This window comes from Macaca fascicularis, chromosome 1 (genome assembly GCF_037993035.2).
Source record: "Macaca fascicularis isolate 582-1 chromosome 1, T2T-MFA8v1.1".
Taxonomy (NCBI): Eukaryota; Metazoa; Chordata; class Mammalia; order Primates; family Cercopithecidae; genus Macaca; species Macaca fascicularis.
The window spans coordinates 39,987,260-40,131,438 of record NC_088375.1 but is presented as its reverse complement, the minus strand read 5'-3'; the positions used below and the strand labels follow the sequence as shown (position 1 = coordinate 40,131,438).

The 144,179-nt window shown below is 40.3% G+C and overlaps 2 protein-coding genes across 6 annotated transcripts; one reads left to right on the top strand and one right to left on the bottom strand.

Annotated features, from left to right (window-relative positions):
* The first annotated feature begins 5,469 nt into the window (after nt 1–5,469).
* On the top strand, nt 5,470–21,314 carry RNASEL (ribonuclease L). 3 transcript variants are annotated; one of them, XM_015446612.3, is made up of 7 exons: nt 5,470–5,560; nt 7,744–9,386; nt 10,891–10,976; nt 12,788–12,993; nt 13,677–13,782; nt 18,551–18,684; nt 19,362–21,314. In XM_015446612.3, exons 2-7 carry the CDS (start codon nt 7,907–7,909, stop codon nt 19,546–19,548), a joined length of 2,199 nt encoding a protein of 732 aa, XP_015302098.3. In that variant the 5' UTR covers nt 5,470–5,560; nt 7,744–7,906; the 3' UTR covers nt 19,549–21,314. The 3 variants fall into 3 exon arrangements, with proteins under 3 accessions (XP_015302098.3, XP_005540230.3, XP_065390651.1); XM_005540173.4 differs by having other exon boundaries at nt 13,677–13,809; XM_065534579.1 differs by lacking the exons at nt 12,788–12,993; nt 13,677–13,782.
* Nucleotides 21,315–38,455: 17,141 nt separating this feature from the next.
* RGSL1 (regulator of G protein signaling like 1) lies at nt 38,456–140,999 on the bottom strand. Of its 3 annotated transcripts, XM_005540166.4 has the most exons (22): nt 140,987–140,999; nt 137,150–137,232; nt 132,291–132,365; nt 127,069–127,198; nt 118,746–118,850; nt 117,574–117,735; nt 115,579–116,546; nt 106,428–106,490; nt 105,787–106,009; nt 101,899–102,006; nt 76,400–76,505; nt 72,681–72,874; nt 70,121–70,238; nt 69,552–69,672; nt 67,637–67,766; nt 58,435–58,609; nt 50,344–50,482; nt 49,975–50,099; nt 47,592–47,701; nt 45,552–45,638; nt 44,399–44,465; nt 43,029–43,065 (listed from the first exon to the last, which is right to left on the bottom strand). In XM_005540166.4, exons 1-22 carry the CDS (start codon nt 140,997–140,999, stop codon nt 43,029–43,031), a joined length of 3,339 nt encoding a protein of 1,112 aa, XP_005540223.3. The 3 variants fall into 3 exon arrangements, 2 of the variants coding, with proteins under 2 accessions (XP_005540223.3, XP_065391732.1); XM_065535660.1 differs by lacking the exon at nt 118,746–118,850; XR_012429840.1 differs by lacking the exons at nt 105,787–106,009; nt 117,574–117,735; nt 118,746–118,850; ... (2 more) ...; nt 137,150–137,232; nt 140,987–140,999 and adding an exon at nt 38,456–38,777 and having other exon boundaries at nt 42,864–43,065; nt 115,579–115,590.
* Nucleotides 141,000–144,179: the final 3,180 nt, after the last annotated feature.

Here is a 144,179-nt window from a genome sequence, read left to right as displayed (position 1 = left end):
GTAAACTGCAGCACATTACTCAATTTCTCAGAGCCTCACTTTTTCCCGTAAAATGTGAATAACAATAATATTGTCTTCATAGGACTTTTGTGATGACAATGAGAACATTTAGGAAAAATATTTATCATAGCACTTAGAAGTAAGTGTTCAAAAAATGGTAGCTGCTTGTATGTGGCAGGCACTGTTCTAAGACCTTCACATATGTTAATTTCTGTAATCCTCATGATACTCCTATAAGTTAGCTACTATTATTATCATCCTTATTTTATAGACACAGAAATCAAAGCCTAGAAAGTTTAAGTAAATTGCCCAAATTCAAAGAGCTAAAAAGTAGCTGTATCAGTTAGCCATTGCTACATAACATCAAACGATTCCAAACCATTCTCATATTACTGATGTCAGAACATCAGTGTAATCTTTCTTTCTTTCTTTCTCTCTCTCTTTCTTTCTTTCTTTCTTTCTTTCTTTCTTTCTTTCTTTCTTTCTTTCTTTCTTTCTTTCTCTCTCTTTCTTTCTTCTCTCTCTCTCTCTCTTCCTTCCTTCTTTCTTTTCTTTTTTTTTTCTTTCTTTTCTTTTCTCTCTTTCTTTCTTCTTTTCGAGACAGGATCTCATTCTGTCACCCAGGTTGGAGCGCAGTGATCAATTCGACCCTATTGTCTTCTCACTAAGATCCAAGAAGGGCTTTTGGTAAGTAAAATGCAATTTTTTCCTAAGCTTAGAGAAAATCTCTGCAGTCTCAGGGATCTTTCTTGTCAAAGGAAGAAAAGGTTAAGAACATTGCTTAATTCTAACATCTTGAGTGTGGGAAGAAGGGAGCTGGAAGGAAGGGGGAAGCTATCCTTACATTTCACCTTGGCCTTGGTTTCTCTCTGCAGGTTCCCAGACTGGAATTCACATCCGCTGCTGGGAGGAGTCTCTTTGTTCTTGGTGATTCTGTCTTCAGAGTCTGGGCCTCTGAACCCAGCAGCAACTGGGGTCTCCTTGTGGACAGACTGATCTCTCCTGCCAGGACAGTTGTCAGACTCCATCTGTCTCTTGGGGCACCCCCCTCCTCGATACTCCTGGCTCCCATGGAACAAAACAATTTTGCAGAATGCCAACAATAAGTAGATGATGTTGTCCCATGACTACAGCAGAACAAGACAAAAATAAGGCCACTTCTTGATGAGGACTGAACACTAAGCGAAGAAAAGATGCCATACCACCATAAAAGTAACCAACACCCCCTCTCCTGGGTAACATGAGCCACTGTTGTTTCTTCAGCAGTGACAGTGCTAGCTACACTTTGTTCCTTCTGATTCCTAGATGATCATAATGAAGGCACCGAAGTGTTTCTGCTTCCTGACACCACCCAGTTGAGAACAAATCTCTATTTCCTTAAACCCTTCCCCAAATCACCTGACCAAAAGCTCAAACCCTATAATAAGTATCCTAATTCCCTTTTAGAAGATATCCTGGAGCTGGGTGCAATGGCTCACATCTATAATCTCAGTGCTTTGGGAGCACAAAGCTGGAGGATTGCTTGAAGCCAGGAGTTCAAAATCAGCCTGGGCAACACAGTGAGAGCCCATCTCTAGAAAAAAATTTAAAAATTAGCCGGGCGTGGTGGTGCATGCCTTACTCGGGAGGCTGAGGCAGGAGGTTCACTTGAGCCCAGGAAGTTGAGGTTGCAGTGAGCTATATGAATGTACCAGCTATATGAATGATCTGCACAGCAAGATCATGTCACTTTAAAAAAAAAAAAAGTAGAAGAAGCTGGGCGCAGTGGTTCACGCCTGTAATCCCAGCACTTTGGGAGGCTGAAGTGGGCGAATCACGAGGTCAGGAGTTTGAGACCAGCCTGGCCAACATGATGAAACCCTGTCTCTACTAAAAATACAAAAAAATTATCTGGGCGTGGTGGCAGACACCTGTAATCCCAGCTACTCGGGAGGCTGAGGCAGGAGAATCACTTGAACCCAGGAGGCGGCAGCTGCAGTGAGCCAAGATTATGCCACTGCACTCCAGTCTGGGTGACAGTGCAAGACTCCATCTCAAAAAAAAAAAAAAAAAAAAAAAAAAAGGTACTCTGCAGTTCCTGGGATGAGTTCTCCCTCGCTGTAGTTGGTAATACATTTGCCTTGGTTTCACTGCAGGTATCGTTCTGCTCACTAGACTTTAACATATGTCATTATGACCAGAAGGGTCAGCATTCTCCAGGAGTTTTTACCAAATCATCTGTTCAGGACAAACTAACATCCACTGTTACCTCTATGCTACCACCCTGGTCTGGGCCACCATTGACTCTCAGTTGGATTACTGCAATTTCCTTCTAACGGATTTTCTGACTTCTCCCTTTGCTTTCAATCCCCAGGTTCTTCTCAGCACAGGACTGATAATGATCCTCTAAAAAAAAAAAGCAATGGAGATCATGTTACTCTTCTACTCCAATACTCCAATGGCTTCCATGTTGTTTAGCGTAGAAGCCAAAAGCCTCACAATGGGCCCTAAGGTCGCGCATGACCTGAACCTCTGCTTGTCATCTCCCTTCCCTCACTCTGCTCCAGCCTCACTGGCCTCCTTGCTGCTGCTTGTTCCCACCAGGCATGCTCCCTCCTCAGGACCCGTGTGCTTACTGTTGCCTCTGACTGCTGTGTTCTTGATGCAGACATCTTCATAAGCTGTTGCTGCATCCTTCTCAAGTCTTTGCTCAAATGTTACCTTCTGAACAAGATCTTTCCCGACTGCTTTATTTAAAATCACAATCCCCATCCTGGCACTTTTAATCCTCCTTATTCTACCTTGTTATTTTCTGTAGATTTGTTACCTACGATACGCTACATGATTTACTTATTTTGTTCATTATCTGGCTTCAGTAAGAATGGGGGCAGGGGCTGGGCACGGTGGGTCACACCTGTAATCCCAGAACCTTGGGAGGCCGAGGCGGGTGGATCACTTGAGGTCAGGAGTTCGAGACCAGGGTGGCCAATATGGTGAAACTCTGTTTCTACTAAAAATACAAAAATTAGCCAGGTATGGTTGCTCATGCCTATAATCCCAGCTACTTGGGAGGCTGGGGCACGAGAATCACTTGAACCTGGGAGGCAGAGGTTGTGGTGAGCCAAGATCACACCATTGCACTCCACCCTGGGTGACAGAGCAAAATTTCGTCTCAAAAAACTCACGCCTGTAATCCTAGCACTTTGGGAGGCTGAGGCAGGCGGATCATGAGGTCGGGAGTTCGAGACCAGCCTGACCAACACGGTGAAACCCCATCTCTACTGAAAATACAAAAATTAGCTGGGCGTGGTGGTGGGCGCCCGTAATCCCAGCTACTCAGGAGGCTGAGGCAGGAGAATTGCTTGAACCCGGGAGGCAGAGCTTGCAGTGAGCCAAGATTGTGCCACTGCACTCCAGCCTGGGTGACAGAGTAAGACTCCGTCTCAAAAAAAAAAAAAAAAAAAAAAAAAAGAATGGGGACAAGCTGTTTCTCTGTGATGTTCAGTGATACAGATCAAATCCTTAGAGCAAGGTGCTTAACCACTTTATGCTTCAGTTTTCTCATCTGCAAAATGGGGACAAAAATAGTACCGACGTCATAAGGATAAGATTAAACAATTTAATACATATATGAAGTATTCAGAACAGTCCCTGGACCATATTAAAGAGCTATGTAAATGTTTGTCACTATTAACAGAACCATCCACATCTTCATCACTCTTACTACCATCATTAGCTCTGGTAGCAAAGCAGCGTAGGCCAAGATGTAGAGGTAGAAGCATGTGACATAATGTGATGGGGAACTGGAGGGTAGCACTGATGATACCCATGAGGAGTAGGGACAGGCAGGGATTGTATTACAACCTGAAATCATGTATGTTGGGTTTTTCAACTGTTTATTATCTATTTCTCCCTATTAAAATGCAAACTCCAAGAAGAACTCCATGAGGAACTGGTGCAGTAAATCACTCTATGCCAGACATACAGAATAGTCACTGATAACATAGTCAGTGCTCAGTAAGTTTCTTTTTTTTTTTGAGATGGAGTCTTGCTCTGTCGTCCAGGCTGGAGTGTAGTAGTGCTATCTTGGCTCACTTCAACTTCCACCTCCCGGGTTCAAGCAGTTCTCCTGCCTCAGTCTCCCCAGTAGCTGGGATTACAGGTGCCTGACACCACGCCTGGCTACTTTTTGTATTTTTAGTAGGACGCAGTCTTGAACTCCCGAACTCAGGTGATCTGCCTGCCTCAGCCTCCCAAAGTGCTGGGATTACAGGCGTGAGCCACCGCGCCTGTCCAAGAAGTATTAATTAAATGAATAATGGGTTAAGGATTTTGAACTTTGTCCTGAAAATGATGGTGAGTCAATGATGCAGGGTGGAATAATGGATGAGGAGCTAGGAAGCAAGTCATCAGTTTCTTGCTATAAATGATGACAAGGACTCGACTGGTCATCCCTTTGCAGATGAAAGCAAGAGACTTGGTGTTGGGATGAGGATGAGGGATGGCCTCCAGGTGGGGGTGCCATTTGTAGAGATGGGATAAATGGGAGGAGGGGCAGATTTAGGAAAAGATGAGTGTTTCCATTTGACACATATTCGAGATTTGTAGGTCTAAAGCTCAGCAGAGAGGCTGGGGTTAGAGAGCGAGGCCTGGGAGTCCCTAGTGTATAAGGGTTGGTAGAGGCCCCAGGCCTGGATGGCGACCCAGCCGGTCGTCAAGTGACCACCCACTACTCGCTGTTCACAAGTCTCAGAGCTTTGTCTCCCCAGCAAGGCTGGGTATTCTTTGGGGATGGAAATACTTTCCACTGCAGCAGTAAGTACACAGTACACAGCTCAGTGCTAGGAAGATAGTCAAGAACAGAACTTGTAGAGCAGAAAGGAACCTTCAACACCAAGTTACAGGAGAGAACTGAGGCCTGACATGGTTAAATCACATGCCTGAGGTCACTCAGCTAAGCAGCCACAGAGCTGGCTGTAGGATCGGGTCTCCAGACTGCCAGTCCAGTGCCCTTCTGAGGAGGCCGCACTACCTCAGAGTTGTGAATTGAGTGAGCTGAGGCAGGTGACAGGGCTGGGGCTTTCGGCTTACTTGGCTTCTGTGAGCCTGAGTTTCATAATCAACAAGATTGTCAGGGGTTAACTGGGATCATGCTGCAGGTAAAGCATTGTGTCTGGCACACAACAGGTGCTCAATATTGTTTACTTTCCATTCCTTTGTTCCAAGAAGGCCAGAATTTGCAATGACAAAGAAAGGATGAAAGAATGATGGACGGAGTTGGCTGCTGCCACCTGAAAGACTGCAAGACTGAGAGGTGAGTGACATGACCCGGGGCATCACATCCCTCATCAGCAGACAGAAAGTGGCCATTGCTTTGCTCCAGAAGGTATACAAGCAGAAGCTTGGCTCCTGCTGCCAGAGTGAGCCTGTGCCTCCTTTCCCTCCACTACCACATTCCTCACTCCTTTCTTGGCTCCGCCCTGCTTGCTCAGTGACGCAGAAGGAGGAAACTGCTCCGGCTGCAAACAGTCTTCCAGGCTTAGTGGCTGCCAAAGGAATAACAGACGTCTGAGTTGAGCAGGTAAGGCGGGCAGAAGGAGGAAAGCTAGAAAAGCTCGAGAAGTCGATCTTGAAGAATTCTTGGGCTTCGGAGACTGGAGAGGCCAGGTGCTGGAGAACTTGGGAAGTGGGAGGGGAGGTCCCAGCCCTTGGCTGCCCGGAGGGATCTTCCTCCAGTGCCCTTCCAGGGTTCTGTCACAGTCCACACATCATTTATCCATGTCCTTAGTTTCTCAGGCATCTCTGGTCGCACAGAGAAAGTGAAACTGAAAGCAGGATTGTCTGTTGCAGTGCTTCCGCCGGGTGGTCTCTTCTCAACTCCGATGTGCCACTCAGGGCTTCCTGATATTTCCTCTCCTTCTCAGCTCCTTTGTTTATACCAGCCCACCTCACATCTGATTGTAATGGGGACTGTCTACACAAACACTTTGGTTCAAAGATTTCATTGCCTGGTGATTGTGTTTGTGTTGCAAAATTAATTAAACCTCTAAGAGACTAATCGATTAACCTTTGAGGCTTTGAAACCGTCAGAGTGGTGAGATTGCTGAAAAAGGGTTGCTTCCTGAAATCTATAGCAGATACAGTTATTTAAACATTCAGGTAACAGTTTCGGGCTGATGATTGAACTGGATCTGTAATTCTCAGATCTGGTTGACAGTTGGATGAAATTGATAGCTGCCAGTTGCCTATTCATGTAGTAGCTCTATGCACATGTGTAGGGAGAATAGAATTCATTAAGCAATTTTTTTTCTTCATAAAGAGATATAATTAGCTCTAACATTCATTGAGAGGCTAATATTTTATACATTACACACATGACTGTACTTTACACACATGACTATTTGTTTTTGTCTCCATTTCAGGAAGCAGAAAATTGAGATTCAACAATCCAAGGTTACAGGAAGTAATAGTAAAAAATTACACAGCCACAATCTCAAACTTACATCTCCCTAAGGTCAGAGTACAAACTCTTTTCACTGCTGCAGATACTCCTTGACTTATGATGGGGTTACATACAGATAAACCCATCCTAAATTGAGAATATTTTAAGTCAAAAGTGCATTTAATACACCTAATCTACTGAACGTCATAGCTTATCCTAGCTTACCTTAAATGTGCTCAGAACACTTACATTAGGCTACAGTTGGGCAAAATCATCTAGCTTAAAGCTTATTTTATAATAAAGTGTTAAATGTCTCATGTATTTATCGAATGCTATGCTGAAAGTAAAAAACAGAATGGTTGTATGTGTACTTGAAGTGTGGTTTCTATTGAATGTTTATGGTTTTTCCACCATTGCAAAGTCAAAAAAATCACAAGTTGAACTATCATAAGTCAGATATTGTCTGTACTTTAAATAGGGGCACACGGTTGTACAAAGAGGACATGCATAGGACATGCATAGGACAGCAAACACAGTGATCAACCTTCATGGTGACGTGAGAAATGCGAAGGGAAAAAAAGCCAAGAAATATATTTTTCCTATTGAATGAGGGTTCTTCTTTTTTTATTGATAAATGATTGATGTGCATATTTTCAGGGCCTTCTATTTTTTTGTTTAAGAAGCCACCCATCTCTGGTAAGAATATATTTATATGACATTGAAAGCAATTTGTTAATACAGGTTAAAAATCCTAAATGCAATCATATCTTTTGAATAGTCATTCAATTCTTTGAAGTCTATCATATGAAATCTATCATAAGATCTATCATAAGAAAATAAACTAAAATAAGCTGAATTTGCTGCAACATCATTTAGAATTTTTAAATTTAAAATTTTAAAAAACCCTTTAAAACTTATTTTTGAAAACCACTCAGTAACAGAGAAATGAAACAACTGTATGATTTCATATTACACAGCCATGAAAAATGTTTTACAAGACTTTGCAGTAACACAGGAAATGACTTATAATATGGCATCAAATGAAAGGAAGTAGGATACAAAGTTACAGGGTATAATTCCAAATGTCTTAATAAATATATAGAAATATGCTAAAATATTATCATTGGCTGTTTCTGGGCATTGGGACTAGAGAAATAATTTTCTTATTTTGAATTTACATATATTTATAATATTCTGTAATTTAAAAGTTTTATAAGAAATAAATATATATATATTTAGAAAAATGCTAATATAATTAATTTCTCTAATCCAAGTGTTTTCTCCCTATTGTAAAATTACAAAGCACCTCTCTTTGTCGCCAGGTGGAATGTCAGAAGACTGAGAACATTGTTCCTTCCTCACACTGCTGCTCTGTTGCCAGAGAATCCCAATTTACACTCAAAGCTTCTTTGATTAAGTGCAAGGAGGTAAGTTTGCATTTTCTCAAGGAAAAGGCAAAAGTGGTAGCAGGTGGCATTTACCGTCATGGAGACCAGGGATCATAATGACCCCCAGGAGGGACCCATGTCCTCCAGCGGTAGAAGGGCTACAGTGGAAGACAATCACCTGCTGATTAAAGCTGTTCAAACCGAAGATGTTGACCGGGTCCAGCAATTGCTGGAAGGTGGGGCCAACGTTAATTTTCAGGAAGAGGAAGGGGGTTGGACACCTCTGCATAACGCAGTACAAATGAGCAGGGAGGACATTGTGGAACTTCTGCTTCGTTATGATGCCGACCCTGTTCTGAGGAAGAAGAATGGGGCCACGCCTTTTATCGTCGCAGCGATTGCGGGGAACGTGAAGCTGCTGGAACTTTTCCTTTCTAAAGGAGCAGATGTCAATGAGTGTGATTTTTATGGCTTCACAGCCTTCATGGAAGCCGCTGTGTATGGTAATGTCGAAGCCCTAAAATTCCTTTATGAGAGAGGAGCAAATGTGAATTTGAGGCGAAAGACAAAGGAGGATCAAGAGCGGCTGAGGAAAGGAGGAGCCACAGCTCTCATGGACGCTGCCAAAGAAGGACACGTAGAGGTCTTGAAGATTCTCCTTGACGAGATGGGGGCAGATGTCAATGCCTGTGACAATATGGGCAGAAATGCCTTGATCCATGCTCTCCTGAGCTCTCACAATTGGGATGTGGAGGCTATTACGCATCTGCTGCTGGACCATGGGGCTGATGTCAATGTGAGGGGAGAAAGAGGGAAGACGCCCTTGATCCTGGCAGTGGAGAAGAAGCACTTTGGTTTGGTGAAGAGGCTTCTGGAGCAAGAGCACATAGAGATTAATGACACAGACAGTGACGGCAAAACAGCACTGCTGCTTGCTGTTGAACTCAAACTGAAGGACATCGCCGACTTGCTGTGCGAGCGTGGAGCCAGTACAGATTGTGGGGATCTTGTTATGATAGCCAGGCGGAATTATGACCGTTCCCTTGTGAAGCTTCTCCTCTCTTATGGAGCCAAAGAACATTTTCACCCTCCTGCCGAAGACTGGAAGCCTCAGAGCTCACACTGGGGGGCAGCCCTGAAGGATCTCCACAGAATGTACCGCCCTATGATTGGCAAACTCAAGTTCTTTATTGACGAAAAATACAAAATTGCTGATACTTCAGAAGGAGGCATCTACCTGGGGCTCTATGAGAAGCAAGAAGTAGCCGTGAAGACGTTCTGTGAGGGCAGCCCACGTGCACGGCAGGAAGTCTCTTGTCTGCAAAGCAGCCGAGAGAACAGTCACTTGGTGACATTCTATGGGAGTGAGAGCCACAGGGGCCATTTGTTTGTGTGTGTCACTCTCTGTGAGCAGACTCTGGAAGCGTATTTGGAGGTGCACAGAGGGGAAGATGTGGAAAATGAGGAAGATGAGTTTGCCCGAAATGTCCTGTCATCTCTATTTAAGGCTGTTCAAGAATTACACTTGTCCTGTGCATACACCCACCAGGATCTGCAACCACAAAACATCTTAATAGGTGAGTCCCCAGTTCCCAATTCTCTCTTAGAAATTGTGGGATCTTTGTTTACGAAAGGAAAAGTTTTTCATTGCAGGGAGGAAAGGCCTAGAGTAAATGTGGATGATTCAATTTGAGGATCATTACAATAAATTCATAATTACAGAATTACAGTGCAGTGTCTCCTGCTACCAGTTATAACTGGGTTCTGTTAGTCTACATGGAGGTTGTTTGATGCCAACAGAATACCAGGCTAGCCTTATATTGCCATTGGCAAAATAAACAGATGATGGCCTGTCATGGATCAAAGTAGCTCTAGAAATTTGAGAATCCTAGAGGTGAGTTCCTTCAGACAAGTTGGCAGTAACCATGAAATTTACTGGCAAAATTGAGGTCAAAGTTGAGGATGTCAGGACAAGATGTGATGTAGTGAAGACACAGACTCCAAGGCAGAACAAGTCAGAATCCACTGGTCCAAGCCAAACAAAGGAAAGAAAAATAGCATTTTCTTTTAAATGTTAAAAGAAAAGCAGAGCTGACCGGAAAGTCCCAGGAAGCAATATGGTACAGGGTAGCAAGCCAGGGCTTCAGCGATGATTAGGGTGACTTGAAGCCTCGTCTCACCAGTTTGTAGCTTTATAACCTCAGACAAGTCCCTTGATACTGTGAGCCTCAGTTTCTTCACTTGAGACTGATAATGCCTCCTTCATCAGTTTGTTATGAGGTCTAAGTGCGATGCTGAAGTAGTAAGTCATTTGGTACATCACAGGTGCTCAGGAAAGGCTGTTCTTGCCTAAAAGTCTAAGCAGAGTACATACCTTATCCATAGACATGCACTGAGATTTAAGCTCAGTGTAAAGGAACAGCTCCTTTACAGATCTGTGCTTTTGGCCCCTGGAACTGCATGAACGAGGAGCTGGTTAAATTTATCCTCATCCCATTCATGTCCTTTGTAGGGACGTGGATGCAGCTGGAAACCATCATTCTCAGCAAACTATCACAAGAACAGAAAACCAAATACTGCATGTTCTCATTCATAGGTGGGAATTGAACAATGAGAACACTTGGACACAGGAAGGGGAATATCACACACCGGGGCCTGTAGTGGGGTGGGGGAGGGGGGAGGGACAGCATTAGGAGATATACCTAATGTGAATGACGAGTTAATGGGTGCAGCACACCAACATGGCACATGTATACATATGTAACAAACCTGCATGTTGTGCACCTGTACCCTAGAACATAAAGTATAATAAAAAAAAAATTTTGTCCTCGTCCCTTCCTACCCCCTGGCCTGGAAAAAATAAAATGTAAGTGCTGCTCTTGGCAGGTACCTAATAGATCAAATGAAACAGTGCACATGGCAGTGTTTTGAGGGGTGAATGGCAATACAGATATAAGGTTTATTATTGCCTTCTACGGAGATGATGATTTTTACAGCATGTTACATATTTATGTAAATCAATTGACTCTCACTTTATGGAGAATGAGTATTTTCAATGTGCCTCTGCACACTTTTCCTTAGATTCTAAGAATGCTGTTCACCTGGCAGATTTTGATAAGAGCATCAAGTGGACTGGAGATCCACAGGAAGTCAAGAGAGATCTAGAGGTAAATTCTATAATCCAGTTTACCTTTCTTCTTTCTGTCTCCTTATTCTTTCATGTAGTAGTCAGGGTTCTCCAGAGGGACAGAACTAGTAGGACATGTGTATATATGAAAGGGAGTTTATTAAGGAGAATTGACTCACACGGTCACAACATAAAGTCCATCTGCAAGTTGAGGAACAAGGAAGCCAGTGGTGGATCAGTCTGAGTACCAAAACCTCAAAAGTAGGGAAGCTGACAGTGCAGCCTTCAGTCTGTGGCCAAAGGCCTGAGAGCCCCTGGCAAACCACTGGTGTAAGTCCAAAAGTCCATAAGCTGAAGAACTTGGATACTGATGTTTGAGGGCAGGAAGCATCCAGCACAGGAGAAAGAGGAAGGCCAGAAGTCTTAGCAAGTCATCTGCTCTTTCATTTTCTGCCTGCTTTATTTTAGCCATGCTGGCAGCTGATTAGATGGTGCCCACCCAGACTGAAGGTGGGTCTGCCTCTCCCAGTCCACTGACTCAAATGTTACTCTCTTTTGGCAACACCCTCACAGACACACCCAGGGATAATACTTTGCATCCTTCAACTCAATCAAGTTGACACTCAATATTAACCATCACCGTTCACTACCTTATTTCTTATGGGCAATTGGAGGGCTTTCTATTTTAACCAGGAAAAAAAGAATGTTCAAGGCTTTCCCCATCTTGCTCACTGTCCTGACTCCCCTGCAGGCCACGGCATTTCCTTGGGCTTCTCCTTCAGCAGAGCTTTCAGGATGACAAGGGGAACGTGCAACAGCTTGGGTCGGTGCAGAGTTGGCTGTCGCTGTGTCCCCTTACTGTATCTCTTTGAATCTCTCTTCCTCCATTAGCTTAATAAGTAAATAAACTGAGCATGCCACATCTTCTCTCCAGGAGAGAATTTCAAATATCTTCAATATTCATTGAGGAGTTATTTTTCTACCTAAGAACAAAGTAAGTGAGGTTTCTTTCACCACAAATTCAAACTCGTGGGCTACGCTCTGAAGAAGGCCGGATACTAAGGTTCTCTGAAAACTCCTGGGAGGAGTGAGGTCAATTCCCAGCTTGAAAGAACCTAAGCTTGGCCAAAAAGATGACGACTCTGAAATAGCTGTTGCTCCTGAGAGGGCATGGAGATTGGCCACTATAGGCCAAAGCCCCCAGGCTGATTCTGACCCTGTCAGGGTAGGTCTTTCCTGGAGAGTTTTGCAGCGTGCTGCACTTTCAACCCAATGGACAAGACTCTCCATCCATATGTCTGGCCTCCTGGTTTGGTGGCACCAGATTTCGGCTCCTTCCTTGACTGGTGGCTAGTGCAAAGAGTTCCTTCGGCGACCTTCTTCTTGGCCTTTCCTCCTGGCCATGGCCTAATGCCCAGAGTCATCACTGCACCTCTCCTGGCCTGGACTGACTTTTTTATTTGCTGCGTGATATAGCCTCAGACCCAAAGTCCCAGTTCCCAGCCAGGCTCCCAGTTCTCCCTTTGTTTAAAGCATTCTCCCTTTCCTTAATTTATCTATATTCTATCCATACATTTGAGGCCCAGCTCAAATCTCTCTTCCTCCAAGCAGTCTGCCCTAACAACTGTGACTCATATGTATCTTTTACTCTTCATAAAACTAAGTGGTGTGGGCCATATACTGCCTTGAAGAGGTCTCTATGCACAAATCTGTGTCTTCCCTCCCTAACAAGCCTACAAATTTCTTGAGATTCCTCCTATCATCTTGTTTGCTAATAGCCTGCACCACTCCTTCCAGGGTTACCCTAATAATTAGTAAGCACCTTTGGCTTGATTTACGGCTTTTGTGCAGGACCTTGGACGGCTGGTCCTCTATGTGGTAAAGAAGGGAAGCATCTCATTTGAGGAGCTGAAGGCTCAAAGTAATGAAGAGGTAGTTCGACTTTCTCCAGATGAGGAAACTAAGGACCTCATTCATCGTCTCTTCCACCCTGGGGAACATGTGAGGGACTGTCTGGGTGACTTGTTAGGTCATCCCTTCTTTTGGACTTGGGAGAGGTAAGTAAAACTTTGAGCAGATGCTACAGGCTTCCAGGATGGAGAGGGTGAGGTGGTGCAGACAGAAGTCTGGGCTGCACATCAGGAGACCCAGGCTTTTTTCTCAGCTTGGGATTTACTGGCTGTGTGTCCTTGGAGAGATGACTTAACCTCTCTGGAATCTGCTTTTCATTTCTGAAGAATAAGGAGGGAAAAAAAGAGATGCTTGCCTCTCCCATCATGCAGAATTTTTGAAGACATGGTTGTATTACTTTTATTAAAAATCAAAATGTGGCCAGGCGCGGTGGCTCATGCCTGTAATCCCAGCACTTTGGGAGGCCGAGGTGGGCAGATCACAAGATCAGGAGTTCCAGACCAGCCTGGTCAGCATGGTGAAACCCCATCTCTACTAAAAATACAAAAATTAGCTGAGCGTGGTGGCAGGCGCCTGTAATGCCAGCTACTTGGGAGGCTGAGGCAGGAGAATCGCTTGAACCCGGGAGGTGGAGGTTGCTGTGAGCCAAGATTGTGCCACTACATTCCAGCCTGGGGGACAGAGCAAGACTCCATCTCAAAAAAAAAAAAAAAAAAAAAAAAAAAAAAGAAAACACAAAAACGCCAAAATCTAACAGTTTCCTTTTTCTAGAAAAGGAAAGGGAGGGATGGGGTGATCATGATCATTTAGATGATTTAGTCATCTTCAGCCGCTATAGGACGCTTCGGAATGTGGGAAATGAATCCGACATCAAAACACGAAAACATAAAAGTGAGATCCTCAAACTACTGCAACCTGGGCCTTCTGAACATTCTGTAAGTTTTGACAAGTGGACGACTAAGGTATGAATAATTCCTACAGTGCAGGGGTTATTCCAGCAATAAGAATTTGTGTAATGTTTTATGTTAGTTTTTCTATCTTATTTTATACCAGTGGCCGACCAGAGCCTGAAAGAGGTGATTTCCTCTCCTGTCCTCCCCATTCCTATTCCCTTAGGCTCCCCACTGGGGTGTCTACTTCCAGAGAGAGAAGCTGGCCCTCTCTCTCTCTCGCATTCAGACCCATGCCCCTCTGATAGACTGTTATTCAGGCTCCCCCTGGATAGCCTTATCCCAGCCCACGAGCCTTTCCCTCACACTTGGCTGATAATCCTATTACCATTATGGCAAGAGCAGCTGACTAAATAGAACTTAATCCAAGGGAAGTGCTTCACCATGAGGCGTTTCAGTCCGGGTACAGCCTGGTTGCCTCCACTGCCTGTGAACAGCCCAGCTCTCAGGATCCACACACAGACCTACGTTCTGCCTGAGGAAATAGACTATGAAGAAAAGATGATCTTTCAAATTGCTCTCTTTAAGAAAAGTTCCATGTAACTTGCATTAAGTATAGTGGAACTCTACAAAATTATTCACCATCTCAATCTAGTCAGTACTGTCAGAACTTTCATTATTAATTAACAAACATCTATACAATACCAATTATGTGCTAGACCCATGCAAGGCCCTGAGCATACAAAGCAGAATACAGTGTGTCCCTGTGGGGCTGAGAAGCCCGTGGAAATGATGCTGTGGGATGTGTGCTGGGCATCCCAGGGACATGTGCAAAGCACTATGGGAGAACCCATAATCTTCAGGTCTTGGAAACCAACAGCTTCCTATCCTAGGCCTGACCTGGGATACTGCTTCTCCTGATTCTTGTTTTGCTTTCCTTCGCTCACTGGTCTCTAGACTGCACATCACACTCATAATTACTGGCTTATGGTCCATTTTCCTTGCTAGCCTATAAGGTCCATGAAGGCAGAGACTACCCATTGTCTTGTGAGTTATTGTATCCCTGGCATGGAGTAGATGTGCCATAACTCTACTAAACGAATGTCTATCAAACTTTGGCTAAAACTTTAACTTGTAGAAACAAAGGAATTTGAAAGCAGCTGTAATAATGATAGCTAATGATTACACAGTGCTTGATTATGTAGCAGCCATAGTTCTTGGGACTTTACATGAGTTACCACATTTAATCCTTATCACAACTGCTGAGACAATCATCTATATTTTGCAGATGAGCAAGTTGAGGCACAGACAAATAATTTTTCCAACTACACAGAACCAGTAAGGGGTGCACCAGGATTTGAAGCTGGGAAGGATGGCTGCAGAGGCCATGTGCTTAAGCCACACTACTACACAAAGCTATGATGGTGTCAAGTCTACCAACTCATTTATTCACTGAGGAAACTGAGGCTCAGAGACCACACTCAAATTACTCATGCCTGGACAGTCAGAGATTGGCAGAGCTGGAAAGAGGAACTTGTTCTTTTATTCCCAATGTATTGGTTCTTTTCCCGAAATTCCATGAGCTTATATTGAATTTTGATAGACTTCAAGTTTTAACTTCAAGTTTGACCTTTTAATCCCCATTTTACACTTTGTTTTCCTGCTGACTTGCCCCTTTTCATGGTCACACAATTAATTTTGTTAGCATAGGTCTGGAGCCCAAGTTTTCCAGCTTGTATGACTGTATTGGTTCTTGACTTGCCCCATCCTGCCACACATACATGCTTGACATTTCTCATGGGTGTTCTGCACAGAGTGCACCTGGCCAGTCTCAGCAGCATCCTCACTAGCATTGCTCTTTCATCAGTTACTCTTCCTAAGTGACCCACTGGATTCTTGACTGTTGCATTTTGATCTTGTAGCCCAAACTCTTTCTAAATATGAGAGCCATCTATGGCTCTGTATCTATGAGGGTGACAAGCACAGAGAAAGAGGATGACATTACTATGATATGAAAGGAGTTGCCCTGGGATACCTGCAGGCAAGAAGAAACAAGTAACCTTGTTTAAAATATAAATTTTAGAGGGTACTAGTACAGTTTTGTTACATGGATATATTGTGTAGTGGTACAATTGGGCTTTTAGTTTAACCATTACCTGAATAATGTACATTGTACCCATTAAGTAATTTCTCATCCCTCTCCCTCCTCCAACCCTCCCACTTTTCCAAGTCTCCAATTCTATTATTCCACTCTGTACATCCATGTGTACACATTATTGAGCTCCCACTTATAAGTGAGAACATGTGATACTTGACTTTCTGTTTGTGAGTCATTTCACTTACGATAATGGCCTCTAGTTCCATCCATGTGGCTACGAAAGACATGATTTCATTCTTCTTTTTTATGACTGAAATATATATATGTATATATTTATATGTATGTAAACATTTTCTTTAATCATCTGTTATGGACACTGAGGTGGATTCCATATCTTTGCTATTATGAATAGTGCTGTAATAAACATATGAGTGCAGGTATCTTTTTGATACAAGGTTTCTTGGGCTGAGTACAATGGCTCACGCCTGTAATCCCAGCACTTTGGGAGGCCGAGGTGGGTGGATCACTTGAGGTCAGGAGTTTGAGACCAGCCTGGCCAAAATGCTGAAACCCTGTCTCTACTAAAAATGCAAAACTTAGCCAAGCTTTGTGGCACACGTCTGTAATCCCAGCTACTTGGGAGGCTGAGGCATGAGAATTGCTTCAGCCTATGAAGCAGAGGTTGCAGTGAGCTGAGATGGTGCCACTGCACACCAGAGCATTTTTTCATATGCTTTTTGGCCATTTGTATGTCTTCTTTTGAGAAACGTCTATTCATGTCATTTGCCCACCTTTTAATGAGGTTATTATCTTTTATTGTTAAGTTGTTTGAATTCCTTGTAAATTCTGGATATCAGTCCTCTGTTGGATGCATAGTTTGCAAATTTTTTTTTTCCCATGCTGCAGGTTGTTTGTTTGCTGTTTATTTCTTTTGCTGTGCAGAAGTTTTTAGTTTAATTAAACCCCATCTCTCTTTATTTTCGTTGTTTGTGCTTTTGAGGTCTTAGTCATGAATTCTTTGCCTAGACCAATGTCCAGAAGAGTTTTTCCTAGGTTTTCTTTTAGTATTTTTATAGTTTCAGATCCTACATTTAAGTCTTTAATCCATCTTGAGTTGATTTTTGTATACAGTGTGAGAGAGAGGTCTAGTTTTAATCTTCTACATACGGCAATCTAATTGTCCCAGCACCACTTACTGAATAGTGTATCCTTTTCCCAGTGTGTGTTTTTGCTGACTTTGTCAAAGATCAGTTGGTTGTGGATACGTGGCTTTATTTGTGGGTTCTCTGTTCTGTTCCATTGATCTATGTGTCTATTTTTATACCAGTACTGTGCTGTTTTGGTTATCTTAGCCTTGCGGAATAATTGGAAGTGTATCATAATGTGATGCCTCCAACTTGGTTCTTTTTCCTTAAGATGCCTGTGGCTGTTGGGGCTCTTTTTTGGTTTCATGTGAATTTTAGGATTGTTTTTTCTAATTCTGTGAAAAATGATGTTGGTATTTTGATAGCGATTGCGTTGAATGTGTAGATTGCTTTGGGCAGGGTGATCACTTTAACAATATTAATTATTCCTTTTGGAAATATACCTAGAAAAACAAAAACAAACAAACAAAAAAAACCATTCACTTTGGCCATGGTTGCAGGCCTGGTTTCAGTCTGAACAGCCCTTTTAAAGAAAGAAATGTAATCAAGTACGAATTTGAAAGGGTGGCCACAGGACAAAAATATTGTATAGTATAATAGCAAATTTCCTAGTATAGTAGTCAAAGATTTTTAACCGTATTTTAATATATTTAATTTCTTATGAAAACAATTTACTTGGAAAATACAGACACACATTTGAACATACTTATAATCTCACGTGCAGACACAATTATATATATAGTTTTAATTTTTAAAAATTTTTAATTTTTTTGCTAAGCGCAGTGTCTCATGCCTGTAATGACCAGCATTTTGGGAGGCCAAGGTGGGCGAATCACGAGGTCAGGAGTTTGAGACCAGCCTGGCCAACATGGTGAAACCCTGTCTCTACTAAAAATACAAAAAAAAAAAAATTAGCTGGGCATAGTGGCAGGTGCCTGTAATCCCAGCTACTCAGGAGGCTGAGGCAGGAGAATTGCTTGAACCTGAGAGGCGGAGGTTGCAGTGAGCTGAGATCGCGCCACTGCACTCCAGCCCTGGCGACAGAGTGAGACTCCATCTCACAAAAAAAAAAAAAAAAAAAAAGTATTATTTTGAGATGGAGTCTCGCTCTGTTGCCAAGGCTGGAGTGCAGTGGCGCGATCTCAGCTCACAGCAAACTCCACCTCCCAGGTTTAAGAGACTCTCCTACCTTCATCTCCCAAGTAGCTGGGATTACAGGCGGTGCCACCACGCCCGGCTAATTTTTGTGTTTTTAGTAGAAACAAGGTTTCACTATGTTGGCCAGGCTGGTCTCAAACTCCTGACCTCAGGTGATCTGCCCATTAAGACCTCTCAGAGTGCTGGGACTACAGATGTGAGCCACTGCGCCCGGCCCAGACACAATTATAGTTAGCATTTTGGTATACAGCATTTACTTCCCTTTTTAAATTATTTTGCTTTATTAATTAGTTGGTAATTATAGAATATATGAATATATTCAAATTTATATTTTGCCTTTTGGTATGAATATTCCATCATGATTTATTTTGTGTTGCTACCACATTTTTGTGTTATTTTTTGTTTTTTTTAGATTAATGCAGATGTTATGAAAAAAATGAATGAGTTTTATAAAAAAAGTGGCAATTTCTACCAGAACACTGTGGGTGATCTGCTAAAGTTCATCCGGAATTTGGGAGAACACATTGATGAAGAAAAGCATAAAAAGTAAGTATTGCTTTCATTCCTACAAATTATATGTGAAATGAGAACAATTTAAAAAATCCAATTCTAAGTTTATACCTATGATGAAAAAAAGAAAATTTATTTTGATGAAAGAAAAGTAATTCCTTCCCTCTGTGTGTAAAAGGGCTATCACTGTGGCCTTACAATTAATGAGGGACATGTCCAGCAGGCTTTCATCTTCTTTGTTATTTTTTTGTTGGATAAATGGTAAAACAAATTGAACAGGAGCTAGTGACTCCCTTCTGTGAAGTAACACAGGAGACTGGACGGCTAGATAAAGTGAATGTAGAGTTACATACGTCTAAAAATAGCCCACATTAGTTCGATCAACTTTTGCTGACAAAAATATTAGCTACAAACTCACAAAAAAGTCTTACAGTTCAGGGCTCTTCTAGAGTTTGGAATTATAGGTAGAGGATTGTGGCATTGCACTATTTCCATTTTATGAATGAACAATCTAAAGTGCAGAAAGATTGTGGCCAAAGGTTGCACAATTAGTTGAAGAGTCAGGGGAGGAGTCTTGCTCTGTCAGATTCCAAAGTCCTTATTCATTCTGCAATAGAAATCAAGCGAGCAAAGAGATCTTCAGGGCCATATGCTGTGAAGTGGGGAAGAATAATTTGGGGCAAGCATGCTGAACCATTTGTGTTTTATTTCAGGATGAAATTAAAAATTGGAGACCCTTCCCGGTATTTTCAGAAGACATTTCCAGATCTGGTGATCTATGTCTATACAAAACTACAGAACACAGAATATAGAAAGCATTTCCCCCAAACCCACAGTTCAAACAAGCCTCAGTGTGATGGAGCTGGTGGGACCAGTAGGTTGGCCAGCCCTGGGTGCTGATGGACTGATTTGTTGGAGTTCAGGGAACTACTTATTAGCTGTAGAGTCCTTGGCAAGTCACAACGTTCTGGGCCTTTTAACTCACCAGGTTGCTTATGAGGGATGAGTTGTATAGCTGATATGTCAGTTCCTGGCATTGTGTATTTCATATGTCTATAACAAAAGCAGTATATGCCCAGACTACACTAGTCCATAAGCCTTACCCACTAACTGGAACGACACTCTGCTAAGATTCCTTTTGTCAATTGCACCAAAAGAATGAGTGCCTTGACCCCTAATGCTGCATATGTTACAATTCTCTCATTTAATTTTCCCAATGATCTTGCAACACAGGGATTATCATCCATCCCCATTTAAGAACTGAGGAACCTGAGACTCAGAGAGTGTGAGCTACTGGCCCAAGCTTATTCAATTTATACCTAGCACTTTATAAATGGACGTGGTGTTATTGGTACCTCTCATTTGGGCACCTTAAAACTTAACTATCCTTCCAAGGCTCTTCCAGATGAGTCCCAAAACATATATAGGGGCTCCAGGAAGCTCATTCACTCATTCATTCATTCATTCAGTATTTATTGAGCATCTAGTATAAGTCTGGGCACTGGGTGCATGAATTCCACTCCTTCCAGAACCAACTGCATTGGTTTTCCATGACCTTAGGCAGTAGTTCTCAACTAGGGGGCAATTTTGCACTGCAGAGAGCATTTAGCAGTGTCTGAAGAAGTTTTTGGTGTCACAGCTTTGTGGGGCGCATGCTATGGCATTTAGTGAGTCAAGACCAGCTGCCAAACCTACCTTGCACAGGACAGCCCCTGCAACAAAGAATTATCCAGACCAAATATCAATGGTGCTGAGGTTGAGAAAGCCTGCCTTAAGGGGTTGGGATGCTTTTGAACTATCTTAGGGCCCAGGACTGTGGAGTGTGTGGACCACCCCGCAGAGGAGGGACTCAGATTTGTTTACTCTTGCTGAATGTGTAGCGATGGAGTTCCTTCTGGTGTCAACCCCTCAGGAGGCTCCCAGGCCTCCCTCACTTCCCTTACCCAGTCTAGGAGCTCTTTCTGGCTCCCAAGCACCCAGAGCTTTCCTCCACCTTTTAGTTTTGGTTCCTCCACTGGAATGTAGGCTCCTTACGGGTGATGACTATCTTTTCTTGACTTTGTATCTTCATTGCCAAGCAAAAAGTCTGCCAAGTGGGAATGTTCAATAAATATGCATTGAATAATGAATGAACCATCTTCGTACGTGAATAATACTACTGCCTTACATTTTTTGGTGCTTTATAATGTATACATTACATCTGCATATTTTATTTTATTTAATTTTCAAAACAATCCTTTAAGGTCAACATTGTTATCCTTATTTTGCTAATGAGGAAACTAAGGTTAGAAACATTTTGATTTCCTCTAGGACATATAGCTAGGAAGTGTTACTGTCTTGATTTGAACAAATTTTCTGGTGCTAAGTCTGATGTTCTTTCCATGAATCACTGTGGTGGTTTAGATGGAGCTTTGTAATGGGAATAAAACAGTACCTTAGGTTCTTTCTGAAAAGGAGGTATCTAGCCATGGATAAATAGATATCACCAAATGAAATTAAATGTTGGTTAGGAACAGATTTAAGGCTTAAAAAATATTTTATGAGCAGCAAGATTGCTTTAACTTTTAAAATGAAGCTTTGGTTGTCTGATTTGTAATGAGCACCTGGATATGTCAATCAACATGCCCATTTGTGAAGCTTACTCAATAAAACTTTAAATCATCTTATTTAGTCTGATTTTCTTTAAGTGACATTTCCACTTTAGGGAGTGGGTGATATCTACAATAGGAAGTATTCGCTAAGTAATTCCTGGGTAAGTTTTAAGAAAGGACATCCTGCTGTCTGAAAATGGAAAAAGGAGCTATTTTTGACTCTCTAGTAATTCTGGAACAATGTGGGCCTAGCACGTAGCGAGAGAAAGGAGGAAATGATCATTTTTCCCTCTGCTTGAGTTCTCTGAGAGTTTCTGTTGACACTCTGCAAAGAGTTCTCATTCAGTTGTCATCACCACAAACGTTTCATTGAGCATGTAGTTCATATCAGGTCCTGTGTTAGGCAGGCTGATTCTGCACTCTTGCTTGGGGGTAAAAGCTCTATCCCCATATGTTTTACTCAGCAGTTGGTGGCATTTACGTGTCTCTCCAATAGGCCTGAGAGGGCAGAGGTCATATCCCAGTTCCTCACATGGTGCCTGGTATAAGTATGTAGTGTGTTTAAGTTATAAGATACTCCTTGAATTCACAGGTTGAGAAGAACGTTTAACATTTGATTTTTGGTGGGTCTTTACTGGAGCTGCAGCCTGGGAGAGAGGTAAGTCTTGGAGCTGAGCCCTGGGTCAGCTCTTCCATTCTGTACTCCATCAGCTTTAGGACTCAGTGGGCTTTTAAGATGATTTGGGTAAAGAACAGCACAACCTTCCTCTGGAGGAGACCCTGGGAAATTCAGCTTTCCTTTTTCCTTTCTGTGGAGATTTTCTCTCAGGCTTGCCTAAGTGCCTAGTACAGTGCCTGGCATACACTACGCACCCAGTTTTACTTGTTGTTGTTCTTAATTACTGCTATAGACTGAATTGTGTCCCTCCCAAGTTCATACATTGAAGCCCTAACCCCCCCAGTGTGTTAGTATTTTAAGATGGGGTCTTTGGAAGGTAATTAGTGTTAGATGAGGTCATGAGGATAGGGCCCTCATGTTGGGATTAATGACCTCATAAGAAGAGAGAAAGAGCTCTCCTTTCTCACTGCCTTATGAGCACACACAGAGAAACTGTCCATCTGCAAGCCACAATGAGAGTCTTCACCAGGACCCCGATGGACAAAAGTGACTAAGACAATCACCTGGCACATAATAGGCTTGCAGCAAATGTTTATGCTCTGCCAGTCTCCTCCTATCACATGAACAGAAATATATATATATATATATATATATATATATAAGGTATGTTTTTTCATCACCTCCACGGTGTTTTTCATTGTGTAATATTTTCATTGCTTTATGGCCTATTTGCTTAGACTAAGACCAAAAGATGGGGCCAGGTGTGGTGGCTTACATCTGTAATCCCTGCATTTTGGAGGCTGAAGCAGGCAGGTTACTTGAGATCAGGAGTTCAAGACCAGCCTGGACAACAAGGTGAAACCCTGTCTCTACTAAAAATGCAGAAAAAAAAAATTAGCCAGACTTGGTGGCATGTGCCTGTGGTCCCAGCTACTCGGGAGGCTGAGATGGGAGGATAGCTTGAGCCTGGGAGGCAGAGGTTGCAGTGCACAGAGAACAGGCCACTACACTCCAGCCTGGGCAACAGAGCCAGACTCTGTCTCAAAAACAAACAAACAAAAGACGCTGCTGAGACCAGCTCGGTCAGGGAAACCCTAAACCAGCGTTGCTAGAGGAATTAAAGACACACACACAGAAATAAAGAGGTGTGGAGTGGGAAATCAGGGGTCTCACAGCCTGCAGAGCTGAGAGCCCCAGAGATTTACCCATGTATTTATTAACAGCAAGTCAGTGATAAGCATTGTTTCTATAGATTATAGATTAACTAAAAGTATTACTTATGGGAAATAAAGGGATGGGCCAAAATAAAGGGAAGGGTTGGGCTAGTTATCTGCAGCAGGAGCATGTCCTTAAGGCACAGATCGCTCATGCTATTGTTTGTGATTTAAGAATGCCTTTAAGCGGTTTTCCACCCTGGGTGGGCCAGGTGTTCCTTGCCATCATTCCGGTAAACCCACAACCTTCCACCATGTGTGTCATGGCCATCACAAACATGTCACAGTGCTGCAGAGATTTTGTTTATGGCCAGTTTTGGGGCCAGTTTATGGCCAGATTTTGGGGGGCCTGTTCCCAACAAGACCCAAAGATGGTACTAACAACAGGAGAGAAGTGGGTGGGGAAAAAGCAAAGGAATTGGATTTTTGGAGGCTCTAGAACACCATCAACAGGATTCTATGTTGATAATATTTATATTTAATATTATTTATTAATAATATTATTAAAAATAATAACATTACTATATTAGCCATTAATATTGGCCTATACAAATTTAACACAGGAATTGTCAGGCCTCTGAGCCCAAGCTAAGCCATCATATCTCCTGTGACCTGCACGTATACATCCAGATGGCCTGAAGCAACTGAAGATCCACAAAAGTGAAAATAGCCTTAGCTGATGACATTCCACCATTGTGATTTGTTTCTCCCCCACCCTTAAGAACGTTCTTTGTAATCTCCCCCACCCTTAAAAAGATTCTTTGTAATTCTCCCCACCCTTGAGAATGTACTTTGTGAGATCCACCCCCTGCCCGCAAAACATTGCTGCTAACTCCACCACCTATCCCCAAACCTATAAGAACTAATGATAATCCCACCACCCTTGTTGACTCTCTTTTCAGACTCAGCCTGCCTGCACCCAGGTGAAATAAACAGCCTTGTTGCTCACACAAAGCCTGTTTGGTGGTCTCTTCACATGGACGCGTGAGACAGGAATCTTGAAATGATTTGATGTCCACAGCAGAAGTGAACCCAAAGCAATGAGAAACATAAACACAGAGAATTTCATTCTTTCTGCTCACTGAAAATTCTCTCTTCTTGAGAATCAAGTCTTTTAAAAAGTACATTTTGTGAAACTGAAATATTCAGCGAGGATTTTGTTTAACTCTTTTAACAGGGACCAAATGACTGTGACTCAGACAAAGTAGAAGATCATGTGTTTTTCATGTTAAAGCCTCAGTTGTTCAGCAGACCAGGAAGTAGGAAGTTATGCTCCATTAGTCAGTGAACAAATAAGACCATAATCCCTGTCCTCATGAGGTGGGAGCAGGGTGGGGTGGGGAAGAAAACCAACATCCATAAAGACAGAGAATACTAGAGGGTAATAGTAAGCAGGAAGAAAGTTAAGCAAGGTAAGAGTTGGTAGTTAGGAAGACTAGACGAAATTTAAAGACGGGGGTCAGGTGGGCCGCATCAAGAGGGAGCCTACGAAGTGAAACTACGAGGAAGCAAAAGAGCAACTGGTGGAGGTATTTGAGGGAAAGCAAACAGAGGGGATGGATAGTCAGTTCAGAGGCCCTGGGGCCTGTTCTTACCTGAGTTGTTTGAGGAGCACAAAAGCGTGGTTGCCATACAGAGTAGGCAAAGACTAGCAAGAAGGGAAGACAGAGGGGTCAGGGAACCAGAGAGGGAGGGCCCCAAAGCACATGGAAGGGTTTGGGTTTTTACTGAGAGGGGAAGCCCTCGGTGGACTGTGGGCAGAGGAGTGGCATGATGTAACTTAACACTTAATCACTCTGGGTCCTCTGTGAACAGAAAGCAGAGGGCAAGAGTAAAAACAGGGAGATCAGTTAGGAGACTATTAAATAGTTCGTGCAAAGACTTTAGTAGCCAACACTGAGTGACGGTGGACTTCAAGTGGGCAGGCAGACTGGAGATGCATTTTGAAGGTAGAGCCAACAGGATTTGCTGACAGAGTGAGATATGGTGTGAGAGAGATGAGTCCAGGACAGTTGTCAGCCTTTTGGCCTGAGTGACTGGAAGAGTAGGGCTGCTATTAAAGGAGGTGGAAAGGCTTCCAGAGGAGCAGGATTAGAGGGAAGACCAAGAGTTTCATTTGGGACATGCCAAAAGTGATATTCCTAATAGACATTTAAGTGTCATACAGGGTTAGATGTGTGGATCAGGAGTTCAGGGAGATTGGCTGGGGAGAAATTTGTGAGTCATCTAATGATAGTATTAAAGGCCTTGCAATGAGAAATGATTATTGAGAGAATGAGTGTGGGAAGAAAATAGCAGGGAGAAAGAGGAAGAGAGGTCAAATAGTTACTTCCATCACTTCTGCCTACATTCCTTTGGGCGGAACTCAGCTACATGTCTTTACCCAGCTGCAAGGGAGGTTGGGGAATGAAGTTTCTACTTGGGTAACCAGGGGTGCAGCTAAAATGTAGCAGGTTCTATTACTAAAAATAAGAAGAGGAGAAGGGAAATAAGAAGAGGAGAAGGGAAATAAGAAGAGGAACAGTTAGCAATGGCTTCCAACTTGGTGTTTTTATGATGCATCCAATGAAAAAAGGGAACAGAAGGCAGAGACAAAAGTGACAAGAATAGGAAGAACAAGAAGATGGGACTGGGCAGAGAAAGTGGAGGAAAAGGAGGGAGGCGGGAAATATGAAGGCAGGAATGCAGAGGAGTCTGAGTATATGAGGAAAAGAGAAGAGGTGAAGTAGGATAGAAAGAGGAGAAAAAAGGTTAGGGAGAGGTAGAGGAGGGAGAAAAAGGGGTTGGAGAAGTGTGACGAAAAAATAAGACAAGAGATTAAAGTGGAAGCAAAGACAAGGGGTAGCAAATACATCTAAAAAGGGGGCAACATAGTGAAACCCCACCTAAAAAAAATAGCTGTGGTGCTGCGAGCCTGAGGCTACAGTGAGCCATGATCATGCCACTGAACTCTGGCCTGGGCAGCAAAATGAGACCAGGTCTCAACAAACAAACAAACAAACAAATAAAAATTGAAAGGAGAGATTTGCCTTACAGGCGTCTGCCAGTTACCCACGTCTGAGTGGAAATTGAGGCTTATGTTTTACCAATTTTTTTTTTCTTTTTTTGAGATGGAGTCGTGCTCTGTTGCTCAGGCTGGAGTGCAGTGGCGCAATCTTGGCTCACTGCAAGCTCCACCTCCCGGGTTCACACCATTCTGCTTCAGCCTCCCGAGTAGCTGGCACTATAGGCGCCGCCACCACAACCGGCTAATTTTTTGTAATTTTAGTAGAGACAGGCGTGTTAGCCAGGATGGTCTTGATCTCCTGACCTCGTGATCTGCCCGCCTCGGCCTCCCAAAGTCTTGGGATTTCAGGCATGAGCCACCACGCTCAGCCATGTTTTACTAATTTTTATACTTGAATTAGTCTCACTGATATGCAGTAAGTACTACTGGCTGTGTGCTGGGCCCTGAATACATAGAGATGAGGGAGCTTTTTTTCACTTCCCATAAAGAACAGAACAGCAAAATAGCACTTGTAGGATGTCACTTTTAAAAAAATTTTTGGATAAATGATGTGGGTTGAAAAAGACCAGAAGCAAAATAGAATTGAACTTTAAGACATAAGCCAATTTAAAAATGAGTAATCAAATGTATTATAAGTTTAATAGTAGTGTCCTGTGAGAAACCCAATTATGTTATAATTCATATTATTGATAAATAATGCAATGAAAGCATCATAAATAAAAGGACTCACACTCTTTTTACTATAACAAGCTATTTTTTTGTATTTTATCTTGAACTCATTTACATGCATATGAGAGTTTTGCATAATTGACACCCTAGTGTATTAGTTCATTCTGATGCTGCATTTTTACTTAGATAAAATTACTTATTTTACAAATATAGCATCATATTGATTTATAGTAATTATTTAAACTAGTATCTAATACTCTATCAGGTTAAAGTATCCAAGATTGTTTCCACGTTTTCCTTTGGCTTATTTCTAGTTTGCTTCCACTTTTAATATGACTAATACTCCAAAGATCTATGTCACACATACAATTTCTTCCTTTATATATAGAGAGAGTTATTTTCTTCCTTCTAAATATTACTGTAAAAATGTATACATAATTATTACTTGAAATATGTGAAATACCTGGGTGTGTATGTATGTGTATACTTAATTTTAGTTAATTGTGGGAAAATTAATTTTAGAAAAGAAGAAAGAATAAAATAAATAGCACTTTGTAATCCTGACACAGAGTAATCAATGTTAAACTTCTGGAATTTTTTTTTGGACGGAGTTTCGCTCTGTCGCCCAGGCTGGAGTGCAGTGGTGCAATCTCAGCTCACTGCAACTTCCATCTCCCAGGTTCAAGCAATTCTCCTTCCTCAGCCTCCCAACTTCTGGTATTTTTAATATGCATATACATTATATTATTATGTTCATAACAATATAGATTCATGTATATGCATACTATTAGTCATAACTTGAGTCATAGCATAATGAAGCTTTTGTATCTGTGTTGACTTCCATTCTGGATATTTTCTCATATTATTAAATATTTGTCTGCAACATGCACCATGATTTATCTAACTGCACCCCTCTTACTGGACAGTTAGCATTTTTATTCACTGCAATTAACAACAGTAAAATTAATTTGAGATCAGCCTTTGCACACATCTGTGATTAATTCCTTAAATATCTAGAACTTGAATAACTGGTTTAAAAGTCTTCATATTTTTAAGAGTTTGAAATATATTAGCATATTGTATTCTAGAAGGACTATATCAACTTACAATTTTCTTTTCTCTATATGAGAATGTCTGTTTTCCCTCACACTTAACACGAGGCAGTCTCTTTATTTAAAAAACAAACAAACAAAAAATAGCTCTATCAGTTTCATAGATAAGAAATTAACTCTCCTGCTTTATGTTGGATTTTTTTGACTACTTCTGAAGCCAAATATTTACACTTTCTATTGGTAGATAATGATTTGTGTGACTGCTCATGTTCTTTCTCCATTACAAAAAATTTGAAGTGTTCACATTTTGTCATTTTTAAGGAGCTCTTTATATATTGAAATTATTCACTTTGTCAAGTATCTTCTATGTAGTCTTCTTTCTAAATTGTACTTTTAATTTTGTTTATGAGAAACTTTGAAGAATAGAAACTTTAGATCATTAAGTAGTATAATACATCATTATTTTTCTTTCAGTATTTTGCCTTTGTGTGATGCTTAGAAAGTCATTCCCTTTCCAAGATTATTTTCTTCACTTTGAATTTTTTAAATTGTTCTACCTTTTCAATTTAACTGAAATACTTTTGGCATGTGGCCTTGCATCATTTTAAATTGTACATATGGGTGGAGGGTGGCCAAGAATTTCTATGAATATTTATTAATATTAGCTATGAAAAAGTGATCTGATATAAAAATGGGTTAATTAAGCCGTTATCCAAAGCAAGACTTGCCTGTAATGCCAATTTTAGTCTTAAGAATATATGTCTCAATTTTACTATGTTAAATGGAAAGACATCCTATGTTCATGGATTGAAAGACTTAGTACTGTTAAGATGACAATACACTCTAAGTTGAACTCCAGAGTCACTGTAATCTTTATCAAACCCAGTTGACATTTGTTTATTTACTTATTTATTTATTTAGCAGAAATTAAGCTGATCCTAAAATATGGAAATACAACAGCCCCAACTTAACAATCTGGAAAAAGAAAAAAACAGAACAAATTGGAGGACTCTCACTTCCTTATGTCAAAACTTATTACAAAGCTATGATAATTAAACCGTGTGGTACTGGCATAAGAACAGACAAGTAGATTAATGAAATAAAACTGAGAGTTCAGATATAAACCTTTATGTTGATCATAAGTTGATTCTTTGCCAGGAGTATGGAAGACAATTATATGGGGGAAAGAATAGTCTTTTCCACAAATGGAGATGGGATAACTGGATATACACATGCAAAAGAATGAAATCGATACTCCTCCTCACACCATACACAAAAATTAACTCGAAATGAATAATACACTTAAATGTAGGAGTTAAAACTATAAAACCTTCAGAAGAAAACATAGGAGTAAATTTTTGTGGCTTTTGTTTAAGCAATGGTTTTTCAGATATAAGACCAAATGTACAACTTACAAAAGAAAAAATAAGAAAATTGACTATATCAAGACTTAAAAGTTTATGCTGCAAATAATGCTAAGAAAGTATAAAAACAACCTACAGAATGGGAGAAAATGTTTGCAAATCGCATATCTGATAAGAAACTTGTATCCAGAATATATAAAAAGCACAACTTAAAAATAAAAAACTAAAAATAATCCAACTTAGAAATGGGCAAGGGATTTGAATAGACATTTGTCTAAAGAAGATGCACAAACAACAAGTATGCATACATAAAGATGTTCAACATCATTAGCCATTAAGGAAATGCAAATGAAAACCATAGTGAGGTTTCACATCGCACTCACTAGGATGGTTATAATAAAAAAGACAGACAATGACAAATTGTGCTGAGGTTGTGGAGAAATTGAAACACTTCTACATGCCTGGTGCAAATGTGAAACTGCTTTGGAAAACATTCTGGTAGTTTCTCAAAGTGTTAAACAGACTTACCATATAACTCATCAATTCTACCCCTAGATAGACACTAAAAGAAAATAAAAACATAAATCCACACGAAAACTTACACATGAATGTTTACAGCAGCACTATTTATAGTAGACAAAAAGTGAAAAACAACTCAAATGTTCATAAACTGATAAATGGATGAATAAAGTGTGGTGTATCCATATAATGGAATATTATTCAGTGATAAGAAAGAATGAGTATTTGTTATGACTTAGATTAATCTTGAAAACATTCTGTTAAGTGAAAGAAGTCATTTAACAAAAGACTAAATGTTGTATGATTCCATTTATGTGAAATGTCTAGAAAAGGCAAACCTACAGAGATGGAAAGTAGTTTAGTGGTAGCACAGAGCTGGGGAGCATAGTGAGGAGAAATGGGGAGTGATGGCCAGTGGGTATGGGGTTTCATTTGGGGGCAACAAAAACGTTTTAGGATTAGATTGTACTGACTGTGAAAACCTGTGAATACAGTTAAAAACTATAGCTTATACAACCTAAAGGAGTGAATTGTATGGTGAATTGTATTTCAATAAAGTTGTTAAATTTTTTTAAAATATATTTTTTAATTTTAGAGACAAGATCTCCCTCTGTTGCCCAGGCTGGAGTGCAGTGGTGGGATCAAAGCTCATTGGAGCCTCAGAGTCCTGGGCTGAAGTGATCCTCCCACCTCAGCCTCTTGAGTAGCTAGGACTACAGGTATGTGCCCTGACACCCAGCTAAAAAATTTTTTAAAACATACAAATAATGTGACATTGCTGACATATTTTAGTTCATGGAGTACCTACCTGCTACAACATTCTTCTTTTTCTTTTTTTAAATAAAGATTGGGGAAAGATGATGTCATAGAAAAACCTTTAAGTTTGACAGTGATGCTATAATAAACCAAGTAAAATGCCACAGAGATTGGGCTAAATTGAGAGTATGTAGGTGTGAGAAAAATTTACAAACATATTTCTTTGGGAGAAAGATATAACCCTGTTCATTTTTAAGAAGTTGGTAAAGTACATTTGCTGTCACGCTCCTGGAGAGAATCCCAGAGTCACTGCAGACTAAAGATATTGAGGCAAACTGGCACTGTTCTTGAAGCCACAGAAATGTTGAGTTATCATTAGTAAGACAACTAAAGAAAAGTCTAAAGCTGTCTATGTCACTAATTCCTAGCATAAATACACAGAGATCATTGAGAATGGCAGGGCCAGGAGCAGAACAACAAATGCCACATGGATAACACTTCTTTTAATAAGACCTACAGAACTGTAGCCAGTCCGGAGAAGGCTGACTGGACTGACCAAAGATAAAGTCCTCTGTGCCCATTCTGATTGCCTATCTCTCTCCTTTTTCACCAATAAAGTGCATGTGATACAAATCAATAGTTCTCAATTCTGGCTGCAAGTTAGAATCACTTGGGCTCGACCCTAGACCAATTAAATCAGAATGTTGGGTGGGGCTTAGGCTCCAGCATTAAAAAATCCCCCAGGAACTTCCAGTTTCTCATCTGGTCTGTTAGGAGCATAGAAGTCATCATTCCATCTTAACAACAAGTAAATAGCTGAAAAACGAAAATATCAACAACTCTTCTTAGATCCTTCAGAGAAGTGAGGTCACAGGGCAAACTGTTGTCCCCCAAACTGGGGGGACAGACAGGCAGAAACAGAGAATCAGAACTCACCAGAGCAGAAACCCACCTGAGTAGGAGCCAACATTGTGTAGGAAAGCCTGATCAGTGATGGCAGGTTTCTGGAGGCTCAGTGTGGACAGGTCTGAGAGACAAAAGCTTCAGGGAGACCCTGTCACAGGGGGGCCCCACACTTTGTGAGATTTGCCTTCAGGAACTCTATGGTTATCAGTGAAGATCAGATAAAAATTATTTCAGGCTCTGGGGAGGAAAAAAGTAACCATTTTGAAATATGCCAGAGCATTCTGTTCTCAAAAAGACTTGCCCCAAGAGAAGAACCTATGTTACCAGAACCTAACATACTGGAGTTTTATCGAAGTCTAATCAACCTGGGGGAAGGAAAACACTCAACTCCAGCCAGTCCAGCCTTTCACATGGGGAAAGGAAATACTCAACTATGGTCCCCCCAGTCATTCTGTACCAAAGAGGGTAAAAAAGGAAAAACTGAGAAGCACTTGTAAAGTTCACAGCCCAGGGCACAGACTAAAAGATAAAAGCCTAGAGCCTGATAATAGGACCACAGAATACTTTCCTTCCTCTTCCATTTTATGGCTACACTACTAAAAGCCTATTTACCAAATTTTCTTTTACCCCAGTAGATCAGGTCCAACTTAAAAAAAAAAAAATTACTAAGCTTACTAAAAGACAGGAAACACAGTTTGGAAAGACAGAACAAGCATCAGAACTAGGCCCAAATATGGCAGGAATGTTGAAATGATCAATGAATTAAAAACTATATATATATACACACACACTTGGTTTATATATACACACAGATATATATGTATGTATGTATAGATAGATAGATAGATAGATAGACAGATAGATAGATAGATAGATAGATGAGAGGGGATTTATTAGGGAAATTGGCTCATGTAATTATGGAGACTGAGAAGTTCCACAACAGGCCATCTGCAAGCTGGAGACCCTGAGATGCTGATAGCATTGCTCAGTACAAGTTCAAAAGCCTTAGAACCAGGGAAGCCAATAGTGTAATTCTCAGTCTGAGTCTGAAGAGACTTGACAACCAGGGGTTTGCTGGTGTAAGTTCTGGAGTCCAAAGGCAAGAAAGCCTGGAGGTTTGATGTTAAGGGTAGGAAGATGGCGTCCCAGCTCTGAGATGGTGAGACAAAGAGAAAGAGAGAGAGAGAGAGAGAGAGAGAGAGACAAGGAGAGAAAGAGAGAGAGAGAGAGTTTGCCTTTCCTCTGCCTTTTTGTTCTATCTGGCCCTCTAACTGATAGGATGGTGCCCACCCACTTTGAGAGCAGATCTTACCCACTCAGTCCACAGACTCACATGCCAGTCTCCTCCAGAAACACACTTACAGACACACCCAGAAATAATGCTTTATCAGCTATCAAAGTAGTCCTTAATCCAGCCAAGTTGGCACCTAAAGTTAACTATCACAGGGCTCTAATGGAAAAGGTAGACAACATACAAGAACAGATGAGTACTGTAAGCAGAGAAATGCCAGAGATCAAAAACACTGTAACAGAAATGAAGAATGCCTTTGATAGATTTATTAGTAGATTGGGCATGTCTGTGAAAAGAATCCCTGAACTTGAAGATTTGTCAAAAGAAACCTTCAAAACGGAAAAGCAAAGAGGAAAGAGATAGAAAAAAAAAACCCCAGTATATTCAAGAACTGTGGGACAATTACAAAAGGTTTTACATACATGTTAACATACACATAATTAGAAGAATGGAAAGAGAAGAGAGAAAAGAATAAAAGAAATATTTGAAGCCATAATGCCTAAGAATTTTCCCCCAAATTAATGTCAGACATGAAACCACAGATCTAGGAAGCTCTTAGAATATCAAACAGAAGAAACAAACAAAGTACAAAGTTTAAATTACAGATCACTTGGTATTGTACATTCTAGGGGTTTTGACAAATGTATCATTAAATATATCCACCATTAGAGTATCATATGGAATAATTACATTGTCCAAAAAAATCCTCAGTGCTCTGCCTATTCATTGGGCTCAAGAATCTTCCTAACCCCTTTGGATGATGATGTGTTAGAGTACCTTTATCTACTGTAACAAATGTACCAGTCTGGTGCAGGTTATTGATAGTAGGGAGGTTATGCATGTGGGAACAGAGAATATGGGGACTCCCTGTATTTTCTGCTCAATTTTCTGTGAACCTAAAACTGCTTAAAGAAATCTATCTATCTGTCTGTCTATCTATCTATCTATCTATCTATCTATCTATCTATCTATCTATCTATCAATCATCTACCCATCTATCTATAAAACTCCCCCAGGAATTTCAATGTGCAGCAAGATTGGGGGGGACCAAAGTTATTTTATGGCATAGAAAAAGCAGAAAAGAGTCATAGTTAATAGTGGTAACAGGCATGGTTAACAGGTTTCCAGGGTTCAAATCTCAGATCTGCAATTACCAACTGTGGAACCTTGGATGTTTACTTAAACTTTGTAGGCTTTTGTCTTTTTACTCATTAAATATGAACGTATTTACTTCACAGGTTTATTGGGAAAATGAAATAACACATGTGTGCACTTGTCCTTCAAGTTTCTTGCTTGGGTCTCTTCCAAGTGTACTTTCTTTCCTGCTCTAAAGCTCTTAAATAAACTTCCACTCCTGCTCTGAAATAAATAAATACATGAATAAACAACACATGTGAAGTGTTAGGCACTTGTCTTGCACATAGTAAGTCCTTAATAAATGCTAATTATCACATTCTGGAATCCTGTAATTATCATCACTCTCTCCACTACCCTTCCTGTCTACATAGGTTTTACTAAACTTCTTGTGGTTCTGGGAACGTGCTGGCCTCCTGCTCATGTTCAGACGATGTGTGCTTCTTCTATAGTCTAAACCACCTCCCTTTCCTGATTGTGTGTGGGATTCCTGTTTCTCCTCCTGCCTTGGCTCAGGCATGTTCCCTGGAGGAAGTTTCCCTGACTCCAGTGTGGATTGTTTATATTTGCTGCTTATCTTCAATCTGCTGCTCCACATTCAGTATCTACCCTTCTCTACCCTGAGGTTTATCCCCGCAGCCAACCTCAATGGACTACATCAATGGGTTTCCTCACTCTGGCTGATGAATGAATTCAACCAATGGGAAGTCTTGGTAGGAAATCCGAGAAAAGGAGACGGACAAAGTCTGGGTACTTATTTCCCCCTTCCAGGGTTTCCTGGAGCTGTGAAGATTCAGTCACCTGAAAGTACTGCCCTTCATCACCCCCCAAAACACAATCTTGAATACCATAATCCCAAATATTGAAATTCTGAAAGACAAAAATTCCTAAAGATCAAAATCTCTAACATCTAAAAGCCAGAAAAATCACAGTTCCAAAAGAACAAAATCCTGAGTGTTGAAATCCTGAAAGCTGAGTTCTGGGGAAGGGGTTAGTGAATTTTCCATTAAACACAAGGTAGTTGCATCATTATTTGCATCAGGCTAGGCAAATCTATCACCTTACTATTGTCTTTATTTGAATTTGGCGGAAAATTCAGATAAGTTGGATTGACCACGCTACATAGCAATGACAAAAACCCCATTTAAAAATGCATCATTTTTCTGCATTGGCATTCCTTCCAACTGTTGAAGTTCCAGGAGCTTTTCATGAATTAAAGTTGCATTTGCCTGAAGAAACCAGCAAAGTTACTGACAGATTTGAAAACAGTTACACACACAGTAGAATAAGAAGACACACAAAGGTATTGCTGTTTGCACACTAGATTGTTTCTGCCAAATTTGTGGTCTTATATATGAATGCGTGCAGAAGGGATTTATGAATACCCAAAGCAACGTAGAAGCATGGCATAGAAGATGAGAAAATTTAATAGGGAGTACTCATGTCCATTTATATCAAATCATAGAAGAATTAAAAAAAAAGTAGTGCCATATAGAAAATGAGTGTGAACAATTCTCCAAGGAGAGACACACCCTAAAAGATAAAAAGAAAATAGCTATTCAAGATGCAAGACTTCAAAATATCATGATCATAAAAGTCGGTCCACTCTTATGGACTACCTCCAAGCAATTGCCCATAATATGTAATATACCTTTACATACGTTGAATTTTTAAAGTTTTTTTTTGTTTTGTTTTGTTCCCCTACTATTTTAAATTGTCACCATTTTTTCTGACAATTTGTTATGTATTCCATCTTTGCATCATTTCCAATACTGGGGGTATAAATTGTGTAAAGACTTTTAGAGAATTCTAATTTGTTTTATGCATTTTTTGCAAATTTGACTCCTTCATTGACTTTGTCCATGTATGTAAAAACACTGAAACTTTCTCAGTAAATAAAGAGATGTCCTTTTTGTATATCTGCTTTTATGATAGATAACATTTCTCAAGATCTTAGCTCTTTGGGCAACTGCATATATGGTAGTAGTGGCCTAGTGTGGTTTTTTATTGATCTTGTCAAAATACTTAGATTGTGTGTCATAATATTTCAGATGACTGCAGTTATAAAGCTGGGTGCACACCATTACCAAGCATAGTGATATGCATTATATATTTTGCTTTTGCCTGACTTCCTTATGACTATGGTTCGTCTGCTCATACTGTTAATGTTTGTGTGACTGTCATTAGTATAGCTGAGTATTTACACTGACAAAAATGTTATTATTGTCTATTTTATCTTGTCAAGTGACCTATGAAGAGTTCTGTTGTGTTTTTATGTCTCCCAAATACATCCCCTTTTAAAATGTAAATAAATGTTTTTAAATAATTAAAATTTTTTTTTTTTTTTTTTTTGCAGAATTGTGTTTTCAGGATTTTGATCTTTCAGGCTTGTGATTTTTTGAATTTTAGACTTTAGGGATTGTGATCTTTCAGGATTTCAGCCTTCAAGATTATAGTGTTTGGGATTGTGTCTTTCATGATTATGGCCCAAACCCCTGGCAAAGAGGTCTGATTTCCCAATGCTGTCCTTGGATGCAGCTACTAGGCACCCTATCCTCAGAGCCCAGTGTTGGTCCTGGAGCCCCTGTGTAACTAGCTCTGGGTACTGTACTTTCCCTCACAACCTCCCTGCACTCTCCGCTGCCTTTGTAAATTGTCCCTTTATTAAACCACCTCAGATTACCCTAATCAGAGAATGCCATCTCTCCTCTGCTGGGACCTTTCCTGTGTTCTTCTGGGGCCTCTATCCCTCCTCACTATCCATGGCGCCACACCAGTCCCTAGTTTGCAGCATATGAATGGGTTTAATTTCCAAATTTCTTTGACAGATGATAGCTGGAAGTAGAATCATCATGTCTCACAGAAACAATACCATCACTGGCACTGAATTTGTCAGATGAAGCCATCAGTGCCCATTTAGACCAAGTATAATTGAAATTTTACACCCAGCCATCCTCTCCCCTCCTGAAGGTGCCCAGAGGACTTGTGGTTCCCCTTCCCTCCCCACTTTCTGTAGCCCCCTGGACTCTTCTTGCTCCTCCCTTCACCTGCAGGGACTCAGCACTCACAGCTCACTTTCACCCTCAGAAAGTCCAGGATGGGGCCTCGGGAGGCAGGACTGGAGAAGAGTAATTCCCCCACCAAAGCAGATGCTCCTCTCATCTCTGCTGGGACCCTATCCCAACCCCAGTCCCAGCTCCAATGTTGAGTATTCAAATTCCCAGATCCATCCCATTTTGGTTGGAGGCGGGGAACAGGGGATGTTGCTAGATCAAACATAGGATGTTCAGTTAAATTTGAATTTTAAGTAAGCAACAGATAACTTTTTTAGTATCAGCTAAATATGTCCCATGCAATATTTGGGCATACTCAGGCTAAAAAAGTATTCATTGCTTATCTGAAATTCATATTCAACCCGGTGCCTGTATTTTTATTTGCTAAGTCTGGCAGTCCTACATCTCTTCAATCTTTTTTTTTTTTTCCTACTGTTCCCATTTCCACCTACCCAAATCCATATTTTGACACAAATACAATTCTTGAAAAAATGACTCGTATAGACTCTCTGATTTTCCTCTGACATTTAAGCAAATTGTTGAGTCTTTGTGTTCCGAATCTCCACGTGACACCAGTAAGCATCACATATTTTGAAGCCACTGACAAGATGTGTAGTGCTGGCATCTTCCTGCCTCCATTACTTTGCCTGTAGAATGAGGCTTGCAATTCCTAGCCCTGCTGTCACATAGTAAGTGTGCAATAAAGGCTCACTAATATTTTTAAAGCACGTATCTGTCAGTAACTCAGGGTGTGCGTGTAGAGGGTATGGAAAGAAGTCTTATTGCTCCCTATTAATAACAAACATATAACACACAGGTATCCTCCGAAGGACTACATCTGCGTTAGGAATTAAATGGATCTTGTGGGGTTTTGTTGTTTTCTGTTTTGTTTTGTTTTGTTTTGAGACAGGATCTCACTCTGTTGCCCAGGCTAGAGTGCTGTGGTGTGATCTCGGTTCATGGCAGCTTCGACCTCCCAGGCTCAGGTGATCCTCCCACCTCAGCCTCCCATGTAGCTGGGACTTGTGATGCCCTTTTCATTCTGTCCCCAAGGACCATATAATTTGTTGGAGAAAATACATTCCGAATTTTCCCAGGAATAAATTATTCACTATACCACTCCTGATCAACCACTTCCTTCATGTCCTGGGAAATTTGGGGAAAAGATAGAAGGAGGGAAAGCAACTAAAGTCCCCCAGCCTCCATCTGTTCCTGGCCTTATGCTGTGCTCTTGGACTACATTATATGCAGTCAGTCCTCAAACAACCCTGTGAGGTAGACATCATCAGCTCCATTTCACAATACAGTGTTGGGGGTCAGTGAGGGTAAGCAACTTGCTGATGATCACAAAGTTGCTAGGAGCAGAGATGGGATTTAAACAAGATTGCCTCATGGAAAACCATGAGCTCTGAAGGAGGGTGCAGGGCCTCCTGGTCTGTACTCTGTTGGTTGGCGGAGGGACCACTTGTCAAAGTCACTGGGTGGGACTAGCTGGCTTGTGATCTTCATCTGGGAAGAGAAGTATTGTATCCACGAATCATTTGGATTGGAAATGGCTTTGGGAGCCCTCTTGGGAGCAACTTATCATTTTCCCTGTGCTCTTTTACTTAAGAAGAGGATGGCAGGCCCACAGATTGTGAATGTGGACATCCTTTATTCTGGCTAATGACCTGCAGCCCTGGAGGTGTATGGGTGAGGGCTGGCACCCTGAGGTCCTGCACACATGGGCCACTTCCTCTTCTGGATGACACTTGGATCAGTTGGAAGCTCTCAAAATGAGGGATAGATGTCTTTTCATACTTCTGTATAAAGAGGGGAGACTTCATGTCACTCTCTGACATGTATCAGAAAAGGCTTCTATGAAGGTGAAGGCAGGTCTCAGTCACTCTTGCTCTTTCTGCTTTCCTCTGCCTCTTTCTGTCACCCTTTAGTCTGAATGCTCTGTATGAGATTCCTAAAAAACAAAGAGTTCTTAAAGCATCAAGATTTATTGGAATATAAAAAAATTCATGAAGACAATAGCATTTGCTATTTCTTCTTTATGGTGGTAGCCACAACTGTGATTGATAGTCGAATTGATTTTCTGTTAATAGCACAGTCTGACTATAAGGTCAGTGAAAGCATGAACTTCACATTCTGTTTTCTCCACTGCATTTCCAGCACCCAGCACAATTCATTTACTCATGCATTCAATATGTATTTATGAGGCAACTATTATCTGCATGTCACTGTGCTAGGTAAGGTGAAAAATAGTTCTTATTCTATTCTAGGTACAAATAAAAATAGGTGTTGGTCTCTGCACTACAAAAGCATGTAGTCTAGTAGGTGAGACACATACATGAATAAGTATCTCAAGGAGAGGAAAAAATGTGTCTCCAAAACTAAGAGGAGAGAGTAAGAGGAGAAAGGAGAATCAGGAGGTATCACAGTGTGATGTCTGTGTGACAGAGAAGAAAGGGAAGGGCCCTTTAGATGATCACCAAGTTGCTGCAGAATGGGGTGTATGAGACAGAGAGAGGGAAAGATAAAGCTGGAAACCTGGACTGAGACCATATTAGCAATGGCCTTGTATGTCCCACAAAGGAGTTGAGACTTTTCCAACCAGGTGAAGGAGGGGAATAAAAGCTTTCACACTGAGGAAATGAGCAGGTCAGATTTGTTCTCAGTGTGTGGGATGAAGCAGAGTGTGTTGGGTGTGTGTGGAGAGGGGAGTGTGGTGACTTCACAGGGCCAGAGATGGCGACGAGGGCCTGACAGAAGCAGTGCCAGTGGGATAGAGAGGAAGGCCTGGATAGCAGTGACATGTCCACGGCAGAGTGGCAGAACTTCCCATTCCTATAGGTAAAACATGGGAAGGGAGGCAGAGGAATGAGTTGAGGATAATTCTGAGTTTTCTAGCTTGGAAGATGGGGTTGATTGGAGAAAAGAAATAAAGGGGCCAAAATTGATTTGGCACACATTTAGTTTGTGTTGTGGACCCTGTTAGAATGGATTAAATTTGCAGTGGCTCCTATTAGAGGAGAAGCAAGGGGCTAGGGATCTCAAGCAAATGGGAGAGTGCATTGTAAGAAGGTAAGTTCAACAGGAGAGCCGCAGGGGGCACTGACATTTAAGGAAGAAGCAGAAGAATGTGAAGAAGAATGGGAAAGAATAGTCAGAAGTATGACAAGAGAAAGAAAAAAATGGTGTTCCCAAGTCTCTAGGAGGCAGTAATCGCATCAGAGGCCCAGATTGTGAGTTCATACATTCTTTTCTAAGGAAGGTGGTCTAGAACTGTGGTAGGTAGAATTTCAGGTGACCGCCCTAGGATATCCATGTTCTAATCTCTAGAACCTGTGAATGTGTGACCTTACATAGCAAAAGGAATTTGGTGGGTGGAATTAAGGCTAAGGACCTTAAAACAGAGACATTATTCCGGATTGTCCAGGTGGGCCCTAAAAGGGAGTTGGGAGGCAGAAGAAGGAACCAGAGAGATGTGATGATAGAAGAAGAGGCAGGAGAAATTCAAAGAATGGGCAGGACTTGACCCACCATTGCTGGATTTAAAGACAGAGGAAGGAGGCCCTGAACCAAGGAATGCAGGTGGCTTCTCAGAAACTGAGAACAGCTCTCAGCTGACAGTCAGGAAGGAAGCAAGACCTCGGTCCTACACCTACAAAGACTGAATTCTGCCAACAACCTGAATGAAGCAAGAAACAGATCCTCCCAACAGCCTCCAGAGGGGAACACAGCCTTCCAGACACCTTGATGTTAGCTTGAGTCTCAGGTCAGACTTCTGACCTACAGACTTGTATGATAATAATTTGTGTTGTTTTAAGCCAGTAAGTTTCTGGTAACTTGTTATGGTAGCAAAAGGAAACTAACACAGAAACTGAAGTGGGCCAGGTTCCTTACCTGGTCCCTCTTTCTTGGCCTTTTCCTTAGATGGCAGTGGCCCCTGGATCTGTTATTGGGACTCCTTTTCCTCCTCTCTCATATTTTTTGTTCAAACTAGACCCAAGACCCAAATCTAATTTCAAGGGCAAAGAAAAAAATTAAAGCAAATATTGCAATTTGTTGGGCTGTGGGTCAGTCTTGTCCCTAGCTAAGTTTTGTTTTAACTGGAATGTTACAGACATTTTTAATTTCTCACTTTTTTCCTTCCTTCCTTCCTTCCTTCCTTCCTTCCTTCCTTCCTTCCTTCCTTCCTTCCTTCCTTCCTTCCTTCCTTCCTTTTTTTTCCTAAGTAGAAGCTCTGGCAATACTAGGTTGGCTGACTTGAGCGGACTGTCTCTGACCCCTTTGGGACACGTTCTCCAGTTCACCGCAGTCTCTACCACTCCCTCCTATCTCTCATGGACTGCTTTATTCATTTATACACCCTGCCTGTATTCTACAGGTGACTGACTTAGTGACACTAGCCTAACTGGCATTAGAACATGTTAGATCTGGGATCTTTGAAGGGAGCATGTAAGAAACTGAAAGAAGCAATCACCAAGACTTAATGAAGGAGAAGATTTTTTTTTTTTCCAACTCAGGGATGACCTATTAAGTACCGTGAATCCTTTTAAATAACATGTTTGTGTGTTTGTATACCTACACATGAGTATACCCATGGTGAATGTGGAGACAAAGATAATTAAGAAATAGGAAGATGGGGCAAAGATCTAAGTTCAAATGGATCAGGAAAAGTACCTTTCTTTTCCTTAAGTGGGGCCCATCTATTGCCAAGATGCAGGTTCAGCCATGTCCCACTCCAATGTGAGTGTATTTCAGTATGTGACCATGAGTTAGTATTTTGCTAGATCCTCGTCAGTCACCTTGTTGCTGGCCTAACATCCCCTCTAGTCTCATGCATGGGGCTTGTGACTTGCTCCTTTTTGATGAAGCGCTTCCCTGTTACCTCAATTTCACTAACTGAGCTCTTCTTTGTTCCTTACCTGGGTTCTTGCTTTAGTTTTTTGCCTGATTTTTAGGAAGTGGGATTCTGTTTCATGCCCACTCTTCCTTCTATTAATTGCAGTCCTGTTCTAAAGCTCTAGCCCTGATAGGGAAGGGAAGTCTCATATCCTTTTGTCCAGGCCTTCCTGTCTTGCTGGGCCTTCTCCCAGGGGCCCAGGGGGCTCTCCACACCTGACCTTTCTTCAGCCTCCTCTAGAGTCACGTCTGCCTACAGTCTGCCTGGATCTCCTGCAATCACAGCCCCACCAGGTGACCTCAGAGTCTCAGGCATTCACGAGCTCTGCTCCAACAGCACCTTTTTCACCCTTGTGAAAAGTCTGGGAAATAAAAAACATCGGCACAGCAGGAAGTTTTGGCTGGAAATTTGAAAGGATTCTCCAAAAAGCTTTCCAGCCCTTTCCTGTTCTGTAACCCACAGAGATGACAAGCCAACCTCACCGCAGTGACCTCAGGTGGAGGGCTTGTTCAGGAAATTCTGACTCATTTTACTTCTGATTTTTTTTTCTCAAAGGAGAGAAAATAGGCCTATTCATTTAAAATTATGACAACAGTTTAGGGATTTAGGTCAAAAACCTTAAAGGTTTTTAATCTACTAGTTGGCAAATGAACAGAACTCTCAGAAAGAACTATTCTTTTTGTGCATGAAAAGTTGCGTAAATGGTTGGCATAGAACAAAAACAGGACAAAAAATCAGAAATGGTGTGTTCTAGTCCAGATGCTGCCATTTACTGCCCAGTAATCTTGGGAAAGTCACTTACCTTCTCTGTGAGTCAGATTCTTTAACTGTTTAAAAATAAATGATTTCTGACATGGTTGCCCACAGGGTTGTTGTGAGGACTTACTGAGACAATGGGTGTGAGTCACTGTCTAAATGAGAGATCCTACCATTAAAAGACACCATCTGTCCCTGCTGATAATTATAGCACCTTGCCTGATTGCCTTCAGTGATCTCTACATCCATTTCATGGGATTCTTTAACAACCTGAGCCAGGGTTTGCACACAGCCACGAAGCTGTGGAGCAAGACCTAGAGCCCAGGTCTCCCGACCCAGCTCACTGTGGAAAGAAGCGCTTCCTCTCATGCTCTGCCCAAGTCTTACCCATTGCAGTCTGGTCCTGCCATATCTGGGCTGTCACCCCATTGCCCTTCTTGATCATTTCTGGGGAAGATGGCACCGGGGCCTTTCATTTTTGAGCAGAAAAGGTTCTGTCAGTGTTAGGAGGCCTCTGAGAGATGATTTGCCTCTGCTGGGGATCTGGTTTGATTACTTCTTCTCTTTTTTGGTGTAGGATAATTTTTGTCTGAAGGGAGAGAGAACAACCAGTTATCACAATTATGATGCAGTAATTGAAGTTGTGTTCTCTGTTGGTTTGTCGCTGTCATTTCCTTTAGTAATGGCAAGAGCCAAAACTGAAACCTTCAGGCTTCAGAATAGGGCTTCTCACATTCTTAATCTCACCTTCCCCAAGGTCTTATAAACTCTGAAGCCATGCATTGCTTTTCCAGTGTAAAGAGCTTCAAAGTATCTGGTTTGTCTTCTGGGCACTGGCACTGGCACTGGCAAATAATGCCTGGGCAGCTCCAAGTCCCTGTTGGAAGGGCAGGTCTGGAAACAGGCCTGATAAGTGACATGGCTGGCAAGGACACCAGGCCTGTCATTCAGAGGCTGCTGTCTACCACTTTGGCCCTCAAATAACTCTTTGGCACTCATCAGCTATGGTTTTCATGACCCCTGGGGATTCTCTCAGAGCCCTAATTTAGCATCAGTTTCACTTGGAAGCTTGTGCAGAAGTGAGTTAAGCTGAAGCAGATTTTAACAGACTCAAGTCCCTTCTGTTCTTATTGCCAATATCCTGCCAAGCAGAAGAACAGATCTTCTTTCTTTCCCACCTTATGCACCCTGCCCTGAGCAGCCTGGACTATTTGGAAAGCTGGCAATAAAAGATCATCTGAATAAAGAGAATGTAGGATACATATACACAATATAATACTAATCAGTTATAAAAAGATAAAATCATGTCTTTTGCAGCAACATAGATGGAACTGGAGACCATTATCTTAAGTGAAATAACTCAGAAAAGGAAAGTCAAATATTGCATGTTCTCAGTTATAAGTGAGAGCTAAATAATACGTACACCTGGACATAGACAGCAAAATAATAGACACTGGAGACTTGGAAGGGTGCAAGAGTGGGAGGTGGGTAAGGGATGAGAAATTACCTAATGGGTACAATGTATACTATTTGGATGCTGACTACACTAAAACCCCAGACTTCACTACTTCCCGATATATCCATGTAGCAAAACTGCACTTGTACTCCTTAAATCGACAAAAATTAAAAATACAAATCAAAGATCATCTGGGACACTTCCACAGCAGTAGTATTCTATTGAAAAGTGGGTCAGAGACTCCAACTTCTTAAAAGTGCTTGTCCTATTGGAGGTGAGAAAAGACCCCCACAGAGAAACACCTCCTTAACTTCCCGCCAGAGGCAGCAAGTTCAGTTTCTAGGTTCTGCATGCTGAGGAGAGGCAGGGTATGAGGCTAGTCTCTGGAAAGTTTATACCATCTCCCATTGCATGCTTGGACATAGCAGCTCTGAACTGAAGAAGAGGATTCCCAGCTCATGCCTACCCCTGGAGAGGATGCAGCTGTATGGCAGATACCACGAGTCTTGGCTGAGTAAGGTTGCTTGATGAAGCTAAAGAGAAATACAGAGAAAAACTGCATCAGAACTCATGACACAGACCCAGTCACTGAAAGGTCTCCAGCCTGGAGGACCATGCCGGGAGGGCTTCCATGGACACCTCCAGGGCAGGGGTTGGAAAGTGAAGGTAAAGCAGGCCTGTTCCAGGGATATTCAGGAGACCTGGTTTCTACACTGCAATTTGTGTGTGTGTGTGTGTCCCAGGAGACCTTTCGGCTGGACACGAAGGCCATGATGTCAATCACATAGACCCAGGGAAGTAAAATAGGAGATTAGGGTGGATGAACACTAGAATCACAAGACTTTAGAACTGTTTGGAGCCTATGGATCACAGGCAGTGTTCCATAGTGGCCTCCCCCCTGAAGCAATGAGGAAACATGTACAAATGGGCAGGTCAGGTGCGCTGGCATTTCATGCCTGTGAGATGCAGAAAAGCAGTATTTCCAACTTCTTCCCCTAATAGAAGCTGGCAGTTGGGATAGAAAGGGAAGGTTTGTTAGGAGAGACCATGTGGAAACAGAGGCAGGGTTAGTGTGTGGGAGTGGGGTTGTCTCCTTAAGACTGAAGATGGGGAAGAAAAAGGATATAATATGGCCTCAGTATGTGAGATTAGAACTGAAGGGTTTGTGACAGGGAAGAGATGCATAGCAGGAGCCTCCAGGAAGCAGGAGGTATGAGATGGTGTGTTCAAACCAGCAGTTAGTCTCAGTGTGAGGGAGAAGTGACAACTAGAACATTGTGATAGTCTCTTAATAAAGATCATACACCATGCCTGGAAATGAGGAGTCAGCAGAGATACAGAGAAGCTTAAGGTACCTGCCTTCCTGGGGTTACGAAAACCAAGAAGATAGAATTATTTAGATGAGAGTTGCCCACAGAGCCATGGAAGGAGGTCAGGAGACACAATTTTCACCTCCTCTCTGACACTCACAAACTATGTGATCTTCAGCAAGTTACTTCACATTTTGGGGGTCTCAGTCTCTTTATGGTCAATAAGGGGATTGGTCAAGCTGGTTTTAAAGTCACCCTCTGATTGAGTAGCAAACTTTTGCTGCCAGTGGGGATCCAATTCCAACTCACAATTTTGAACTGAACTTATTGCTTCCCGTTGAGGCTGCAACCACTCAATACCTCTGAGCAAGGTGAACCTTAAGATGGCATTGTCTCCTGGGGAAGGACAAAAACAAGCGTTAAAAACACTTGCAACAACTCTTACTGAAATAAATCTTTCTAAGTAAGTAATAAAGCTCTTGTTTAACACACCTTAGATTACAAAATGTTAATGATAAAACATTATCTAAATCTAAACCTTTGTATGTGAAATGCTATGGTTTGAATGTCACCTCCAAAACTCATGTTGAAGTTTAATTGCCACAGAGATGGTATTAAGAGACAAGACCTTCAAAAGGTGATGAGGCTGGCCGGGCACAGTGGCTCATGCCTGTAATCCCAGCACTTTGGGAGGACGAGGCGAGTGGATCACCTGAGGTCAGGAGTTTGAGACCAGCTTGACCAATGTGGCGAAACCCCATCTCCACTAAAAATACAAAATTAGCTGAGCATGGTAGTGTGTGCCTGCAGTTCCAGCTATGTGAGAGGCTGAGGCAGGAGAATCGCTTGAACCCAGGAGGTGGAGATTGTTGTGAGCCAAGATCACGCCATTGCACTCCATTTCCAGCCTGGGCAATAAGAGCGAAACTCTGTCTCGAAAAAAAAAAAAAAAAAAAGGTGATGAAGCCACGAGGGGTCTGCTGTCATGAATGGATTATTGCCATTATCATGGGAGTGGGTTTGTTATAAAGGTGAGTTCAGCCGTCTCTTGTTCTCTCTCATACTCTCTTGCCCTTCTGCCTTCCACCATGGGGTGATGCAGCATAAAGTCCTTTGCCAGATGTTAGTGTCATGCTCTTAGACTTCCCAGTCCCCTGAATCATGAACCAAATACATTTCTTTCTTTATAAATTACCAAATATGAGGTATTTTGTTTTAGTAACACAAAATGGACTGAGACATGAGATCAAGGATGTGAGGCTGAGAGAGGGGAGCACCATGCTCAAGGTCTCGCAACTTGTACATGATGACTCTCTGATGCTGTTCCCAGATTCACAGACCTGATTTCTTTGGTTTTCAGAACTTTCCCCTGAAAGACATTCAGCCTTGTCCTCACCAGCCACTGACCTGTTCACTATCCTCTTCCTTGTTAAAATTCCCTTGTGCTCAAGTACCAATCACAGCTGTATGACAGAGATACATTCTGAGAAATGTGTCATTAGGTGATTTTGTGGTTGTGTGAATATCATAGAATGTCCTTACACAAACCAAATGGCAGAGCCCACTACACACTCAGGCTTTATGGAATAGCCTATTGCTGCTAGGCTACAAACCTATAGAGCAAGCTACTGTACTGAATGCTGTTGCAATTGTGACCCCATGGTATTTGTGCATCTAAACATATCTAAACATAGCAAAAGTGCAGTAGAAGTACAGTGTTATAATTTTATGAGATTACCATTGTATATGTGGCTTATTATTGACTGAAACATGTGGTGCATGGCTGTGTGTGCGTGTATATGTATATATATATATATATATATGCATATTTATTTTTTGTGAATTCGTACATAAGTAAATATGTGTATGCTTTCATATATCTGCTTTTATATATATATGTCAGCTTTCATAAAAATTATATGTACATAAAAACATTTATCACATTAAAACTATATATGCAGGTTTTAATGTTGTCGCTTAATGCTATAAAATAAATGCTTTCTAAATGGGAGGGAGCTTATCTAAATGGAGATAGAGCAGGGGGCTTCTTAAGCAGCAGAATAAGCAGATCATCCTCTCCATGTACCCTCAACATAGACTGTGACCGGCATGCACAGAGGTGTCCCGGAGTTATTGCTGGGGAGAGGTACCCTCTGCTAGCACTGCTAGTGACAGATAATTCGTGCTTTACCCTGAGTCCTCCGTCTCCCTGAGGGCCAAGTAAATGAGCTGTCCCGGCTCCAGCAAACACCCTGGAGGAAGCCTTGAATTTGGCCCCTTGGGTCCTTGCTTTCTCTTCGCAAGTCTTGGTTGCTAGAGAATGGGGCTGTGAGTCATGGTGGAGCTTACCTCCACTCGAGAAAGGATACTTCTCCGTAGATTTAGGAGGGCTTTTTCTGTCCTTGAACTTCTTCCCCCTGTACTGTAAGTAAGAGCGGGTCGCCTTCCAGAAACAAAACCTGTGGGAAGAAAGGCTTCTGGTCACAGGAGGGAACCCCCAGTGGAGGGGGCTGGAGCACCGAGCACAGGGGAAATGGGACCAGGCCAGTCCTCAGAGAATATGGGTGTCCAACAGAGAAGAGGAGAGCATCCTGGCCTTGGAGTACTACCTGCCAGTGGCCTTTATTCTGAGGCCTCCTCTTTGTCCAGACCTGGCTCCAGTGGGGGCCTGGCATGGGCAGTTTGTTGGGACTTCTTTCTGGAACCATCAGTGAATGGAGCCTGTAAAGGGCCTGCTATCCCGAGGCCTGGGGTGAGGTTCACCCCTGAGGTGCACCCCAGCATCAGACTCTGTCATCCCTATCTGACCCCACCTGGTATGGCCAGAGTGTCCGAAGGGCTTTTGCTCAGGTCCTAATCCTAGTTTCCACACTGACCCTTACTGAGAGCCTTGACCACCTCACTCTATTCCCAGCAGGCCCTTCCCTAGAATAGACCTGGTTTCTCATGTGAACTCAGATTTATATACTCTTTATGACTTTTATGTTCTCTAGAAGCCTGTGCAATACTCACCACCATCTCTTCCTTCCTGGTTCCAAGCCCCTTGTTATCCCTACCTTCAGCCAGTCCTTGGACTGGACCTCTTGGAGGTCAATCTTGGCTAAGACTGAATTTATTTTCTCTGGCGCTTTGGCTCTGGTGGTTTTGCCTGCTGCCCTCCTCCCCTCTCTCTGAGGGACAGTCTGTTCTATCCCAGTAGACTTTTCCCATTTCACTTGCTGAACTGGGTCTCCTTCCCCTAATGGACCTCCCAATATGCCACACATGCATTACTTATAGTGATGAGAGACCAAGAGACCTGGTTTCTAATGCTGGTTTTACCACTTACCAAGTGATTCTAGGCAAGTCCCTCAACCACTCTGAACCTCAGTCTCATCTGTAAAGCAGGGATAGTAATACTCCTCCCCACCCACTGCATAGGGTTGTGGAGAGGTTCATTTAAGATAATATATGTAAACACAATTTGCATAATATAAATTTCTTTATAAGTATGTAGGAAAGTAAGTAAAGAAACTGCAGGAGGAACAGGAATCCAAAGCCTCCCTAAAGCATGTCTCATTTTTCTAAGCACATAGGAGACAGCTGAACACTGGCTCATTCAAGTGAAGCATGTATTTCTCAGAGGTTCCCAATCCCTCCAAAAGTCTCTGGGTGAATATCTATTTAGTCCTTGCTAGGAGAACTAGAATTAAGTTCTAGACAACATTTGATGATCAAAAGGTTAAATTGCTTGTCTTGAACTTAGATTTTTGTACTTCTCTCAGTTCTGTATTAAATAATTTATTATCTTAGGGATTTTAAAATAAAGGTTAGAGATTGGTAAGCAATTTCACACTTCTGTTTTAATAAAATAACTTTTTTTTTTGGTGGAAGATGGGAAATTCTAAGAGTCAAAGTCACTTTATAATCTAAGTGTCATGATTATCTTTGTCTGGGAACATTTCAGTCAGGTGTCCTCTGGTCACTACCACCCAAGGCACTGCCATTCACCATGTGGAAGATATGAGCTGAAACTCTGGCAGACCACAGGAATAAATAACCAGCTGGGAGGGCTCAGGCTAAATCTCCACAGGACAGGTTAGAAACCAGTGCACCATAGATTGCATTTGGCCACAAAATATCTGCATATATTTTGCTTGCTTCATTTTTGATTTTTGGCCTTCACAGGTTCTTCACCATGTTTTAGTTTTGTTAGTTGCCATATTTGCCACTTTAACCTTGGAAGAGATGAAATACACATTTGAATGTCTAGCTCCTCTTGATAATTGGAGTATCTAGCAACTGTGTCCCCCTCAGTGGTAATTATGGGGATTTGAGCACAGCAGAGCAAAACACTTCTGGCTTACTTTCTTCATGCAGCTCCTTAAGCACAAGCAGTTGTGTTAGCCTCAACAGAATTTCTCCCCAAGTGGCTGTGGTTCAGTCTTACCTTCTTGTGAGAAACCCAGGCCTATGAAAATCTCACATTCTTGCTCCAAGCAAGCATAGAAAGAGGAGGGATGGGAAACCAGGCATTTTGGTTCTCAGTCTTACTCTGCCTTCCATCTGTGGATTCAGTGATTGGTGTTCTGTGTGAGGGATGGAGTGAGGTGAATAGGATAAGAAAACACCATCTCAGTTCCCCCTAGATACTGGAAAAATGAAACAGAGTGCTAGAGGAAGACAGAAAACTCTCTCCAAACTAAGTGTGTTTTCCTGACCTGGCAGTCACTGAATAAGGAGAAATACTTACCTTTTCCAGAAGTACATAATGACGGGGAAGACAGACATGATAGCCCCATGGAAGACGCTCCGATCTAGGTAGCCCTCTGTGATGGCAACAAGGATGGCATCCTTCTGGGACTCAGAGACATTCACCTACCCGCAGAGTGGGAGCCTGTCACTGACGGAAGCTCCAAGGGAAGGCAGAAAACCTCTCCTGGCCCCCAGAACCCCATGACCACCCCCTCTCCAAAAGGCAGATGGTTTTCATGGAGTTGCTGGGTAAAGTATATTTAGTTGGCCAGGACTTACAAGGTGCCTGATAATTAGCTTTCTAATTGTCCTTGTGGGGGAAATGCTTCTTGGTGAAAGGCCAGAGTGGAGTGGGAGTCTTTCTTACCCTCAGCTTTGGAGGGATGTCAGAATTCAGGAAGAGTTTTTGGATAATGTTCATTTTGGACCGCATTAGGATCACATCATTCTCATTGTATGCCCGGTTGACCTGCAGCATGTGGGCTGAACTTACCAGATTATTAAATCTAAAAAAGAAATGTGAAGTAGGAAATGAGGAGGAGAAGATGAAAACAGTGACTAACAAGGCCCCCAGCCTAGACTCATTTCTGGCCCAAAAAAGGCAAGGCCAGCTCTAGGCCAGGTTGTGACTTTATTCATTCAGTCATAATTCATCCATTGGCAAATACTGAGCACTTACCACAGGTCAGATAACACGTCAAGTGCCCCTTCAAGTGCATTGAATTCCTTCACCACAAATCCCCTTGTTCATCCCACCTTCCCTTCTTCACCCATTCTGGCCCTGCAGCTTTGGCACCTCTAATGACTTAAAGGCCTAAGGACTATCTTGCTCTTCCCTCTCCTGTGCTGGCCTGAGGCAAGCCCTGAGATGCAGGCAGGTCCCACTCCTGTAGAGCACTTAAAGGCAATGAAAGGAGGTTTGGACTTAATTCCAGTGGTAATGGAAAGCCAGTAGAAGATTTTCTTTTTTGTTGTTTTTTTGAGATAGAGTCTCACTCTGTCGTCCAGGCTGGAGTGCAGTGGCGCGATCTTGGCTCACTGCAAGCTCTGCCTCCCAGGTTCACGCCATTCTCCTGCCTCAGCCTTGCGAGTAGCTGGGACTACAGGCGCCCGCCACCACACCCGGCTAATTTTTTGTATTTTTTAGTAGAGACAGGGTTTCACCTTTTTACCCAGGATAGTCTCGATCTCCTGACCTCGTGATCTGCCCACCTCGGCCTCCCAAAGTGCTGGGATTACAGGCGTGAGCCACCGCGCCCGGCCACCAGTAGAACATTTTAGGCAGGAGAATGATCTAGTCTGGTTTGTGTTTTTAATAGGCTACGCTGGTTGTTATACAGAGAATAGTTTGTAAAGGTCAAGCGAGGAAGAAGAGGCAATGTGGTGGGAATGGGAGCAGCAGCAGGTGAGGCTATGCACTCTGACTAGTATCTCCCTCTGCTCCTCCATTGCCTCCCCCTACATCCTTTATTATCTGACTAACCCCTAGTCTTCCTTAGCTTAGATTACCCAAGAATTTTGGGTCTCCCGAGAAACCATACCTGAGGACTCACAGTTGTCTAAATACTCTTCCTGCGCCTGATTCTCCCATAGCACCTATCATCCTGAGACACTTCCTAACTTTTGTTTGTGTCTTTTCTGCCATCCTCGTTAGTTTGTGGGATCTTAGAAGTAGAGAGCACGTCTTAGTTGTTTTTTGTATATCCGGTGTCAAACCCAGTGTTCAGTAAAGAGTGAGCAATCAACAAGCATTTGTGGAAATGAGCTAAATCCATCACTGGAGTGCAGTAGAAGATCTCTTAACCAAACTCTTCTAACTGATGCATGAGTTACCAGGTGTCTACATTTTTGAAAAACACACTGACTGATGCCCATGATATGCTGACTGCATAGATTAGAGGGACATCTTTAGTAAACTCTCACCTTTCTCAAACTAGTAGAAGTGAATGTGTACCAGGAGTTGTGTTTCTTCCCAAGTATCTTTCCCTATTGTAAAGATAATTAGTAACTATAATTTCTATAATTAGTAACTTGTGAAAACTGATAAAATATAAACATGAAAGAAAAGTTATTATTTCTATGAAAACAAATTAGAATGTTTTGGAAATTCTAATGAAGGCAAGTAGCTTTTTAAAAAAGTGCTGTTGGCTGGGTGCAGTGGCTCACACCTGTAATTTCAGGACTTTGAGAGGATGAGGTGGGCGATCAGACCCAGGAGATCGAGACCATCCTGGCCAACGTGGTGAAACCCCGTCTCTACTAAAACTACAAAAATTAGCTGGGCGTGGTGGCATGTGCCTGTAGTCCCAACTACTTGGGAGGCTGAGGCAGGAGAATCGCTTGAACACGGGAGGCGGAGGTTGAAGTGAGGCAAGATGGTGCCACACTCCAGCCTGGTGACAGAGTGAGACTCCGTCTCATAAAAACAAAAACAAAAGACTGTTGAGTTAGGTGGGGCCAGGCAGTTTAAAACATAAGAAAAAGGTATAAAAATCCAGAAGGATTGAATTGCTTCACAGTAATCTTTAAATTCTCTTCCACTTTAAAGAAATAAAAATTAAAATCAGTAGACAGACACTCTAGGTTCCAAAATGTTAGCATGGAAGCAAGTTGGCTTCATTCTCCCATATGGAAACTCAAAACAAACAAATAGTACTGAGATTATTACCAGCAATATCTCAGAACTCAAATATAATGAGACAGAGGAGAAAAAAGTAAAAAGAATGAAAAGTAATGAAGACACCTATAAGATATACAAAATTACTTCAAAAGAGCAAATCTAAAAATCATTGGTGTTCAAGAGGGAGTTGAGCAAGAGCAAGGAAAAGAAAACTTATTCAAAACAACAACAGAAAACATTCTGAAACTTGACATAGACATACATGTTCAGGTACAGGGAGGTCAGAGAACATTAAATAAATTTGACTCAAATAAGACTACCCCAAGTATTATAGTAATCAACTCTTAAAGGTCGAGGAAAAAGAGATAATCTTAAAAGCATAAAAAGAAGAAAATAACATACAAAGAAGCTCCAATTCATCAGGCAACAGACTTCTCAATAGAAACCATAAAGGCCAGGAGAAAATGAGAAAACATTTTCAAAGTGCTAAAAAAACAAAAAAAATAAAACAAAAACCACCATCCAAGAGTACTGTATCCAGTAAAGCTATCCTTCAACTATGAAGGAGAGATAGCCTTTCTTAGACAAACAAAAACTGAGAAAATTAATGACCAATAGACATATCTTATAAGAAATGCTAAAGAGAGTTCTTTATACTGAAAGAAAATGACACTAACATGCAAGAAGGAAGCATTTGAAGGTATAAAACTCATTGGTAGAAGTGAGTGCACAGACCAACCCAGAATATCCTAATATAGTAATTGTGGTGTGCAATTCACTCATAACTCTAGTATGAAGCCTAAAAGACAAATTTATCAGAAGGAACAATAGCTGAAGCAATCTGATAAGAGACAAGCAATAAAAAAATATGCAAATTGAGACAAAATGTCCAAATGTTGAGAGGATGGAGTTAAAGTGTAGAGGTTCATTTTAGTTTTTTGTTGTTGTTGTTTCTCTTCTTTTCTTTGTGATGTAAGATAAGCTGTCATCTTATTAAAATAATTTGTTATATCCACAAAATATTTTTGGTAATCGTCATAGTAACCACAATGCCGAAACCTATAATAGTTACACTAAAAATAAAAAGCAATGAATTAAAATATAGTACCACAGAAAATTACTTAATCACAAAGGAAGACAGTAAGAAAGGAAGAGAGGAGTTCAAGAACAACTGGAAAACAAGCAACAAAATGGCAGTAGTAAGTTCTTACTTATTAACAAGAATGTTGACTATAAATAGACTCAATTCTCTAATTAAAAGACATACAGTGGCTGGATGGATAAAGAAACAAGACCCAACTACACGCTACCTACAAGAAACTCACTTCACCTATAAAAACACACATAGACTAAAAGTGAAGGGATGAAAAAAGATATTCTATGTGAGTAGAAACCAAAAAAAGAGCTGGGATACCTTTAGCTACATCAGATAAAATAAGCTACAAGTTGAAGACTCTAAAAAGAGACATAGTTATTATATAATGATAAAGGGGTCAATTCAGTAAGAAGATATAACAATTATTAATATCGATGCATTCAAGATGAGAGCACCCAAGTATATAAAGCAAACATTAAAAGATCTAAAGGGAGAGAAAGCTTGCAATACAATAATAGTAGGAGATTTCGATACCCCACTCTTAGTAATGGACAGATTATCCAGACAGAAAAATCAACAACAAAAAATTGCAGTTAAACTACACACCACACCAAATAGGTCTAACTGACATTTACAGAACATTTCACCCAACTGCTACAGAATATACAATCTTTTCATCAGCACATGGAACATTCTTCAAAATATACCACAAAACAAGTCTCAACAAATTTCCAAAAGTAGAAATAAAATCAAGCATCCTGTCTGACCATGATGGGAAACAACTAGAAATCAATACCAAGCAGAACCTTGGAAACTGTTTCCTACAGTACATGGAAATTAAACAACATGCTCCTGAATGACCAATGTGTCAATGAAGAAATAAAGGAGAAAATTAAAAAATTCCTTGAAACAAATGAAGGTGGAAATACAACATTCCAAAATCTATGGACACAACAAAAGCAGTACTAAGAGGAAAGTTTAGAAAATAAATACTTACATCAAAAAAGTAGAAAGACTTCAAATAAACAACCTAATGATGCCCTCAAGAAACTAAAAAACAAGAACAAACCAAACACAAATTAGTAGAAAGAATAAAATATTAATAATAAATATCAGAGCAGAAATAAATGAAATTAAGACTAAAAAATACAGAAGATTAATGAAACAAAAAGTTGGTTTTTTAAAAATATAAACAAAATCATTAAGCCTTTAGCTAGACTGATAAAGGCAAAGAGAAGACCCAAATAAATAAAATCAGAAACAAAAAAGAGACATAGTCATTAGAGATTATTATGTACAACTATACACCAACAAATTGGAAAGCCTAGAAGAAATGAATAAATAAATTCTTGGATACAGAAAAACTACCAGGTTGAATCACGAGGGCACAGAAAACTCAAATGAACAGATAATGAGTAATAAGACTGAAGCCATAATAAGTTTCCCATCAAAGAAGATGCCAGGACCTGATGGCATTAATTCTACCAAAAATTTAAATAAAAACTAATATTAATTCTACTCAAACTCTTAAAAAATGCAAAAGGGGAGAATATTAAAAACTCATTCTACAAAGCCAACATTGACCCGATACCAAAACCAGAGAAGGATGCAGCAGAGAAAAAGAAAACTATAGGCCAATATCACTGATGAACACAGATGCAAAAAGCCTCAACAAAATACTAGAAACCAGATTCAACAACACATTAAAAAGATCATTCACCATCATCTAATGGGATTAATCCCAGGGATACAAGGATGATTCAACATATGCAAATCAATAAACGTGATCTATCACATTAACAGAATCAAGAATAAGAGCCATATGATCATTCCAATAGATGATGAAGCATTCAATAAAATTCAACATCTCTTTATGATAAAAACCCTCAATGAATTGGGTATATAAGAAATATACCTCAAAATAATAAATGCAAATATTTGATAAACTCACAGCTAACATCATACTGAATGGGGAAAAATTGAAAGTTTTTACTCTAAGATCTGGAACAAGTCAAGGATGCCCACTCTCACTACTCTTATTCAATATAGTGGTGGAAGTTCTAGTCAGAACAATTAGGCAACAGAAAGAAATAAAGGGCATCCAAACTGGAAAGGAAGAAGTCAAATTAGCCTTGTTCACAGTTGACATAATCTTATCTTTAGAAAAACCTAAAGACTTCACCAACAGCCTGTTACAACTCATACATCCAGTAAAGTTGCAGAATACAAAATCAACATATGAAAATCAGAAGCATTTATATACAACAACAATGAACAATCTGAAAAAGAAATCAAGAAAGCCATCTCATTGACAACAGCTACAAAAAGCGTAAAATACCTAGGAATTAACTTAAACAAAGAACTGAAAAATACATACAAGAAAATACTGATGGAAAAATTGAAGAAGGCACACACACATACACACACACACACACACACAATTGAAGTATATTCCATGCTCATGGGTTGGAAAACATAATATTATTAAAATGTCTACACTACCCAAAGAAATTTATACATTCAGTGCAATCCCTATCAAAATATTAATGGCATTCTTCACAGAAATAGAAAAAACAATCCTAAAATTTACATGGAACCACAAAAGACCCTGAATAGTCACAGCAATCCTGAACAAAAAGAACAAAGCTGGAGGCATCACTCTAGCTGACTTCAAAATATACTACAAAGCTATAGTTACTAAATCAGCATGGTGCTGGCATTAAAAACAGACACATAGACCCGTGAAACAGAATAGACAATTCAGATATAAATCCATGCCTTTGCAGCCAACGCACTTTTGACACAGGTGCCAAGAATGTACAATGGGAGAAAGGACCGTCTCTTCAATAAATGGTGATAGGAAAACTGAATGTCCATATGCAGCAAAATGAAACCAGACACCTATCTCTCACCACATACAAAAATCAAATAAAAATGTATTAAAGGCTTAAATCTAAAACTGTGAAACTACTGGAAGAAAACATTGGGGAAACACGGCAGGACATTGGTTTGGGCAAAGGTTTTTGTGTAAGAAGCATAGGGAGCCAAAGCAAAAATACACAAATGGATCACATCAAGCTAAAAAGCTTCTGTACAGCAAAGGAAGCAATCAACGAAGTAAAGAGATAACCCACAGAATGGGAGAAAATATTTGCAAACTATCCATCTGACAAGAGATTAATAACCAGAATATACAAGGAGCTCAAACATCTCAATAACAAAAAACCCAAATAATCTGATTTTTTAAATGTGCAAAAGATCTGAATAGACATTTCTCAAAAGAAGACATTCTTGTCTTCTTTTGTCTTTCATATACCCAAAAGGTATATGAAAAACTGCTAAGATCACAAATCATGAGAGAAATGCAAGTCAAAACCACAATGAGATATCATCTTACCCTAGTTAAAGTGGCTATTACCAACAAGATGGGGAATAACAGATGCTGGTGAGCGTATGTAAAAAGGGGAAACCTTGTATCTGGTTGGTGGCAATGTAAATTAGTATAGCCACTGTGGAAAACAGTATAGAGCTTCCTCAAAAAGCTAAACATAGAACTACCATGTGATCCAGCAATCCTAATACTGGGTATATATCCAAAGTAAAGGAAATGAGTATGTTGAAGAGATATTTGCACTCCCGTGTTTATTGTAGCACTATTCGCAATAGCCAGAATATGGAGTCAACCTAAGTGCCCATCAGTGGATGAATGGTTAAAGAAAATGTGGTGTATACAGATACACAATAAAATAGTATTAAGCCACAGAAAAGAACAAAATCCTGTCATTTGCAGCAACATAATCATTTGTAGGTGATTATGTTAAGTGAAATAAGTCAAACACAGAAGGACAAATATCACATGTTTTCACTCATATGTGGTAGCTAAAAAAGTGGATCTCAGGTCATTACCAGAAGCTGGGAAGGGTAGGGGGTGGGGGGATGAAGGAAGTCAGTTTGATCAAGGGGTACAAATACACAGTTAGATAGAGGAAGTAAGACCTAGTGTTCCATGGATCAGTAGGGTGACTATAGTTAGTAATCATCTCTCGTACATTTCAAAATATCTAGAAGAGAATAATTTGAATCTGTCTAGCATAAAAAAAAATAAAGAAGATGATGGATATCTCAAGTACCCTGATTTGATCTTTACACATTATATGAATGTATCAAAATATCACATACACCTCCAAAATATGTAAATCTATTATGTATCAATTAAAAAAAATTAGTAGACAGCTTTCGGGGTATAGTCTATACAAGAAAAATTTACAGACCTTCCATTGTGGATTGACTTTGGTTTTACATAAAAAATTTGACAGGTGAATTAATGTACACTAGTATGTCTTAACTTAAAAATATCTGTTTAATGTCACACAGACACACACACAATTTGTATTATCATAATTCCTGGCTTTAACTAAAGAATATTGGTCCCATGGTGTTACATAATAGGACTTTTCCACATTTATAAATAATGGAGAAAAACATGCTTCCCTTTTCTGGGACTAAGCAACTGCATTTTGACAGTGGAATTTCTGGAATACTGAAGAGCTTTTAGGACCCAAAGAATAGAAAGATGGAAATCAACTGAGTGACGGCATACAGTAAGATTTTCAGAAGGAGAGATTCTTACTGGGCAGGGCTGAAATCACTGTGTCTCTAACAGATCAAGCCAGTTTCTGCTGGGTAGTCCTAAGGATGAAAAGTCATTTTCAGGGCAGACGAAAGAGAGGTGGGAAACTTACTTTTCCATTTCAGAAAAGAAATATAGATCATTGATCACAAAGTTGACAGTGATAATCCTGTGGCCAAATACACGACGCTTTACAAGGGTTGTGTCTCCATTCTCTTGGTCTGCACTCCGGACATTTGTGGAGGGTGGAGCTGAACGTCCCGATGTGTTGTGTGATGTGGTGAAATCTGAGAGAGAAAGAAGAAGGAATTACAATCTTGTTTGATCAAGTCACTCTTACCCTCAACCTGGGCATAACAAAAAGAAGAAAGGAGACTGTGAATCTACCCTTTTGGCCTACTGAAATAGTCACTTTCTGCCATTGGGCTCAACCTTTTACTTGGACTTGAAAAATCCAACTACTCAGATAGTACGACAACACACATAAAACATATGTCAACTGAAGGTGCTTATCTCATAGAAATGGAATCACACCACAGTTATGCTAATCCCTAAGGTTTCTGCAGAGACTGTGAAAATGAAACATGCAGATGTGACCTTCCAAATGGAGTGTGTAGCACTGATGGTGCTTACTCAAGTTTTATCAGGAAGTAATTTAGGAGCAAATGAGGAAAGCAGCACAAAGAAAAAGTCAAAATATCAGGAGTAAAGAAGTTTATTAAGGAAACCGAGGGTAGAAAGCTAGAGTACAAAAGAGAGTAACAAGTACAGGAGTACTATTTAGGTAGTTTAGGTAGTAAATATTCTCACTGTAATAGATTTTTAGCTACTGACGTTTGTTCAGTAGCTCACAAAATTTCAGGATATTTAACAGCTGGCTCTTACCAGCCAGTATGAGCAGCTCCAACTCACTAGAAGATTTGGATTGTGTGTCAGAAAAATAAAATGCTTCCTTTAGAAAGTTTCTTGACTAAATTATATCCAAAGACATCTCTTCATAGGGATTCAGGTCTGAGAAAAGAACAGGTTTGGGCTGGATCTGACAGATAGACCCTGGTTAATTATCTGGCTGGGTTTCAGACAAATATCTAATCTGGCTCTAGAATTTACCATTCTGCCTGCAAATCCTTTATTCTGGAGTGCTGTTCAGGATTTATTGAAGTCGGTGTGGTGCTCCCTATGGCGCAGGTGGGATTCCTTTTGGTGCAGTATTGTATATAGAATGGGAGGGTAACTACAAGAATCCATAAATATCTAGCACTTGTTATGTCTCAGACATTGTGCTAGACCCTAGGGTTACTATACTGAATAAGACATAAGATCCCTCACCTACTATCTTTCAATCTTTCTCTCTTAGACTTGAGTTTGAAGGGAAAAAAAAAGTCTAGATAACAGTGGAAATTGATATGATGGTTAGGGATTCTAGGAAAAGAGGGTGATAAATTCACCCAATAAACCTGGAAGCCATCGGATGCTTGTAAACTGGCTCTGGTAGTAGAGGGGGAGACCTAATTTGTATTATTCGCTAATTTAGGTAGTAAATATTCTCACTGTAATAGATTTTTAGCTACTGACGTTTGTTCAGTAGCTCACAAAATTTCAGGATATTTAACAGCTGGCTCTTACCAGCCAGTATGAGCAGCTCCAACTCACTATTACCTGGGAATCGTATTTGACTTCTTCCTCTTTCCACATCCAATTAGTCACCAAATATTGTTGATTCTACTTTCTACATATATTTCAAGTGTATCCACTATTGGTCTTTCTTGCAGTGACATTTGTTTAAAGCATCATCATTTTTCACTTGTTCCAAAAGCCGCTTTAGTGTTCTCGGGGTCAGGACTAGGGCCCTGACCTGCTAAGGTGAGGTAGGTGCCTAGGACACAGTTTAAGGAAGCATTCACGATCAACGTGTTACAAGTGTGGGGTTGGCATCTGCATGAGCCTGACGGTCAGTGCCTCCTTAATTTTTGTGTGTTAGATGCCTCCCTTGCCTTACCCTAGTTCCAGCCCCGACTGTGCTTCCTACACTTAATTTTGCTTTTGTGTAGTATATTCCCTACATTACAGTCAGGATGATCATTCTAACTTGGCTACTATTATTAATCTGCTGAATTTTTTTTTTTTTTGAGGGAGTCTCGCTCTGTTGTCCAGGCTGGAGTGCAGTGGTGCGATCTCAGCTCACTGCAAGCTCCGCTTCCAGGGTTCAAGCAATTCTCCTGTCTCAGCCTCCTGAGTAGCTGGGATTACAGGCATGTGCCACCATGCCTGGTTAATTTTTGTATTGTTAGTAGAGACGGGGTGTCACCATATTGGTCAGGCTGGTCTCGAACTCCTGACCTCTGGTGATACACCCACCTTGCCCTCCAAAGTACTAGGATTACAGGCTTGAGCCACCACTCCCAGCCTACTGAAACTTTTTTATCAGAACGTCCACTTTTGTCCAAGATAGAGTGCCAAGGACTGGATTTATCTTCCCTCCAGAAACGATTTTTAAAAATCAGATGAAATATATTGAAACAGTTTTTAAGACACTGACTATCAGAGAATTAAGGACAGTGATCACTAAGATTTGGGAAAAATGAGTGAATCCTACTTCTGCCCCACGTTACCACCTTGAGATAGGATCGATTCCACAGTCAGGGAGGGAAAACCCAGATCAAGTTCGGTGAACTCTGAATTGAGGAGAGGGACCTGAGAGTCCAGTGAGACCAATATGGCTAGAGTTTACAAGATAGAGTTCAAAGAGGAGAGGGAGAACCTGGAAATCTGTGGAGGTTCCCTCAAGTACTCAGCAGAGTGCTGACCAGCTCAAGATATGAGGAAATTACCCAAAGCTTGAGCGTAGGGGGATCTGCAAGCATTAAAGAACGGTCCTTGGTGCTCACACAGAAGCAGAAATAGTGCCTGTTTCCACCGAGAGACTAGAAAAACTCATAATTTATGAGGAATCTAGTAGAATACTCAGGAAGGTTTTACCTCAGTAGTGGAGAATAGCCATACAAATAACATGGCGCTGGATTCACTTAACCAATGATTAAAGGAAGATCCAAAAGAATAAAACTATTTTCGAGTAACTTAACTGCATCCCTGAACAAAGTTCAGGCATATTTTATAGGAAGACAAAAATATCTAACACCTAAAAAGATAAAATTTACAATGTCTGGAAACCTATTTTAAGGTTCTTATCCTTTATCTGAAATACTTGGGACCAGAAGTGTTTCAGATTTTGGAGTTTTGAAATATCCGCATATACACAATGAGACATTTTGGGTATGGAACCCAAATTTTTTTTTTTTTTTTTTTTTTTGAGACGGAGTCTCACTCTGTCTCCCAGGCTGGATGGAGTGCAGTGGCGCGATCTCGGCTCACTGCAAGCTCCGCCTCCTGGGTTCACGCCATTCTCCTGCCTCAGCCTCCCGAGTAGCTGGGACTACAGGCGCCCGCCACCTCGCCTGGCTAATTTTTTGTATTTTTTAGTAGAGACGGGGTTTCACCGTGTTAGCCAGGATGGTCTCGATCTCCTGACCTCGTGATCTGCCCATCTCGGCCTCCCAAAGTGCTGGGATTACAGGCGTGAGCCAACGCGCCCGGCCTGGAACCCAAATCTAAACACGAAATTTATTTATGTTTGTACATTCCTTATACATATAGCCTTAAGGTAATTTTATTTTTTTTCTTGGGGACACTGAATAAATTGTGTATTGCACCTCTCCCTGCATTTTGACTGCAACCTGTTACATGAGGTTAGGTGTGAAATTTTCCATTTGTGGTGTCATATCAGTACTCAAAAAGTTTTGGATTTTGGAGGATTTCAGATTTTGGATCTTCAAAAGACACTACTTAAAAAATGAAAAAGCAAGCCATCAACCGAGAGAAAATATTTTCAAAATATATCCATCAAAAATATTCCCAGATTATGTAAAGAATTCTTATAATCCAATAATAAGACAACAAAGTTCTTAAAAAATGGGCAAGAGATACGGAAAGACACTTCACTAAAAATAGCACAATATGTATGGCAAATTGTATGGTTTGGCCGTGTCTTCACCCAAATCTCATCTTGAATTCCCATGTGTTGTGGGAGGAACCTGGTGGGAGATAATTGAATCGCAGGGGCAGGTCTTTTCTGTGTTGTTCTCATGATAGTGAATCTCATGAGATTTGATGGTTTTAAAATAGGGGAGTTTCCCTACACAAGCTCCTGTCTGCCTGCTGCCATCCACTTAAGATGTGACTTGCTCCTCCTTGCCTTCTGCCATGATTGTGAGGCCTCCCCACCCACATGGAACTGTGAGTCCATTAAAACCTCCTTTTCTTCCCTGCCTCGGGTATGTCTTTATCAGCAGTGTGAAAATGGACTAACATGGCAAGCAAGCACATGAACACATACTCAACATCATTAGTCATTAGACAAAATAAAAATTAAACGAAAACAAAATACCATTACATACCCTCTAGAATGGCTAAAATTAAAAAGATGGATAATACCAAAGGTTGGTGAGGATGGGGAACGATTGAAACTTTCCTACATCGGTGGTGAAAATGCAAAAATGGTACAACCACTTTGGAAAACAGCTTGACAATTCCTTATAAAGTTAACATACACTTACCACATAACCCAGCACTTCTACTTTCAGATATTTACCCAAAGGAAATAACATATATCCACACAAATACTTGTACTTGAATATTCATAGCAGGGTAATTCATAACAGCCCCAAAGTGGAATCAACCCAATATGTAACAATTGGTGAATGCATAAACAAAGTGTGCTATGGTACAATGGAATACTACCCAGCAATAAAAAGGAATGAGCTACTGATATATGCAAGAGCATAGACGAATCTCAAAAGCATCATGCTATATAAAAGCTGGTCACAAAAGACTATTGCATGCATGCACTAAGACTACTGCTTGATTCCATTTATATTAAATTCCTTAAAAGACTAAACTGTAGTATTAGAAAGTAGGTCAGTTGTTGCCAGACCAGAGAGTAGTAGTGGAAGGGGAAGGGTGTTGATTAAAAAGACACATAAAGGATTTCTTGTGATGAAGCAAGTATTCTATATCATGACTGCAGAGATACTTACATTCTCAAATTGCACAATTAAAATTGGTGAATTTTACTGTATAAAATTGTAGCTTAAAAAGTGATTCTAAAAAGTAATTTAAAAATAAATGGAAAGAAAAGAAAACAAAGCAGCAAGAATGCGTAACTCTTGAGGATTTTTGTTTAAAAGGGATACAGACAAATGTGCCAGATAATTTGAGGAGAATGTAGAATCAGGGAGAATTTATTATTAATTTTTGCTTGAGAAGTACTATGTCATATTTGGTGCCAACTGAGTAATCCAGCAGAGAAAATAAAAATGATGCAGGAGAATAAGTAAAAATGACTGGATGAATGCCCTTGAGTAGATGAGGGCCTGGATGCTGCTTTAGGAGCAAGGAGAGGCAGCCTACTCAGCGACCAGAGCCTGTGAATACAGAGGAAGCTGACCAGGTGATTCAGGGGAGGGAAGCTGTAAAACTTCTCTTCTGATTGCTTCTGTTTTCTCAGATACTAAACACACACATACTCCTAAGAAAATCAGTAAGATGAATGGAGTGGAAGTTCCAATGGGAATCAAAGTTTGTTTGAGGCAGGACCACTATAGAAGGAGTATGAAAACACATGTACATTTTAAAAGGCAATAGTAAAATAAATGCTTGTGTTCAAGATAGGAGTTGCATCTGTGACGGGTAAAAGGGCACCAGGTGTCATCTGAGTTACGTCATTTTCTATTTCTTGGCTTGGATGATGGGTATTCAGCTGCTCATATAGTCACTTATAAGTATGCTGTATTTCAAATAAAAGAACTTAGACCAGTGGCAGGCTGAGTGTCACAAGCTCTTCACTGTATCTAAGGGGAACTGGAAGTCTGGTAGACCTCCTATTGAATTGGATAAGTACAGGTCTTGGGTTCTTACATAATATTGAGGAAGTGGGTAGTCAAAGAATAATGAAACAGGACTTCCTACCATTCTGGGGCATGAGGGCTTGAGCTGGTTTTATTTAAAAGAAGAAACAAAAGAACTAGAACTATTTTTTTTTTTTCTTTTTGAGATAGAGTCTTGCTCTGTCACCCAGACTGGAGTGCAGTGGTGCAATCTCGGCTCACTGCAAACCCTGCCTCCTGGTTCAAGCGATTCTCCTGCTTCAGCCTCCCGAGTAGCTGGGATTACAGGTGCATACCACCATGCCCAGCTAATTTTTGTATTTTAGTAGAGATGAAGTTCCACCATCTTGGTTAGGCTGGTCTCTAACTCCCAACATCAAGTGATCCACCCGCCTTGGCCTACCAAAGTACTGAGATTATAGGCATAAGGCACCATGCCTGGTCTGCTAGAACTATTATTGAAGCCAAAATACTTGGTTGTGAAGCAGTTCATAAAAGATATATACAAACTTTTTAAAAATTAAAATAAATAATATTAAGATACCAATAGAAAAATAGACAACGGGCATAAACAGTTCAAGAAAGAATACAAATGGCCAGTAAATAAAGATGCTCAACTACTAAAGAAATATAAATAAGAATAGACTATCTGGCACATTATTTTTTATTTACCAGGTTGACAGTTTTTTAAAATGTACAACACACTGTGTTGATGAGAATGTGAGAAACCAGACACTAGTTTATATGGTTGGCAAGAGTTTAAATTAGTGCAATGTTTTTGGAGGGTCAAAATTTAACTGTTTTTAACCATTTACCCATCATTCCCATTTTAAGGAACTTGTTTCATAGAAGCACACAATTGCAAAATATGCATGTTTTGCAGCATTGGTTTTTTTTTAAATTTTAATCATTATTTTATTTATTTATTTATTATTATACTTTATGTTCTAGGGTACATGTGCACAACATGCAGGTTTGTTACATATGTACACATGTGCCATGTTGGTGTGCTGCACCCATTAACTCGTCAATTTACATTAGGCATATTTCCTAATGCTATCCCTCCCCACTCCCCCCACCCCACAATAGGGGTGTGATATTCCCCTTCCTGTGTCCAAGTGATCTCATTGTTCAATTCCCACCTATGAGTGAGAACATGCGGTGTTTGGTTTTCTGTTCTTGCGATAGTTTGCTGAGAATGATGGTTTCCAGCTGCATCCATGTCCCTACAAAGGACACAGACTTATCCTTTTTTATGGCTGCATAGTATTCCATGGTGGATATGTGCCACATTTTCTTAATCCAATCTGTCACTGATGGACATTTGGGTTGGTTCCAAGTCTTTGCTATTGTGAATAGTGCAGCAATAAACATATGTGTGAATGTGTCTTTATAGCAGCATGATTTATAATCCTTTGGGTATATCCCCAGTAATGGGATGGCTGGGTCATATGGTATTTCTAGTTCTAGATCCTTGAGGAATCGCCACACTGTCTTCCACAATGGTTGAACTAGTTTACAGTTCCACCAACAGTGTAAGAGTCTTCCTATTTCTCCACATCCTCTCCAGCACCTGTTGTTTCCTGACTTTTTAATGATCACCATTCTAACTGGTATGAGATGGTGTCTCATTGTGGTTTTGATTTGCATTCCTCTGATGGCAAGTGATGATGAGCATTTTTTCACGTGTCTGTTGGCTGCATAAATGTCTTCTTTTGAGAAGTGTCTATTCATATCCTTTTCCAACTTTTTGTTGGGGTTGTTTTTTTCTTATACATTTGTTTGAGTTCTTTGTAGGTTCTGGATATTAGCGCTTTGTCAGATGAGTAGATTGCAAAAATTTTCTTCCATTCTGTAGGTTGCCTGATCACTCTGATGGTATTTTCTTTTGCTTTGCAGAAGCTCTTTAGTTTAATTAGATCCCATTTGTCAATTTTGGCTTTTGTTGCCATTGCTTTTGGTGTTTTAGACATGAAGTCCTTGTCCATGCGTATGTCCTGAATGGTATTGCCTAGGTTTTCTTCTAAGGTTTTTATGGTTGCAGCATTGTTTAAGTGAAAGTTGGAACAACTCAAATGTCATCAAAAGAGTCATGATTTGTCACTGCCAATCTTTCCAGTCTCATCTCAAGCATTTGCCCCATCTCATTAATCTCTAGTCCAATTGGCCTGATTGCAGTTTCTGAATTGCACCGTCCTCTTTCTTGTTTAATGATTCTGTGCACACCTAGAAATCACCCTCCTCCCATCCCACCTACTTAACTTGGTCATTTCTGAAAACTCAACTTTATGTCATTTTCTGGGAGACATTTTCTCTGGCCCTGTGCCTTAACTGATAGGATCTCCCTGCAATTATCATTGGGATCACTCATCACAATTATATAATAATAGCAGTAACACTAGCTAACCCTCTTATAGCATGTACTATTGCCAAGCATAGTTCTAATAACCCTGTGAAATAGAAACAATTCTCATTCCCATTCTACAGATGAGAAAACAGAGATACAAAGTAATTTTCCCAAGGTCCTTCAACTAGAAAGTAGCAGATTCAAATCCAGGCACTCCAGCTCCAGTATCTGTGGCTTGTATTTTCTGTTTGAAATCTGTAGGTGCTACAGGGCAGATCCTCTGCTGCAGGCTCACTACTGTTCACTACTGTATCTCCAGCACCTGGCAAACTGCTTGCCACATAGCAGATTTTCAAAAAGTGTGTTAAATGAATGAATGAATGAGTGAAGCTGTTGAATTAATCCATATAATGGACATTTTATGGCAGTCAAAAACAAGTCAGATATATGTCTACTGATACAAAATGATGTCCAAGATACATTATTGAGCAAAAAAAAAAAAAAAAAAAAAAAAAAAAGCAAATTACAAATCAAATATGTGGGATCAATTTTGTGGGAAAAGTAAATATTAAGATACATATACAGAAAAATAATTAGGAGGTAAGTTTACAAGCATTAACAATGTTATCTCTTGAGGGAATTTCACTTCTATACTACATATTTCTGTAATTGTTGTTACCTCTTTCTTTATTAACAGCATGTATTACTTTATAAGCAGAAAAATTTTGAAAATAATTTTTAAAGACCAAATTCAAAAACATAAGGAAATTATTTTGTAAAATGAAAGATTTTGCAGTGCCTTAGGTTAATTATTCCCTACCCTTGCTGGTTCCTTAAGCAGAGACCTCCGGGCTTGCATCCTCTCTAGGCAGGCCTGGGCTTGGTTTTGCACACAGGACCTGGGGTCTTTTTGCTAGATTCCAGGCTGACACAGGCATGACACAAAACAATAAGCTTCTTAGGTGGGCTGACCCTCATGGCTAAAATATCAACAGGGAGTGGGGGTAAATACAGAAATGACTTACTTTCCTTGCTGTTTTGCATTTCCTGGCGAAGATAGTCTTCAAATTCCTGGCGCTTATTAGGATTCAACATAAATCTGCGGTACTTGCAAAAGCTCCTGATAAAGCTGATCATTCTCAGCCAGCCTTTCTTCTGGGGAAAGAAAGAGGAGTATAACATGTTCATTAGTATAGTTGCTGTTCACTGAGAGTCTACTGTGTGCCAAAACTTGGCATTCATTCCATTTAATCCTCACAACACCTCCATAAAGGAATAATTTTCAGCTCCAATTTAAAGGTGAGGAAACTCAGGTTAGAGAGCTTGTATTATCTGCCCGTAATTAAGTAGCTGGTGGGTGAAAGATTTCAGCTTCAACAGACTGGAGCCATTTGCCCATGCTCCTTCTACCATAGCCTTTCAACAGTGAAGATGTGAGATGCTGTGATTGGGAGAGGGAGCATGAGAGCTAAAAACTGGAAGAAAAGAGGACAGAAATAAAGAACCAAAGGCTCAGGCAAATTTGGAAACACTGAAGGAATAAGGAAATGAGCAAAACCATTTCTAAGCATTTAAAAAATAAAATATAATTATTTGCCCCACTCATACACCTACATACACACACACACAAACACACACACACACACATGCACGCGCACGCACATGAATTTCATAAGTTTCTTCATCTGTTTTTTAATAGGTACCTAGGAACCACTGTACATTTTATTTGTCCTTCAAGAAATTGACACTTAGAGCCAGAAAGACTCTTGTTGATTAACTAGTTCAGTTATCTCAGTCTACAGAGAGGGAAACAACATAAGCATGGCTTTAGACAGAAAGCAGTGAAGTATAAAACGCACTGAATTTGGGATCAAAAAGTTTGAGTCTGGAGCTCAGCTTCTCAGAACCGAATTGTGTAATTTGGGTCAGGTTGCTTAACCTATGTCTCCATGTCTCCATGTGTAAGCTAGAAACAATAGCCCTTCAGGGTTGCAGTGAGACTTAATGGTTATATGTAAACCCCAATGCAATGCTTGACAAAGAGTAGGTATTAAGTACATGTTGGTTTCCTTTTATCTTATTTTCTAAGAACTGGAAGGTCTGAAATTAAACCAAGTGCACTGGTTCTGGGTACAGTATTCTTTTTAGTAGTCCATATGACCATTCATGGTGCCCTGACATGGAGTTTATTCATATATGGAGGAAATACAGAGGAGAAAAAGAAGAGTAACACATTTTCATCCCTGAGTACTGGATCAATGGACTTAGGCATTATTTTCTGAGATATCTTAGAATGATCTTTGGAGTCAGATCAAGCTGGGCTAAAATTTTTCTGATACTGACCAACTCAAACACAGTGAGCAAGTGATTCTCTAACGGGGCATGTATTTTTTGTTGTTGTTCTCAAACCATATAGAGACTTTCCTGAGTAACATTCCTGTCTCCTCTTTCTTCCTTTTTTTCTGTCCTCCCATAGGACAAAGAATGAGCTAGATAGTTTGAAAGAAGGAAATGGTGTTCTCAGTACTTTGCATTCTCACTCTGGTTTGTTTGTCTGCAAGACACCTGTTTCAAGCTCACCTTTTGTTATACAGCAAGAGGCTCACCCTGGTAAGTGGAGGTCTAAGTTGTTCCATTAGACCAGTGACTAGGTTTGTAAGTTTAATTTGGGTGCAGAGGACCAGCAAAATCACTTTGCTTCATTGCCAATCCATGTCCTCCACACTAACTTTCAACTAGAAGAACTCCATGTGTCCAACCCCTGTACCTATTACTCAGTTGATTCCAATCACAGGTAGAGAAGAGAGGGACTTCTTAAATCCCTAGTATAATAATTTGAGTCTCAGATTCCTCCTTTGCAAAATGGGGATTTAAAAACCTACCCCCAAGACGATGGTTTTCTTGTCTCTAATGTCTTGTTTCACTTTCTTCTTCACTAACCTGGGATTCCTGTAGGTAAGTTGACACTATCTTTGAGGGCTTCCTAGACGAAACTTGTACTTCACTTTGCACTTCCACCTCCTCAGGGCGAGGTGGGAACAGGTCTTGATAATCTTTAAACCTGCCAGAAAGACATCAGGAATATCAAACAGGACAAAAATCTAGCACATAAAAGATAACGGTCCAGGCAAACCTACCTCAGCCTCTAGAGGAAGTCTCAGTGGTAATTGGGGAATGGTAAAATATTGAAAAATTATCTTCTTACTCTATCAGACCTTTGTTAATGTCAGCCAAACCTTCCTGAGCAACACTGTATTGTTTCTTGTTAATGCAAATGAACAGAAATGTGTATGTGTGTTTTTTTTTTTTTGTGTGTGTGTGTGTGTGTGTGTGTGTGTGTGTGTCAGGTAGATAGGTAGGAAAGTTCAAGATAAATTTGACTTTTTATTTTGTAGAGAGGCTCTGGCAATGAACTATGAAAATGGATTATGAAACCCTTGATGAATATGGCTTTCAGAAGCCAAGGAGCAACTCCAGGAAGAATCCTTTCCTTCATTGAGTATACTCACCACTTTTCTTCTATAGATTTCATAATATATCCCTGGAGAATTAATAGGGTGGTTGTGGTGACATGACGCGTGGGACTGATTTCTTTGATAATAGGGGCATCACACTGCAGCATTTCTTCTAGAAAATGCAAGAGGGAAAAGAAGCCGTAATCCTCATCTACCATTTCTGAGATAGCTGGTGGTTTTTTTATCTTAGAGTCTCACAGCCCCCATTTTCAATCTGGCTAGACTCTGATCCCGCCATAGTTTGTTTGAAAATCTCCAAAGCATATTTGAAATGTTATGTGCAAATGCATTTGTAAACCAAAAGCTTTTCCTCATTGAGTTTCATTCAAATTTTGAGGATGAGTGCTTACGGGGAAAGAAATTTTCAAAGGACTTATTTCTGCAGCTGGTTTGAAAAATTCGGATTTAGAGAGAGAGCAGAAGGATTGTAGTTAGATTGCTGGGCAGATGGGGAATCCAAGATTCCAGGTAAGTATTGTGAGGGCAGTATGGTTCTCCAGTTGTTCAGAAACTTGTGTTCATTAATGAGACTTGAAAATAATCAAAGATAGGATGTGGAAACTCTTCCTCTTCTAGCTCATTCAAAATATTGTACAGATTTCAACATCCTGAGATCAACAAATAAATATTGCTTACAAATAAAGATTTGCTAATTTGACCTATTTTTCTATATTTTCTATATTCATAAAAATTTATTTTCTTATCTTGGTTTACTACAAGCAAAAAACAAACACACAAAAATACCATCTGTGACAAAACAGGAGGCTTTATCTTCACTGCTTTGCATTACTTGCAACTTCTGCTTTTAGACAAGATTTTATTTACCATATTTACCCTCCCACCTTAGGAAACAATATAAGACACAACTTATGAAACAAAGATTTTCAGGCATACAGTTCTCCTTCCCAGTACAACTTTCTTCACAGTTCATGGGTGGTGGATACTCCACCTTTGCAGGCAGTTAACTCTTGCTTTTTGTATCTAACTTCAGGCTAGTTGGTTTAATGGTCAAATGACTTGAATTTGAATTCAAGTTCTACCAAGTGTACAAGCTAGTTAACTTTTCTGTGTTTCCTTTTCTTCATTAGTAAAGTGGAGCTGCCTATCCCTATAGTACAGGGATTAAATAAAATTCTATTTTTAGAATTAAATAAAATTAAATGAAATGAGAGGATACATGTGAAAGTATCTTAGACTTGGCTCCTTTTACTAGCGATATAGTTTGACTCTGTGTCCCCACCTAAATCTCACCTTGAATTGTAATAATCCCCATGTGTCAAGGGCAGGACCAGGTGGAGATAATTGAATCACGGGGGTGATTTCCCCCATGCTGTTTCAGTGATAGTGGGTGAGTTCTCATGAGATCTGATGGTTTTACAAGGGCTTCCCCCTTTGCTGGGCACTCATTCTCTCTCTTGCCACCCTGTAAAGAGGTGCTTTCCACCATGACTGAAAGTTTCCTGAGGCCTCCCCAGCCATGTGGAACTGTGAGTCAATTAAACCTCTTTTCTTTATAAATTACCCAGTCTCAGGTATTTCTTCATAGCAGTATGAGAATGGACTAATACAGTAAATTGGTACTGGGAGTTGGGCTGCACCCTGCAGAGCCACAAGAGTGGAGCTGCCCAAGGCTGTGGGAGCCCACCTATTGTATCAGTGTGACCTGGATGTGAGATATGAAGTCAAAGGAAATCATTTTGGAACTTTAAGGTTTAATGACTGCCCTACTGGATTCTGGACTTGCATGGGAACTGAGTTCCTTTGTTTGGGCCAATTTCTCCCATTTGGAATGGGTGTATTAACCCAATGCCTGTATCTCCATTGTTTCTAGAAGTAACTAAGTTGCTTTCGATTTTACAGGCTCATAGGCAGAAGGGACTTGCCTTATCTCAGATGAGACTTTGGACTTGGACTTAATGCTGGAATGAGTTAAGACTTTGGGGGAATGTTGGAAGGCATGATTGTGTTTTGAAATGTGAGAACATGAGATTTGGGAGGGGCTGGGGGGGAGTGATGTGGTTTGGCTCTGTGTACCCCACCCAAATCTTACCTTGAATTGTAATAATCCCCACGTGTCAAGGGCAGGACCAGGTGGAGATAATTGAATCATAGGGATGATTTCCCCCATGCTGTTCTCATGATAATGAGTGAGTTCTCATGAGATCTGATGATTTTACTAGGGGCTTCCCCCTTCATTTGGCACTCATTCTCTCTCTTGCTGCTCCATGAAGAAGTGCCTTCTGCCATGATTGTAAGTTTCCTGAGGCCTCCCCAGCCATGTGGAACTGTGAGTCAGTCAATCCTCTTTTCGTTATAAATTACCCAGTCTCAGGAATTTCTTCACAGCAGTGTGAGAACAGAGTAATACAACTTGTATTAAGACTTTGGATTTATTTTTACTGTTCTCTGCTTTTGCCTTCCCTCTTAATCTGTCTCAATATTGCCCCATGTGGCTGCTGCTCTGTACCACTCTCTCTGGGGGCTCACACGAGACAGGCTATTCTCTTAAGACACTAAAGAGAGAGAGAAAACAGGATCAGAAGAGGATGCATACCAGGAGAGAGTTGGCCTTGGAAGAAAGTCTTGATTACGTTTTCTATGAGAGACTTGCAAATCTTTTCACTGGTCTCCATACTGATCTTCTGTACAGCTATGAGGAATTGCAATGGGCTTTCAGCCTTCCGTTCTTTGAGGAACTCCCTGAAGAACTCTAAGTGCTGTGTATTTAAGAGGACTTCTGTCAAGTTTCTGGAAAACAAGAAAGCATCTTTGGTAGAGAGGAAGGAATGATGATTCTGGATTCTGTTTCAATTAGAAAATGTGGAAGGGCATTGCCCAGGCTATAGGACCTTTAGCCATATGTGAAGAGCATTGTGGATGGATTGGCTAAATCTGTCTATTTCTTTGGTGATTAACTTGAACTTTTATGTACTGTTTCTAAGCTTGGTCCAATATCTTTCTTCCCAATGGAAGATGAAGGTAGATATTTTAACGGGGACAATTTTTTCAAGGGAATTCTCTTTTTACATTATGGATTCAAAACAACTCCTAATTAGCAGTCATTTCTGTGAGGTGGAGCATGATTAGCAGTTTTCAATTAATGATTCTAAATTTTCTTTGCTGATTTCTTCTTTCACTGCTCCTCAAATAAAGGTGCCCCTAATGTTTCATCCTTAATCCTCTATTCTTTTGCTTTATGGTTTTTCCTGGGTAATCTGTGCCTCCTCTGTGATTTCAATTTTTATTAATATGAGGAAGTGATTTTAAATTTTATTGATATAGTGAATTTATATCTCCAGTTCCCATGAACTCCACTTCTACATTTCAACTGCCCACATCAAACCTCATCTTTATGTTATAGTTATTATTTAAACCTCTCTACATACACCCACATCTTGACCAACAACTTCTTCCTTTATACACCTATTTCATTAAGTATAATGTTAGCCATAGATTTTTAATAGATGCCCTTTATCAGAATGAGATAATTCCCTTCTATTCTAATTTTATTGAGAGTTTTAAAAGTCACACGTGTGTGTTAGATTTTGTAAAAGCCTTTTTTTCTACATCAACTGAGATAATCATGTGAATTTCTCCTCCCCTTATTTTATTAATGTGGTGTATTAACTGGTTTTTGCATTCCTTGTATTCCTAGGATAAATTCCACTTGGTAACCCAGGCTGGAGTACAGTGACATGAATACAGCTCACTGCAGCCTTGACCTCCCAGGCTCAAGTGATCTCCCCACTTAGCCCCCAAGTAGCTGTAACTACAGGCATGCACCACCATTCCCCGCTAATAATGTTTGCTTTTTTTTTTTTTTTTTTTTGGTAGAGATGGAGTTTCACCATGTTGCCCAGGCTTGCGTTAAACTCCTGAGCTCAAGCAATCTGCCCACCTCGGCTTCCCATAGTGCTGAGATTATAGGCATGAGCCACCATGCCTGTCCACTGATCTTTTTTATATATTGCTGGATTTGATTTGCTAATATTGTATTGAAGGTTTTCATTAGAATCTAGAGGGAGTATTGGTCTGTGGTTTTCTTTTCTTATGACGTCTTTGGTCTGGCTTTGGGATCAGGAAAATACTGGCTTCATAGAAAAGTTAGCAAGTGTTCCTTCTTTCTCTGTTTCCTCAAAGAGTTCATGGAATATTGACATTATTTATCCTTTAAATATTTCATCGAGTTCTCCAGTGAAGCTGTCTGTGCCTGAGTGTTTCTATGTGAGAAAATTTTAAATTACTAATTTGATTTTTTTCTTATTATAGATTTATTAACATTTTCTACTTTTCCTTGAAAAGTAGCTAGCTTACTTCAATGATTTGGGTGTTTCTAGAAATTTATATATTGCATCTAAGTTGCCTAGTTTGTTTCTTGCGTTTCCTTACAATCTTATTAATTTCTGCGGGGCAGTGATTATATGCCCTCTTTAAACCCAGATTTTGATTATCTGTGTCATCTTTTTACATGCTATTCTGAGCATCTTCTGATATTCTAACTTTTTCTGATCCTCACTCAAAATTTCTCTCTCCTTTCACTCCCATAGTAATTAGCTAATATTGTATCATGACATTTTAAGGTCAGCCTTGCATTTTCTTTAGTTACATAATTAGATTAAGAGCAAGGACTATGTCTTATTTTTACATCATTAGAACTCAGAGTGTCTAGAATACAGTATATAATCAATAGCCATTTACTTATTGAATAAGGGATAGGGAAAAGGTTTAAGAGAATTGCAGCTGTGGTATCTGTGAGCTATTCTGCTTGGTCTTAACTGAAGTCACGAAACTAGACGATATGACCCTGATATGTCTTCTAGGACTCGGTGATCTTACAGATACGTGATTTAAGACTTCCGTGGTATTCATGCTTAACGAAATTGAAAACTAAGTATTTCTATAGACATACTGGAGATCAGTGACTAGAACAAATTGGAAAAGCAAAAACGACAAATGATTGAACCTCAGAGAATAATTTCAGTTGCTGAAAGGGAGGAAGATCTATCTACAGTGGTTAGATGAGACAAAAGACTATCACCCTCAATGAATGTCATCAACAAAGGAAAACATTCTTGGCTGGGTCCAAATACCTGTAATCTCAGCACTGTGTAAGGCTGTGGGAGGATCACTTGAGCCCAGGAGTTTGAGACCAACCTGGGCAACATGGCAAGACCCAGTCTCTACCAAAAAAAAAAAAAAAAAAAAAAAAAAAGCCAGGCATGGTGGCATTTGCCTGTAGTCTGAAGCAGGTGGATCACTTGAGCCCAGGGATGTTGAGGCTGCAGTGAGCTGTGATTGAGTCACTGCACTCCAGCTGGGACACAAAAAGTAAGACTCTGTCTCAAGAAAAACAAATTAATTAAAAAAAGAAAATGTTTGGTGGGAGTTTTTTCTATGCAAAATATTCTGCCAGAGATTTTGACTAGCAAATGTGTATGTTCTACCATATCCTCATCTAGAAGAGGACCTTTCATATAGCTAGCCATGACAGATAATAGATAGTAACGAATGAAAATGAATACATGAGTAAGTGAACGCTGTGGCCCACAAGAAAATTATGGTCAAGTCAAGAAGTTGGAAAACATACCTAAAAAGTAAAGATCAGTAAAAAGTAGTACATATAAATGCTTGATACTGTACTTTAGACATTTAGGGTTTCAGAAGAGAAGGAAGTTATAGCAAACATAATATTTGGAGAAATTTTTATGTATAGGTGGCACTTATGCTGAGGTACATGGACAGAAAGGTGGGTGGGCACTCCTGAAAGAAAAGGCCACAGGGTCTTTGCCTAGTGTGGGACCTTATCAGAGTTTGATTCTCAGATTGATTATAAGTGGAGAGAGACAAGAAGTAAGGAACCAGTTAGGAGGCTACTACAGCAGTACATAATCCAGAAGACACAAATAGGCAAAGAAACAGGGACAAAGATGTTTATTGTGATACTGTTTATGGCAATTAAAAAATTAAAGACAATGTAAATGTCTATATAAATTGTAGTACACTCATGGAAGGAGGTAGATCTGCACATACTGACATGAGATGTCTATGATAGTTTAAGTTTGAAAAGTTATTTTATAACATATATACATTGCATAGTGCTGATTTTAGAAAATAAATGATTTAAAATACTAAGAGTATCTGTGCCTTATGTATTGTATATGGAAAAGGGTCTGAAAACCTACACGTAGAGAGATAAGTTTACCATTAGACACATTGAGATTTTTCAAAAGCGTGTGCCTGAAGATGTTGCTGTAGCCAGATTCTATATCTCACCTGGGTCTCATTGATGGCTTCCTTACAAGAGTTTTTTTGAGGAAGGACATTTTCCTATTTGAGCGTGAAAATATCTTTGGTTCCTTGATAATTTCCACTTTAAAATCTAAAAGAAAAAAAATCACTAAGTTGGAGAACACTATATTATAAGCAATGAAAAGAGAAAAAGTAGCAAGGACATTTTTCAGACATTAAGTTCATGTGAAAAAACCACTGTCCCCACAACTGCTGCCATCTCAGGTCATTAGTGTTAAGAACAGACTTAGGGATGACTGATACCCCTGACATGAACATCAGTCCCGGTTATGTTACCTAAGTATGTTGGCCTTTAGGTCTAGCGCCCACCTTCCTCAGACAGATTGTCTCTCTCCTCGTTACATTAGTTAATGCCAAATGTCAGGCCTCCTCCGATCAGCTGTTTTTACTAGACCATACTCCACATGACATTCTGTCTTCCTCGACACTTCTATTATCCTACCCTAAATCTTTCCACTTGTCCCCTGGAATCCCTGCTTTGTAATAAGCAAACTTTCACAGATTGTTGACTTCTTCTTTAAGAGTTCCCTCCATCTTCTTGTTTTAATAAAAACCATTTTCTTTCCCAAGGATGCTGCTTCCCCTGTAAGCTTCTCAAATGATATTCTAGCACACCATACAAGTTCAGAATGGGTGTCTGGTTCCCTATTGCCATTTAGAAACCATTATTCTCTCGCATATATCAAAACATCATTATTGCCTGGGCACAGTGGCTCATGCCTATAATCCCAGCATTTTGGGAAGCCAAAGTGGGAGGATCACTTGAGGCTGGGATGTTAAAATCAGTCTGGACAACACAGTGAGACCCCATCTCTAATTAACTGGGTGTGGTTGTGTGCACCTGCAGTCCTAGCTACCTGGAAGGCTCAGGCAAGAAGATCAGTTGAGCCCAGGAGTTTGAGGCTGCAGTGAGCTATGATGACACCATTGCATTTCAGCCAGGTCAACAGAGTAAGACTCTGTCTATAAAAATAATTTTAAATATAAAAACAAAACATTATTATTGAAGAACAATAGATTTCATGAATTTCAGTATTATAAGCGCCCTTTGCGGTTGATGTTGTAGAAGAAAACATAGACTATGAACTCATCAAAGGTATAGATGGTGTGTTACTCATCTGACTTATAGAAATTAGAACATGACCTAGTTATATAGTTATTGTTTTAAAACAATTTTTAAATAGAATGTACCCACACAGGAAATTGGTGTGTAGCTTGGCAATACCTTCAGAAAGCATACAAAAAGTATTAAAAGCAATAGAAATATATGTTGGATCTAAACAAATGCAACTAAGTGAAAAAATAAAATCTAGACTATGGAAGACCAGATATAAAATAAAAATGAAACAAAACAAAAACCCTCCCAATACAAAACACCTAGAAATACTGGATAAAAATAATACGCTTTCCAAGTGAAAGTAAATTTATAAAAAATTAAGACAAAACAACATCAATATATAGAGGTTAGAAACAAGGAGGATGCTAAAAACCAGGAATGTCAGTTTATAACAATACTTTCGCCACCCTAAAGGCATTTCCAGTGTTAAAGTCACAATGGGACACAAGACAAAGCCATAGGTCTTTAGCAAATGGGCAAAACATTGGACATAGCTTTTATTCTTAAGACATTTGACAATTATGTAAACAAATTGCTACTGGGGAATTTAGCAGAGCTTTTGGCAGATTCTCAGGGCAGAAGGGGGCAAAAATTACAAAACAGCAAAGGAGAAGAGGCCCTGATAAACACCCCAAGCTTTCAGTTGGAACTCCAGAGAGTAAAGAAAACAAGAAATAGCTCATCATAAAGGGAATGACAACTAGCTTTGAAACAACTTAATCCCTGGGTAAATTAAGGTTATTTGGATGCTACTAGTTTAGTGTATGTCAGAAGTAAAAATCCTCTCTGGAGGAAAATAACTTCATCCAGAGGTTCAAACTGGCTCTACAAATTTTCACCAATGATGTTCATAAATCAAGCAGAAATAACAAGATATTTTAAAAGACTTCTCCAAAAACCAAGGGAGGGGGGAAATGGTACTTGAAATAAGCACTGAAAATTCAAATATAAACTTTAAAGTGACTATTCTTAGTATAGTTCAAGTAATTATAAGACAAAAAGAAAAATATCAAAATAGATACTATTATAAAAAATGGAAATTCTAGAAATAAAAAGTTTAATGATTACAAGTAAGAAAAGTAATAACTAGCAGATGAGTTGAATGACAGATTATACACAACTAAAGAGAAAATTGTTGAACTAGGAGTTAGATGCAAAGGACATATCCAGACTGAAACACACAGAGGAGGAAAAATAAAAAATACAGAAAAAAGTATACAAAATACACTTAAAAAGTCAAAAATATGTAAAATAAAATTATCAGGATAGATGGAATGGAGCAGGAAAAATACAAAGAGATAACTGAAAAGTCCCTAAAACTGACAAAAGATATCTAGTCCAGAAGTTCCAAAGCTACAAGCAGCATAAAACCTGAGGCATATTATAGTAAAGAAAAGGGGGAAAAAAGAACTATTTTCTTCTACTAAGCAATGTCAATGAAAACTGACAGATGACTCCTCAAATTGAAGTAAGGAAGCCAACAGACAATGGGATAACATTTTCAAAGTGTTAATAGGAAACAACTCCAAGAAGAATTCTACATCCAGAAATTATATTCTTCAGAAATAAAAGCAAAATAAAGACATTTTTCAGATGAACACTAAAGGAAATATCAAAGGGTGTTCTTTAGACATAAAAAGAATTTCTAGATGGCAATTTGGGGGAGCAAAAATCAATGAAAAAGAAAGAAAAAGGTAAATATGTGAGTTAGCCTAAATAAATATTGACTCATAAAACAATAATACATATTCATTAGAAATACTGGTTTACATCAAACTCCAGTATGTCAGGGATGCATTTGGAAATCGATATGGTAATCTCTAAAAGAAGAAGAAAACACCTTACTAGATAAAAAATACAGAAATTATTGACCTACCCCCCCCATCTTAATCTAAAAGAAAATGAAAAGGAAAGAAAAAGAAATATAGAACAGAAGGGACAAATAAAAAATAGTAACATAGAGTACCAAAATGGCAGCATGGAAGGATGCTGGCTTCACTCTCCACCCACCACAACCCAGAAAAACAAAAACAAATGGACAATGCTAAGATTGTTGCCAGAAATATCCTGGAACTCAAATATAATATGAGACAGTTCCCAGGGATGCAGAGAAGTGAAAAAACTCTGAGCAGATGGTAAGAGAATTGGACTTCCACATCTGAGACACCCCTCCCCACATTATGCCCAGCAACAAGTACATGGAAAATTTTCCCCCAACTTGCTGTTTCTACCGTGGAAAAAGTGAGATTGAGGTTTAAAACCAGCTTCTCCACCATCTTGGGTTTTCTGGCAGGGGAAACATCTTCATGGGAAGAACTCAGAGTGCCTGAAGGGAAATTTGTTCCTGAGGACAGGCAAAGCGGGGAGGTGGGACCACCATCCCCAGTTCTGGAAACTCTGCTCTATAAATCAGTCAAAGGAGACATCAAATTAGAGTGATTGTTCAGCAACATCACACTGTAGGAGGTTTGTCCCACAGGTCCCATAGGCACAAACCCCTAACTAGCCTTCCTGCACTGCCAGGATATTCCCTTTGGGATCCCCTCCATTTGGGAAGAGCAGTGCTCCAATCCTTTACTAGAACTGAGGCAATTCTGAGGTTTAGATACCTCCTAGAGCTGAAAAGGAGGGTGTGACCTAGCAGGTCAGCTTGGGCTACATGGTGAGACCTTATCTCTATTTTAAAAAAAAATTAGCTGGGTATAGTGGTGCTTGCCTGTAGTCCCAGCTACTTGGGGGGTGGAGGCAGGAGGATCACTTGAGCCCAGGAAGTTGAGATTGCAGTGAGCCATGTTTGTACCACTGCACTCCAGTCTGGGTGATAGAACAAAACTCCATATCAAAACAAACAAGCAACAAAAAAAATCCTCTAAGCAAATATATTCAATAAAAAACAAAACAAGCCAGACAGAGAAGACTGGAATAAATAACCCTTTAATGCAAAGACACATATGTAGACCCACAAGAAACAAGAGCAAACAGAGAACCACAATCTTCCTTTCCCAGGACCAAAACAAGGAACCTGAAAATAACACTAAGGAGATGGTGATATGTGAGCTCTCTGACCAAGAATTCAAAATAGCAGTTTTAAGAAAACTCAGTGATCTCCAAGATAACACAGAAAAACAATTCAGAAATCCATTGAAGAAATTTAACAAAGAAGTTGAAATAATAAAAGAAACTAAACAGAAATCTTGGGACTTAGAAATACATTTGCTGAACTGAAAAATTCATTAGAGGCTCTCAAAGCAAAATGGATCAAGGAGAGGAAAGAACCAGTGAGTTTGAAGACAGTCTATTTTAAATACACAGTCAGAGGAGAAAAAAGAAGAAAAAGTATAAAAATCAACAAAGTTTGCCTACAAGATATAGAAAGTAATTTCAAAAGAGAAAATTGAATTACTGGTGTTTGAGAAGGACTTGAGCAAGAGCAAGGGATAGAAGATTTATTTAAAAAACAATAATAATTGAAAACTTTGCAAAACTTGAGAAAGAGATAAATATCCAGGTACAGGAAGGTCAGAGAACACCAAACAGATTTGACCCAAATAAGACTACCCCAAGGACTATAATAATCAAACACCTAAAAGTCAAGGACAGAGAGAAAAATACAAATAAATAAATAAATAAATAAATAAAAACCAGAAATAGAAAAGAGGCAAATAGTATATAAGAGACCTCCAGTTCGTCTAGTAACAGACTTCTCAATAGAAATCATACAGACCAGCAGGAAGTTGAACAAGATTTTCAAAGTGCTGAAAGAAAAACACTGCCATGCAAGAATGTTGTATCCGGAAAAGTTATCCTTCAACTATAAAGGAGAGGTAAAGTCTTCCCTAGACAAACAAAAGCTGAAAGAATTCACTAACACTAGACTCGTTTTACAAGAAGCACTAAAGGGAATTCTTTGATCTGAAAGAAAAAAACACTAACATGAAAAGAAAACTTAAAAAAGCAAACAAATGAAAAAACATTTGAAGGTATGAAACGCACTGATAAAATTAAGTACACAGACAAACCCAGAATACTTTAATACTATAATTGTGGTGTTCAACCCACTCATAACTTAGTATGAACCCAAAAGGCAAAACTATCAAAAATGGTAACAGCTACAGAAACTGTTAAAACATTAGTAATAAGTAAATTAAGATAACTGAAGTCAAACTGTGGTAGGGATGGAGTTAAAGTGTAAAAGCTTTAAAAAAATACTTTCCTTGTTTTTATTCTTTATGATCTAAGATAGATTAACTTCTTTATAAAATAACATATCTATAAGATGTTTTTTGTAAGCCTTATGGTAACCACAATGCAAAAATCTATAATACATTCACTAAAAATCAAATGCAACAAATTAAAACATACTACAAGAGAAAATCACTTCACCACAAAGAAAGACAGTAAGAAAGGAAAAAAGGAAGAAAGGAGTTGTAAAACAACCAGAAAAATAAGCAACAAAACGGCAGTAGTAAGTCCTTACTTATTGATAACACTGAGTGTAAATGAGCTCAATCCTGCAATTAAAAGGTAGAGAGTGGCTAAACAGATAAAGAAACAATACCCAACTATATGCTACCTGCAAGAAATTCACTTCACCCATACAGATGATATGGACAGGAGATAGAGACGGGAAATACTGGGTAGAAGAGGGCAGTTCCCTGGCAAAGGGCCCACTCCCAAGCCTGGAAACCCACGACCCTAAATGGGAACAGGCATTTCTGGTTTTGTGCCCAAATGTTGCCTTCTGGCCTGCCACCTCTCTCTTTCCTGTGGGTAAAGGAATATTGGCTGTTTCCCTTCACGGAGGCCTAGCCATCACAGAGGACTGAAGTAAATCCCTGGGGCAACAAAGGCATCATTTGTTGCTGGAAGACTCCAAGACTGAACTCCATCAGCCAGGACACCTGGACTTTGCTGTGCTCTCTCTTCTTTCACGGTTTGAAATGGCTCCTATCTCTTCTTTTATAATGTAAAGGATTTTGCTACAGACTGTGGCAATGACATTAAATAGAATGAGCATTTGGCCCAGCCATCAGAGGTGCAATTCAGAACGATGTGGTTTCTGTTTGGTGCGACCCTGAAGCCCAACCCACGGCCACAGGGTCCCACGCACAGTGGCTCCTCTCCTTATCCCCTCCCCTTCTGGCTAGGGCACCTGGGCGAGTCTGCAGCATGTACCGGCTGCGCCCAATGGCCACGGGTGCGGGGGCGGGGCGGGGGTAGAAAAAAACCACGGCTGCCGCTGGGACCCTGCATAGGCAGCTGGCCAGTGCCTCCTGTTTGCCGTGCCAGCAGAGCCATTCCCCCCATGGCTGAAGGATCCTCACTGGTCTAAACTGGGGGAAAGATACAATAATTAAAGGAACTCATTTGCTCAAAGCAAGTTCTCCCTCCACCCCCTCTGTCTCTCTCTCTGTCTCTCTTTTCCTTTTTTTTTAGTACTTTAAACTGTTTTCTTTTTTTTTTTCTTTCCTTCCCCCATGCACTCTGCTTATGATAGGGAGGAGCAACCCCTGTTGACTGATAACTGCAAATTCACCAGGGCCCATTTGAGACTTAAACAGATCCATGCAGCCTCTGAAATAGTTTTTTTGTCCCAAACTCGATTCCAGGCTCCAGGTTGCGGCCCTAGAAAGGAAAACCAGATCTGAGGGATTCAAAGCCAGGCAACAGGCACAATGTAAATGGGCAAGACCAATTCCTGCCGACTAAATCCCTGCTTCATGAAAGGAGGCCATGCTCTATGGCATAGATAAGGCCCAGGGAACCCAAAGTTGCCAACAGTAGTGGGATGGAGACATAAGTGAATGCAGACAATTCCTATTCTCTAGGCCCTCCCTGCTTCATGGGTGCAGGCTGCAGTGACACCCATGGGTGGCACCTGCCATGGTTACTGGGACTCAGTGACACCCATGGGTGGCGCCTGCCGTGGTTACTGGGACTCGGGGACGAAAAGATGGAAGAGAAAGGAGGACTCCCTGTTTTCTCTCTCCCTTACATCCTGAGTTTTCACTGAAAGAAGGAAAGGAAATGAGAAACACTTCTATTTTCCTGTCTTTCAAAATGGGCAACCTACTCTCTTCACCACCCCCAGCTTATACTCCTCTGGAGTGTATCCTGAACCTCTGGGACTGCTTTGATCCTCGGAATCTGGAGGAAAAAATGCCTCATATCCCTCTGCACAAAAGTTTGGCCAAATTATGAAGGATTGGCTTGGTCTCAGGAAGGAACCACTCATTTCGACACCATCTGGCGGTTGGACCTTTTCTGTAGAAAAGGTCCTATCCTGCTTCAGTCTCATGCTTGCCCCCTCCTAGAAGTCCTCCCTGTAGACCCCCAGTCTCACTCTTGCCCTCCAGCAGATGCCTGGTGAATTTGGTTTTAATAAGATCCAAGTCCCCTTCTCTCTACAGGACTTGAAGCAAATTAAGGGGGATCTTAGCAGGTTTCCAGATGACCCCGACAGATATATAGAGGCTTTCCAGAATTTAACCCAAATATTTGCACTCTCCTGGAGAGACGTGATGTTACTTTTGAATGGACCCTGAGGAACACTGAGAAGCAGGCCACTCTGCAAGCGGCAGAGAGATTTGGGGATAAGCTTTGTATCACATATAGCATCAGGGAAGGGGGCAAACTTCATCCAACTGGAAGAGAAGCAGTACAAGTGAATGACCCTAAATGGGATCCCAGTGATGAGATGGGAGACTAGAAGAGGAGACACTTTCAGGTATGCATAATGGAAGGCTTACGTAGGACGAGGACCAAGCCTCTCAATTACAGCAAGCTATCCATGATACACCAGGGATTTAATGAAAATCCCACTGCAGGCTGGGCATGGTAACTCACGCCTGTAATCCCAGCACCTTGGGAGGCCGAGGTGGGTGGATCACCTGAGGTCAGGAGTTCAAGACCAGACTGGCTAACATGGTAAAACACCATCTCTACAAAAATACAAAAATTAGCCGGGCATGATGGCAGGTGCCTGTAATCCCAGCTACTCAGGAGGCTGAGGCAGGAGAATCATTTGAACCCAGGAGGTGAAGGTTGCAGTGAGCCAAGATCGCGCCATTGCATTCTCATCTGAGCAACAGAGCGAGACTCTGTCTCAAAAAAAAAAAAAAAAAAAGAGAGAGAGAGAGAGAGAGAGAGAGAAAAGAAAATCCCATTGCTTTCTTAGAGAGGCTAAGAAGGGCCTTGGTAAAGTACAGCTCTCTATCTCCTGATTCTGTCAAGTGACAGCTAACCCCAAAGGATAAAGTTATTATTCAGGCAGCCCCTGATACAAGGAAGAAGTTGCAGAAACGGGCCCTGGGATCAGATAGTACTTTGGAGAACCTCCTGGAAGTGGCTGCCTTAGTCTTTTACAATAGAGACAGGGAGACACAAGAAAGAGGCAGAAGCTTTAAGGGTCACCATGCAAGTCCGCAAACCCCAGAATTCCCAGAATGCATCTGTTAACTGCTACAGATGTGGCAAGAATAGTTATCTCTCTTCTAAAGTATGACTGCTCCTGTACAAGGTTTAATTTCTTTCACTAGGGTAAAACAGCTTGGGGTACAAGTTGTTAGTATATTTCACTTCTTACTTCTGTAGTCTTTGGCACTAGATTCTTTCCTTGTATAATACACATGTTTAACCCATGCGTACTTAACCTTATAAAACTTGTTTTTTCTCTCTCGCCTAGGCTATCAAACTCCAAATGGTCAGGCAACCAGAGCCTTGGATGATGGCTTCGTTTTTCCAGAGACCCTTAGATAGATCTGGGAGGAATCTGACTTCTGATTTCCCCAAAACAATGCCCCTGTCAGCAGGAAGTAGCTAAGATTGGTCATCATCCATATTCTAATGGCAGTTAGATGTGCCTCTTCAGAGGGGGAAAACAATATGGACTGGAGATAGGGAAATACTGGGCAGAAGAGGGCAGTTCCCTGGCAAAGGCCCTACCCCTAGGCCTGGAAACCCACATTGCTAAATGGGAACAGGCATTCCTGTTTTCGTACCCAAATGTTGCCTTTTGGCCTGCCATGCCCCCCCCCGTCCTGTGCCCATATAAACCCCAAACCCCAGGCTCCATGGGCAGATAAACAGAAGAGCAGAGGAGCAGAAGAGTAGCACAGCAGAGAAGGAGAGGAGAGAAGGAGCACCAGAATGTTGAGAGGAGTTCAGCTGGGGACAGTCAGAAGATCAGCCATGGGGTAGCCAAACTCCAGGGGAAGATCATCTCCCCACTCCATCCCTTTTTCACCTCCACCTCCATTCTGCTGAGAGCCATCTCCATCATGCACCATCCTTCAAATCTGTGTGTGCCCTGATTCTTGCCGGACACCAGACAAGAACCCAGGTACAAAGAGGGCACTGAGCTGGTTAACACTTAAGCTGTCTCTGGACGGTAGAGCTAAAACGGCACTGTGGCGCACCCACTGGGGCTCTGATAATTGCAGGAACCCACCTGTCAAAGCTACTGTGGGGCTGGAGGCCAGAAGTGCTCGCCCTGGCTCCTGCACCTGCCTGTCTGCATGCCCCTCCTTCTGTAAGGGGTTTGAGCATGCAGCAGCCGAACAGATGAGCCACACCCCTGTTGCACCTTCTGCAGTGGGGCCGGGGGGTGGGGCCGTCAGGGAACTCTCCCATTTCACATATACAGACTGAAAGTGGGGGGATGGAAAAAGATATTCCATACAAGCAGAAATAAAGAGGTAAGAATAGCTATACTTACATCATATAAAATAGACAACAAATCAAAGACTATAAAAAGAGACAAAGAGAGTCACTATATAGTAATAAAGAGGTCAACTTAGCAAGAGGATACAACAATTATAAATATCTATGTGCCTAACACCAAAGCATCAAAGTACTAATAGATGTAAAAGGAGAGAAAGACCGTAATACAATAATAGCAGTGTTAGAACTGATAAACAAATCCAGTAAAGTTTCAGGATACAAAATCAACATACAAAAATTAGTAGCATTTGTATACACCAACAGTGAACAATCTGAAAAGTAAAAAGGAATCCCATTTATAATAGCTACAAAAATATAAAATATATAGGAATCAATTTAACCAAAGAAATGAAAGATCTATACAAGGAAAATTACAAAATGCTGATGAAAGAAACAAAAAAGAAGATATACACAAACGAAAGGTTACTCCATGCTCATGGATTGGAAGAATTAATACTGTCGAAATGACAATACTATCCAGAGTAACTTATAGATTCATCCTATCAAAACACCAATCACATTCTTCAGAGAAATTTTTTTAATCCCACAATTTATATGAAATCACAGAAGACCCCCCAAATTGCTTTAGATAGCCAAAGCAATCCTAAGCAAAAAGGACAAAGCTAGAAGCATCATACTACTTGGTTTCAAAAGTTACTACAAAGCTACAGTAACCAAATCAGCACCATGGAAACAGATACATAGATCAACGGGACAGAACACAGAGCCCAGATACAAATCCATGCCTTTACAGCAAACTCATCTTCAACAAATGTGCAAAGAAGATACAATGGGGAAATTACAGTCTCTTCATTAAATGGTGCTAAGAAACCTATATAACTGGACAGGCACAGTGGCTCACACCTGTAATTCCAGCACTTAGGGAGGCCGAGGTGGGCAGATCACCTGAGGTCGGGAGTTTGAGACCAGCCTGACCAATATGGAGAAACCCCATCTCTACTAAAAACACAAAATTAGCTGGGCATGGTGGTGCATGCCTGTAATCCCAGCTACTTGGGAGACTGAGGCAGGAGAATCTCTTGAACCCAGGAGGCAGAGGTTGCGGTGAGCTGAGATTGCGCCACTGCGCTCCAGCCTGGGTAACAAGAGTGAAACTCTGTCTAAAAAATAAATAAATAAATAAATAAATAAAAAATAGAAAAGAAAGCTGGATAACTGTATGGAGAAGAATGAAACTAGACCTCTATCTCTCATTGTATACAAAAATCAAATGAAAATGTATTAAAGACAAAAATCTTCTAAGACCTGAAACATTGGGGAAATACTCCAGGACATTCGTCTGGGCAAAGACTTTTTGTGTAAGACCTCAAAAGCACCAGCAACCAAAATAAAAATATGCAAATAGGATTACATCCTAAAATTTATTCACAGTAATGAAAACAATTATCAAAATAAACAGGCAACACATAGGCTGGGAGAAAATATTTGCAGACTACCTACCTGAAAAGGGATTCATAACCAGAATATATAAGAAGCTCAAACAACTCAACAGCAAACCAAATAATCCAATTTAAAAATGGGCAAAAAATCTGAATAGACATTTCTCAAAAGAAAACATACAAATAGTAAACAGGTGTATGAAATAATGCTCGACATCACTGATCATCAGTGAAATGCAAATCAAAACTATGACAGCCAGGCGCAGTCACTCACGCCTGTAATCCCAGCACTTTGGGAGGCCCAGGTGGGTGGATCACCTGAGGTCAGGAGTTCAAGACCTGCCTGACCAACATGGTGAAACCTCGTCTCTACTAAAAATACAAAATTAACTGGGTGTGGTGGTGGGCGCCTATAATCCCAGCTACTTAGGAGGCTGAGGCAGGAGAATCACTTGAACCCGGGAGGCAGAGGTTGCAGTGAGCCAAAATCACACCATTCCACTCTAGCCTGGGCAACAAGAGCGGAAACTCCATCTCAAGAACAATAACAACAACAACAACATCCAACAAAAATAACAACAGCAACAAAACTACAATGAGATATGATCTCATCCTAGTTAAAATGGCTTTTTATCAAAAAGACAGAGTAACAGATGCTGGTGAGATTGTGTAAAAAGGAAAACACCTGCACATTGTCGGTAGGAATGTAAATTAATACAGCCAGTAGGAAAATAGTATGGAGGTTTCTCGGAAAATTAAAAATAGAACTACCATATAACACAGCAATTCTACTACTGGGTATGTATTTTAAAGAAAGAAAATCAACATATCAAAAAAAACATCTGGGCCGGGCATGGTGGCTCACACTATCAGCACGTTGAGAGGCTGAAGTGGGTGGATTGTTTGAGCCCGGGAGTTCGAGATCAGCCTGGGCAACATGCCAAAACCCCATCTCTAAAACAATAAAATAATTAGCCGGGTGTGGTGGCATGTGCCTGTGGTCCCAACTACTCGAGGAGGTTGAGGTGGAAGAATTGCTTGAGTCCAAGAGGTCAAGGCTGCCGTGAGCCATGATTGCACCACTGTACTCCAGCCTGAGTGACAGAGGGACTCTGTCCCAAAAAAGAAAAAAGAAATCTGCACTCCAATGTTCATTGTAGTACTATTCACAATAGCCAAGATATGAGATCAACCTAAGTAATCATCAAAAGATGAATGGATAAAGAAAACATGGTACATATACTCAATGGAATATTATCCAGCCACAAAAAAGAATGAAATCCTGTCTTTTGCAGCAACATGAATGAAACTGGAGGTCATTATGTTACGTGAAATAAGCCAAGCACAAAAAGACAAATATCACATGTTCTTACTCATATGTGGGAGTTAAAAAGGGATTTCATGAAGACAAGGAGTATGATTGGTGGTTACCAGAGGCTGCAAAGATTAGGGGGAAGGAGGAAAGAAAGAAATTGATTAATGAGTATAAATATGTGGTTTGATAGAAGAAATGAGACCTAGTGTTAGAAAGATGAGCAAGGTGAGGCCAGGCGCGGTGGCTCACACCTGTAATCCCAGCACTTTGGGTGGCCAAGGCAGTCAGATCACCTGAGGTTGGGAGTTCGAGACCAGCCTGGCCAACATGGAGAAACCGTGTCTCTACTAAAAATACAAAATTAGCCGGGCATGGTGGCACATGCCTGTAATCCCAGTACTTGGGATACTGAGGCAGGAGAATCGCTTGAACCCGGAAGGTGGAGTTTGCAGTGAGCCGAGATGGTGCCATTGCATTCCAGCCTGGGCAACAAAAGCGAAACTCTGTCTCAAAAAAAAAAAAAAAAAAAAAAAGAGAAAGATGAGCAGGGTGAATATAGCAATATAGCTTACAACAATCTATTATATATTTCAAGCTAGCCAGAAGAGAAGAATGTTAATGGTTCCAGTGCAAAGAAAAACAAATATTTAGGGTGATGGATCTCCCAAGTATACCAATTTTATCTTTACAAATTATGTGAATGTGTTTAATTGTCACATGTACCCTGAAACTATGTACATCTATTACAGCAGCATTAAAAAAAAACTTGAAATGGTATGGTAGCATTTTAAACCCAATGTAGGAGTAATAATATCAAATGTAATTGGACTAAATATGCTTACTAAAAGGCAATTGTCAGATTGGATTTAAATGGAAACAAAAATATAAGAAACAAGATTAGGCTTAAAAGGGGCTTAGCTTAAATATAAGAACAAAGGGATATTAAACAATAAAAAGATGGGAAAAAAGGTAATGACTATTCAAATGGAGACAAAGACTATAAAGCAGGAAGTGTTATTAGAGAAAAATAATTATTCTAGCAGGGGTCTGTAATTCCAAATTTGCTTGCATCTAACAATGTAGACTCAAATAAAGCAAAAATTGAAAGTACTAAAAAGATAAATGAAAAAATCCAGAGTGGGAGATTAGTAATGTCTCTTCTAACTGATAGAAATGAAAACGAAAACTATCAGTAAAAATATAGAAAACGTGAATGTGCTTAGCCAAATACACCTAACTAACATATACAGAATACTGCACTCAACATTACATGTATTATAGACATTTAAATATAATGAGAGTATCACAAGTAACTTCATGTCAATATATTTGAAATGTCAAATGAAATTGCCAAATTCATAAAATATACAACATACTAAAATGGCATAAAAAGAAACAGAAAATCTAAACAGTCCTATATATTTTGAAGAGATTAAATCTGTGATTAAATTGAGATTGAGATTGAGGCAAGGGTGTCTCAACGTAATGCCACATCTATCTAAAAAGGTAATGGAAGACCTAGGAAGAGCAATAAGGTAATAAAGGAAAATCAAATATATAAATATCTTAAAAAATGAAACTCTTTATTCACAGAGGACATAATTGTGTGTATCAAAGGAATTTGCAGATGAACTTGTAGAATTAGCTAATTCAGTACAGTTTTGAAACACTGGTCTATTACATAAAAATCAATTATATTTCTATATGCCAGACAAAGTTAAAAATAAAACTTTAAAAATTTATAAGTACATCAGAAAACATCATTTATAAGTGCATCAGAAAACATCAAAGGTCTAGAAATAAATATAATAGAAAATATATAATAATATTAAGTAGAAAACTATAAAAATTATTAGTTTTAAATAGAAATTAATGAATACATGAATAAATGGAGGAATATGCCAAATCCATGGATTAAAAGATATAGCAGGAAATGATGTCACAGAAAATAGCAAAGGAGGGAGCTCCCAGACTTCATCCCTCCACAAAAGCAACTAAGGATATGACAAAAATGGTGAGAATCAGAGCTTTGGAGAATTCTTGAATCTAGTCAAGAACTTATGACAACCAGGGAAAGTCTTGGTGAAGAAGGATGAGGATGCATCATGGTAAAGAAAGTGTGGCATTTTAAATTGTCCACATACCCCCCACCCCCAATCTCCACATCAGTGGTGGCCATGATGACAGCAGCCCATATTGTAATGCAGGTTGCTAGTGCCAGAAGGCAAAATATGAATCTTATTTTCAAAAAATTGTGGTTGTTTGTTTTGACCTAAAGTTATCTGGCTCCCTGAACAACTGACACAAGGACTAGCCTTTATTTTGCCGTACTTGGAGTGTTTCCAAGGCTGGGGAGGCTTCCCAAGAGAAATGACTAAAAGAATTTAAGGACACAAGTACTGACCACCACAGCTTGGGCCTAGGGACAACAGTTGGGATAGCATTTGACAGACCAAAAAGCTGGGAAAAGATGAAGTTGGGGAAGGATACATAGGGGGTAATAAGAGTTTTCAAAGCTTGTATGTATACCAGAGAATCAAGAAGTCCATATACATACCTAGAACTGGATGTATGCTCAGAAAAGGCATTAGAAGACCCCAAACTTTCACCTCTGGCTGAAATTTAGTTTCCAGGCAAGCGAGGAGTGAAGGCTAAAGAAGAGTTACATAAGTGGCCTGGCTAGCTACGTGTTGAAAGAGCATCCCAACACAGAGCCAATCTACAAAGACCGGTAATTTATTTTTTTCTTCTTTTGTTTTCTTTTTTGGCTCCAAGAATTTACGGAAACTGTCAAAACACTATATGACCACAGGCTAACAGGACTAAGACTTCAGTGGCCACATATGACAAAGAATACAGACTTTACAAAAATAGTTGAGAAAAGTCACTAAATAAACAACACCAACCCCAAAGGCAGAACAACAAATCCTGGGGAGTTTCTAATTTCCTTGGGAGAATCTAATTTCCACAATTGCTACATTATGATATTAAAAAGTCCAGTCTTCACAAAAAACTATGAGGTACACACACACACACACACACACACACACACACACAAAGCATGGCCCATTCACAGGAAAAAAGAACCAAATTGTCCATGAGAAGTCCAGCCATTGTACTTACTAGTCTTTAAATCGATTGTCTCAGATATGCTCAAAGAACTAAAGGAAACCATGGACAAAGAAACTTACAAATACCCGGGAGAATGATGTCTCACCAAAAGAGAGTGCCAAACTGGCCGGGCATGGTGACTCACACCTGTAATCCTAGCACTTTGGGAGGCTGTAGGTAAGCGATCACCTGAGGTCACGAGTTGGAGACCAGTCTGGCCAACATGGTGAAACCCCATCTCTACTAAAAATACAAAAATTAGCTGGGCATGGTGGTGTGTACCTGTAGTCCCAGCTACTCAGGAGCCTGAGGCAGGGGAATCGCTTGAACCTGGGAGGCAGAGGTTGCAGTGAGCCAAGACTGCACCACTGCACTCCAGCCTGGGTGACAGAATGAGACTCTGTCTCAAAAAAAAAAAAAGAGAGAGAGAAATTACAAAAGGTACCAAATAAAAATTGTGGGGCTGAAAAGCACGATAACTTTGTTTTTTTTTTAAATTTTAATTTTTGTGAGTATTCAGGTGTATATATTCATGGGATATATGAGATGTTTTGATACAGGCATGCAATATAGAATTGTTACATCATGAAAGATGGGGTATTCATCCACTCAAGCATCTATCCTTTGTGTTACAAACAATCCAATTATGTTCTTTTAGTTATTTAAAAATGTATGATTAAATTATTATTGAAAATAGTCACTCTGTTGTGCTATCAAATACTAGGATTTATTCATTCAAATTACTTTTTTGTACCCATTAACTATCCTTATCTCCCCCTCACCACCCTACACAACTCACCCTCCCCCAACCCCACAACTACCCTTCCTAGCCTCTGGTAACCATCCTTCTACTCTCTATCTCCATGAATTCAATTGTTTTGATTTTTAGATCCCACAAATATGTGAGAACACACGATGTTTGTCTTCCTGTGCCTGGCATATTTCACTTAACATAATGACCTCCAGTTCCATCCATGTTGTTGCACATGATTGAATAGTATCTTTTTATGGCTGAATACTATTCCATTGTGTATAGGAGCACATTTTCTTTATCCATTCATCTGGATCCATTTCTTTATCCATGTCCATCTTGATGGACATGTAGGTTGCTTCCAAATCTTGGCTATCGTTAACAGTGCTATAACAAACATGGGAGTGCAGATAACTCTTCGATAACTGATTTCCTTTCTTTTGGGTATACCCAGCAGTGGGGTTGCTGGATCTTATGATAGCTCTATTTTTAGTTTTTTGAGGAACCTCCAAATTGTTCTCCATAGTGGTTGTACTAATTTACATTGCCACCAACAGTGTGCAAGGGTTTCTTTTTCTCCACATCCTTGCCATCATTTATTATTGCCTGTCTTTTGGATATAAGCCATTTTAACTGGGGTGAGATGACATCACATTGTAGTTTCAATCTGCATTTCTCTGATCGATGATGTTGGGCACCTTGAAAAGTACATTAATTTTGAGCTAAACGAAAATAAAAACATCACATGCCAAAGCCTATGGGATGCAGTGAAAACACTGCTCAAAAAAAACCTTATAAATGCAGATATTAAAAAAGTAGATACCAAGTAAATAATCTAGCCTTACAGTTTCAGGAACTAGATAAAGAAGAGGATGCTAAATCTGTTTTTGTTGTTGTTTTTTTAGAGATGGGGTCTTACTCTGTTGCTTAGGTGGGAGTACAGTGGCGTGATCATAGCTCACTGCAGCCTCAGCTTCCTGGGCTCAAGCAATCCTCCCACCCCAGCCTCACAAGTAGCTGGGACTACAGGCATGTGCCACTACGCCTGGTTAATTTTTTAATTTTTTGTAGAGGCAGGGTCTCATTATGTGCTCAGGCTGGTCTCAAATTCCTAGGTTCAAGGTATCCTTCTGCCTTGGCCTCCAAAGTGCTGGGATTACAGGTATGAGGCACTGCACCCAGCCAAGCTAAATCTAAAACCAGCAGAAGAAAGGAATAATAAAGACCAGAATGGAGGTAAACAAAATAGGGAGCAGAAGCATCTACTCTCTGAGAGCAATAGAGACCATCAACAAAAACAACAGCTTTTTCTTTTGAAAAGATAACAAAATTGACAAACATTTAGCTAGACTTATCAAGAAAAAAGGGAAAAGAATTAAATTATTAACACCAGAAATAAAAGTGAAAATATTACAACCAAACTTACAGAAATAAAAAGGATTATAAGAGACTACTATAAACAATTTTATGGCAACAAATTAAGTAATCTAAATAAACAAAGTTCAAGAAATGCACAAACTTCTAAAACTTACCCAAGAAAAAATAAACAGTTCGAATGGGAGATTGAACCAATAATCAAGAACCACCCAACAAAGAAAAGCTCAGGACCTGATGACTTCACTAATAAATTCTACATAACATTTCAAGAAGAATTAACATCAATTCTTCTTAAACTCTGTCAAAATATTGAAGAAGAGGAGATGCTTCCTAACTCATTCTGAGGTAAGCATGATCCTGATAATAAATCAGACAAAGGCAACCCACAAAAGCTATGGACCAACATTCCTTATGGATATAGACACAAAAATCCTCAATACGTATAATGTGAACATATCAAATCCAGTAGAATATTAACAGGAGTTTACACATCAAGGCCGGACATAGTGGCTCACGCCTGTAATCCCAGCACTCTGGGAGGCAGAGGCAGGAGGATCACTTGAGGTCAGGAGTTCAAGACCATCCTAGACAACATGGTGAAACCCCATCTCTACTAAAACTACAAAAATTAGCCAGGCATAATGGCACATACCTATAATCCCAGCTACTCCGGAGGCTGAGGCAGGAGAACTGCTTGAACCTGGGAGGTGGAGGTTGCAGTGAGCTGAGATTGCACCACTGCACTCCAGCCTGGGTGACAGAGCAAGACCTTGTCTCAAAAAAAAAAAAAACAAAAAAAAAAAACAAAGAAAGATAGAAAGAAAGACTCAATGAAAAATAATCATCTCAATTGATGGAGAGAAAGCATTTGACAAAATCCAACACTCTTTCATGATAAAATCATCCAACAAACTAGAAATAAGAAGAAAACATCCTCAACATGATAAAGGGCAAAGTCACAGGAAACATAGTCAATGGTGAAAGGCTGAAAGTTTTGCCCCTCAGCTCAGGAAGAAGACAAGGATGCCTTCTTTCACTGTTTCTATTTAGCATTGTACTGGAAGTTCTAGCCAGAGCATTTAGCCAGAGCACTTATGCAAGAAAAGAAAAGAAAAATGTCCATATTGGGAAGGTACAAGCAAAGCTATTTTATTCAGAGGTGACATGTGACACGATCCAATGTATAGAAAATTCTAAAGAATCCACAAAATACTATTAAGCCTAGTAAACAAATCAAGCAAAGTTTTAGGATACAAGTTCGATATGCAATAATCAGTTGTATTTCTATATACTAACAATGAACAATCTGAAATGAAATAAAAATAGATCCACTTACAATAGCATCAGAAAGAATTAAATACTTATAAATGTAATCATGAAAATGTAAAACTTGTAAACTAAAAATTACGAAGTGTTGCTGAAATAAATTAAAGAAGAATTAAAGAAAAATAAATCCTGTGTTCATAAATTGGAAGATTGAATATGGCAATACTACCCAAAATGATCTACAGATTCAGTGCAATCTCAATCCAAACCCTAATGATTATTTTTTGAAGAAATGGAAAAGTTGGTCCAAAAACTCATAGAATTGCAAGCTATCCCAAATGGCCAAAACTATCTTGAAAAAATAAAATTGAAGGACTCACATCTCCTGATTTAAAAACTTACTACAAAATATGGTTATCAAAATAGTGTGGTACTAGCATAAAAATAAACATAGAGATCAGTGGAATTGAATTTTGATTCCAAAAATAAAAACATACATATACAGTCAATTTATTTTTGACTAGCATGTCTACACCTTTCAATGGGGGGAAAGAAGAGTCTCTTCAACAAATGGTGCTGGATCAATTGACTATCCATATACAAAAGAATGAAGTTAAACTCTTTCCTCACACCACACAAAAAAAGTAACTCAAAATGAATAACAAACTTAAGTGTAGATGCTAATACTTTAAAGCTCTTGGATAAAACAAAGAGGTAAATCTTCAAGACCACGGATTTGGCAAAAATTTTTAAATATGACACTAAAAGCACAAGCAAAAATGAAAGAAAACACAAATTGGACTTCACCAAAATTGAAAACTTTTGTGCATCAAAGAACATTATCGAGATAGTGAAAATACAGCCCACAGAATGGAAGTAAATATTTGCAAATCATATATCTGATAAGAATCTAGTATCTAACCTTTCAGACAAGCAAATGCTAAGGGAATTTGTTGCCACCAGATCTGTCTTACAAGAGGTCCTTAAGGGAGTGCTAAATATGGAAATGAAAGACTGTTATTGACTACCACAAAAGCACACTTAAGTACATAGACCATTGACACTATAAGGCAACTACAAAATCAAGTCTGCATAATAACCAGCTAATGAGGACAGAATCAAATCCACACCTATCAATATTAATCTTGAATGTAAATAGGCTAAATGTCCTAAGTAAAAGGCACAGAGTGGCAAGCTGGACAAACAAGCAAGACCCAACTCTTTACTATCTTCAAGAGAATCATCTCACATGCAAAGATACCCATAGGCTCAAAGTAAAGAGATGGAGAAAATCTACCAAGCAAATGGAAAACAAACAAAAAAGGCAGAGGTTGCTATTCTAATTTCAAACAAAACAGTCTTTAAATCAACAACAATCAAAAAAGACAAATGAAGGCATTACATAATGGTAGAGGTTTAATTCAGCAAGACTTACCCATCCTAAATACATATGTATGCAACCAATACAGGAGGTCCCAGGATCATAAAATAAGTTCTTGGAGACCTGCAAAGACACTTAGACAATCACACAAAAACAGTGGGAGACTTCAACACCCCACTGATGGTATTAGATATTTGAGGCAGAAAACTAACAAACATTTTCCAGACCTGAACACAACACTTGACCCAAATGGACCTAACTGACATCTACAGACATTTTCACCCCAAAACAACAGAACATACATTCTTCTCATCTGCACATGGAACATACTATAAAATTGGCCACATAAGAGCCAGGTGCAGTGGCTCACACCTGTAATCCCAGCACTTTGGGAGCCTGAGGCAGGAAGATCACCTGAAGTCAGGAGTTCGAGACCAGCCTGGCCAACATGGTGAAATCCCATCTCTACTAAAAATACAAAAATTAGCCAAGTGTGGTGGTGGGCGCCTGTAATCCCTGCTCTTCAGGAGGCTGAGGCAGGAGAATTGCTTGAACCCAGGAGGTGGAGGTTGCAGTGAGCCAAGATCGTGCCATTGTACTCCAGGCTTGGCGACAAGAGCAAGACTCTCTCAAAAAAAAAAAAAAAAAAAAAAAAATTGGCCACATAATCAGCCATAAAACAACTCAGCAAACAAAAAACTGAATTTATACCAACCACACTGTTGGCCCATGGCACAATAAAGATAGAAATCACTAAGAAAATCACTAAAAAGATCACTCAAAACCATACATGGAAACTAAACAACCTGCTCCTGAGTGAATTCTGAGTAAACAATAAAATATATATATAAAATATATATCTCCTAAAAAAGATACACAGACACACACACATGCACACACACACACATACACACAGTCTATTATCTATCTATCTGTCTGTCTATCTTTCTGTCTCTTTTTCATTCCTATCATAAAGAAGGACAAGAAGCAGTTCACATTGATGTAGGAAGGACAGCATATGTATTTACTGTCTTGCCATTATTATATTAACTTTTCTACCCTCTGACATAATGTAATTCAATGGGCCCCAAACCATCTAGATACTATATTAGTCCACATTATCAATAGTATCATATGCATCGTATCACATGTACCATATACATTGGGCAAGATAAACAATAAAGGTTAAGCATTTTGGGGGCCTTAGTAAGACACATATGCTTCAGAGGTGAATAAATCCTACCAAGACTGAATGGTCCACCATATCAGTAAAGGTTCTAGAATCCAGTGTGATCTGGTGCATATTTGGACATCCTCTCCAAAATAAAGGACGTAGATTGCATTTCATCTTTCACTACTAAGAAGGAAGCATAAAATCTGGTAGACTTCTTTATGTTTTAGAAACAGCATATTTCACACTTGAAAATACTTTTCTGAAATATAAGGCTGCCAGATGTTAGGGGGACCGAGAGTAGGAAAATATTTTTGCTGCAAGTCAAGGTTCTGGTATAAATAGCCCTACCACTTAGGCCATACAACACAACAGAGCCCATGGTTTTAGGAGTATCAGTAGTGGGAAAAGACAATGGAGTTTATGACAAACCTGAAAAGGATAATTTTGAAATAGATCCGTAAAGTTCTGGAGTAAGACCATGTTATCTGCAGCAAAAAACTACACTACTCAAAAAATACTTGAATGTGCTATTGAGCTATGGTAAAGTAAGAGAGCCTGTCCATGTGATATCAAGTGAGCAGAAAGACAGACCTACCCATCTGATATGGTTTGGATCTGTGTCCCCGCCCAAATATCATGCTGAAATATAATCTCCAATGTTGGAAGTGGGGCCTGGTAGGAGATTATTAGTTCATGGGACGGTTTCTTATGAATGGATTATCACATCCTTGGTACTGTCCTCACCATCATGAGTGAGCTCTCATGATATCTGATTGGTTAAGTGTGTAGCACGTCCCCCTTTCTTCCTTTGGCTCCAACCAAGTGAAGTTCTGGCTCCCCTTTCACCTTCTGTCATTACCGTAAATTTTCTGAGGCCTCCCCAGAAGCCAAGCAGATGCCAGCATTATGCTTCCCATATAGCCTGTGGAACCATGAGCTAAATTAAATATCTTTTCTTTATAAATTACCCAGCCTCAGGTATTTCTTTATAGCAGTGTGAGAATAGACTACTATACCATCATAAGCTGGGTTATTCAAGATGACCCAGTCATAGGTGGCCCAACAGTAATTCATCATAAAATGGAAATGGTACATCTGGAATCAGGCAAGAGGCAGGTCAGAAGGTACAAGAAACTACCTAAGCAGGTGACCCAGACACCCATGTCATTACTACTGTGGCACTGCCACTTCACTGTCATCACATCTATGGCTGGTCACATTGATGACCAGCTGACAGGAGAGGAAAAAAGCTGAACCTGTTTCATGAATGGACCATCTCAATGGTCCATTGGTGAAAATGAATAGCTGAAGCCCTTCTCGGTGGTGATCCTGAAAGATGATGGGGAGAGAAAATCCCCTGCGACCCCATGAGCAGAACTTTGGGCAGTGAACCTGTGCATTCGTTTGTGTGGAAAGAGAAGTAGCCCAGGGTAAGAACATATACATACTCATGGGCAGTGATGAATGGCTTGGCTGGTAAGCCAGGGGCTTAAAAGGAGGAAGATTAGAGTACTGGGGAAGAACAGGTCTGGAAATATACACATGTGGATGGAACGAGGAGAATAAACATGACGTGGGAAGATCTTTGTATTCTGTCTTAAAGCCCACCAAAAAACAACTACCATGAAAGAGACACTAAACAACCAAGCAGACAAAATGACACTCTGCTGGTTGATGCCAGCAAGGCTCTGTCATAAGCCACTCCAGTGCTGGCACAGTGAGCTCGTGGACAGAGCTCTAGGTGGCAGTGATGGAGGCTATGTACAGACCAACAGCATGTGCCCATGTTTGAGTGCCAAACACTCAAGTTGCAGGCAACAGAAACAAATGCAGAGCCCCCAGTATAGTAACATCCCTAATAAAAACCAGCCACTTAGTGACAAACTGATTACACTGAACCCCTTCTACTTTGGAAGGAGCAGCAATTCGTTTTGACTGGAACTGATATGTATCTTGCCTGCAAGGTCTCAGACAGCATCACCACCTCGGGACTTACAAGTGATTGATTCCTCAATGGGATCTCACATAACATTGCCTCTGACCAAGGGATACACTTCATAGCAAAGAAGGTGTGGCAATGGCCAATGGGTACCATGAGGATGAGATCTACTAATTCTATTTCCTTTGAGAGCTACTGGCTTGATAGAGTGATGGAGCCACTTTTTGAAGGCATAGCTGTGAAAGCAGCTTGGAGCTACCGGAATACTGGGGGTGAATGATCATACCTTGGGAAAATGAGGCATCATCTTCCAGGATAAATCAAAGACCATTATAAGGTGTGTCTTCAGTAGTAGAATACATGGGCCCAGATACCAAGGAATGAAAGAAGTGTTCCATTTACCTCTCAGTATCAGTGACTGACTTAGGGAAATTTGTCATCTTTATACCTTTAGGTTCTGTAGGTCTAGACCAGGGCTGTCCAATAAAAATACAATGTGAGCCACATATATAATCTAAAATTTTCTAGTAGTCACATTGAAAAAGCTAAAAGGAAAAGGGTGAAATTAATTTTAACAGTGTATTTTATTTACCCACATGTACCAGTCACATTTCAAGTGCTCAATGGCCATATGGGGCTAGTGGCTTCTGTAATGGACAGTGCCAGTCTAGAGATCCTAGTTCCTAGAGGCAGAATGCTTCTACTAGAGGAAATAGTAGGTATTCAGTCGCGTTAAGCTCCTTATGCTGAGAAGTCAGCAGGCAAGCAAAGGAGTCACTGTACTGATAGGGTAATTGATCCTAATCATTAAGATCATGGTACATAGCAGGGATACTGGACAATTCACTTGCCACCCTTGGTATTCCCTGGCCCAATTTGTATGATAGGTTCACAAGTGAAGCAGCCACAGCCTGAGAAGTCATGATGACTAGGGGCTCAGATATCCCAGAGATGAGAGTCTAGTAAGACCCCAAGACCAGCAGAGGTGCTAGCTGAGCATGAGAGGAATCTAGGATGGGGAGCAGGAGAGGAAGAAGAGGAGTATTAGCAATGGTCTTCAGATAAGGTAGAGTAATGTGAGCCTGCCTTTCTCAAATACGTTTCCCAGGACAAGAAACCATCAGATTCCTGGAGGAGCTACTCCAAGGTGAGGTGAAATTTCTATACAAAGCAAATGGACAGTAGTGGGTGGTACTGGGTACTACCCAGAATCTCCCTTCAGGGCCAAAGCGCTCATTTCCCTAGATGCCTGAGTGTTTTCTGCTGATGACCCAGAGATGAGGCCCCTTCTGGAAGTTGCTTCAGCCAAAGGAAACTGCCTGGCTATAAACCCTAGGTTATATCCTCCGCAGGGGCATTCACATCTCCTATGGATCCGTGTGGAAGAACTAAAGCTGAAATTAAATTTCTTACCTCACCGACGGACAACTCTGAAGGGCCACGCTGGCATCAGAGCTTCTCATGGCATCTGCTGAGGCCTGTTGTGATTGCTCCACAGATGAGCATCTGCCTCTCCCCAGTCCTGCCTTCCTCACTCTCTTATAGGTATTATTCCCGAGAGCACTCCTTAACAAACATCCCTTCACAAATCTCAGCCTCCAAGTAACTTGACAGAAGAAGAATCCACATTATTTAAAACCCCAGAGTGATAACTAGATAAGAAAGTAGAAATGAACAATCTTGACCATCATCACTTCATTCATTTACGATTACATCTTATTTTCATGATGCTCTTCTATGGTTTTGTAGGAGAAAAAAGACATAGTCATTACCCCCTAACCACCTCTCCATTTCCAACAAAGCATGGTTCCTCCTTTGGCTTATGTTCCTTAAGGAACATAAGATTACAGATGTTCTCTTAGATTTGAAAAAACCTAGTTGCCTTGTCTATCCCTGATTTTAAACACTTGCCTATTTTAGGTGCTTTCTCACAGTATACTTTGTAGTCGTCACTGATCTTCTCTACGGCTATCTTTGGATTCTTGTAGCAAAGCTCCTCAAAGGACATTTTAGTTACGTCTGTGAAGTAAGGAAAACAGAGATAGAGTTTAGTTGTCCAAAGTCTAGGTTCAAAGATTCATATACTTTTGTTGAAGGTATTGCCTTTAAAATACCGGGCGCAGTGGGTCACACCTGTAATCCCAGCACTTTGGGAGGCTGAGATGGGCGAATCACTATGTCAGGAGATCAAGACCATCCTGGCTAACATGGTGAAACCCCGTCTCTACTAAAAATACAAAAAAATTAGCTGGGCATGGTGGCGGGAGCCTGTGGTCCCAGCTACTTGGGAGGCTGAGGCAGGAGAATGGCATGAACCCGGGAGGTGGAGCTTGTAGTGAGTCAAGATCGGGCCACTGCACTCCAGCTGGGCGACAGAGGGAGACTCCGTCTCAAAAAAAAAAAAGGTTATTTAAAGAGGCCAATAGTGTTTTAATGGGATGTTTACAGAAATAATACAAGTTCCCTAAGCTAAATTATAAGCAAGGAAATAAGCCTCCTCTCCCCTCCAGAATGAGAAGATCCTCTCCTTCTTAAGGAAAACTGACCCATGGAGATTATTTGCCTGAGAGATGCTAGGGTAACCAAGATATGACTTGAAAGAGCTACTATTTTTTTAATTCATATATGAGAAGTAACTCATACAAATGAATGGCTTCTCCTGCAAAGCATCCATCTGTTGAGGGATTGAGTATTTGTTCTTTTGCAGAGACGGGATTTTGCCATATTGCCCAGGCTAGTCTTGAACTCCTAGGTTCTAGCAATACTCCTGCCTTGGCCTCCTGAAGTGTGGGGAGTAAAGGCGTGAGACCACACCTACAAATGCACTTCAAACATTCTACTATTGCTTCAAAAAAAATTGAAGCCCCTAAGAATAACAAATGGCAAAGAACATGCTATGCTATGTTTTCCCTTTCTCAGCTCTAACTTCAGGAATTACTTTCAGAATTAACTTACATATCTGAATATTATCAATAGTTACAAATCATTGTCCTTTGGAGTGGATTATTGTTTTCTAGAAAGAGCCATATATCATCTTAAGTTATGCATCATGAATTGAGAGGGAATACGTTTTTGTATCCAAAATGTGGTGAGACAATGAGGCTGAGATAGCAAGAGAAGTTTTAACAATGATCTGGGTAACAGAAGCAGAATAGTAGCACCTTACTTCCTATCGAGGAGAAACATTCATTTGGGTTGTGAGTTCTGGGATTTAGAGTGTATCTAAATGCACAGAGTTCTCCTGGAACTCTCTAGGTAGTTCAGTACTTTCTGAAGCTATACTATTTAAGTCTAAAAAGAGTACTGGGGTGTGGACTCATGAATGTGAGTTATTCTTATGTCATCATCATCATCATCATCATCATCATCTTTATCATGTATAATCAAGGGGAATCTGACCATAAGTGTTATGAGCAGTGGATTATTTCTGCAGTGGATCCAGTTTTCTGGTCCTGTATCAATTCCTTCCTTGCTGAGCAACCTTGGGCAAGTCTTTTCACCTTTCTGGAAGTCATGTTTCCCTGTATAAAAGATGATAGTGGTTGGGTATGGTGGCTCACACCTGTAATCCCAGCACTTTGGGAGGCCAAGACAGGTGGATCACTTGAGGTCAGGAGTTCGAGACCAGCCTGGCCAACATGGTGAAACACTGTCTCTACTAAAATACAAAAATTAGCAGGGCGTGGTGGCAGGTGCCTGTAATCCCAGCTACTCAGGAGGCTGAGGCAGGAGAATCGCATGAACCTGGGAGGCAGAGGTTGCAGTGAGGCAAGATAGCACCATTGCACTCCAGCCTGGGTGACAAAGGGAAACTCCATCACACAAAAAAATAATTTTTTAAAAGTATCACACATAGGCCAGGCATGGTCACTCATATCTTTAATACAAGCACTTTGGGAAGCCAAGACGGGAGAATGACTTCAGCCCAGGAGTTCAAGACTGGCCTGGGCAGCATAACAAGACTCCACCTCTACAAAAAATAAAAAATTAGCTGGGTGTGGTGGTACATGCCTGTAGTCCCACCAACTTAGGAAGCTGAGGTGGGAGCATCACTTCAGTCTGGGAAGTCATGGCTGCAGTGAGCTGTGATGGTTCCACTGCACTCCATCTCAAAAAAAAAGATAGTATTCTAGCTCTGGTGCTCTGTGAGTTTAGGGTACAGCTTGAGACACCAGCCTACCTGGGATTCAGGGCCCTGACTTGGCCAAATGCAAAGAAGGCCCTTTATTAGGCCAGACTTGTGCTCCAAAAAAGCAGTGATAGAGAAAGTAATGATATGTGCTTTGGAGAGGGACAAGGAGCTTCCATGGAGGGTGGTTCACATTCTTACTGGCTATCCCTGGTGCCCCATAGCCACCCAAAGTAATGCCCATTGCCCAACATATGTGTGGTGAAATTTACCAGCCATGTTTTCTTCTACTTGGTCTTGATTCCTGGGAAAGAATCTAAGATCCTCAGGATTTAGAGAGAGAGTGGAATCTCTATGGTTAAAAAAGAGGGCCTGTTCATGCTAGATTTAAATATTTTATGCCCAAGCATGGCTCTGAGGGGCAAGCCTCCAGGGCATCTTGGTTTGTATATAGAGTGCATATTAAAGTTTTAAAAAAGAGTCGGATTTACTTAGCACCTGCTTGTTATGTAAATGCATTACCTCTAATCCTAAACAAATTAGGGGCCATTATCTCCACTGCACAGATAAAGAAATTAGGTTCAGAGAGATGGAGTAACTTGCCAAAGCTCACAGAGCATATGAATGGTACAACTGAATTTTCAAACCTTTTGCTTACTCTTTATCCATGTTTTTCAAAGTGTAGGTCATGACTCACAAGTGTGCCAAAAAATAAATGGTGACATTGTTAGCTTTTATATGACATGAAACATAATAGAATAAAGAATGTTGGAGTACAGCATCTTATGTAATAAGGGCAAGTATTGCTTTGGAAATTTTTTTCCATATACATGTGCACACGTATATATTTATGTTTAAGTAATTATGAAGTCAAACATATTTATTGTGGATCAAAGTTTGAGAGATATGCAGTATTCCAACTGTCTCAACATAGATAATTAAAGCAGTATGCTCAATTTGAATAATAATGACTAACATTTACAGTATTGAACTCTTAAGTGATTGTCAAACATTGTACTAATAGCTTTCATAGATGATCTCAGGTCACCAGCACAACAAGTTTGTTATTATTCTCATTTTACAGATGAGAAAACTGGGGGTCAAAGAGAGGTTAAATGCATTGCTCAAGCATACAAGTCAATAGGAGAGTACGGGTGTAACCCCAGACTTCCGGGACAGCAAAGCCTTTTGTTTCTAACGACATCTCTCCACTGCCTGGGTGGGCTGGTGTGTTATGTTAGGGAAGCGGGTGACTGTAAAATATGTTCACAGAAATGCACTTGGACCTTATTCTGGAGGAAATGTGGTGAGGTGGAACATGCTTATCAGATGCATGAAACGAAGTATTCAGCATCAACTGTGGTGATGCTTTGGTGGGCAAGAGTCTAGCTACACTTGAGCACGCTGGCTCACTCAGATCCAGCAGGGAGCTCTACGGTGACTCTGTCTGGATTCAAATCCTGACTGCAACTTACTGTGACCCTGGGGAGGTCACATCCTCTCTGTGCCTCAGTTACTTAGTACATACCTCATAGGCTATTTTGATGATCAAATGAGGTAATCTCTGCATTGCATAGTGCTGACGCTTAGTAAATAATTAGTAAACGTTAAATATTATTTTCCAGTTGCCTATATGTAAAGGTCAAAAAAATTACAGTGACTGCTCTGACCTGTGAGAAACACTGGAGATGTCAGCTCTACCTGAAGAGACCCTCCTTGTTTCAGGTCCTCAGTAGCTATCTTTCGCCACTGCATATAGTCCATTTCCTTCATGTCAGCCAAAGCCTGGCTTAACTCTAGAGAATGCTGAATCCTCTTATAAAGAAGAATGTTCTCTTCTTTGCCTATAAATTCTCTTTTATGCTGTCTGGAGCTGATGAACTTATTCTGTGTCTAAGAGAAGAGGGTGAGGGGAAGACTGTATTTGTTACAGGAATTAGACCAGAAGCAATAGTTTTGTAATAACTCAGTGCTCCATGCCTCCCTGTCATACGGCTATTACGCAGGTTGTTTTCAATTGTTAAGAACCATTGCTTCTTTACATGCCAACCTCCACCCTTTTCTAATCGAACTCATTTTCTATAAGGGAGAAATTTTCTATGATTGTGACTTTTTCAAAGTCATCTTATGCACTGAGTCCTTTTCCTTGAGAGGTTTAGCTTTAGAACAACAGGGACCATGCCAATCTTTGGTTGACTCTAGGAAAAATAACAATTTCATTTACTTTAACACATAAGCCTTTTAAAACAGCAATTACTCTCTCTTCTTCCCTCATCCGCATGATTCCTTCCCAATCCAAAGTCCTTCCTACCGTAAAAAGGAGAAACCAGTAGTCCTCTTCATCCAGGAACTCATCATACCAGGGACTCAGCATCTGAAAGCCAAACACAGCCTATGCATTATGAGGTGGATGGTCAGCTTGCTGCATCTTTCCTGAATATGTTCACCTGGGAGCAGAGTAGGCTGAAGATTCTGGGTTCTGTAATTGGGAGATCTAATGGAACAGCAAACATTAGCTATGACCAACTAGGAGGCATTCTTTTATCTCTGAATAGAGCAGCTAACACAGCCTCTCTCTAAGTCTCAGAGAAAAGTACTAAATATTTACTTAAGAAGAGAGATGACAAATAATTTACAGAACTATTACTTAACATCGGCATATTATTTCATTCTTTTCCAAAGTAATATCCCGTTTTTTCTCAAAATGGCCCTGAAAACCAAGCGTCTTTCTTCGGTGTGTCTACTCATATCTCCCACACCAACTCACAACAAAACCTGTGAGTTAGTGCTTAGCTAGATATTTTAACCGATGCTCTCAGTTTCACTCATTCATTCATTTGACAAATGCTTTGTGAATGCCTCCTATGTGTCAGGCACTTTACAAATTGCTGGCAATATAGAGATCAACATGCTGCAAGTGTTGGTACAAGGAGCTCAACTTCCAGCATGAACAGCAGCATAACACATGCTCTAACAGGGGTATGAACAAAGCTTCTGATTCAGTCAGGGAAATCCAGGAAGAATTCATAAAGGTAAGGAGGTTTAATCTAATGTGCACGTTGCAAGATAAGTAGGAGCTCATCATAGGGAAGTTGAGTAAAGATCATGCCAGGCAGTAGAAAGAGCTTAAACAAAGGCATGGGGATGGGAAAGAACATGTTTGGGAATGATGAGTACTCCAGTGTGGGCTGAAATGTAGCATTCATGTGAAGAGCCCAGGGATGGGGAAGTGGCAAGAGAGGAAGCAGAGATGCGTTGGAATTATATATGAGGGACTTGAATGACTTGCTGAGTAATCTGGGGATTATTTTGTAGGCAATGAATTGTTGATAGTAATTTTTAAGAATGTAAGATTATCTCCGCCAACTGCCTCAATCATGCAGCCAAAAGGTGAGTTTAGGGATATAAATTTTAGTAGCTTTAACAAATCTCCTTGGCTCCTGGGAAACTTGAGTGAAGTATATTCCTGAGACAATTCAGTTCAGTGATTGAATCTGAGCAATATGTAATGTAATATAATGTTACTCATTAATAAGTAACTGTAAATATATATTAAATATAAATAATAAAAAAGGATGTGTGAAATGAGCACCCTATTAACATCCCATTTGGTTTAAAAGGTTTATGACTAGGCCGGGCGCGGTGGCTTGCGCCTGTAATTCTAGCACTTTGGAAGGCTGAGGCGGGCGGATCACCCGAGGTCGGGAGTTCAAGACCAGCCTGACCAATATGGAGAAACCCTGTCTCAACTAAAAATACATAATTAGCTAGTCATGGTGATGCATGCCTGTAATCCCAGCTACTTGGGAGGCTGAGACAGGAGAATTGCTTGAACCCAGGAGGCGGAGGTTGCAGTGAGCCAAGATCATGCCATTGCACTCCAGCCTGGACAACAAGAGTGAAATGCCATCTCAAACAAATAAATAAATAAAAAAGATTTATGACTCAGGCTGGGTACAGTGACTCACACCTCACGCCTGTAATCCTAGCCCTTTTGGAGACTGAGGTGGGCAGATCACTTGAGACCAGGAGTTTGAGACCAGCCTGGGCAACATGGTGAAACCCCCAGCTCTACCAAAAAATAAAAAACAAAAAAAATAACTGGGCATGGTGGCGTGCACCTGTGGGAGGCGCATGCCACCCCCAGGGAGTACCACAAATTAGCTACTGCGGAGTTCAGGTGGAAGAATCACCTGAACCCAGGAGGTGGAGGTTGCAGTGAACCAAGATCATGCTACTGCATTTCAGCTTGGGCAACAGAGGGAGACTTTGTCTCAAAAAAAAAAAAAAAATTAAGACTCTACCTAATAATTAATTGATAAATACATTTATTTCTTAAGAAACAAAGCTTAATAGAGCATTTTCTATTAAAAGAAACAACCAGATATGCATTAAAATAGTAGCCAAAAATAATAAATATGATAAAACAGCATCTAAAAACCCTATAATAGTTTTTTGTTAGAATGTATTAGGATTGTCTTTAGAATTGAGCTTGTCCATCACTTGATAAACCCTCCTGGCCCCTTCTCAGAGCAGTGTATGATGCAATAGATCAAGGTTCTGCAAATGTTTTCTATAAAGTGCCAGATAGTAAATATTTTATGATATTTACTATAGGCTATATAGTCTATTGCAAGTACTCAACTGTGTAGTTGTAGGACATGGTAGTATGTAAACAAATGGGTACAGTTTTGTTGCAATAAAACTTTATTTATGGGCACTAAAATTTGAATTTCATGTATTAACCATGTGCCATAATATGTTCTTTTTTTAATTTTTTTCTACTATAAAGAAATGTTAAACCATCCCTAGCTTGCTGGCCATGCAAATACATGTGGGAAGCTGAATTTGGTGCCCAGACTGTAGTTTGCTAACCTTGCAATAGACTGAACAGGAATCTGGACACTGGCTCTGCACTTGTCAGTAAATAGCAGTGAGACCTGAGAATTTGACCCATCAGCTATACAATGAAAGAAGGGATGACAGAACCTCTAATGACTTATTCTAAGGTTATATGTGTCTGAAAAGAGGTCAGAAGAGGATGAACATGTATTTACCTACTCATTACCAGGCGCTGCATATAGAGTGTCTTTGAAGCAGCCATTATGATCCCCAATGTACTGATGAGAAAACCAAGGATCAGGTTGAGTGATGTCAGCAAGATGGCTGACTAGAAGCCCCTAGCACTTGCCCATGCCTCCATAAACACAACTGAAACAATACATGAATAACTACATTCTAATAAAAGTAAAAATAACAAAAGGAAAGTGTACATTGAAGTGTACATTGAAGGAGTAACAGAAACCCTGATGAACACAGAAACTCAGAGAGAATGAAAGGAAACATTGGGTCTCTACCACCCACTCCCCAAGCCTAGATCAGCTGGGGACCAGGAGGAACCTCTCCCTATTGTGAAAAGCTAGGCTAGAGGATCTCAGCAGCCCTCATTAACACATTAGACACCTACAGTCCTCATCACTGGGGTCCCCTGCAGTCCTCACAGGCACTAAGCCCAGCCGAGGGAGCTGCCTAATGGCCACACAGCTATGCTCCCCCAAGAGAAGGAGTTGACACTGTGCCCTGCCCCCTGTGGCCTGCAAGACTACTGTGCTATACCATCTTGGACCTGATATTACTGCTGGAATGTATCTTGCTCCAGGGGCAAGCAGCCACAACTTCTCTTCATCCCTGAGGGTAAACTGCTGCCAAACTACCCCCACCCCATGGTCTAACATCCCCAAGCCAAGCTGCAGGCAGCTGTCACACTCTTTCCCTTGGGGCCAACCACAAGTGGAACTGCTCTGCCCACTTCTACCCAACTCCTTCAGGCTGAACATTAAGCTCTACACTCTCTCCTGGGGAAATGGCACTTTGATACAATTGCTTCATCTACCACTCTCAGCCACAGCTGCACTCTGCCCCTAGGGGCCTGAACTGAAATGGCATACTGCCTCCTGAGGAAACAGTGCCTTGGTGCAGCTGCGCCATATTTCTCTCCCAGTCACTGCTGAGCCCGGAACATGTGAACTGAAGCCAAAGTTTCACACGCCCTCCTGGGAAAATGATGCGTTGGTAGAACTCTTCCATCTACCTCTCCCAGTTGCTGCTGTACCCTGGCCCCCGGGAGAACAGAACCTTGGCTGTTCAGAGCAGTCACATCTTCTCAGTGCCTGATTTAAAACAGTGTCCTGCCTCCCAGAAGAGTGGTCATGTACACCAATACCTAAGCTGAGTGGCATCTTACATCCCAGGGAAATAGTGCCTGGGCTACCTGGAATAGTCACACCCCTGGCCCTAAGCTGACGTGGCACTGAGCAGCTGTGCATTCCACGGCTAAGATGGCATAGTACCCCGGGTCCCAGGGAAACAGAACAGTGGCTGAGCTGAGGAACCCCACACTACAGGCCAAAAGAATTATAGTATCGTGCTTCCCTGGAGCTGAACTATCCCTCCAGAGTCCTAGCTGCTAAGACATCCCTTTCACTGTATCCCAAGTATTCTAGGATAGTTGGTGCCACTGTAGCTGGCTTCACAGTATGGGATGCTTCTGAGCCCCACCATCCCAGGGTCCAGAGTCACGACTACATGGTGCCTCATCCCTAGGGACCTGAGTTGCCACTGAGCCCTACTGGCTCAGGTTCCCAAACCCACTCTGTGGGCCCAAACCTCCAGAGTACCCCTTCTTCCCCAACGCTGGGCCAGGGCTGTGCTCTGTCCCTCAGGGTAGAATCACAGTTACAACCGAACCCCTGGGCTTGAGCTACTAGGCAGTGCTGCAGGGTCACATATCCTGGCTCTGTGGGCAGCCTACATCCAACCATTCTACATAAGTGAACGTGCACCCCAAGACCCAAGCGCTACTAATCTGTACAACAGACTCCTGTGACATAAGTTTACCTATATAACCAACCAGAACAGGTACCCCCGAACCTAAAATAAAAGTTAAAAAATGAAAATAAGCAAAACAATAGAAATACATGTCTATAAATATTACATATGCACATTATGTCTCATTTGAAATATAATACTAGTATATTTTATGTGTACATAATAGATGTACATTATATGCATATATGTATTCATATACATTATGAAAATTATACATTTATTATATATATACACACATATGTATGTATTTTAAAAATTATTTTTAAGCCCTTTATTAAGGTATAATTGACATACAAAAACCTGTAGAAATTTAATGTATACAACTTAATGTCTTTGAAGATAAGTATACACCCATTAAACTGTCATCACAATCAATACCACAAACCTATCCTCCAAAAATTTCTTCCTGTTCCCTTTGGTTTTGTTTGTGTTTCTTTTTTCTTTTGTGGTAAAAACACTTAACACAAGACCTATTCTCTCAGTGAATTTTAAGTATACAATATAGAATTGTTAAACGATATTTCATATGTTGTACAGTAAATTTATCTCTCATGACTGAAGCATGGTACAGTTTAATCAACACCTCCCTGAAGCCGCTGGCAACTGTCATTCTTTTTTCTGCTTCTGTGAATTTATCTGATTTAGATTCAGCACGTAAGTGAGATTATGCAGTATTTGTCTTTCTGTGTCCATTTATTTTAATTAGCATGATGTCCTCCAGGTCTCACCTGTGTTGTTGCAAATGGCAGGACTTCCTTCTTTTTAAAGACTGAATAGTACTGCATCATATACACCACATTTTCTTTATCCATTCATCTTTTGATGCACATTTCAGTTGTTTTCATATCTTGGCTATTGTGAATAATTCTGCAATGAACATGATTGTGCAGATATCTCTTCAAGATCCAGATTTTAATTCCTTTGGATATATCCCCAGAAGTGGGATTGCTGGATCAAAAGGTGATTCTACTTTTCATTTTTTGAGAAACCTGCATACTGTTTTCCATACTGGTCACACCAATTTACACTCCCACAAACGAATGTAAATTTGGGCATCCAGCGTGAAAAATAGTATGCAGGTTTAGTGTCAGTGTATAGAATCACAACTGGTTTTGAATATTGATTTTATCCTGAAACTTTACTGAATTTGCTTATTAGTTTTAACAGTTTTTTGTGGTAATTTTAGGGTTATCTACATAAAAGATCATGTCATCTGCAAACAGAGGCATGATAGTTTTACTTTTTCTATATAGTTTCACTTCTTCCTTTTATATTTGGATGCCTTTTATTTTTTATTTTTCGTGTCTACTTGCTCTGGCTAGGACTCCCGGTATTCTGTTGACCAGGAGGGGCAAGAATGAGGATCCTTAGCTTGTTCTGGATGTTAGAGGAAATGATTTCAGCCTTTCGCCATTGAGTATGATGTTGCAGCAAGCTTTTCATAAATGGCCTTTATTGTGTGGTGGTATCTTCCTTATATGTGTACTTTTTGAGAGAAAAATATTTTGAAATTTGTCAAGTAATTTTTTGGCCTCTGTTGAGTTGATGATGTGATTTTTATCTTTAATTCTGTTAATGCGTTGCATCACAGTGATTGATTTGTGTAGGTCAAACCATCCTTATAACCCAGGGATAAATCCTACCTGGTAATTGTGTATAATTCTTTTAATATGCTGTTGTATTTGGTTTGCTAGTATTTTTTGCTTTTCTTTTTAAAGACAGCATCTTGCCTGTCACCAGGCTGACATGCAGTGTCATGAACATGGCTCACTGCAGCCTCAAATTCTTCCAGAAATCCTCCCTTCTCAGCATCCCAAGTAGCTGGGACCACAGGCACACACCACCATGCCCAGATAATATTTTTATTTTTTATAAAGACAGGGTTTTGTCATGTTGCCCAGGCTGGTCTCGAACTCCTGGGCTCAAGCAGTCTTCCCAGCTCTGCTTCCCAAAGTGCTGGGGTTACAGGCATGAACCACTGCACCTGGCCATGGTAGTATTTTCTTGTGAATATTTGCATCGATTTTCCTCAGGGATATTGACCTGTGGTTTACTTTCTTCTTGTGTCTTTGTCTGGCTTTGGTGTCAGGGTGGCTCTAGCCTCATAAAATTACTTTGAAAATGTTCTCTCTTCTTGTATTTTTGGGAAGAGTTTAAGAAGGATTAGTATTAATTATTAAAATATTTGATAGAATTCACCAGTGACGCCATCTTGTCCCTGGTTTTTCTTTTTTGGGAAGTTTATTATTACTTCTTCAGTCTCTTTAACTGTTACTGGTCTGTTCAGGCTTTCAATTTCTTCTCGACTTAGTCATGGTAAGTTGTATGTTTCTAGAAATTTGTTTCTTGTGGGTTGTCCAATTTGTTGGTGTATAATTATTAATAATAGTCTTTTATTATCCTTTTTATTTCTGTAGGAATAAATTGTAACGTCTCTTCTTTCATTTACAATTTTATTTATTTGAATCTTCTCTTTTTTTAAGCCTAGCTAAGGATTTGTTGATTTCATTTATTGCTTAAGAAAACAAACTTAGTTTTATGTTTTTAAAAATTGAGTTTCTAGTCTCCATTTCATTTATTTCTTCTCTAACTTTTATCCTCTTCTTCCTTTTGATAAGTTTAGGTTTAGTTCTTCTTTTTCTGGTTCTGTGAGGTGTAAAGTTAGGTGGTTTATTTGAGATTTTTCTTTTTTAATGTAGGCATTTATTGCCATAAACATCCATCTTAGTACTGCTTTTGCTACATCCCATAAGTTTTGGTATGTTGTTTTTATTTTCATTGGTCTCAAGTATTTTCAAATGCCCTTTTTGATTTTTTTTTGAGCTACTAGTTGTTTAAAAGTGTGTCGTTAGGCCGGGCGCGGTGGCTCAAGCCTGTAATCCCAGCACTTTGGGAGGCCGAGACCGGCGGATCACGAGGTCAGGAGATCGAGACCATCCTGGCTAACCCAGTGAAACCCCGTCTCTACTAAAAAAAAAAATACAAAAAACTAGCCGGGCGAGGCGGCGGGCGCCTGTAGTCCCAGCTACTGCGGAGGCTGAGGCAGGAGAATGGCGAGAACCCGGGAGGCGGAGCTTGCAGTGAGCTGAGATCCGGCCACTGCACTCCAGCCTGGGCGACCACTGCACTCCAGCCTGGGCGACAGACCGAGACTCCGTCTCAAAAAAAAAAAAAAAAAAAAAAAAAAGTGTGTTGTTTAATTCTGTGTATTTATAAATTTTCCCATTTTCTATTCTTGATTTCTGGTTTCACTCCATTGCACTTGATTAAAAAAAAAAAAAAAAAAAAATACTTGTGGCCAAGTGCGGTGCCTCACGCCTGTAATTCCAGCACTTTGGGAGGCTGATAGGGGTGGATTGCCAGAAGTCAGGAGTTTGAGACCAGCCTGGCTAATGTGGTGAAACCCCGTCTCTAAGAAAAATGCAAAAATTAGGTGGGCATGGTGGTGGGCGCCTGTAATTCCAGCTACTCGGCAGGCTGAGGTAGGAGAATTGCTTGAACCCAGGAGAGGGAGGTGGCAGTGAGCCAAGATCGCGCCACTGCACTCCAGCCTGGGTGACAGAGCGCGACTCTGTCTCAAAAAACAAAAAAACAAAAAAACAAACAAACTTGTAATGTTATTTCATTTTATTATTTTAGAGACAGGGTTTCATTCTTTCACCCTGGCTGGAGTGAAGTGGTGTGATCATAGATGTAACCTTAAACTCCTGGGCTTAAGTGATCCTCCCACCTCAGCTTCCTAAGCAGTTAGGACTACAAACATGTGCCACCACATCTGGCTATGGAATATTTTTAATCTTAAATTCGTTAAGACCTTTTTGTGACTTAGCACATGATCTATTGTGGAGAATAAACTCATCCTAATTGGACTTTTCCTTGATGGCTAGTCTAATAAAGGGAGACCTTGTTTTCAATACATAATGTTTATAACAGAAATTTAAAACTTTCCTCATAGAATACTCTGAGGTTCATGGTTTGGGGAGGCTTCATATAACAAGAAAGTGAAGAAGGAATGGACATCAACCACTCCCCACCTCCACTGTACTTTAGAGTTATTGGCTGATTTGGGGAAGGATGCAAAATGTGTGCCTTAAGACAGTGGTCCCCAACCTTTTTGACACAGGGACTAGTTTTGTGGAAGACAGCTTTTTCCATGAACTGGGGGCTGGGGGGATGATTTCAGAATGAAACTGTTCCACCTCAGATAATCAGGCATTAGATTCTCACAAGAAGCATGCAACCCGGATCCCTCATATGTACAGTTCACAATACTGTTTGCACTCTAATGCTGCCACTGATCTGACAGAAGATGGAGCTCAGGCAGTAATGCTTGCTTACCTACTGCTCACCTTCTGCTGTGCGGCCCAGTTCCTAACAGGCCATGGACTGATACAGATTTGTGGCCCAGGGTCTAGGGACCCCTGCCTTAACAGAACAACCAACTCTTCAATATGTGAAGGTTTATGTGGGTAATTATGTAGTTACTTAGCCAGTATAGGTGACCAGATGGGATTTTTAGTCAGTTTTGTCCTAATTTGCCAGATACTAACTCATTTCTGTGAGGCATGGCCTACCTTGCAAATCTCCTTCTGGGCTTTGGGAATCCAGGGGATCACATCTCCAGAAGGCAACAGTTCCTTTAGGCCCTGAATGGTTTGGGATTTGAGTGGCAAGCGTGGACCAATCTGCTCATTCAGGTAGAGCTCGCAGATTCTGTCACCCAGCAAGTGACGAAAGATTGCATTCCCATTGTTCTTGTTATTCACAAGGACACTGAGGAAATGGTGCAGGTCCTGCCAAAGGTCAAGAAGTTGGATCTCCACTTTCAAATTCAGCTTCTTCAGGTGGTCCCGGAAAGGATTCCCTGCATAGGAGTCAGCACACAAGGCCAAGTGGATGTATCCTAAAGAAAAGCTTTGCTTGATGGCCTTCTGAATTGTCATCTTGGAGGAGTGATGGATGATGGGGGTGACGGTCCTCAGGCGAGTAGAGACCTTTGTCTCAAAGAGGCCTTCCATGTGGAGGTGGCTCTTGGCTTTCTTCTTCATGCTGGATTTTTTTGCATAATGCATATCCTTTTCCAGGGAACTGATTCTTGTTTCTTTTGAAGAAGGCATTTTCAGGAAAGGCATTTGTATAACCACTTTCTCTTGAGGACATGTCTCCTGTAGGGGCGTACCAATAGTATCTGGCTTGAGGTCCATTTCCAGAGACCAAGAGTCAGGATCTACCAATTGCCACATCTTCCTCTTGGCTTTCCTGCTTGAGTACCGTTTATGAAAGTGGTGGCACTTCTTGATGCTCATGTTCAGAGGGAGCCCTCCTACGTGGGTGTAACAAATGCTGTATAAGCGAGTCTCGTACTCCTGCATCAGACCATGGCATGCTTCCTCCTTGGCCATGGTCATCTTGGTGTGGGTGTAAAAGTTGGGAAGCCAATAGCTCTGGAGTTTGAACAGAGCCACTTTCTGCATGTGGCTCAGGATCTCCCTCCTAGTGGTTGACTGGTTGGGATGCCAGATGGAGATGCTCAGGAGGGACTCTGGAAATAATACAGAGAAATGATGGGTGAAAATGATGTGATGATGGCAGTGATGATGATGTTGGAGAGGTTTTTAAATTTTTTCAAATGTCTTTGCATAGCATTTTATTAGTTCCTCACACAATCCTGGAGTATGAAGAGTTAAAATATAGAGTCGACACATTTTTATGGTTTTCTCAGCATACAGTGATCCCTTTATCTTATTCTCCATAGAAATAAGCCATGTTACGGGATTCTTCTAGTTACTTTTTAGACTATTAAATGTTACTTCAAAGAAGAGCAAAAGCACAAGAAAAATGATTAAGAACAAGAAACATCTATGTCTGAACGGGATTTTTGATGAAGAGGTTTGGATAAGTAGAACTAGCCCTGATTTTAATGTCGTCAATTCTCAATTACCTATGTGAGTAGAGAGGAGTGCGAATAATCCCAAACTGCACATCTTTTGGAACATATCTGTATTCAAGTTAGGAATGCCTCCTCATTTAATCAACGAACAAACAAATATAAATAAATCTTACATTCTAGAGAAGAAGTTGACAAACTTTTTATGTAAAGGGCCAGCTGGTAAATATTTTGGCTCTGTAAATCACATAAAAGTTCCTTCCTTTTTTAAAAGCCCTATACAAATGTAGAAATGGTCTTAGCTCGCAGGCCACGTACACTGCATTTGGCTGGTGGGTTGCAGTTTGTTCTAGAGAATCCCAATTAAAAAAATAAAATACAAAAGTATGTAGGCTTAAATGTTACAGGTGCTTTTCAAGTATCCTGCCCCAATTCCTCCTCCTTCCTTCCAATCAGCCTTCATTGGCAGGTAATATCTCACAGAGAGGCAAGTGCCAGTTTAAGGACAACTGGTGTCTTTCAACACTTTCCTGGTTAAGGGTTGGGGTTGCCACTAGCATCTCTGATACATCAAAGATGGAAAGAAGGTGGGGTTTCCTGCAAAGAAGGAGACTGAGGATTATCAGACACTGGATTTACTTTTTTGTTGCATCCCCCCCAAAATATGCTTTATAATTCTTACTGATGTTCATGTTGCAGAGGGTTACCACCCTGGAGCCCTCCTGCAGATGGGTGGCCCTCAGCATGAGGAGGAGGGACAGATAGTAGTCTCTCACTTCCAGGTCCATCTCATCTATGCTCAGGATCTTCTCAGCGAGGATCCAGAAATCCACCAATTCTTCACCTACAGGTGAGACAGAAGAGGCACAGAGCTATACCCTAGTTTTGCCCTTTTGGTGGTTGCATCTGGGTGAATCAGCTGATATCCCCCACCAGTCTGTTCCACTGCATCAATCATCATTCCTGGTGATTAGTTCAAGGTATCATCTCTAGAAAAGTTCTACTGTGGGGGAGAATTGGAGGCATGGGGAGGAGAGGCTTAATGCATGGGAATCCTTTGACTTTTTGTTGCTGGTGTTAGAAAAACCATCACTGGAGGGGAAACTGCAAGACTCTGGGGGTGGATTATGAAATAATTAAATTTTGTCCAAAAAAATGAAGATTGGGGGAAAAAAAGACACATTTCCTAGATCGTGGACTGAGAATGGCCTGCAGAAGGACACTGGAGCCAAAAGATGTCAAAGACTACATCCCCTTTTGTTAAAACTTGGCAAGGCCTGAACTCTGAGTGGCAAAGTGAAAGATGTAGTCCATCTAGATCTTCCCTACCTGCTCCCTGGAAATCCAGGATTTCACCCTTAAAATTAGGGCTAAGGCCTGGATAAAACTTAATGTTGTTGAGCTGGAGTGTCAGCCAGGGCCAGCTACCAGCCTCCCAGAACCCAGAAACTACTGGACTCAATAGCACAGAAGCCAGTGTTCCCATCACTCCCATTACCGGGATTTGTTTACTTGTTCCTTGTCTGTCTCCCCACCAAAATAGCAGCTTTGTGAAGCAGGGACTTATGGCTCTTATTCACCTTTGTAACCCAAGCTACCAGCGCAGTGGCTGCCACATAGCAGTGCTCAATGATATTGTTAAATGAATGAATGAATAAATGAGTAAAAGGGACTCTGACTGCTTTTCCCTTAACCTACACTATGGACCTCAGTTTTCAAAGATTATTATCCAAACTGCATTATTAAACATTTTTATATTCACCATAAACACACATAACCGTTAACTGGGGCTTAGGGCAACCTGAAAACCATTAAGAACTTGCAAAAGCCCCAGGAACAACCCCAAGAACCCACCTGCACTGCCTGTGAGGTAGGAATAGAAGCGCCACATCCCTCTGACCCCGCCAATGCATTTCTGGAGTAGCCACTGGTCTGCCTTTTTCCATCTCATCATCTTGGCTGCCAGGAAAATTCCACCATAAGATAGAAAGAATGAACTCTTCCCCTGGCCCCTCTCCCAGCCTTGCACACTGCCAGACCCCCATTTGTTTAGTGTGGTGAGGACAAATTGTGACCAGTTAGATGAATAGGGTCCAGATTATGTGGTGCTTTTGAAGCTAGGCACCATCCAGTGACACATGTTAAGGTTCATGGGAGGGACGCACAAGCATGCGCACAATTCACAGCTCATAAACACCCTCCAACCAAAGCCCCTTCCCTTCTACAGTCTCAACCTGACAGGGACTTTGCCCTTAGTGTGCATTTTAATCCAACTTTACCTATATATATATATATATATATATATATATATATATATATTGAAGGGGGTTAGTTGAATATAGCAGGTGATTTCTTACAACATTTTACTCTGTGAATACTCCTGAATCTTAAATTTGCCTGGGGTGAAATATATTCAGTTTCCTTTGGCTAGTGAGCCAAAAGTGACTAATTCAACTTTAGGCGAAAATTTTATTCATTCATTCTTTCAATACATGTTTATTAAATGCCTACTAAGTATCAGGCACCAATATAGGTGCTTGATATACATCAGCAAACAGAACAAAAAATCCCTGCCTCCAAGGAGTCTGTATTCTTGTGAAGGAGACAGGCATACAATAAGCATAATAAATAAGAACATTATCTAGTGAGGTTGAAGGTTATAATCAGAATAGAAAAAAGGTGGAGCAGGATAAAAGAAATTGGTAGTGCTTCAATGACGAGACAAGATTTGTACAAAGAGTTGAGGAGGTGAGAGAAGGAGCCATGTGAGTATCTACAGAAAGAGCATTCCAGGTAGGGGAAAAAGCCAGTGCAAAGCCTTTAAGTGGAAATGTGTCCAGCATGTTTGAGGAACTGCAAGGAGGCCAATGTGACTAGAATGGAATGAGTGAGAGGAGGGAAGTAGGAGGAGACGAGGTAAGAGAGGAAATAGGGCCAGCTCTCTAGGATCTTGAAGATCACTGTAGGGGTGCTGAATTTCTCATTGACACAGGAGTCATTGGTAGTATTGGAGGTGTTGAGAAGCAGTGCAGACAGTGAGGAAATAATGTGATCTGAAATACATTTTTTCCAATATTTTTATTGTGGGAGAATACATATAACATAAAGTTTACCATCTTAACTATTTTTAAATGTATGGTTTAGTGGCATTAAGTGTATTAATAATTTTGTACAACCATCATGACCATCCACCTCCAAAATTCTTTTCATCTTGCAAAACTGAAACTCTTTACTCGTTAAACAGTAACTCCCTATTCCCCCTCCTCCCAGCTGCTGACAATCACCATTCTACTTCCTTTTTCTATGACTTTGACTATCCTAAGTACCTCATATAAGTAAAATCATACAGTATTTGTCTTTCTGTGACTGGCTTACTTCAATAAGCATAATGTCTGCAGGTTTTATTCGTGTCATAGTCTGTCATAATTTCTGTTTTACGTCTGAATAATATTCCATTGCATATATATATCTCTCTCTCTCACATTTTGCTTATCCATTCATCCATTGATGGTTACTTGGACTGTTTCCACACTTAACTATTGCAAATAATGCTCCTATGTACATGAATGTACAAATATCTCTCCAGACCCTGCTTTCAATTCTTTTGAGTATATACTCAGCAGTTAAATTGCTGGACCATATGGTAATTCTATTTTTAATTTTTGAGAAACCTCCATGCTATTTTCCACAGTTTGTACCATTTTAAAGTCCCACCAACAAATGCAAAAGAGTTCCAATTTCTCTACATCCTCACCAATGCTTGTTATCTTATTTTTCTTGGTACACAATGGGTGTGTGATGGTATCTCATTATAGTTTTGATTTGTGTTTCCCTAATGATTAGTCCTGTAGAGCATCTTTTCATGTGCTATTGGCTATCTGTATATCGTCTTTGGAGGAATGTGTTGTTTAATTAAGTATTTTCCCTAGTTTTGAATCATGTTGCTCTTTGTTGTTGTTGGTTTTAGGTGTTCTCTGTATATTCTGGAGATCAATACTTTCTCAGATATATGATTTTGAAGATTTTCTTCCATTATTTAGGCTGCCTTTTTACTTTTGATAGTATCTTTTGATGCACAAATTTTTTAATTTTTTATGAAACCCAATTCTTTGTTGTTGCTTCTTCCTTTCCTATCATATCCAGACATCACTGCCAATTCCAATGTTGTGAAGATTTTGCCCTCCGTATGTTTTTTCATGAGTTTTGCAGTTTATGCCTTAAATTTAGGTCTTTGATCCATTTTGAGTGAATTTTCATATATGGTGTTATGTAAAGGTCCAATTTCACTATTTCACATGTGGACATCCAGTTTACCCAGGACCATTTGTTGAAAAGATGGTCCTTTTCCCGTGCAATGGTCTTGGCACCCTTGTCAAAAATCATTTTACCATACAAGTGAAGGTTTATTTCCGGGCTTTTTATTCTATTCCATCTTTTCATATGTCTGTGTTTATGCCACCACATTGTTTTGATTGCTATAAACTTGTAGTAAGTTTTGAAATCAGAAGGTGAGTCCTCCAGTTTTGTTCTTTTTTTCAAAACTGTTATGGCTGTTTGGAGTTTCTTGGAAATTTTAGGATTGACGTTTCTATTTCTGCAAAAGATGTCATTGGGATTTTGACAGAGATTGCATGAATCTGTAGATTGTTTTGGGTAGTATTGGCATGTTAACAACATTAAGTTTTCCAATCCATAAATAAACATGGGAGGCATTTTTTAAATGTCTTCTTTAATTTCTTTCAGCAATGTTTTGTAGTTTTTATTGTGCAAGTCTTTCACCTCCTTAAGTGAATTCCTAAGTATTTTATTCTTTTTAATGCTATTGTTAATGAAATTGTTCCTATAATTTTCCTTTCAGATTGTTCATTGTAAGTATATGGAAGTGCAACTGATTATTTTTTCTTTTTTGTCGACTTTGTATCCTGCTACTTTGCTGGATTCATTTCTTAGTTCTAACAGTTGTGTGTGTGTGTGTGTGTGTGTGCGCGTGTGATCTTTGGATTTTTCTATAAAATACTAAATTATCTGCAAATGAAGATCATTTGACCTTTTTCTTTCCAATTACGATGTCTCTTATTTTTCCTTCTTCTTTTGGCCAAATTGCTCTGGTGAGAGTTTCCAGTATGGTGTGAAATAGAAGTAGTGAAAGCAGGCATTTCCTATTCCTGATCTTAGAGGAAAAGCTTTCAGTTTTTTGTCATTGAGTATGATGTTCACTATGGGTTTTTCATATGTAGCTTTTATTACGTTTAGATAGTTTCCTCTTAATCCTAGTTTATTGGATTTTTTTTTTTTAAATGAAAAGGTGTTGGATTTTGTCAAATGCTTTTCCTGCACCTATTGAGATGATTATGTAGTTTTCTTCTTTCATTCTGTTAATGTGGTATATTACATTCATTCATTTTCATATATTGAGGTGTCCTTGCATTCCAGGAAAAAAAATTCCTTTTGGTCATGGTGTTTAATCCTTTTAATATACTGTTGAATGTGATTTGCTAGTATTTCATTGCAGACTTTTGCAATGATGTTCATCAGGAATATTGGCCGATACTTTTCTTTTCTTATAATGCCTTGTTTGACTTTAGTATCAGGGTAATGCTGGCCTCAAAGAATGAGTCAGAAAGTGGTCCTGCCTCTTCAATCTTTTGGAACAGTTTAGGAATAGTTTAGCATTAATTCTTCTTTAAGTGTTTGGGGTAAAACTCACCAGTAAAACCATCAGGTCCAGGACTTTTCTTTGTCAGGAGATTTTAGATTACCATTTAAATCTCTTTGCTAGTTATAGGTCTACTCAGATTTTCTATATCTTTTGATTGAGCATTGGTAGATTTTGTGTTTCTAGGAATCCTTCTATTTCATCTAGGCTACCAAATTTATTGGTGTGCAGTTGTTCAGAGTACTCTTCTATAATCCTTTTTATTTCTGTAGAATTGATAGTAATGTCCCCACTTTCATTTTATTTTCATTTTAAGGTAGGGTCTTGCTCTGTTACGTAGGCTGGAGTCCAGTGGCATGATCAAACTCCTCATTACAGTCTCAAACTCCTGGGCTCAAGCAATCCTCCTGCCTCAGCTTCCCAATTAGCTAGAACTACAGGTGCATGACACCTGTCTGGATTTTTTATTTTCATTTTTTGTGGATACTGGGTCTCATTATGTTGCCCAAGCTGGTCTTGAACTTGTGGCCTCAAGCAATCCTCTTACCCTGGCTTTGTAGAGTTCTGGGATCATAGGCATGAACCACCATGGCCAGACTCATTTTGAATTTAGTGATTTATAGTCTTTTTTTTTTCTTCTTCTTCTTCTTCTGAGAGAGTCCTGCTCTGTCACCTAGGCTGGAGTGCAGTGGCATGACCACGGCTCACTGCAACCTCTGCCTCCCAGGTTCAAGTGATTCCCCTGCCTCAGCCTCATGAGTAGCTGGGATTAAAGGACCCCACCAGCATGCCTGGCTAATTTTTGTATTTTTAGTAGAGACAGGGTTTCACCATGTTGGCCAGGCTGGTCTCCCCATGGCCTCCCAAAGTGCTGGGATTATAGGTGTGAGCCACCACACTGGGCCAGTCTTCTCTTTTTCTTAATCCACTTAACTAAAGGTTTATTTTGCTGACTTTTTCAAAGGACCAATTTTTGATCTCATTGATTTGCTCTATTTCATTATTTGCTCTAATCTTTATTTCTTTTCTTCTGCTAGCACTGGGTTTAATTTGCTGTTCTTTTTCTAGAGCCTTAAATTGTAAAGTTGTGTTATTTGAGATTTTTCTTTTTAAAATGTAAACATTTATAGCTATAAATTTTCCCATTAGTACTGCTTTTATTTTATCCCACAAGTTTTGTTATATTTTCATTTCCATTTATCTCTAAGTATTTTCTAATTTCCCTTGTAATTTTTTCTTTGATCCATTGTTTAAGACTGTGTTAATTTCCACAATTTTGTGAATTTTCTACTTTAACTTCTGTTATTTATTTCTAATTTCATCCGTTTGTGGTCAGAGAAGATACTTTGTATGCTATCTTTTAAAATCTGTTGAGAATTTCTGGCCTAATATATAATCTATCCAGGAAAATGTTCCATGTGCACTTGAGAAGAATGTGATGCTGTTGTTGTTGAGTGGAGTGTCCTGTATATGTCTTAGATCTAGCTAGTTTAATGTATTGTTTAAGTGTCTATTTCCTTACCTATCTTCTGTCTTACTATTCTATTCATTATTAAGAGTGAGGTATTGAAGTCTCCAATGATTATTTGAGGATTGTCTATTTTCTCTTCAGTTCTGTCCATTTTTGCTTCATATATTTTGAGAGTCTGTCATTAGGTGTGTAGATGTTTATAGTTGTTACATCTTGATATGTTGAACCTTGCATTAACAAGTAATATCCTTCTTTGTCTCTTGTAAACTTTTTTAAAAAATGTAAAGTCTACTTTGGAAGGGGAGTCTATTTTTTGAAGGATAAAAATAAATTAATTAAATAAAGTCTGTTTTGTTTGATATCATTATAGGCACCCCTGCTCTCTTTTGGTTACTGTTTACATGGAATATTTTTTCTGTCCATTCACTTTCAATCTATGTCTCTGACTGTAAAGTGAGTCTCTTACAGACAATATGTAATTGGATCTTGCTTTAAAATTTATTCTGCCAATCTCTGTCTTTTTATTGGAGAGTTTAATCCATTTATTGTTAAAGTAATTTACTATTAAGAAACTTACGTCATGCTGCTATTTGCTTTCTATACACCTTATAGCTCTTTTGTTCTGCATTACCAGGATTATTGTCTTCCTTTGTGTTTAATTGATTTTTTGGTGAAACACTTAAATTCCTTTGTCATTTCCTTTTGTGTAAATTCTGTACCTATTTCCCTTGCAGTTATCATGAAGATTACATTTAACATTTTAAGTTTATAACATTCTAAGTTGATTTATACCAGCTTAATTTCAGTCACAAAAAAAACTTTGCTTCTTTGACAGCTCTATCTCCACCTCTTTTGGTTGTCGATGTCACAAAATTACATTGTGTTCCCCAAAATATAAACTAATAATTCATTAACGTGCATTAACATCCTAAATTATGTGGAAAACAAAATTTAATGTGGAGTTACCAACCAAAGTTACAATAATACTATCTTTTAGACTAGTAGTTATTCTTTTAAAACATATATTAATCTCTTAAATCTTAAAAAAAGTACAGTTATAAATATTATAATGATGATACCTTTTAAATATTATTTTTATTATTTTATGGTGTTGGTATTAAATTTATTTTTATTGAGATCTTTACTACATATGGCTTCAAGTTACTGTCTAGTGTTCTTTTATTTCACCCTGTAGGACTCTCTTGAGCATTTCTTGCAGGAAAGCTCCCTCAGCTTTCATCTTACTTGGAGTTCATTGGGCTCTTTAATGTCTATATTCATGTCTTCCATCAAGTTTGAGAGGTTTTTAGTCATTATATATTCAAATATTCTCTTTGCACCTTTCTTTCTCTACTCTTTTTCTAGACTTCCATAATGAGTGAGTGTTGACCTGCTTGATGGTGCCCCACAAGTCCCATCAAGGGGCTTTGTTCAATTTTCTTTAAACCTTTTTCTTTCTGTTTGTCAGATTTAATAGTTTCTACTGTCCTATCTTCAGGTTTACTGATTCTTTCTTTTGCCTGCTCTAATCTGCCTTTAAATCTTTCTAGTAGATTTTTCATTTTAGTCATGCTTTTCAGCTACAGAATTACTTTTTTTTAAGGTTTTTATCTGTATTAGTATTTCCATTTTGTTCATTTATCACTTTCCCGACTTTCTCTTTGACCATATTTAAGGCAGTTGTTTTAAAGTCTTTATCTAGTAGATCTACCATCAGAACTCTCTTAAGGACAACTTCTTTAGGTTTATCTTTATTTTCTTTAAATTATCCATACTTTCCTCTTTGTGTGCCTTCTGATTTTCGTTGTTGTTGTTGTTGTTGTTGTTAAAAACTCAGTATTTGAACCTAATGATGTGTTAACTCTGGAAATCAGATTCCCTCCTTTTCACAGAGTTTGCTGGGGTTTTGTTGTTGTTGTTATTTTTATTAATTTTTTATTATTATTGTAGGATATCTCTGTGCCAAGAATTGGCCTGAGGTGTAAACTTGTCTTCCTATATCTTTTCCGAGCCTGCAACTTTCTTTAAGCATAGGCAGTTACTTTCTAATTTTCTCCATATATGCAGTTGTTTTTGAATGCCCTAATCCTTAAGATCTGCCTCCCAAAAGAAAAAAAAAAGAGAAAAATGAAGAAAGGGGAAGATGTCAGCTCTGTAAATCCCCTAAAAATCATTTCAGCTAGAGGGAGAGGGGCTTACAACAATGGGAAAGTCCGACAATAATGACTGCCAACATCTTTGCCTGGACTTCTGTGATCAGAAGTAGCAATCAAATCACAGATCCTTAATATTTGGAAGACAAGGTTCTTTTTGCCCACCCTAGCTCCTGTAAGCTGCCCCAGGAACATGTGCACAACTCTGTGCCATGGGGCTGGGGTTCAGTGTAAGTAGCTACTACTGTGCAAAGAGCTGAAATTGAATGAGATCAACTACAATTTACTGTCTAAACTTCCCCCCTGAAAGTTTCAAGCTTCAATAGACTCTAGAGTTTCAAAATATTGACATCATAGAGATTCTGCCAGTGCAATTGTTGTCTAGATGAGGAAATAGATTCCTAGCGCTTCCTATTTCATCATCTTCCTAGGAGTCCCTCCAGCACCACCACCAATTAATTTTTAAGAGGCTCACTATGGCTTCTATGAGCAAGAGAGCAAGAGTAAAAGCAAGGAGACAAATTAAGAGATGATTTCATTAACTAGGTAAGAAATTCTGGTGGCTTAAACTAGATGGTAGTAATGAAGGTGGTGAAATCTGTTGGTTCTAGATTAGGCAATTTTACTATGTTCTGTGGCCACCATTAATTTTCTCATTTCTGACTACAGTGAGATAAACAGCCCCGTCCATCAGATTACTGCATATTTCTCTAGATACCAATATTTCCAGCTAAGAGTTTACCTATTGCCATAACATGGGCTGAGCTATGCACATATCTATAAATTCAGCCAATATTTATACCTTACTATAGTACTGACAGGCATAAGATCATTATGAAATGTGACTTCCTATATTTCTACACACACAAACACACACACACGCACACCAATGCTTACCTCCTTCTGGGGACTTGATGAAACTGATGAGCTCCTGACAGAGAATGTAATGGAAACACAAGTTTGTTTTACAGAAGAAAGGCAATCGGTGTTTTTCCAACCAGGTCAATAACCCTTTGTATTTGGCAATCTAGAGTTGAAGCAAAATAGAAACAAAAATGCTAATGAAACTGAATTGTTAAAAAAAATACAACTTAGTAAGGGGCAACTAATCATCTCACACTTGCAGTGTCTGGCCAGAAGGAGAGGTGCGTTGATTAAAAATAATTTCTATAAACCTAGAACCTGGACTTAAAAAAAAGTAATATCAAAGAGGAGCAGAGATTTGCAAAGAAGTAAATGGATCGGTAGAAAATAAAAAGCTTCATCTTTCATGAAAAAATTATTTCTTATTCCTGAGTGAAGTTGTTAAAGCAAAAATCTAAGTCTTGCTTGACAGAAGAAAAGCAGAAAAGATTTGGGTCTGTGGTGTCAGATCACAACTTTATTCAGCTTGCTTCTTTGTAAACACACTCATAATTTCTAACAAGCTCGTAACCCCTATCAATTGCACAACATGTACAAAAACAAAGATTCACACATACCATCATTTAGAACACAGGATGTATTCCTGAGGAATCAAGCTGCAGAGAAAGGAGGTAATTTTTTTTCAGTTTTCAGGGTTATCCTTGCGAAATCAAATGTAAGCATCAGCATAGAATGTCTCTTCTCAACTCTCCAGAACTCATGGAAAGCAAAACCTTGTTGTTATCAGGGTTTAGAGTGGTCTTTCTGATCCTATATGCCCCTTGTAGGGGATGTGGAGGCCACTGGTAAGTCTAAGGTCTACATAGTGGAAAAGGAAAACAGGAGTGGGGACAAGGGGAAAAATAAGAAAAAAGAAAAAGGCCATAAAGAAAAAAAACTGGGAGAAAACATGCCTCTGGAGAATAGTCGAGTCGTCATTAGAAATTGCAGAGAGGCCAGCACCACATCGCACTTATTCCAAAATTGACCACATAATTGGAAGTAAAGCACTCCTCAGCAAATGTAAAAGAACAGAAATTATAACAAACTGTCTCTTAGACCACAGTGCAATCAAACTAGAACTCAGGACTAAGAAACTCAATCAAAACCGCTCAACTACATGGAAACTGAACAACCTGCCCCTGAATGACTACTGGGTACATAACGAAATGAAGGTAGAAATAAAGATGTTCTTTGAAACCAATGAGAATAAAGATACAACATACCAGAATCTCTGGGACACATTTAAAGCAGTGTGTAGAGGGAAATTTATAGCACTAAATGCCCACAAGATAAAGCAGGAAAGATCTAAAATTGACACCCTAACATCACAATTAAAAGAACTAGAGAAGCAAGAGCAAACACATTCAAAAGCTAGCAGAAGGCAAGAAATAACTAAGATCAGAGCAGAACTGAAGGAGATAGAGACACAAAAAACCCTTCAAAAAAAATCAATGAATCCAGGAGCTGGTTTTTTGAAAAGATTGACAAAATTGATAGACCACTAGCAAGACTAATAAAGAAGAGAGAAGAATCAAATAGATGCAATAAAAAATGATAAAGGGGATATCACCACCGACCCCACAGAAATACAAACTACCATCAGAAAATACTATAAACACTTCTACACAAATAAACTAGAAAACCTAGAAGAAATGGATAAATTCCTGGACACATACACTCTCCCAAGACTAAACCAGGAAGAAGTTGAATCCCTGAATAGACCAATAACAGGCTCTGAAATTGAGGTGATAATTAATAGCCTAACAACCAAAAAAAGTCCAGGACCAGACTGATTCACAGCCAAATTCTACCAGAGGTACAAGGAGGAGCTGGTACCATTCCTTCTGAAACTATTCCAATCAACAGAAAAACAGGGAATCCTCCCTAACTCATTTTATGAGGCCAACAGCATCCTGATACCAAAGCCTGGCAGAGACACAACCAAAAAAGAGAATTTTAGACCAATATCCCTGATGAACATCAATGCAAAAATCCTTAATAAAATACTGGCAAACAGAATCCAGCAGCACATCAAAAAGCTTATCCACCATGAGCAAGTGGGCTTCATCCCTGGGATGCAAGGCTGGTTCAGCATACGCAAATCAACAAATGTAATCCAGCATATAAGCAGAACCAAAGACAAAAACCACATGATTATCTCAATAGATGCAGGAAAGGCCTTTGACAAAATTCAACAGCCCTTCATGCTAAAAACTCTCAATAAATTCGGTATTGATGGAACGTATCTCAAAATAATAAGAGCTATTTATGACAAACCCACAGCCAATATCATACTGAATGGGCAAAAACTGGAAGCATTCCCCTTGAAAACTGGCACAAGACAGGGATACCCTCTCTCATCACTCCTATTCAGCATAGTGTTGGAAGTTCTGGCCAGGGCAATCAGGCAAGAGAAAGATATAAAGGGTATTCAATTCAGAAAAGAGGAAGTCAAATTGCTCCTGTTTGCAGATGACATGATTGTATATTTAGAAAACCCCATCATCTCAGTCCAAAATCTCCTTAAGCTGATAAGCAACTTCAGCAAAGTCTCAGGATATAAAATCAATGTGCAAAAATCACAAGCATTATTATACACCAATAACAGACAAACAGAGAGCCAAATCATGAATGATCTCCCATTCACAATTGCTTCAAAGAGAATAAAATACCTAGGAATCCAACTTACAAGGGATGTGAAAGATCTCTTCAAGGAGAACTACAAACCACTGCTCAATGAAATAAAAGAGGACACAAACAAATGGAAGAACATTCCATGCTCATGGATAGGAAGAATCAATATCGTGAAAATGGCCATACTGTCCAACGTAATTTATAGATTCAATGCCATCCCCATTAAGCTACCAATGACTTTCTTCACAGAATTGGAAAGAACTAATTTAAAGTTCATATGGAACCAAAAAAGATCCCGCATTGCCAAGTCAATCCTAAGCCAAAAGAACAAAGCTGGAGGCTTCACACTACCTGATTTCAAACTATACTACAAGGCTACAGTAACCAAAACAGCATGGTACTGGTACCAAAACAGAGATAGTGACCAATGGAACAGAACAGAGCCCTCAGAAATAATACCACATATCTACAACCATCTGATCTTTGACAAACCTGAGAGAAACAAGAAATGGGGAAAGGATTCCCTATTTAAAAAATGGTGCCGGCAAAACTGGTTAGCCATAAGTAGAAACCTGAAACTAGATCTCTTCTTTACACCTTATACAAAAATTAATTCAAGATGGATTAGAGACTTAAATATTAGACCTAAAGCCATAAAAACCCTAGAAGAAAACCTAGGCAATACCATTCAGGACATAGGCATGGGCAAGGACTTCATGTCTAAAACACCAGAAGCAATGGCAACACAAGCCAAAATTGACAAATGGGATCTAATTAAACTAAAGAACTTCTGCACAGCAAAAGAAACTACCATCAGAGTGAACAGGCAACCTACAGAATGGGAGAAAATTTTTGCAATCTACTCATCTGACAAAGGGTTAATATCCAGAACCTACAAAGAACTCAAATTTACAAGAAAAAAACAAACAACCCCATCAAAAAGTGGGTGAAGGATATGAACAGACACTTCTCAAAAGAAGACATTTATGCAGCCAACAGACACATGAAAAAATGCTCATCATCACTAGCCATCAGAGAAATGCAAATCAAAACCACAATGAGATACCATCTCACACTAGTTAGAATGGCGGTCATTAAAAAGTCAGGAAACAACAGGTGCTGGAGAGGATGTGGAGAAATAGGAACAGTTTTACACTGTTGGGGAAACTGTAAACTAGTTCAACCACTGTGGAAGACAGTGTGGCGATTCCTCAGGTATCTAGAACTAGAAATACCATTTGACCCAGCCATTCCATTACTGGGGATATACCCAAAGGATTATAAATCATGCTGCTATAAAGACACATGCAGACGTATGTTTATTGCGGCACTATTCACAATAGTGAAGACTTGGAACCAACCCAAATGTCCATTACTGACAGACTGGATTAAAAAAACGTGGCACATATACACCATGGAATACTATGCAGCCATAAAAAAGGATGAGTTCATGTCCTTTGTAGGGACATGGATGCAGCTGGAAACTATCATTCTCAGCAAACTATTGCAAGATCAGAAAACCAAACACCACATGTTCTCACTCATAGGTGGGAATTGAACAATGAGATCACTTGGACACAGGAAGGGGAACATCACACACTGGGGCCTGTTGTGGGGTGGGAGGAGAGGGGAGGGATAGCATTAGGAGATATACCTAATGTAAATGATGAGTTAATGGGTGCAGCACACCAACATGGCACATGTATACATATGTAACAAACCTGCACATTGTGCACATGTACCCTAGAACATAAAGTAGAATAATAAAAAACAAGATGCTAAACTATTTAGCCAAAAAAAAAGAAAAATGAAATTGCAGAGAAGCATCTTATCTTAATCTACACCTGATAATGCATACTGATAATAATTATGTGGCCCATAGGCTGCCACTTTCCATCCCACACCCATTGCAGACATTGCCAGTCAATTCCCAGACTCTTTCTTGCTTAGATGTGCCCTTAAAGTTCTTCTCAGTACAGTTTCCCAAGTGTCTAACCTATCACGGTAGATGTGAGAATTGCATTTGCTAACTATGGACTAGAATATAATGGAAAGAATTCACCAGCAATTCCTTGGATAAGAAGTAAAAAATGTAAAAAGAAGAAATGTCGACCTGGATTGATGTTGTTAGTTCTACTCACCTGCTTTAGTTTCTCCTATAGTTACCCTCTGGACTTCCTCTTTTTCTCCCTCTCCCAATTCACATATCAAATAGTTCCCTCAGGCCAGGCACGGTGGCTCATGCCTATAATCCCAGCAATTTGGGAGGCCGAAGCAGGTGGATTGCTCAAGCTCAGTAGCTTGAGACCAGCCCTCCGTCTCTACCAAAAATACAAAAAGTTAGCCAGGCATGGTGGCATGTGCCTGTGTGGTCCCAGCTACTTGGGAGGCTTAGGTGGGAGGATTGTTTGAGCAAGAGAGGCAAAGGTTGCAGTGAACCAAGATCGCACCACTGCACTGCAGCCTGGATGACCGAATAGACTCCCGTCTCAAAAACAAAAACAAATTAACAACAAAAAACAGATATAGTTCCTGTATCCTCCACCCTAAACCCTGTACCTCTAAAGAATTTTACTCACCAAGTTACAAGGTATTTCTGGCCACAAGCTCCACTGTGAATTTTCAACAGTATAAAATGGTGTCTGACCAAAAACCTGCAAAAGAAAGCTAGGAAACAGTCAAGGGAGTAGAGCTTCTCTTCATGTATATGACACAGTCCATCTACAGCCACAGAAGAAGGGAGGTTCCACGGCTCTTTTCTTTCAAGGGACATTAATTCTTAAATTTATTCTACTGCATCATCTTGCCCTGCACACATGCAAAAAAGCTCTAAACAGACTGAATTGCAAGATTCATTTATCTTTTGGCTCCACCATGCCCCAACCTGGGACTTGTCTTTCCTTTGGAGCCTGAGCCGACCTGAGAGCTATTTGCTTGTGTGCAAAGGCCAAGGCCCATGATATTAGAATGTATTTACTTTGTGTATTCAGTATTCACTTTTCTCCCTGGATTTAGAGAGTTAAAGCAAATGTCTAAAATGTTTTCCCAGTGAAAAATAGCTTTGGATTTACCTAAACTGGAGAAGACAGAGAGGACTAAAGATGTGGAGACTGGGGATACAGATTACATAGGGAGGTGTTGGGAGCAAGCCCCCCAAAATCTGGACATAAACTGGCCCTAAAACTGGCCATAAACAAAATCTCTGCAGCACTGTCACATGTTCATAATGGCCCTATAGCGCCCATGCTGGAAGGTTGTGGGTATACCGGAATGAGGGCAAGGAACACCTGGACCGCCCAGGGTGGAAATCGCTTAAAGGTATTCTTAAGCCACAAACAATAGCATGAGCGATCTGTACTTTAAGGACATGCTCCTGCTGCAGTTAACTAGCCCAACCTATTCCTTTAATTCGGCCCATCCCTTCGTTTCCCCTGAGGGATATTTTAGTTAATTTAATATCTACAGAAACAATGCTAATGACTGGTTTGCTGTTAATAAATACTTGGGTAAATCTCTGTTCAGGGCTCTCAGCTCTGAAGGCTGTGAGACCCCTGATTTCCCATTTCACACCTCTATATTTCTGTGTGTGTGTCTTTAATTCCTCTAGCGCCACTGGGTTAGGGTCTCCCTGACCGAGCTGGTCTTGGCAGGGAGGCATTGAGAGTGTCCAAAGTTGATAACGTTAATTCTAGTATACCATCCCCCTTTGTCATGGAAAAGAGACTGTCACCTAGGCAACCACCTTTGAAATAGATGGGAAAGGACTTCAGTGTTTACAGCTATGTAAACTTAAGCAGTCTCACCATGGACAACAAAATGTCTTCAAAGTGTCCCAGAAGTATTTGCAGAAAACTAGAAGGGCTGAAGCTCTAATTCCTAACTGAACTCTCAGCACATCATGTCAGTCTGACCATCTCCCCAAGTAAACCGCCCCACACTTTTGTTAGTGTATGGCCCTCTTCCCTCAATCCCATTTGTCCCTTGTCCCTGGCTGTGAGGTGCTGAAGGAAGGTGATGTTGCTGTCTGCATTTTACAGTTAAAAGTCTGTAAAGGAGACTCAGTCCTTAGGGATCTCTCTCTGCTCTGCACTCAGTGTGTAACACAATACACCCTGACTGGTATGTTAAGCTACCTTTAAGGAGTGGCCGTAGGACTGTGAAGTTGTGAGATTATGTGGGAATGGGGTTTGGAAGCAGTTTCACTACCCGACATTTATACCACAGAGGGCAGAGGCTACAGTGGAAAACACATCAGTCCTGGAGCCAGCAGACCTGGTCAGCTCCTAGAACTGCCCCAGATTCAGTGTGTGATCTTAAGCATATCATTTAACTTTTTTTTTTTTTTTTTTTTTGATGGAGTCTCGCTCTGTTACCTGGGCTGGAGTGCAGTGGCACAATCTCGGCTCACTGCAACCTCTGCCTCCCGGGTTCAAGTGATTCTCCTACCTCAGCCTCCCTAATAGCTGCCACCACGCCTGGCTAATTTTTATATTTTTATTAGAGATGGGGTTTCACCATGTTGGCCAGGTTGGTCTCGAACTCTTGACCTCAAGTGATCCACCTGCCTCGCCCTCCCAAAGTGCTGGGATTACAGCAAATCATTTAACTTGTGGGATCCATTGGTAAAAAGGGAAAATACTTCCTACTTCACACGGTGACTATGGGAATTAAGTGGTAGAAATTTGTAAACTTAAGGAGTATTCAATATGAACTACTGCTGCTGTCTCTCTTTATAGGCCATAGCTGCCTAAGTGGCCAGCACTTTCTTATACTCTTGGCTGGAACTCCCTCCCCACATCACTCTCTATTTCTAGAACATTATTGTGAGCTGTTTTAATTGTGTTGGTGAATTGACTTATTAACAGGTCTTAAGATTACTTCTTGACTGGGCGTGGTGGCTCTCGCCTATAATCCCAGCACTTTGGGAGGCCGAAGCAGGCAGATCATCTGAGGCCAGGAGTTTGAAATCAGCCTGACCAACATGGAGAAACCCCATCTCTACTAAAAACACAATATATTAGCTGGGCGTGGTGGTGCACACTTGTAGTCCCAGCTACTTGGGAGGCTGAGGTGGAAGAATCACTTGAACCTGGAAGGCGGAGTTTGCAGTGAGCCAGGATTGTGCCACTGTACTTCAGCTTGGGCAACAAGAGCAAAATCTGTCTCAAAAAAAAAAAAAGATTACTTCTGAAACCTTCATTAAGACAGTGGCAGAGACAATAGTAAGAGTGAGAAACACAGGAAAGACCCACTCTCAGAGAGGCCTCTTCCTTATCCTGATTTTAATCCTGTTGCCTGACACCACCATCCATCCAAGCACCCAAACCTATTACCCTTGCTTCCTTTCTTCCTGTTACCACCTCGCCCAATATTTAAACAGTGACATGGTCCTATATTTTGTTTTGTTAACAGTCTCCTCTACTTATCCCATCCTCCTCTCCCCTTTCCCTTTAGACCCTCATTACTTGCCACCTAGATGATTGAAACAACCTCCTAACCACTTTCCCTTCCTCCTTTAAGGTCTCCTGCCCACCCATTGGCCAGACCTCTGCAGAGTAGTTTTCTCAAATGAAAGCCTGAACATGTTACTCCTTTACTTCAAATCCTTCGATGGCTCTCTAACGCCTTAGGGTAGTGTCCAAACTCCTAGGCATAGTTTGCCTGATCTCCAGGGCTTGGCCCAGCCTGCCTGTGCAGCTTGTGGTGTCTTGTGATCTCTTGTGGTGTCTCACCCTCACAGCTGTTCTTCAGCCTTTCTGAGTTACTTACGATTTGCCCCAAAGTATCAAAAGATTGTATTCTTTGGTGCCTTTACTTTCTGTTCTGTCTATAAGGCTTTTGCTTTTCTTGCTAGTCACTCCGTAGTCTTTTCCTCCTATTTTTATTTATTTTATTTATTTTTTATTTTTTTGAGGCGGAGTCTTGCTCTCACTTAGGCTGGAGTACAGTGGTGCGATCTCGGCTCACTACAACCTCCGCCTCCTGGGTTCAGGTGATTCTTGTGCCTCAGCCTCCCAAGTAGCTGGGATTACAGGCTCCCGCCACCACACCCGGCTAATTTTTGTATTTTTAGTAGAGACTGGTTTCACCATGTTGGCCAGGCTGGTCTCAAACTCCCGAACTCAGGTGATCCCCTGACCTTGGCCTCCCAAATTGCTGGGACTATAGGCATGAGTCACCGTGCCCGGCCTCCTCCTATTTCTTTATGCATCCTTTCCTCCTCACCTTCTGCTTCCAGTTAACTGCCAAGTACCTCCTTGTCTTTTAATATTTGGCTTGTGTCAGCTTTTCCTGACTCTTTCAGGTAGGGATGATCTCTGTCTCGTGAGTACTGTACTCCCACTGCCTCCTGAAAACTTCTGTCATGTCACCCAGACCTTCTAAATCTCTCTCCCACTAGACTGGGAATTCCATAAAGACAGGGATGCAGGGATGGTGTCATTAATATGTGCCTCCCCAATACTAAGCCCAGCCCAGGGGCTGGCACAAAGTAACCACCCGATAACCACTTGTGGCATATAGAGGGTGTTTTTCCCACTTGACTGAAATTTCGCCTTTTACTATATACCCTCTCACGGGAAATGGTGCATCAAGATGAGCCACAATTCAAAAGGCACCAGTGTTAAAATGTCACCGAGCATTTAAACCAAAACAGATTCAGGATAAGTCCAGGTTTGGGTTTAAGAATACTTGGGTGTTTGAGGTTTGTTTTAGTTGCATAGATTAAGGAAATAGATAGGCTTGTTCCAGTCAACAACCGTTGCTATGTGCTAAACACCTAGTAAAGGGAGTAAAGTAGAATAAATAATCCTCAGTCCTTGTCCTGCAGGAATTCACTGTCTCATAATCTACTGGGGTCCACACACACACACACACACACACACACACACACACGCAACTCAAGAGAGTTGCAAAGTGCCAAGGGGCTCAGAAGCAGAGAAGTTCCCATCAGGAGGTTCCAATGCTGAGGACCTAGGAATTCCTTAAGGAGAATGGAATTTAAGCAGGTATTTGAAGAATATTTAAGATTTTCATAGGTGGAACTATGGGAAAGGTATTCCTGGCAGAAAACAAACATAGCCCAAGCAGAGATTCAGAGGTGGGTGAATGCCAGGGATACCCAGTGAGGGTAGAGCCTCTGTCACCAGAGCACTGGGAATCAGCAGAGGGTGTGATGGGAAGTGACTTTGGACAGGTAAAAGCAAGTAAGGAGGCTGGGGATTTAGGATCTGACGACATCAACAATGGGAAGCTTTTGGAGATTTTAAAGGTGGTTCTGGTTCATGTTTATTTGCTCAAATTAAAAGAGTTTTTTTATTTAAGAAGAAATTTAGTAAAACCCCAAATAACAATAAGCAAACAAAAAAGTCACTCATTCTGTGAGATTCACTATTCAGCTGCTAATGAAATATTTATATTTAAAGCTGAGAATGCTTACCGGGAGGGAAAGAAATGTGTTGAAAAAATCGGCAAAGATTTCATCCTCTAGCAGAATTATAAGATTTGTAGAACAGATTATCTCTACATGGAGAGAGAGAAATAAAAAACCAAAACGTGAATCAGAATTGCATTCAGGTTCAGAAAATGAAGTAACTGAATGGATCATTTCACATTGCCAAATCTCACCATGATGACAGCCTTTAGGGTCATCCAATTCAATTTCTCCCCTTCTCCTGGACTCTCTTTTTCAATATCGTTCTGCTTAAACACTCCCAGCTGTGGGGAGCTCACTCACTCACAGGTATGCCCGTTCCGTTTATGAAGAAGGCGAAGTGGTAGATTTTTTCTTTCCTACTGTGACTATAATCCTTTACCTTCTATATGTAAAGATTATGCCCTCTGAAGCTTGACAGAATTCACTTAAGTCCCCGAGACAGTGCTTCCAGTATTTCTAAAGACACCACAGACGTCTGCTTACCACCAACCCCACTAGCTAGTCACCAAGCAGTTCTTCAACCCATTCCTCACACGGCCTTCTCTCCATCTGGTTCTCTCATTGGCTGGAGTGGCACTCACAACTGAAACATTTCAACTGCTTCCCAGAGCAGAACATAAGAGAACTCTTGCCTAGGTTGCATCTGATGCTAATGTAATGGGGCCTAAAATGGGGTTAGCTTTGGGGGCTCTCATATTACACTATTAACTCCATTATGCTTTTACTTATGCAGTCACATTTCAGAAACCAGGGGCAGGAATGTACATTTATTCCAGTCAAATTTCAGCTTGGTAGGTTTGGTCTAGCATTACAGCCTGACAAGAGCTTTCTTGAATGTTAATTTCATCATGCAACATACTTATTACTTCTCTCAGGTGTGATCATCGTGCTGCCCAAGTTAAGTCAAGGAGATGAATGTTGAATGTCATAAAGCCAAACACGGAGACCCCAAGTGAACAAAGCAACTAACTCCTTTCTTTAATTTACTGTCTATGCTCCTTAGAGGACAATGGTCAACTAGTGAATAATAAACTAATTGTTTGATCAATGGCCCAACATTACTCAGTCATACCCAAAGTTCATAATGAAAGACTGAAAAATGGGTCCGAATATTATGCCCTAAGCTCATCTCTCAATCTAAGCATCTGATGAGGATAGCATCTGATGAGGACAGTAAGTGCCATGCACAGTCACAAACATGTAGTTATGATAACATAAGAAAACTAAATGATCATTTTTCCTGATGACACTGGGTGGTTGTTGGCTTCGTATAATAGAAATAGAATTAGAAACTCCTGGTCAGGCACGGCGGCTTATCCCTGTAATCTTTGGGAGGCTGAGGCTGGTGGATTGTTTGAGGCCAGGAGTTCAAGACCAGCCTGACCAACATGAAACCCTGTCTCTACTAAAAATACAAAAATTAGCCAGGGGTAGTGGCGGGAGCCTGTAATCCCAGCTACTTGGGAGGCTGAAGCAGGAAAATTGCTTAAAGCCAGGAAGTGGAGGTTGCAGTGAGCTGAGATCACACCACTGTACTCCAGCCTGAGCGACAGAGTGAGATTCTGTCTCAAAAAAAAAAAAAAAAAAAAAAAAAAAGGAAACCCAGACAAATACTATAGTGAGTGACAGAGCTGGTGTCAGCACTTGCCCTCTGTTCACATACATCTTTTTTCTTGCTGTTAAGTGTTATGTGTGTTTTATCTGTACCCTTCCCAAGCCCTCTGCTCTTCTTTTTATAAGCAGTCCTTGATTTATTTAATCTATTCCATATGGATGATTCCAAAATCTATGTTTTCAGTCCAGACTTCTCTTCTTGACTCTGGTTTTAAATATACATGAGCTATGGGCCAGATCTGCGTGCACATCCAGCAGGCACTTTCATCCCAACTTGTTCAATGTGTGCAGACCTCCCACCTGCTTCTTTTCCTACATTCCCAGTCCCAGTTACTGGAATCATCATTCTATAAATGATCTAATCCAGAAAACTGAGACTCTTCTCTCTGTCTCTGTCCCTGTCTCACTCTCACTCTCAATCTCTCTCACTCTTGCTCTCTTGTTCTCTCTCTCTCCCCTTCACGCCCCCCACATGCAATGGAGGACCATGCTATATGGTTTCTCTTTGTACCTATCTCTGGAATCTGTCTCCTCATTTCCATCCATAAAGTTACTCTTCCATTATAGGTCTCTATGCTCTCTCACCTAGACTATCGCATCAGCTTCTTAAATGGTCTCCCTAGCTCCCATTTCTTGTCCTTCCAACCACCCTTCACATACTGCCACCACAATCTGTTGATATTATTGTTAAAGTCTTTCAAAATCTCCTCGATGTCCTAGAAGGTAAAATCCAAACTTTCTAGTGCAGTATCTGAGGCTTCACTCCATCTGGGGTTTCCTCCCAGCCTCATTTCCTGCCTCTCCACACACTCTGCCTCCTGTTTGCAAGCTAAGCCAAGGCATTGCTATTTTCTGCATATGCTAGGTACTCTCACTTGAAACCTCCACATCTTTGTTCCCATATTCCCATTGCTTAAAATGTTTTCTCAAGCACAGTCAGCTTACAAATTAATAGTCATCCATTAAGAACTGGTTTACATATAATCTTCTTGGTGAACCAAGAATGGTAGAATCTACCACAATGGTAGAATTCATCACTATCTCCCTACACGATCACGTATATCCTCCATTATTACAATTAACAAGTCTTACTGGTTTCATTCATTGATATATCTGTCTTCCTCATCAAACTGAGCATGTGAGAGGAGGGACTTTGTTTTTTCACCTTCCTTTTTCTAGGCTCTAAAAGTGTTTCCACAATGTCTAAGTTCTGTAAATGTAGAATAAATTGTTCTTTCAAAAGATAATCTTCAATTTTTTTTTTTTTTGGCCAAAGTCTCGCTCTGTCACCCAGTCTGGAACGCAGTGGCATGATCTTGGCTCACCGCAACCTCTGCCTCCCAGATTCAAGTGATTCTTGTGTCTCAACCTCTCGAGTAACTGGGATTATAGGTGCCCGCCACCATACCTGGCTAATTTCTGTATTTTCAGTAGAGATGGCTTTCACCGTGTTGGCCAGGCTGGTCTTGAACTCCTGACCTCAGGCAATCCACCTGCCTCAGCCTCCCAAAGTGCTGGGATTACAGGGATGAGCCAATGCTCCCAGTCGATGATTTTCAATCTTTTGGACTTTTGTTTGTTTATCATTCATAGAGTCTAACATGGATTTGTTAAACGAGTAATTACTGAGCTCATCTGAATGCAGAACAGTGGGGTTTGGCAGAAATTCCCCAGTGATTGTTTTTCATAGCTACACACACTGCTGGTGGCAAGGGGCTTGACTATGCTAGGGCTTGCCACTGACAAGACAGTCTTAAGGAGATATAGAAACAAGACTCTGTACATCCTTCCCTTCCTCATCCTCTCATTTCTCCATTCTTGTTTTTCCTTCTTACCTGTTCCGCCTTCAAACTTCCTAATAATTTGAGAAGGCTTTTAGCACCCATTCCACACCATAATAATATTGACTTGGCAACAAATTAAATCACTGCATAATCTCAAACCCCATACCAGTCTTCTCTCTGGAGGAGAGGTGGCCCAATCCACATTTTACTTCCTCCCTCTTAGTTGTCTTATGAATAAGGCCCTGACCTACCCTCAAAGATCTGGTGGCAGAAGGTAGGAGGAAGGGGAAGAAGGAGAAAGAGAAGGAAAACAAACACATGAATAACACAAGTCACCCATGGTGCCCCTGAATGGCTCAGATCTATTAACCACTGGGAAGATGAATGGTTTGCCTTATTTGAGAGACTCAAGGCCTTGGAGACATCCCTCGCAGAGACTCACCAGCACTGCTCATGTTGCCATGCTTTTCCTGACACAGTAATTTGTTAGGGGCAGAATTATCTCCCAGTCAACAGAACTTTATCCATTGTGAACAGGTAATGACGCCTTCTCTAAGGGATTCCAGATTCTATCTGGCGTGACCTACTTACTTCTGGTGTAGGCCTTAATCTGAAGATAAGTCTTTATCTTACCTAATCTGCTGAATCCCCTTGGGCATACAAGACTCCTCCTATACTTAAGCCTTTAGTTCATAATATTTTATTTGACAAGTTCTTTATAATTGTGCCCAAGATCTCTTGTCTGTTCCAACCTCTCCCATGCTAAGGTGACTTTTGCATTGCTAAACTCAGCTCCTAAGGGTCTTGTAAACAATTACATTTGATGTAATTTTAATAAGCAGTATCTCCTGGATATTCTGCCCATTTAAAACATCAACCTCCATTGCTTGAGCCCAGGAGTTTAAGGCTGCTGTGAGCTATGATCACACCACTGAACTTCAGCTTGGGCAACAGAGTGAAACCTCATCTTTAAAAAATTAAAATTAAAACATCAGCTTCCAAGAGGCTTGAATTCCCTTTCTCTGAAGGCTCTTCAGGCACTTGGTTTTCTCATTAAACAACTCTTCATTTCTCCTGTTCTTCCCTAATAGGAAGTAAATATTAAGATGAAAGACTAAAAGCCCTATAACCCTTCAAAATTTAGCCAAGAATTACTGAGAATAGAATTCTTCAACCAGAGAGGGTTTAAAGAATTTGAAAGCCTTGGGATTGTAGGGAAGCTTATATAATGTCCAAAAGGCCTTCCCATGGGGGGTGGGGGGAAAACTGAAAACTGGAAGGATTATTGTTAATAATGAATCATCAATAAAATATCACTTACATTTGAAAAAGTGCTATACTTTCTTTAGAATATATAAAGACCAAATACTGTATTCTACAGTTATTTTAGTGAGAAGAGATTCTTGCTTTACATCTTGATGTTTTATGTATTGCAAGATGAGTTTGTAGCTTACCATACTTCTTCAGTCTGTTATCAGTTACCTTATTCATTAGTCAGATTAACATGCACACATCTTAAGGGAGTTCAGTGTGAAGCACTGCATGGTTCTACAATATCGGATTCCATACAATACATATGGATTCTACATATCATCGTATTGCCTGATGATAATAATTATCTGGGGCACTTGGAAATTATACAGATTCCTGAACTCCACCCCTTCTCAATCAGAATTGCCAGGGGAAGGTCCCGGCAGTTTAGGTTTAGGATAATTCCATGAATTATCACTTCTTTTGCAAAATAAATACAGTCATGGTCTCCTCCTAAAATAATGGCATATACAGTAGTAACATATGCTCACATTCCTTAAGACGGAATGCTTTCAGCATGTTTTCAATCAAGCTGTGTGCACCTACTCTTGAGTCCTAATTGCTGCCCCACCATCTTTCCCACTGCTCAAAAAGGCTGACTATTGGAGCCATTGACAACCAAATGGGGTCACTCTAAAATCAGTAAAGAGGAAAAGCCAGTATCACTGGCTAAAACTTGAAATGCATAATGGTTAGATCCCTGACCCTTTCATAACCTTCTAGTTCCCAAAAGAAAAGGGCACCAGATGTCTCCCAAATGTGTGGTAATAAGAGTTATCTTATTGATAGGGTTGCTGTTAAAAACCTAAACTGCCAAGACCTTCCCCTGGCAATTCTGATTGAGAAGGGCTGGAGCTCAGGAGTCTGTATATTTTCCAAGTGCCCCAGATAATTATTATCATCAGGCAAATATAGAAAATATTGGGGCCAGATGCAGTGGCTCACATCTATAATCCCAGCACTTTGGGAGGCCAAGGTGGGTGGATCCATTGAGGACAGGAGTTCGAGACCAGACTGGCCAACATGGGGAAGCCCCTTCTTTCCTAAAAATACAGAAAAATTAGCCAGGTATGGTGGTGCACACCTGTAATCCCAGCTATGCAGAAGGCTGAGGCACAAGAATTGCTTGAATCTGGAAGGCAGAGGTTGCAGTGAGCTGAGATGGCGCCACTGCACTCCAGCCCAGGCAACAGAACGAGACTGTGTCTCAACAACAACAACAACAACAACAAAAAAGTGGTTTCTAAATGAAATAAAGCTGCATTCACATCTCAGATCTGACATTTACTAGATCTGATCTGGTATGCAAAACTCTGGGCATCTCCTTTTCCCAAGTGCACAGTTACCCTGGAAATGACAGCAGGTCTCTTTGGCAAAGATTAGGAAGAATATTCACAGTAAACACTTGCAAAATATTGCAAGATTCTTCCTAATGGGTAAAATGCTTTTTTCATTTCAGAGCTTCTAGGTCTGACTCAGGGCTGAAAATTGGATGAGCGGCCTGATTCTCTGCCACGATGGCTCATTTTAAGCTCCTGTTCATTCATTCATTCACTCAACAAATATTTATTGGGCATGTCTATGTGACACAAACTGTTCTAGGTGTTTGGGATGCATCACTGAATAAACAGTCTAAAATCCTTGCCATCACAGAGCTTATACTCTCCAGCAGAATCTTATTGAATGACCACACATTTTTTTAAGGAACCCCATGACCAATAACCACCACAAAGAATCTATGGGTTAGATCATTCAGATATCCGCACGGGCTCAACTGCCTATTATGATAACTACTCTTATTTTGTTTTTGATGGTTAACACGATCTCCAGTAAAAATCAGAGCCAATTTCAACTACAACACATCTTTTTCAGCATCTGTGGTTATCCCCATTGTGCCACTACTGCTAGCACCACCACTATTGAGTGTTTGTTGTCATAGGCACTGCCGTGCATAACCTCTCATTGCTCCTGAGCTTCTGAGTCTCCCTTCAAGATGAAAAGTTTTGGGCTGGTCATGGTAACTCACGCCTGTAATCCCAGCATTTTGGGAGGCTGAGGCTGGTGGATCACTTGAGTCCAGGAGTTTGAGACCAGCCTGGGCAACATAGTAAGACCCCACCTCTATTAAAAAATGATTTGAAAAATTAAATGTGTATATATTCTATATTTAATTATATATTATATATTTAATTTTAAAAATTAAATGCAGGCCGGGTGCGGTGGCTCACGCCTGTAATCCCAGCACTTTGGGAGGCCGAGGCGGGTGGATCACGAGGTCAGGAGATCGAGACCATCCTGGCTAACACGGTGAAACCCCATCTCTA

Coding starts and splice junctions, on each gene's coding strand:
- RNASEL (XM_005540173.4), top strand. CDS start 7,907: ATGGAGACCAGGGATCATAATGACCCCCAGGAGGGACCCATGTCCTCC. Junction 10,977..12,787: donor AAGTCAAGAGAGATCTAGAG/GTAAATTCTATA, acceptor GCTTTTGTGCAG/GACCTTGGACGGCTGGTCCT. Junction 18,685..19,361: donor GATGAAGAAAAGCATAAAAA/GTAAGTATTGCT, acceptor GTTTTATTTCAG/GATGAAATTAAAAATTGGAG.
- RGSL1 (XM_005540166.4), bottom strand. Junction 102,007..105,786: donor ATCTCCAGTGTTTCTCACAG/GTCAGAGCAGTC, acceptor CTTACTTCACAG/ACGTAACTAAAATGTCCTTT. Junction 58,610..67,636: donor AATGCAAAACAGCAAGGAAA/GTAAGTCATTTC, acceptor TTTCTCTCTCAG/ATTTCACCACATCACACAAC.